The sequence below is a fragment of the Manis pentadactyla genome (genome assembly GCF_030020395.1).
Source record: "Manis pentadactyla isolate mManPen7 chromosome 15 unlocalized genomic scaffold, mManPen7.hap1 SUPER_15_unloc_1, whole genome shotgun sequence".
Lineage (NCBI taxonomy): Eukaryota > Metazoa > Chordata > Mammalia > Pholidota > Manidae > Manis > Manis pentadactyla.
This window is the reverse complement of record NW_026644588.1, coordinates 767,696-892,326: the sequence shown is the minus strand read 5'-3', so window position 1 is coordinate 892,326 and position 124,631 is coordinate 767,696. Positions and strand designations below refer to the sequence as shown.

General features: G+C 45.6%; 6 protein-coding genes and 1 long non-coding RNA gene across 21 annotated transcripts; all 7 read left to right on the top strand.

Annotated features, from left to right (window-relative positions):
* Positions 1-13,888: 13,888 nt before the first annotated feature.
* On the top strand, positions 13,889-20,923 carry ZNF134 (zinc finger protein 134). The gene is made up of 3 exons (XM_057496542.1): positions 13,889-14,122; positions 19,104-20,755; positions 20,789-20,923. Exon 2 carries the CDS (start codon positions 19,580-19,582, stop codon positions 20,342-20,344), a length of 765 nt encoding a protein of 254 aa, XP_057352525.1. The 5' UTR covers positions 13,889-14,122; positions 19,104-19,579; the 3' UTR covers positions 20,345-20,755; positions 20,789-20,923.
* Positions 20,924-35,569: 14,646 nt separating this feature from the next.
* On the top strand, positions 35,570-40,493 carry LOC118920186 (vomeronasal type-1 receptor 1). The gene is made up of 3 exons (XM_036900663.2): positions 35,570-35,784; positions 36,030-36,180; positions 39,338-40,493. Exons 2-3 carry the CDS (start codon positions 36,170-36,172, stop codon positions 40,287-40,289), a joined length of 963 nt encoding a protein of 320 aa, XP_036756558.2. The 5' UTR covers positions 35,570-35,784; positions 36,030-36,169; the 3' UTR covers positions 40,290-40,493.
* Positions 40,494-41,082: 589 nt separating this feature from the next.
* ZNF211 (zinc finger protein 211) lies at positions 41,083-58,577 on the top strand. Of its 2 annotated transcripts, XM_036900636.2 has the most exons (5): positions 41,083-41,612; positions 42,193-42,231; positions 42,847-42,973; positions 54,063-54,151; positions 54,827-55,073. In XM_036900636.2, exons 1-5 carry the CDS (start codon positions 41,580-41,582, stop codon positions 54,881-54,883), a joined length of 345 nt encoding a protein of 114 aa, XP_036756531.1. In that variant the 5' UTR covers positions 41,083-41,579; the 3' UTR covers positions 54,884-55,073. The 2 variants fall into 2 exon arrangements, with proteins under 2 accessions (XP_036756531.1, XP_036756530.1); XM_036900635.2 differs by lacking the exon at positions 54,063-54,151 and having other exon boundaries at positions 41,154-41,612; positions 54,827-58,577.
* Positions 58,578-59,075: 498 nt separating this feature from the next.
* LOC130682266 (uncharacterized) lies at positions 59,076-67,009 on the top strand. Its single transcript, XR_008995502.1, has 4 exons — positions 59,076-59,390; positions 59,821-60,005; positions 60,304-60,448; positions 63,718-67,009. It is a non-coding gene; the product is annotated as an uncharacterized LOC130682266 (long non-coding RNA).
* A 17,434-nt stretch (positions 67,010-84,443) lies between these two features.
* Positions 84,444-86,749, top strand: ZSCAN4 (zinc finger and SCAN domain containing 4). The gene is made up of 3 exons (XM_036900975.2): positions 84,444-84,904; positions 85,558-85,723; positions 85,815-86,749. Exons 1-3 carry the CDS (start codon positions 84,509-84,511, stop codon positions 86,570-86,572), a joined length of 1,320 nt encoding a protein of 439 aa, XP_036756870.2. The 5' UTR covers positions 84,444-84,508; the 3' UTR covers positions 86,573-86,749.
* Positions 86,750-96,029: 9,280 nt separating this feature from the next.
* LOC118920160 (zinc finger protein 551-like) lies at positions 96,030-103,858 on the top strand. Of its 14 annotated transcripts, XM_057496517.1 has the most exons (6): positions 96,039-96,310; positions 97,036-97,221; positions 99,734-99,800; positions 100,229-100,352; positions 100,823-100,912; positions 101,062-103,858. In XM_057496517.1, exons 5-6 carry the CDS (start codon positions 100,892-100,894, stop codon positions 102,082-102,084), a joined length of 1,044 nt encoding a protein of 347 aa, XP_057352500.1. In that variant the 5' UTR covers positions 96,039-96,310; positions 97,036-97,221; positions 99,734-99,800; positions 100,229-100,352; positions 100,823-100,891; the 3' UTR covers positions 102,085-103,858. The 14 variants fall into 14 exon arrangements, with proteins under 14 accessions (XP_057352504.1, XP_057352505.1, XP_057352492.1 ...); XM_057496521.1 differs by lacking the exon at positions 99,734-99,800 and having other exon boundaries at positions 96,030-96,310; positions 101,062-103,855; XM_057496512.1 differs by having other exon boundaries at positions 96,032-96,310; positions 99,730-99,800; positions 100,823-103,854.
* Positions 103,859-111,396: 7,538 nt separating this feature from the next.
* Positions 111,397-119,566, top strand: LOC118920176 (zinc finger protein 154-like). Its single transcript, XM_057496508.1, has 4 exons — positions 111,397-111,652; positions 111,959-112,141; positions 114,421-114,547; positions 115,815-119,566. Exons 1-4 carry the CDS (start codon positions 111,620-111,622, stop codon positions 117,185-117,187), a joined length of 1,716 nt encoding a protein of 571 aa, XP_057352491.1. The 5' UTR covers positions 111,397-111,619; the 3' UTR covers positions 117,188-119,566.
* The last annotated feature ends 5,065 nt before the right edge of the window (positions 119,567-124,631 follow it).

Sequence of the window (124,631 nt, the reverse complement as noted above, 5' to 3'; positions counted from 1 at the left end):
AGATTTGGAGCTCAGATAACTTTCAGACAAGGGGGGCCTCAGGTCACCGATGGCAAGGGCCACCCTATCCAGGTCCTGACCATAAAACTAGAAGATGAATATCACCTCCACCAGAGGGCGCTCCCGAGAAAGGATAACATGGACAGATGGCTTCAAAAATTACCCACAGATTGGGCAGAGATGGCAGGGATAGGACTAGCCACTCACAGGACCCCGGTCCTGGTAGAGCTCAAGCCAGGGGAAGGCCTGGTAAGGATCAGGCAGTACCCCCATGTCTTAGGAGGCCTGGAAGGAAATCCAGCCACACATCCGGAGATTACGAAGCCTAGGAGTACTAGTTCCTTGCCAGTCTGCCTGGAACACCCCCCTACTGCCAGTCAAAAAGCCTCACACGAATGACTACCGACAGGTACAGGACCTCCAGGAAGTAAACAAGAGAGTCATGAACATACACCCAACTGTTCCCAACCCATATACTCTCTTGAGCTCCTTGGCGCCCTCCAGAGTTTGGTCTACTGTACTAGATTTAAAAGACGCCTTCTTCAGTCTGCCACTGGCACCCTAAAGCCAACTCTAGTTCGCCTTTCAGTGGCATGATCCGGAGGAGGGCTATAGTGGGCAGCTCACTGGACACGGCTGCCTCAGGGGTACAAAAATTCACCCACCATCTTTGATGAAGGGATACATGAAGACCTAGGTGAGTACAAAAGGGAGCACCCTGGCCTCACCCTCCTACAGTAGGTAGATGACATCCTGATTGCTGCCAACACGGTTGAAGACTGTGAGAGGGGGAACTAGGACCTGCTGACAACCCTGGGGGCCTTAGGGTACTGGGCATCCATGAAGAAAGCTCAGATATGCAGGGAGAGGGTAAGTTACCTGGGATACATCCTGAAGGGCAGACAGCAGCAGTTACCAGATGCCAGAAAAAATACTGTCCTGAAAATCCCTACTCCCACCTCCTGAAGGGAAGTAAGAGAATTCCTAGGATCAGCCGGCTACTGCCGCCTCTGGGTTCCAGGGTTTGCTGAGATCGCCAGACCCCTATATGAGGCTACCAAAGAGGGGAAAGCATTTAAATGGACTAGAAAAGAAGAAACTGCCTTTAATCAGTTAAAAAAGACCCTCCTAGATGCACCAGCCCTGAGCCTGCCAGATATTATGAAGCCCTTCCACCTCTTTGTAGACGAACACAAGGAGATAGCAAAAGGGGTTCTAACTCAAACCCTAGGCCCCTGGAGCCTCCCAGTAGCTTATTTGTCCAAGAAGCTGGACCCAGTGGCTGCTAGCTGGCCTCCATGTCTAAGAATTATTGCAGCGACAGCACTCCTAGTCAAAGACGCAGAAAAACTGACCCTAGGACAGGAGATCTGAATGATGACCCCACATGCCATTGATGGTATCCTGAAACAGCTTCCTGATAGATGGATGAGCAACGCATGCATGACTCATTACCAGAGCCTCCTACTCAACCCTCCACAAGTTCAGTTCCACCCCAGTGCAGCCCTCAATCCTGCCACCCTACTGCCTAACTCCGACCTAGATGCTCCACTACATGACTCTGCAAGGATCCTGGAGCAAGTACACAGATTCCGGACGGACCTAACCGACTAACCCCTCTCTGATGCCGAGGCTACTTGGTTCACTGATAGCAGCAACTTTATGCGGGATGGACACAGGTATGCGGGTGCAGTGGTGGTCACCGAAGCGGACACTGTGTGGGTGGGGGCTCTACCCTCCAGAACGTCAGCCCAGCGAGCAGAGCTCGTAGCCCTCACCAAGGTGCTGACACTAGGAGCTGGAAAATGGCTCAACATCTACACAGATAGCCATTATGTGTTTGCCACGGCCCATGTTCATGGGGCAATTTACCAGGAGAGGGGAGTACTGACGGCAGAGGGACGGACTATAAAAAATAAGCAGGAGATACTTGACCTGCTCACGGCCTTATGGCTTCCTGCCAAGTTGGCCATTATCCACTGCCAAGGGCACCAGAAAGCTGATGACCTGGTAGCAAGAGGTAACTGAAAGGCTGACCAGGCAGCCAAAGCAGTGGCCCTTACTTCAGTCCCCACCATGGCCCTACAACTACCAGACCTGGGAGACCCAGTTTTACGAGACCAGCCCAAATACTCCCAGGAGGAGTTGCAGCAGATCAAGAGACTTCCCATGGCCCAGGAGCTAAAGGGATGGTGGTATACACCTGTCAAAGAGTTCGTGCTGCCAGACCGGCTCAGAGTCTCAGTCTTAGAACACATGCACCGGTCTACCCACCTGGGGGCCCGAAAATTAAAAGACTTAATCTGACATGCTGGAATTAGGATTCACCAACAGGACACCAAAATAGAACAGGTTGTATCTGCCTGCAATGTCAACTCACAAACGCAAGAGCCACATCGAATGAAAAAGGAACCAGGCTCAGGAGCACCAAACCGGGAGCCCAGTGGGAGGTCAACTTCACTGAAGTTAAACCAGGAAAGTATGGCTATAAATATCTTTTAGTATTTATAGACACCTTCTCTGGCTGGGTCAAGGCATACCCAACCAAGCATGAAATAGCTCAGACAGTGGCCAAGAAACTTCTAGAAGACATCCTACCCAGGTATGGTTTTCCTGCCATGATAGGATCAGACAATGGACCAGCTTTCATCTTGCAGGTAACGCAGGCAGTAGCCAAGACTATTGGGGCAGTTTGGAAATTACATTGTGCTTATAGGCCCCAGAGCTCAGGACAGGTAGAAAGGATGAATAGAACTCTAAAAGAGACCCATACCAAATTAACCATGGAGACTGGCGGGGACTGGGTAGCTCTCCTAGTGTACACCCTTTACCAGGTGAGGAACACTCCTTACATCCTGGGTTTTACTCCCTACAAGATCATGTTTGGCAGGCCACCCCCTATTATTCCCAACCTTAAAGTTGAACTTCTTGCTGAATTTGAAAACCAAGAACTGTTTTTTTCCTTGAGAGGGCTCCAGAAGTTTCACAAAGACATTTGGTCACGCCTCTGTGCCACCTACGAAGCTGGCATGACCCCGGCACCTCATCAGTACAGGCCAGAAGACTGGGTCTACATCAAAAGGCACTGCCGAGAGACCCTTGAGCTGCGCTGGAAGGGACCCTACATCGTGGTACTGACAACCCCACTGCTCTCAAAGTAGACGGCATTGCAACCTGGGTCTATCACATGCATGTTCGGCCAACAGACCCTTCCACAATCTGGAAAAACTTCGTCACCCAGTGGACCTCAAGGGTCTCTCAGCGGTGCCTTTTGACGTAGACCCAGTCAATTGAGACCAACTAAACCCCCTCAAGCTCAGGCTACGGCACACTCAACCCGCCACATGTTAGTAACTGTTAGTTCTACTTGTCACTGCTCATGCTGCCGAGAGTCCCCACACACCCCTGAACATTATGTGGCAAATTATGGACACCAGCTCAGGGACAATCCTTAGTCAGATTTCCCAGACCCACCCCAGAGACACCTGGTTTCCGGAACTCAGGTTTAACCTACTAAGCCTCTTCCATCTTGAATGCCCGGAACCCTGCCTCAGACTCAAGCCCTTTAACCTCAAAAAAACCCGGCCCCACTTTTACGTCTGCCCTGAACCCTCTCGGGCATCAGGGGACCCTTGAAGGTCAGCAGCAGACTATTTCTGCACCTCCTGGTCCTGTGTCTCAACTGGACACATCTGGTGGACACCCCCAAAATCTGGTGATCTAATCACCGTCAGGCGGCTGCCCACACCGCCTTGCAGCCCAGGTCCCTATTACCCCGTAAGTACCTCTTTCACGGACCAGGGGAAAAAGGCGACATCACAGAAAACTGGCAGGACCTGGGGAATTCATTTCTACAAAAAAGTTAGACTTGGAGCCCGAGACCCAGGTGGGCTTTTTACCGTCTGAATTCAAGCAGCCCCCTTATCCTACAGTCCTCCACAGGGGTAGGATCCAACCAGGTGCTAGCTCCCCGGCCTACCCCAGCCCGGGTGGTCCCACCCAGAAACACCCAAGCCATAGCCTCGTGACCCCCTGCATCCCCTGCCCCTACTGGAGCATCGCTCACATCTCCTGCCCCAGGCCGCGACTTACCAGCTGATACAGACCCCCTGTGGAGCATACTTATTGGAGCATACCATGTTCTGAACACCTCCACGCCTGACCTGACCAAGTCCTGTTGGCTCTGTCTAGATGTGCGGCCACCATATTATGAAGGTTTTGCCATCAAAGGCAATTATACAGCAGCCTCCAATCCCAGCTCCTGCAGGTGGCATCAGGCTACTGCAAGGCTAACCCTCCAGGCAGTAACTGGACAAGGCACTTGCATAGGCCACGTGCCCCCTGGGCAGTCACGTCTCTGTAATGAAACCCCAAGAGTCCCCAGAGAGACAGTGTATCTGCTTCCCCCCGAAAATACATGGTGGGTCTGTTCCAGCAGCCTCGCTCCCTGCATGCACTCCCAAGTCCTTAACTCCCTGAAAGAAGGCTTCTGCATATTCGTGCAGTTGATCCCCAAACTACCACACCATTTGGGAGAAGAAATATTTAACAGGTTAGGCTCTGCTAACCCCCGAGGTAAAAGAGAGCCTATTACAACCTTAACCCTAGCTGTGCTCTTAGGACTGGGGTTAGCGGGGGCAGGGACCGGAATATCCTCACTCGACATCCAGGACAAAAACTACGGAACCCTAAGGGCAGCCACTGACCTAGACATAGAAAAAATTGAAAATCACTTTCTCATTTACAGGAATCCCTTACTTCCTTGTCAGAAGTAGTGCTCCAAAACAGAAGGGGATTAGACTTATTATTCATGCAGCAAGGAGGACTATGTGCGGCCCTAGGGGAAGAATGTTGCTTCTATGTTGATCACTTGGGAGTCGTAAAAGAATCTATGACCCTCATAAGGGAAGGGCTGCAGAAACGAAAGTCAGAAAGAAAGCAATCTCTGTCCTGGTACGGGTCTCTCTTCAACTGGTTTCCCTGGTTAACTACCCTCATCTCGGCCTCAGCCGGCCCCCTTGCCATCCTACTCCTGTTACTAACCTTCGGGCCCTGTATCATCAACAGGCTGGTCCAGTTTGTCAGAGACTGCGTGGGGGCCATCCGACTAATGGTCCTCCGTGCTCAACACAAGACCCTAGTAACAGAAGAAAGCCAAATAGCAATGCAGCCGGTCCCATGAGTGGGCCTGTAAGCAACATGACAAGGAGGGATTGAAAGAGCAAACTGGGACCTCTCGCCCATTTTGTTCTGTGCCCTCCATCTTGAGAAACTATATCCCCGACCCGGCCCCATTCCCGCTCAAACCATGCCCAGCAACCTGCACGACGGGGCCCTGACTCTTCCCCAGCCAATCGGCTAAAGCCACGACCATCACCCCTCCAACTGCCCCTAGACCCCAATAAAACCTTTGTGCTTTTGAAACGCGCTCTCTCTCTGGCATCTCGCTGCTGCATTGGTGCAGGTAAGAGATTGAGCTCGAGCTAGCTCGAATAAAGGCTCTTCGCTTTTGCACCGGACTCGGCTCCCTGGCAGTCTTTGGGGATCATGAATTCTGGGCATAACAGAACAAGTTGTTTCTTTTTTTCATTAGCCTATTGCCCTCCAACTGAAAATCTGCAAATTTTCTTTGACCAGTTTGTGTTAATATTTTTCATGAGCTCAGAGTTTTTACATAAACACTCAGTAGTTTACTTTAAATAGGCTGCATTACCAAGGAATGTAGAATCATTTAAATGCTTCCTGAACAAAACTGTGGCTCTAAATCATGCCAGGGCCAGGTACCAGGGAACTACAGACCACTCCATAACCCAAAGCCCACTAGAATTGTTCAAACTAACCAATCCTAAATTGTCTACTCCAGCCTTCTTTGCCTTTCTTGCAGAAAACACAATAAAAGCTCTTGGCTCCTGCTACTGACTCAATCAAAACCAGGTGTTCCTTCTGTGGCCTCATGTTGTATGCCGTGCCTCCCTTTTCTAGGGGAATTTTCAGTATCATTAAACTTCTCTGTCAATGGCATTGACCTATCAGTGTCATCACTCACCTTTATAACTTAAGACCTGGGCACAAACCAGCCTCCCTTGGCTGTTGTGGGTAAAATTCCAATATTTCCAGAATCTCTTGCCTGGCCTTAGTGCATCTCCATATCAATAGGTGTTTCCAAGGGGTGGAGAGAAGTAGTCCATCTCCATAGCAATAGGTGATTACATAGGGGAGTGAGGGCTTATCTGGACTGGAGATGTTGGGTGGGGCCCCTTTTTGCAGCCAGCTTGTGAGACATGGGTGAGCAGAAGTGGACGACTGCCTGTAGGCAATAAACAGGTTCCTCCCACTTTATTTCTCCCTTTGACTGGTTTCAGTTTCAAAGGTAATTTGCCCCAGTCTGGGAAAATATTCCCCCCCTAGAGTTACAGTTGTATAGTATTACATCTCATTCCCCCACTTCTCAATACCTTTGCCTTCTCTCTTTTCCATTGCTACCACATTCTAACACTGTGTATAGTTCCAGGGCTCCCCCACCCCCACAATATTTCTTCCTCTGTCTTTCTTGAATACAGTGTAAGCTCCTTGGTAGCTAAAGTCTTTGTCTCTCATTTTCAAATTTGTTCCATGCTCTTAAGATAGTGCCTGAAAATCAGTAGATGTTCTTTGATTTTGGGATAGACTGAATAAGTATGATATTACAATATCCCTGCTCATCTTCACCATTCGGGCAACACTTTCTAAATTTTTTTTTCCCCTGGAAGCAGAGATTTAATGTTTTCAAGAATGAAAAGAAATTACATTTTGGAGACTAAACCCTGCTGTGGTCAGTGAAAGGATGGGAGCGACACACAGCAGCAATTCACCAGAGAATTCCGCTTTATTAGGGAAAGGTGCTGGGTTATATAGGAAGGAGCATGGGGTGATTGTGGTGTTACTTCTACGGGGCTGGTGGCTATTGGCTAGGTGCTGGGATTAGGGGGGCGAGGGGTGATTGGGCTTCAGGTGGTGCCGGCGGGAACCGAGGACCAGGAAGAGAAGCAGGAGGTTCGCCATCTTATGGGTGGGGGCCCTTCATTCCCCCCTTTCTCCTCTATGGGGTTGTGGACGTTGCTTTCTCTCTGACTGCTTCCTGCTGAACGGGGGCGGAGAAGGGAGTGAGGGCTTCAGAACTGGTCGGAAAAGGTTGATAGGACTCCCCACAGGAAGGACGAGTAGATGTGGGCTTCTTCAGGTTGGAAATCAATGAAGGTTCCCTGTAACCATAGGTCGAGGACTTGTTGATTCCAATCGTGCCAGGAGGCTACGGGTGCCAGAAGCCAGGCGTCTGCGGCCATTGTTTCCAGGAACAGTTTCCAGCGGAGAGAGGGGTCCATCTCAGCGTGTGGTGAGGAGGTTACGTGAGGGTGAGGGATCTTCTGTGGCTAAAAGCTGGTAGTTTCTGAGTAAAAGCTGGTTGAAAGTTTGATTAGAGAATTTACCGACTTGGGATTTGATAAACTTTACTATACAAGTAAGAAGAGACAGGCGAGGAGAATGATTATTATAGGGCCTGCAATGGGCCACAGCCAGGTGAGGAAGGGGTTTGTTAGTATTGAAGAGAATGGGTTGGAGGAGTAACACTGTGGGTACTGGGAGTTACCCATGTAGTGAATGGCGCAAGACCAGTAGGGACATCCCCGTAGGTGTCTGGCCATCGCCTGCAACAGGCTTGTCTTTGGTCATAGAGGAAGCAGAGGGAGGGAGAATAAAGGTAGCTGCTAGCGAACACTTCGGGGGAGGGAGGAAAGTGGAGGTATGAAGGCTCGGAGCAGCCTTTCAGAGGGCAGTCTGATGTGGCAATGAGGGCAGTAACTTTTGTTTGATGCTGTGTGTAAGTCTGTCTGACTTTGAATCGCCATACAAAGGAGGCTGGGGTGGCGGGGAAGACAATAGGAATGAGGAAAAAAAGCGAGAGAGAGCGAGGGAGCAGTAAAGGAGGAAAAAGTCATGATTCGGGTATGGATGGCAAAGGGGGTGAACGGGATTTTGGAGGAAAGAGGAGAGTAAGGTCAGGAGTCTGGAGGGAGGGAGAGTCTGTAAACTTTTGTAGGTTAAGAGATTCTTTAGGTGATGTGGGGACAGAATGGTAAGGGGCGCCCCGAATGTCAGTTTATGAGCTTCCTTCTGCAAGAGCTGTCCAGCGGCTAATGCCCATAGGCAGGGGGCTCATCCCCGAACTGTGGGGTCTAATTGCTTGGAAAGATAAGCTACTGGGGCAAAGGATGGGCCATAATGTTGGCCTAGGACTCCTAGAGCTTGACTGGACCTCTCATGAATGTATAATGAGAAGGGCTTCGACAAATCGGGAAGATGGAGAGCTGGGGCTTCCACAAGGGCTCGACGGAGCTTAATGAAGGAGTGTTGGGGTGAGGAGGATAATGGTTCTTCAGGGGGGCCCTTGCTGAGGTCATATAGGGGTCTTGCCAATAGGGAGAAGTTAGGGATCCACGCTCTCAAATACCCAGCCAGGCCTAGAAAGGAAAGGATTTCTGTCTTGGTTTTGGGAACGGGCAGGTCAGAGAGGAGCCATTTTCTGTAAAAAATCTTGGGAGGAGGGGTCCAGAGGGATAGAAAAAAATGCATCCTTGAGATCTAGGACTAAGAAGTGGGAGGTCGAGGCAGGGATCTGCGATAAAAGGGTGTATGGATTTGGGACTAAGGGATGGATAGGGACGATGGCCATGTTAGTGAGGCAAAGGTCTTGGACGAGGTGGAAAGATCCGTTGGTTTTTTTAACAGCTAATATGGGGGTATTAGACGGGGAGTGAGTGGGTCTGAGGTAATTTTTGTTTAAAAGATCTTGAATGATGGGTTGGAGGCCTATGAGGGCCAAAGTGGTTAGGGGGTATTGGGCCTGACAGATATACTGAGAGGGGTCACATAATTTGATAGAGGCAGGAGGACATAGAGCCACAGAGGGGCTTGTAATGTCCCAAACTCTGGGATTTACAGGGTGTATGAGGGCGGAACTGGAGCTTTCATTGGGTAGAGGGGGGTCGTCAGCTATGAGACCCATCAGAAAGGGAGTACTGGGGGCTGTGGGAGTGGATATAGTTATGGAAACATGGAGGAGAGAAATGATGTCTCGTCCTAGTAAAGGGATGGGACACTGGGGCATAACTAGGAAGGAGTGGGAGAAAGGCATGGGATTGTCTTGGATTGTGTATAAAAGGGGGGGGTTTAATGGGAAAATCTGTTTACCTCCTACCCCGACTATAGGAGTAATGGCAGGCGTGGTAGGGCCCCGGTATTCCCGCAAGACTGAGAAGGTGGCTCCTGTATCTAGGAGGAAGGAGAGGGGGCGACCGTCTACTATTAAAGTAACCCTGGGCTCCTGTTTGGTGATGGAAATGGTCGGGCGAGAAGCCCCCGGGCCCCGTCAATCTTCTTCTGCCAGCCCCACTACGGAGGGCTTAGGATGGGGGTTGTTCGTCCAGCCTCCCCTTCGGGTGGCTGGGAAATCAGACCCCCAGTGGCCCTTTTTGTGGCATCCGGGGCATGGGGTGGTAGGAGATCTGGGGGAGGGGCACGCCCTTGACCAATGTCCTTCTTGTCTGCACTTGAAACAAGCTCCTGGGGGCGAGGGCTTGTTTGTAGAAGAGCACCCTGGTTGTGGTTTTATCAGCTGGGCCAACGTTTGGAAATTGGCCTGATCAGCCTTTTGTTTATGGCATTCTTTCTCCTCCTCCCGGTTATGGAAGACTTTAAAGGCCACTGTTAGGATCTCAGTCTGTGGGGTAGCGGGGCCCTGTTCTAACTTCTTGAGTTTAGCTTTAATGTCGGGGTAGCTTTGAGCTAGGAAGTATGTCATAAGGACATGTCTCCTGTCAGGGGTTTCTGGGTCTAGGCTGGTAACTGTAATAGGGCTTGAGTGAGTCTCTCTAAGAACTCGGAGGGTGTCTCCTCCCTCCTTTGAATTATCTCTTGGAGCTTTTGAAAATTGACTACTTTACAAGCTGCTTTTTTCAGACCTGCTATTAAGCAGGAGGCAAAAATATCTCGAGAGCGGAGACCCATGGCAGTGTTATAATCCCATTGTGGGTCTTGTTCGGGGACAGCGGTGGGGCCAGGGGGATAGGTGGGGTCAGTCCTGTGGGTTTCGGTGGCGTGCGTTTGGGCGAAGTCCCAAACTTGTCTGCGCTCTCCAGGAAGGAGGGTATTGGCCAGGAGCATGAAAATGTCATGATGTGTGAGGCTGTATGACTGGAGGGTCCATTGAAACTCCCTCATATATGTCGTGGGATCAGTGGAAAAGGAACCTAGGCGTTTCTCAAGTTGGGCTAAATCTCCTAAGGAGAAAGGGACGTGAACGCGCACGATGCCTTCGGATCCTGCTACCTCCCGGAGGGGGGCGATAATTTTGGGAGGCCCTCAGGACCGAGTCTGAGGGGGACTGAAGGGTTCAGGCTCAGTCTGTGGGGGAGAAACAGGTGATGGGGGCAAAGACAGAGGAGGCTCCTGGAAATTAGTTAGAGGGGGGCTGAAAGGCTCAGGCTTGAACTGCAAGGGGGGTGAGGTGGGGGAAGAGATGGGGGTGGAGGAAGGGGGAGGGGCTGTTATAGGAGAGGAGGGGGAGGCGGCGGCTGTGGCAGAAAAGGGCGGAGGGGTTGTAGGAGGGGGAGGGGCTGAAGGGGGAAGCCTGTATGACAGAGGTTCATCAGCTGGGTCAAAGGTAATCGAGGAGGGACTGGGAGTGTGTGGAGGGGAGGGAGGCGGCCTGCAGGCTAGGAGAACTTGGGGCAGGGAACAGGTGGTGCAGAGGCTGGGATTTTGAGCTAGGAGGCGAAAAGCTTCAATATAGGGAATCTCCTTCCATTTTTTCAGGCGCTGGCAGAAGTTAAAGAGATCGCGAGTGATGTCAGGATCAAGAGCTCCCCCTGCGGGCCATTGGTTGTTATTGTCTAGGGGGCATGTCGGCCAATCTTGGGAGCAGTATTTACGGAGAAGTTTTGGTTTTATATCAGGTGTCAGGGAGAGGGTAGTTAGATGCTTGAGCAGGCATTCAAGAGGTGAACTTTCAGGGAGGGATGAGGAGGCTCCCATGGCTAAAGGACAGAGAAGGAGACAAACGGGAAGACGAACGGAGACCCTCGGACTGGGAGCAGAACGCAAGGAGATAAAGGGTGTCCCTGATGATCCTGGGTGGTCTGCGGAAACTCGTATACGGGTCGGTTTCTTAGGAAGTGTGGGTTGTCACCCAGACTTCTCTAAGAAGGCAGATGCCGGAGTCACGAGGAACCTAGTACTAGGAGTTTTCAGCAGAAGAAACGGAAGGGGGGGAAGGGAGCGTTCTCATCCGCAAAGGAGTCACCTCGTTTATGGCTGTTGGAGGAGTGGCCTGAGGGTCCGCTGCAGCCGTGAAGGCCGGAGGCGGGGAGAGTTCCCTCCTCGTCCCCGAGCATCAGGGCCTTGCCGGACAATCACAGTCAATGGCACTGCGATAGCTCGGGGAAGAGCGGCCCGCTCCGGGGGAAAACTTACCCAAAGGCCAAAGAGGAGTGGTGAGTGTGAGGAGCCAGCGCCGGAAAAAGAGGAGGAGGGCAAGCTGCTGCTGGTGTCGGGGGGAAGACGGGGCCCAGTTGGGGTGTCCCGTCTCCCGGGTTTTGGCACCAATGAAAGGAAAGGAGCGACACGAGCAGCAATTCACTGGAGAATTCCGCTTTATTAGGGAAAGGTGCTGGGTTATATAGGAAGGGGCATGGGGTGATTGTGGTGTCACTTCTACGGGGCTGGTGGCTATTGGCTAGGTGCTGGGATTAGGGGGGCGAGGGGTGATTGGGGTTCAGATGGTGCCGGCGGGAACCGAGGACCTGGAAGAGAAGCAGGAGGTTTGCCATCTTATGGGTGGGGGCCCTTCAGTCAGAGTCCAGTGTAGCTGTTTGCTCAGCTTTGTCCTCTCACTTCTCAAACTTCAGTGTCTCAAGTTCAAATTTCGCAGACATATCAACTATTTTCCCCTGTCACAGATATGTCCCCCAGAGCCATTTTTGCATATATCTGTGAATAACTACAGAATTAATATTAATAAATTTCAGTAATGTAAACAATTCACAAGTTTTTCTTCCTCTTTCCCTTCTGTTCCTTTCTTTCTCTCCTTTCCTCCCTCCTCTTTCTTTCTACTTCTTCTCTCCCTCCTCCTCCTTTTCTTTATCTTTTTTGTTTACCATAAATATATCAACTCCATTCAGATGCTGTCCCAGCAAATAAATGAGACTGTGAAAATTGATAAAGGGAAACCTCACTAACATGGTGTCATGAGGCCTGCAGCAGGAGTGCCCAAGGACCAGTTCTGGTTGATTGCAGACCCCATAGGAAGAGATAGACCCCTTACGACTCATACCTTGGCTACTTCACCACTGTAAGATAAATTCTAGCCGAAATAAGCAGGCGAAGAGAGGCAACAAAGGGCCAGGTAGTTTATTTGAACGCAATCCCCGGGCAAGATTTGCCAGTCTACAGAAATAGAGGCTGGGGAAGTCGCGCATAAGTAGACAGGCAGCGAGTTTTAAGAAGGTAGGGGGAGGCAGAGCTTAGATTTACAGCTGCGCGAGGATTGGCTAGCCTAAGGCACATTTTTCGGGTTGGGAGGGGGCAGCAGCCGGGGACTTTGGCACGTCATCAGTGTCCAATGTGCTCACTCCTCCTTCCGGTGCCTCCAGCCTTACAATCACCCAGGAGGAGGAGGGAAGAATTTCAACTCCCTCACCACAGCCAATGAGAGACTGTTACAGCTCAGCCAGTGAGCATCCGCCTCACAGGCACCTCTCAGTTTCCTCCAATTTTATTGCTTAGAACAGTCTCCCAACTCTCCCCCTTTCTCTATAAAAGAGCATCTTCTCCTTTGTTCTCCCATCTTGTCTGTGGTTTTGCCATAGGTTGCTTGTCCATAATTGCAATTCTTTGCTGTTCCCCAATAAACCTATTTAGCTGGTAAAATAACTGCTTGTTTATTTTTAAGGTTAGTAAGATCATGGTGTTCCAAATCTTTATTTCCATGCTCAGTTGTCATCTTTGCACATTTGCTGCTTCTGGACCTTGTCAGCCACTGACCTGCCACACGAAAGCATTTAGCGTTTATAATGGTTCTTTATAGAGAAGCGATGTAGAGAAGCGGTGCATTTCTTAAGAGGAAGTAAATATAGCTCAGCTTTTGGGATTTAAAAAAAAAAGCATTTGGGTTAAATGGTGCCGCACCCCGGATTGGACACCACTGCTATTACAGACAGGAAAGGTGTCTCCTTGGACCTCCCGTTTCAAAGTAGCCCAATAGCCCAAAACCGCTTCTGTTTTCCCCTCCATGGCCCTGTCAGGAGTCATTTCCACGGAAACCAGAGGGAAAACTCCAGTTGCTTGAGGGCACTCCTACGTCACTCCTTTCACTCCACAGCCCTGTCTAGGGACAATTCTCTCTTGCCCCGACCCAACTGAGGTTCAAAGAGCCGAAGTAAAGCTTCCGCCTACAGGTATGTAAAAAGTAAATATGAGTTGTCTACAAGTGCACTCTAAGTGACATTTGATACGATGTGTCTGTCCATTTGATTTTGTAGCTTTGGGGAATATCTGAAAGAACCTTTCTAAACATTTCCTGCACCCCTGCAGTGTTCACTGCTCTTTAAGAGGAGCGAAGGCCCGTCCAGCCCTCAGAGCCTCAAGGAACCACTGCCCAGCGCCCCCCGCGGTTCCATTTGGCCTTAGTCCCCGGGCAGAGGGCGCCCAATCGTCGTTAAGGCTGATTACTGGAAGGAACTACATTACCCAGAAACCTCTGCGTCCCACAGTGACGATGCGCTCTTGGAGACGTTTCCGTAGGTGCGGAAGGCGTCTGGGCGGGACTTCCGGTATCTTCCTCGCGGCAGACATTTTGTTGGCTGTTGCCGGAACCCTCCCAACACGGGCTCGCGAGCTCTGGTTCGCTTGAGAGGTGACCGAAGCGGGAAGGCGTGGGAGGAGACCCCGTCGCCGCTACAGAGAGGTTTCCGGGTGGCAGCGCCCACGAAGACGCCGCCGCCGCCACCGCCTAGGGACCCGGGGCTCGTGACGGCTCAGTGGGGTCCGGACTGTGATGGCGGCGGCTGCCGTGACCGACCCGGCGTCGGTGGGTACTGCGGTCCTTGCCCCCGACGCGCCCCAGTCCTCATCTCCGAATCACAGAGCCCCAGTAAGAGGTTTCTGTTGTGGCCATTGCAGCCCAGGTTCCAGTGTGCTGGGCAGTAGGGTGTTTGGTGCAGTGGGTGGAGCTCCTGTTCCTAACGGCCGGTGTGATGAGACGCAGGGGAGTGTTACTAGCGGAGTGACGAGCACGAGCAAAGTGGGAGGTGCGACTGGGTTGGGAGCATTCGGGAAGCTGAGCTCCTGTCTGCAGAGAGCACAAAGTGTGAGTTGTATTTGTGCCTGGAAAGGCGGGGTGAGATCAGTACCTTCGGTGCGAGGACTCTGGGAGCTGTTGGAGGACATGATTTGTTTAACACCGGAGAATATCCCGACCTTTACTCATGAGAAAGCAGACTAGGGTGGGATGATGGGGATGGAGGCAGCAGGATTCAGAAGTGTTGTGGCGGTGGCTGTAGGCCCAGGGGTTGGTGGGGGAGAAGTCCTTTAATTCTGGAGAGAGTTTAAAGGTAGAGCCAACAGGGTTCCCAGCTCTGTCAGGTATGGTTGGGAGTGAAGGGCTTTCCAATTTTTTCCCCCTATGAGCATCTGAAAGAGTGGGAATGGGTAAATTGAAGCAGGGAGCATTTTTCAGTGGGATCGGGGATTTGAAATAAGGACGTAGTAAATCTAAGGTGTCTCCAAGTGGAGGTGTCACATGGGCATCTGGACTGCAGGTCAGGAGCTCTGTGGAGGGAGGTGGGCTGGAGATCTCTGAGGGGTGAGACCTCAGTCAGGTCAAAGCCCGGCAATCAGATTTAGAAAGGGGAAAAGCATCAAGGTTGTTACTTTATATGGCCCCTGAGGTGAGAGATTGGGGAGGTTAGGGAAGGAGCGTGTGGATATGCTGAGATTCCCGCTAGAAAGGGGGAGTCTTGGCATTTGAAAGGGTCCTGGTTGGTCTTAGCAGGAGGAAGAGGGATGTAGGGCATAAGAAGTCAGGCAGGAGATGGAGAGCAAGATGTGAGAGGTGCCCTGTGGACTCAGCAAAGGCACTGGCTGGGGACCGGAAAAATCAGCCAGGGGAGTGGAGCAGCCCGAGCTCAACCCAGGGTGCTGGTGTCTATTTCTGTAACTCCTCAGGTCAGGAGAGGGGATGAGCGTCTCTCATGAAAAGCCACAAGCAGCCTTTCCTTCAGTGGAGTGTGTACCAGGTAGGCTGGTTTGCAGAAAAGACTAGTATGTACTTCACAGGCAGGTACTTAAAAATTAACAATATGTGGATTTGATGAGTTAAGTTAATATCATTGTTTATTGATTGATGTGCTTGCGTCTAAGTATTTGATTACAATTGGAAGTCTTAAATACCACATTTTCTTCAACGCTTAAGAACAAACTCTAAATTTAAAAAACCTAACACTTCATTTACACCAAAAATATTTACAAAAGTGTTAAGCTTCTGGACAGTAAAAACTAATTCAAAGGTACTTGACACATGCTAACACATCTGGTATAAACAGCAGTCCTAGTAGGTTTGCTATTACCCCCGCTTTACAGATGAGGACAGTGAGACACAGGTGTTTGTGCATGATCACATAGCTGGTAGGAGGCAGCGCTGAGGTCTCAGTATCTAAGGTTAAACAACCTGAAGTCATCCTCCAAATGTCATAGGTTAGGGGGACAGTTCAGCCTGAGACCCCACTGTGATGACCTGCCACTCCCAGCTCCCTCTTCGTCTTCCCTCCAGGTTTCTGTGGTGGCAGAAGTGCTTATGATCCATGCACAGACGAGTACAGCCTGCGCAGGTCCTTGTTCAGCCTCCCCCTTCTCCCCATGACCTTGGCAGCCCAGTAAGGCAAAGGGTGGTGTCCAAGCAGTCTTCACCTACCCTTCTCCCTGCTGGTAGAATTTGGGGATGCTGGTGTCACTGAAGGCCTTTTGCCTTGAATTCTATTCTGGAATCAAATGGATGGGTTTCCGTTTCTAGGAGGCAATAGGACTGTGTGGAACAAGTGTCCCAGGCAAGAAACCAACATGTGCAAGTACACCACCTGAGGCTGAACTGGAGTGTTCGGGGACCCTCAGGTTTCCATTATGTCTACTGTGTTCAGGGAGCAGGGGACAGAATCCAGTTCTGAAGGGGCAGCTTGTGGAACTAGGCTTCTCGAGTGGGGGGAGCCATGGAAGGTTTGGAGCAGAGGAAGGAATGATCTCACTCTGGTATTAACTGGCTTTCTCTGGCTGCACAGTGAAGAAAAGACTATAGAGTAAGGAAGGACTGATTGCCAGTTAGACCAGAGTGGGGCGGCTGTGGGGGTGAGGTGCGGGTGCTGGGATTCTGGACGTTTTTTTTTTTTTAAGTAGGACCAGACAAGTTTTCTGATGTGGTTGATGAGAGAAGGGGAGGAGTCAAGTATGACCATAAAGTTTTTGGCCCAAGAATGTGTAAGGATGGGAAAATCCTCAACTGAGATGGTGAAATTGCTGATGGGAGTAACTTTCAGAGGTCATGTCAGGAGTTACTAGGTTTTTGCCATGTTGAATCTACAATATTCCAAAGACGTCTGATTGGGGGTTATCAAGTGGGCAGCTGGACACACAAGTTTGGAGTTCAGAGGATAGATCCAATTTGGAGACATCCACAAGGTGGCGGCCAGTGTGTGGATTAGGATAGAGCTACATCGTTAGATTTAAAGATTCATTATGTCATAATCCAGCACCATTAGGGATCTAGAAAGGAGTTTGGCACAGCAGAGTATGCATAGGAGTCACCTAAGAGGTGAGAAAGAGATTAGTGTCCATGGTGGTGGGGCCTTCCAGGGAGAGTGGACATGAGACAGATGCTGGCATGCGGTAGTAATAGAGATAAACTGAAAGGCTAAAGCTGGTGCTTGTCCTCTCTCTGTGCTTCCCAGGCTCTTGGCAGTGACTTCTGGTATGAGCTGGGGAGTTTTTAGGCAAGCTGGTATATTAGCTCAGGGGCAAATAATATCAGTTGGCAGAATCACTATGCTTGAGGTAGAAGGCCAGTGGGTGTGGGCTTTGAATGAAAGTTTAGTGTTAATTCTGTGACTAATGAGGCTGTAACAGCCTCAGTGTGCAGCAGCAAATGGAAAAGGTTTGGATTTATCTGATAGCTCCATGTGGTTCTGGATTGCTGAAGTTTGAATCAAGCAATAGGGCCAGGAAGGGAGGATTTAATAGCTGGCTTCAGAGATACCCATGGCAGGGGGTCAGATGTGATCCTGGATGAATTAATCAAGCATTCTCTGGATGCTGTGTATAGATCTGCACGTGGGAGATACCTGTATTGTGGATGTCCATAGAGAGGTGTGATCCAAAGAGTGATAGTTCATGGAGACAAAATCTGAATCTGCCTTACTTAAATTTGTGTATAAGAGGTGAAATACTTGACTGCATACCAGGCCCAGACTATATAGTGTCTGTTTGTCCACCTGCCTCTTGTTCTAGGCTGGACAGAAGATTAATGGGAAATGGGGATGAAGCTGACAGCAATCATCAGGGCCTAGGACCTTGTCTGAGCTGGGGAGCCAGGGAGGAAAGTAAGTATGTGGTAGATAGACCATGAGTCCTGGAGAGAGCTGCTCCCCCTGTGCTCCACTGCCCAAGTCACACAGGGTCATGTGATTTTTGAGGATGTGTTTGTGTACTTCTGGGTTGAGTGGACGATGCATGACAGTGCTGAGCCTTGTATCGATGCAGTGCTCTCTGCTCTGCACTGAATATTGGATTCCTGCTTACAGCCCCACATGCCCGTTTTCTGGGCTGCTTTTTTACCTTCAGAGTTTGCTATTGGTGGACCATGGGTACTGCTATTTCCCCTCACTCCCTCCTGTGGGTTCTCTGAGTGCCAGGGCTCAGCTGTGTGTTCTCTCTCCTACACTCCCTGTGCTCCCCAGATCCTTCTACCCTGAAAGTTTGAGGGTCAGAAGGCTTCTGATCAACCCAGTAGTTGCTACCCTGCTTGGCCTCTCCTTGGCTGGATGGCTCTGTCCACATTCATGATACCTCTATTCTCTGGATTCTGGTCCCTTCCTTTAATTAACATTTCCTTGGTCCTACCTGGTTCATGAATTGCAGTCGTCATTGCTTGTGGGGCCCACTGGGTTGTTGGTACAAGTAATTTCTGATGTTCACTTGTAATATTCAGTTCTCTTAATCTCTCATGGGTGGACTGCTCTGGGACACTGATTTCCCACTCACTTGCCTTGTCTTTCCTCTGTGACTTATCTTCCAGATCCTCTGTGGTTGCTGAACTGTAGCTGGGGACAAAGGTCTGTGTGCATGACTGAAAGACCATGACTCTAGCCATGGCAGGACGGGCTTGGACAGGCCCTGGTGAGTGGGAGCTTTGGGAGGGTGTGGCTTCAGGGCTGGGTTCATATGGCACCAAAACCTGTCCTATGCCCACTTCTGTTTAGTGCCCAAGTTCTAGGCTGTATCTCATTTCTGTATTGTCCTCACCATTCTGGGTACTACATACTTGTCATTCCTAGTCTCATCTCTGACCCAGGACTGTCCATCCCAATTTACTAGTACTCTAAACTGTCCCCTCTGCAGTGCTATCCTATGTTGGACAATGATAATGTGTCATGAGACATACACATAGTTTTTGAATACCAGTTACTCATTTTAAATCATATTTCACTGATTCTGGACATACATTTCTGTATACTTCCTCCAAGAGCCATGGCTCTTCTAAATTTCACTTGCAGAGGAGGTCCTGCCTACCTCTTATCCCTGAGCTACATCCCATCCCTTGTCTTCATCCCTTGTGAGGCCTTCCCCATTCTGTGACCCTTAGAGCCCAGTACTGCACACCAGCTCTTTCTTTAACCTGATCCCAGATGATTCTTCATCCCAACAATCCCATGTACTTAATCCTGGGTATGGTAGACAAATTTGTGAGGGGATTGCCCCCTCCCATCAAACTGAACTTTCACATCGGCATTTTTTTCTTCCTTTAGATGGTTGGCATGGAGTGGAGGGTGAAGAAGCATCTTCAGAGCAAAGCATTACTGTAGGAGTGTCACACATTAGTACTTCTGAGCCAGGTTCGCCGACCCATACAGCTCACCCCTGTGACATAGGTGGCCCTAAGACCTTGAAAGATATTTTGCACCTAGATGAACACCAGGAAACACGCCATGGACTGAAACCTTACACATGTGGGATATGCAGTAGACAATTCTGGTTCAGTGCTAACTTTCACCAGCACCAGAGGCAGTGCAATGTTGAGAAATCCTTAAGAAACAAAGGCAAGACTTCATTTGTGAAGAATCTTAGAGTTTGTGAAGGACCTCACTTGTCAGAGAAGCCCTTTACATGTAAGGAGGATCAGAAGGATTTCCAGGCCAGTTTGGACAGTCACCAACAAAAGGCCACCCACAGGAAGAGGAAGACAAGGAGCACTGAGAGTGGGGAGGCCTTTCACATTGGACATATGCATTACAAGTGCAGTGAGTGTGGGAAAGCCTTCAACCGCAAAGACACACTTGTCCAGCACCAGAGAATCCACACTGGAGAAAGGCCTTATGAGTGCAGTGAATGTGGGAAATCCTTCAATCGCAAAGCCACACTAGTCCAGCACCAGAGAATCCATACCGGGGAGAGGCCATATGAATGCAGTGAATGTGGGAAAGCCTTTAGCCGCAAAGACAACCTTACTCAGCACAAAAGAATTCACACAGGAGAAATGCCTTATAAGTGTGGCGAATGTGGAAAATATTTTAGCCATCACTCCAACCTAATTGTACACCAGAGAGTTCACAATGGAGCAAGGCCCTATAAGTGCAGCAATTGTGGGAAAGTCTTCCGACACAAATCCACACTTGTTCAGCATGAGAGTATCCATACTGGAGAAAATCCTTATGTATGCAGTGATTGTGGGAAATCCTTTGGTCACAAATACACCCTCATTAAACACCAGAGAATTCACACTGAGGCAAGACCTTTTGAGTGCATTGAATGTGGAAAATTCTTTAGTCGAAGCTCTGATTTTATTGCACACCAGAGAGTTCACACAGGGGAAAGGCCTTTTGTGTGCAGCAAGTGTGGGAAAGATTTCATCAGAACCTCCCACCTTGTTCGGCACCAAAAAGTTCACACTGGAGAGAGGCCATATGAGTGCAATGAATGTGGGAAAGCTTATAGTTTAAGCTCCCATCTCATTCGACACCAAAAAGTTCACAATGCAGGGAGGCTTTAGGAGTGCTTTTAACCCACAGGACTCATGGAGAGTTATTCTGTGGTTACTCGTTGAGGAGGAGACATCCATCAGGTGTTGAACCTCGTATATCTGAACATAAACCCTAGAGAGAGATCTTAGGAATGCCAGTTACAAGGGAAGCTGTCAGGGGCTGTGTGGCCGCCTCAGGTTCCTTGCCAGATTTATCGCTGTCGATGCCTATGGCTGAAACTATCTCAACTCTACCAGCTTAGTTACCCTAATATCCTCAGAGAAGACAGCCTTGTACTGTTTCTCCAACTGAGGAGGGAATTAGAAGAAACCCGAGTTAAATGGCAGTCCTTACTCCCTCCCCACTGACTGGTACAGGTATGGACAGGAACCACTTTTAGCTACGAGGACCTGAGCTGTGTTTGGTAGCTTACAGAAAAGGTTTTATTCATGGATATTGTTGGTCTCCCAAAGGTTTTATTCATGGATATTGTTGGTCTCCCTTGATACATGTGACAGATTTTTCCAGCCTCCAAGTCACCCAGCCTGAAGAACTGCTTGCCTCACATTTCTCTGCTTTGTGTAATAATAAAGACATTATTTAAGCTACTTTTAATCTGGGAGGTTCTTTTTACTGTTTAGAGTGGTTTGAAAACAATTAGGTTCTGCCAAACTGAAGAGGTAAACAGTGTTTGGGGGGGCCTGCGACCTTGTGTGCCTCATGGAATAGGCTGGCAGGGAACAGTTTTCAGTTCAGTTTTGAGGTTAATTTCCATTGCTGACAAAAGCTGCTTAGGTGAGAATAAAGGGCTTTATGGGCCTGCTTTTGTCTGGATTTAAGAGTTGAGGGCTCAGGCATCACACTGAGGTGATGGTACTGTTATGACAACCTGCAGTATGATTTGGAGCAACGTGGATTGAGTGTCCTGTTTACAGTTTGCATCCCATATCCACCAGCACTGAGGGGAAGCTCTTCCTCAGGTCCTGCCAAGTGCCAGACACCTGAAGGCTGGGATCTTGTACACAAGTCACTGGCTCTAAGACCTACTGTGTCCAGGAAGGAAACAAAATTGGTACAGAAACTCTGGGTGTATTTGGGACTGGGGAGACTGCAGCCTACAAGAGTGGGTGTGCCTATTGTAAGCATGTCCACAAACATGCCAGTCACTGGCTGTACAGTATCCAGGCATATGGAAATCTCAGGACTTTCAGGACTGTGTCACTCTTAACGCCCAAGGTCAGAGGCAGAGCGAATAATGTAGTTTTCCTCAATTCCTATGCCTCCCTGGGCTCTTAACCTCAATGTCTTTGCTTCATGGGCAAGAACTCTGGGACTGAGAACAAAGAGATACTGTGATCCAAGGATGGAGATTTATGACCAGCCAGGGATCCTGGTGACTCACTTAAAACAGCATTCATTTTTTGCCGGTGTTTCTTGCTACTGAGGAAGAAGTTCTCTTCACAAGGTGCTTGGCCTGAAATGGTAGAGTCATGGGTTAATGCTCAATATTCAGGTTTTCCAGTAAAAATGGAAGGCCCAGATTTTTAAGTGGGACCACTTTATATAGATTGATTGAGGCATAGTTAACGTGCAATATACTGCACATACAGTGTGCACTTTGGTAAACCTAAACTTACATATACATGTAGGAAATAATCACCCATGTCATGATATCACATGACCCACAAAACTAATCTGCCCCTTCATAATCCCTCTCAATGCCTTTCCTAATACTTCCCCTCCCTTCCCTTGGCAACCATTGATTTATTTGCAATATAAACTTGTCTTTAAGGCTTTTAAGTGGAACCTTAAAAGTTAATTTGTGTCAGTTTTTTCATGCAGCATAATTAGTTTGAGAGTCACCCATGTGTGTATGAATAGGTCATTCTCTTTATTGCTAAGTAATATTCTGCATGACAATACCATGATTTATCCATTTATCTTAATTAGCATCTGGGTTTTCCCCAAATTCTAAATACTAGAAATAAAGCTGTTGCAGATATTCATGTGCAAGTCTTTGTATGGACATTTAGCTGAACATGTGTCCTATTTCTTCTTACTGATTGTAGTAAGAAGTGACCCAAGACTTGATGATTTGAGAAGTTAGCTCATCTTAGATGCTTATTGAGATTAAGAAATTCATGGTCAGGAAAGCCTGTTCTAAAGAAATAGGGGAGTGGCTACACAACCTTTTGTATAGTACCTCAGCAACACCAAAAGATCAGAGTATTCAGTCACAAAAATCTCTTTGAGGTTCCCTCAGCATAACCAAAGTTTCTAGGAAGCATAAAGTTGTCCCTCAACCATCTCAGCAAAAGCCAAAAATAGGAGATTATCTAGGAAAAAAATCTGTGGACTAATCTCATGGAGTGAATCTGGCATAGACAGGAAACACAGAGTTCTTGTAAATTTTATTGTAGAAAAAAGATCTTTGGTCTAAAGGGACAATGAGGGCAGGAAGGTAAATTGTGTAGGACGACCTCCAGTATTCTACACATAGGAAACTGGCTGAAGAAACAACTGCAAGCCCTTGTTACCTTTCAGGAAAAAGGAATGTGGACTCATAATAGAACCCAGAGTACAGAGCTGTGATGCCAGTGGCAGAGCTCTGAACCATAGATGATTTTCCCAGGCCTTAATTCCTAATGCAGTTTTTCAAGCTTGATATCAAAATTTCTAAGGACTGGTGGCTCTTTTTTTCTTCCATTTTCTCCCCATTTGAAACAATGAATGAATATAACTTATCCTAGGTCTGTTCCACCATTTTAGAAGAAGAAAGCTTGTTTTTTAGTTTCATAGATCTGTGGGTGCAGAGGATTTGTGCCTGGGTGGGTCATACCCCGAGACTCACCCATATCTGTTACTCTTGATCACTTAGAAAAGTATCTGGAACACAGTAGTTGCCTACTACGTGCGTGTTAAAGCAAAACACTGGATTCAGAAGAATTTTATTTTGAAATACACGTTACCTTCTATCTCACTTGCCCTCCTGTCTTAGGTAGTCACTGTCTTCCCTCCTGTGATAAAATACACTCACCAAAGTCCTCTGGCTGTAAACCATTCTTGCTCAGAGGATGTGTTATTTCATTCCCTCTGCTCCCATCCAGAGGGTCTTATGTTCATCAAAAATCAGTTGATTTCTTCCCCAAAGTCTTAATTCTAGTTTCTCTTCTTAATTTTAATTATGTCACTTGCTTAACACAATATATACCAGAGGAATATGATTGCAAATTAAAGTTGTTATTTAAAAGATTCTTCATTTCAAAGCTCTGTAAAACATTTTTAAAATTAGGTCCTTACAAGAAAATTCTGAGTTAAAAGTGGGTGTTAAAAAGATAAATGATAAGAAATAACACATATTTATAATATTCTGTACTCAGAGTATTTTGAAATGTTTAGACTTCTTAAATAGTAATTGTGTTACTGCTCTTTAGCAACACCAAGGATGATACAAAATATCAGGATCCATAATAAAAATTTGAATGTATAAGCAATTATGGAAGATTATGTACCTTAGTTGTGAAAAATCTATTCTCATTTAATGTTTAATTTTTATTTTCATTATCATAGATGAGCACTTAATATGTATGTTCTCCTAGAATACTTGTTTATAAAAATTTGTTCAATTCTTTGTCTTTTATCAAACTGATGAATACTGGTCCTGAAAATTGTCAGGACAGCTTCCTCTGTTAATAGAATTTATATATTAAATATTTTAGTTGTGTTGCATTAAAAAATCTCTTTTAGTATCTTTTTTTTTAAGATGAAAAATTTTTTTGCCTCTTTTCTTTTTGGTATCATTAAGCATGTGGTTACTAGATTCCCCCCATTAAGTCCCCAGCACATACCCCATTACAATCACTGTCCATCAGCATAGTAAGATGCTATAGAGTCAATACTTGTCTTCTCTGGGCTATACTGCCTTCCCCATGCCCCCCCAACATTATGTGTGCTAATCGTAATTCCCCTTATTCCCCTTCTCTCTCCCTTCGCACCCACCCTCCCCAGTCCCTTTCCCTTTGGTAACTGTTAGTCCATTCTTGGGTTCTGTGAGTCTGCTGCTGTTTTGTTCCTTCAATTTTTGCTGTGTTCTTATGCTCCACAGATGAGTGAAGTCATTCGGTACTTGTCTTTCTCCACCTGGCTTATTTCACTGAGCATAATACCCTCTAGCTCCATCCATGTTGTTGCAAATGGTAGGATTTGTTTTCTTCTTATGGCTGAATAATATTCCCTTGTGTATATATACCACATCTTTATCCATTCATCTACTGATGGACACTTAAGTTGCTTCCTTTTCTTGGCTATTGTGAATAGTGTTGCGATCAACATAGGGGTGCATATGTCTTTGGTATCCTTTCTTACAATATATTGTGAACCAAAATATGTCAAAATTGTTTTATGGTAGAACTGGGCTCAGGCAGCTATCAGGTAGAATTCTTCCATGAAGAAAGATACTCTTCCATCAGCTCATTAGTTACCCAGAAAGGGAGTAGACAGTCTGTGCAGAAAAGGAAAAATCAATGCTTGGTACCATCCCCTTTATTAATGAATCTTGAGATTTTTTTCTTGAAATGTTCTAAGCTTGTCAATGTTGGATTATTATTTTTATATCAGTAGGGACATATGACTTTATCTTGATGTGTTTCAGTTCATTCATAAGATACTTATCTTTCACAGTAAGAAACCTCTTCAAATCTATGCCAGGCTGCTTTAAATATGACCATGTGTTTTATTATTTTTGTTACCTTTGCTACTGTCTTGTTTGAAAAAGTTTCATCCTCATCTTGTAAATTTTCTGTCCCAGACTTGAGAGCAAGCTTCTTTTTCAAAAAGCTCTGGTTCCTTTTATGAGCAAATCATGTGTGGAGTTGACAGCCTGAGTATAAGAGTGCTCATTACAACTAAACCCTCTCTGTGGAAAGATTTGTAAAAAATGTATTTGTCAAATACACTATTATGACTACACACTGATTCTTCAAAACAAATTTAGCAATATAATGGTTTTACATGACTTCATGGGTTTTTTGTTGCTGTTGTTATCATTAATCTACAATTACATGATGAACATTATGTTTACTAGGCTCCCCCCTTCACCAAGTCCCCCCCCACCCCATTACAGTCACTGTCCATCAGCATAGTAAGATGCTATAGAATCACTGCTTGTCTTCTCTGTGTTGCACAGCCCTCCCCATGCCCCCCATGTACTATACATGCTAATCGTAATGCCCCCTTTCTTTTTCCCCGCCTTTGTCCTTCCCACCCATCCTCCCCAGTTCCTTTCCCTTTGGTAACTGTTAGTCCATTGACTTCATGGTTTTTACATTTATATTTTATTATTGCTGAAAACCTAATTTCCCAGTGATACTGTTATTATTTAATTGTATCTTTTAAAACAATTGCAATATTTTTTGTGATTAAAGACTACAGTTTAAGAATTTTATTTTGTCAGAGTGTTGTCTTTGATCTAGATCCCACTTGAGAGATTTGGTTAAAACTCGGGTGTTTTAAAGTAACTTAAAAACGACTTATCTCTGCATTACACCACCAACTCTACCAATCTACTTCATGTTGGATCCATTTCCTTTTCAGTCCTGTAGATACTTTAAATTATTTAATTCAGTGTTGTGGCTGTTCCTGAGTCAATACTAATGCAAGATTATTCAAGAGAATTCTGTTTTTCCCTCCACTCTGTTCACTTCTGTCCTCCACCTATAACCATTACATGGGTTTAGTTCTTCAACTGTTTTATTTTAAAATATATCCTTCCTCAGACAAGTAGTGATTTTACAGCATCTTACTACACTGTTGGACAGTGACTGTGAAGGGGTATGTGGGGGGGACTTGGTGAAGGGGGGAGCCTAGTAAACATAATGTTCTTCATGTAATTGTAGATTAATGATACCAAAATATATTTATATATATATCCTTCCTCTTTTTAAGAAAAGTGTAGTATGTTATATATACACTCTGTACCCTGATTTCTTTTTGCAGTTAAAATACATTCTGGTGATAACTCCATAGCAGTGTACAGAGAATTTCCACATTCAATTGTTACAGCTGTGGAGTTTGATAGTCTGAGTGTATGGCAGAGTGCATCATCTCTTGGTACCCTCTTAATGTTTACATTGTTTTCATAATAACTGTGCCTTTTTTTTTTAACAAAAGCATATGCTTTATAAAGCATAAAGTGCTTTAATAAAGAGCCTTTGTTTTCATAAAGACATTTTCAGGTTTTAAAAATCATGGTAAAATACACATAACAAAATATGATATTAACCATTTAAAAATGTATTGTTCAGTGGTGTTAAATACATTCATATTGCTGTGCACCACATAATCAGTACCATTCCCCCACAGAACTCTCGTCATCTTGCAGAACTGAAATTCTGTCCCCATAAAATGACAACTCCCATTTCCTCCACCCCCCAGCTCCTGGCACAAACCATTTTGCTTTCTGTCTGTCTGGTTTGACTACTCTAGATACATTACAGAGGTAGAATAATACTTTGTCTTCTTGTGATTGGTTGATTTTACTTAGTATGATATACTCAATGTTCATCCATCAGTAGCATGTGTCAGAATTTTCTTCCTTTTTAAACAATGATATTCCATTCTACTTGTATACCACATTTGGTTTATCCACTCACCTGCCAATAAACTCTTGGGTTGCTTCCATTTTTTGGCTATTGTGAATAATGCTGCTGTGAACGTGGATGTACAGTTCCCCCTTTGAGATCCTGCCCTCCTCTTTGGGGTATATGCTCAAACGTGGTTTGCTAGACCGTGTGGTGAGCCTGTGATCTGAGGAACCGCCCCTCTGCGTTCCACAGCAGCTGTGCTTTCACTTTCCCTCCGGCTGCAGAAGGCTACCAATTTCTCCAGTTTACCAACTCTTGTTTTTTGTTTTTAATATTATCTTAGACACCTTAGTGAGTATGAAGTGGTCTCCTGGTCTCAGTTTGTGGGAAAATATATCAGGTTAAGCATTACACTTTTCTGGGAATAAGATTTAATATATTTCCTTCTTTGCTAGACTCTTCTGACTCTGATTAAAAACTATCCCTTAGATTGGGTGACTATCTTCCTCTGATGAAAGTTGGAATCCTGGGAAACTCCTTACTTTCTTTTTCTATCTTCACTTTGGTCGCTGGAGAAAATCAGACCCACAAACCAAGTCATCAGTCACCTTGTCATAGCCAACTGCTTCATTTTCTCGAAATGGATTCTCTCAAGAAATGGCAGCTTTTGCACCAAAATACTTCCTGGATGGTGCTGGGTGTAAACTTGTTTTCTATTTCCATAGAGTGGCCAGATGGGTTTCCCTCAGCACTACCTGCCTCCCTGGTGGCTCCCAGCCTTCGAGTGTGGCCCCAGTAGCTTTAAGAGGGAGAAACTCAGGATTAGAATACTAAAGTACATTGACTTCTGCTGTTCCTTTTGTTGAATACTGAATCACCAAGTAAATATACATGTTGCTACAAAGGTGTGGCCCAAGCAACAGCAAAAATATGTTTGGAAGAAATATTTAAATACTGTTCTGGGCCCACTGCAAAGTTACACGCTCACTGCTTGCAGACATAGTATTTTTGATCAACTGTGTGTTTGGTTCCCATGACCAGTGGCTCCATCATCCTCATCCTGCACAGGCACAAGCAGGGCCCAAAATACTCTCAGAGCCACATCCTCTCCCTGAGACCTTCCCACAGAGCCAGAGCCACCCAAGCCGTCCCGATTTTCGTGAGCACTTTTATTTTATTCTCTCTCCTCCATGTTGACTTTCTGTGTAACCCTAAGTATGAATCCAGCCCAGTGGCTGGTCAGCACCTCTGTGGCTTTATGTTTCCAAACACTGAGCCCCTTTGTGTTCATCGCTCATGACACGTGAGCCTCTGTGCTATTCTTTGCCTGCTGGGAAAGATTACTTTTTTTCTTAATGTGGAGTAATAACACAGCTGTCCTCAACAGGGCACTAAGTTACCCATTTCTTCCTTTATTCATATGCAAGTGTCTACTACCAGAGTAACCAAATACAAAGGGTTAGTTTCTCCCTGAGTGGGTGTCTGCTCACAGGGGGTTTACCTCTTGGTGAGCCCCAGCTCTTGGGAGAATCAGCTCTGGGTGGGCTCCACTTGCAGGGATTGCCCACTCCCAGTTCAGCAACCAGTGCTCATCAGCTGTTTGAAGTGTTCACATGAGGATTAGCGATTTAGAAGACTCAGCTAAGCCGGATTGTAAGAAAGGAAAGTTTGTTACTTGCAGCAAGTAAGGAAAACACTGGGGTTACCCCCAAAGCACCGTCCCCCGGAACTCAGCACAAGGCTGCTCCTTCAAAGGCACAAATAACTCATTACAAGTCTGGCTGGTACATAAATTAAGCAAATGAGGTGAAAACCCAGTACACATCTGATTGGTGTTCAGAAGAGAGAAGGATCCTGACTGGCCCAAACTCAGCCCTTGGCAAAGGTTTGGTGGGGGGTGAAGGATGGGGGATGAGGAGGAGAGGTTGCTGGGGAGATGGGTACACATATCAGTAACTGGAAAGCAGTAGTAAAACCTCTTTGGGGAGTTGCAATACTTAACAGGTCTGCACCCCCAGGCCTTAGTCCCATTCCTAAAGAATCCTTAAAAGGGAGAACCCCCAACCTTTCGGGCGCTCCTCTCTCTGAGGTTGCCCACACTTTCTAAGTGTGTAGCCTTTTAATCTTAAACTTTCTCCAGTCTTTCAGGGACACCTCTCTCGCTGAGGTGGCCACACTTTTTCTCTCTTTAAGTAACTTTAAATAAAACTTTCACTCTGCTTCACTACTTGTGTCTCTGCCCTTCAATTCTTTGTTGCAGTGGGGACAAGGTCCGAGGAAAACACACACGCTCCCCCACCAGAATGATAGAATTACCATACATAACTTGAACAACATATGTATTAATTACTAGGGGACAAATTAATGTTTTTTTTAATACAAACAACACATTTATTTAGAAAAATAAACTGAAAATGCCGTTTGGTACATTTTCCCATGAAGCATAGATAAATGGCTATAAAAAACTATTATATGTCAAATACAAATTACAAATGATATTTTTAATTAAGAGAACAAGTGGATGTCTGACAAATGTTTGGGGTACAGTTCACTGTATTTGACTTCTTGGCTATTATGATATAAAATGATCTTCACTAAAAAAACCTCTAGATCTCTTTTTCATTCATTTGACCACACGGATGCTTTTTCATCATTATTCTGTACTTGTTTATTAATCTGAAACAAGTTCATTTTTTACTAGATAACTGATTTTTTATAGGAGAATGAGAAATTAATATTTGGAGATTTTTTAATGTTTCCTTTTTAGACTATTCAAAGAAACTGCTTGTTGTGGTCTCAAAACTCCTGGGACCATCTGTGCAAATAACAGCACACATCCTTACCCTGAATGGAAGTGGCAGTGCAAACATCGGAAGTGCACTGAGAAATAATCAGTGAGAACTGACCTCCCCCCTCTCCCAACCAATATGGGGTGAAGGACTGAGTGCAGAAACTTTTCAAGCAATTGACAACAATGGTGTCGTTCCATTATGGCTTTGAGGGTCTACACGAGCCTGCAAACATCCTCTGCAAACAGCAACATTGTGTCCTAGCGCTGCACATCGCTGCAATGCTCCTCTGTTGTTTTCTTCTTGTCTACATATTTTGAGATGCTGAGTAATTCTGGCTAGAGATACCTCTCTCTATACTTTCACCTTCCTAAAAGATAAATCAATTTATAATTTAGTAGCTTAATAGCTGAATATATATTTTCTTGGATTCACACTGTGGGAGTATTTATTCCCATGGTTGAAATAAGATGGGTTTGGTTTGGTTTTGGTTTTGGTTTTTGTTATTATGGGCTTGTTTGTTTAGTCCTACTTGTCATCTATTTCTTTTTTTTAAATCTTGGTAATTTCTGAGTGAAGAGATTTAAGGCTGTGGCTTTTTTTCCCCCAGGGCTCTGCCCATGGCTGTCAGACTAGAGGCAGATGATTTTATGCAGACCATATCAGTGATTATTTGTGCTCCAAAGTTGAGGGATTTGCTGCTCTGTGATGGACGGGTTCCTTGTTACTTCCAAATTAGATCTGGCCTCAAGAAGTCATAATGATGAATCTGAAGTGAGAGAAATGAGCTGACATACCTCCAAATAAAGATGTTCTATCCAACCAGAAGGGGCTTGAAGGTGATCAAGATAGCCTTAATGATGTTCCCTTCAGCTTGATGAGACTTGATACAGGTTTCTTCTCGACTGTAGACTCTAACCTCCTGTTTTTATTTTTTCAGTTACGTTAGAAAACTCTTTCTCTGCCCTCTGAGATGTAAACCTTTTCTCAGCTTCTTGCCAGTTTTCCAGCCCAGGAATATCTTTTTTTTTTTTTTTTTTGAGAGGGCATCTCTCATATTTATTGATCAAATGGTTGTTAACAACAATAAAATTCTGTATCGGGGACTCAATGCACAATCATTGATCAACCCCAAGCCTAATTCTCAACAGTCTCCAATCTTCTGAAACATAACGAACAAGTTCTTACATGGTGAACAAATTCTTACATAGTGAATAAGTTTTTACATGGTGAACAGTGCAAGGGCAGTCATCACAGAAACTTTCAGTTTTGATCACGCATTATGAACTATAAACAATCAGGTCAAATATGAATATTCATTTGATTTTTATACTTGATTTATATGTGAATCCCACATTTCTCCCTTATTATTATTATTATTATTTTTTTAATAAAATGCTGAAGTGTTAGGTAGATGCAAGATAAAGGTAGAAAACATAGTTTAGTGCTGTAAGAGGGCCAATGTAGATGATCAGGTGTGTGCCTGTAGACTATGTGTTAATCCAAGCTAGACAAGGGCAACAAAACATCCACGGATGCAGAAGATTTCTCTCAAAACAGGGGGGGTGAGGTTCTAAGCCTCACCTCTGTTGATCCCCAATTTCTCACCTGATGACCCCCCTGTGACTGTGCCTGTCTTAGGTTGTTCCTCCCTTGAGGAATCTTACCCGTCTCTGGCTAACCAGTCATCTTCCGGCAGCCCAGGAATATCTTGACAAATTAATGTTTTAAGTCCCTTGTAATATCCAGGAGGAAGAAAAAAAGCCATCTGTAACTTTGTGCTCTAACATGTTAAGTAAGTGTTAAAAAAGTGATTTTTTAGCTTTAACAATACAAAAATAAAATAAGGGTATATATTTGCAAAACTGAAAGGAAAAATTGAATTAGAAATAACTAACCAATAGAATGTTTTTTAAAAGTCTTTTTAAAGAATGAGATAAAGAGCAAGGGTTCGGAAAGAAATCCAAAAACTAAAAGGATATATTTAAACCCAAATATATCAACGATTACATTAAATGGTATGGAATAAATATTCAAAGTAGCTATCAATACTTTTTGATGGCCCTAAACTCCCTTGGCAAGCGCTTTAATTTTCATCAATAAATTTTGAGGACAAGTTTTTCATTTCTATTCAAGGAACAATTAACATTATGTGGCATTCCCCACCACCCCCACCTCCAGCAGTGGGACAGGAAACAGGAGAACACGTTCTGGGTTTGACTGGCAGGAAAGCCAGGATCTTAGGCCAAAGGGGAGCAGGGCCCACAGCCCACATGCCGGAGGCCTGTTAAGGGTCGGGACGTCATTGTGATCTGCAGCATATTTTTACCCGGTAATCTCCATGTCAGCAGCATACCCTCAGGAGGAAGGAAGGAGGGTAAAGACGGTACAAAGGGGCAGGTAACACAGGCAGGGTGGTAATAATGATCACGATAGCTGACAATGTACCAAACACGGCCACAGGCACTTTACGACTCTTGAATCTGTACAACCCAGTGAGGTGGTTCTGTCCACACTCTTGTTCCATAGATGAGTCTCCGAGGCTTCCCTGGTTAGCAGATCCCCCAGTGAGTGCGCAGGGGAGGAAACCTGGAGGTCCTGGAGTTGCCCTGGGTCCTTCCTGGTAAGAGGTGCAGCTGCAGATGTTGCAGATTCACACGTCTAACCGCTGCTCCACAAGGCTTCCAGTCCTCCGCCCGTATTCCTGGCAGGCCCAAGGGAAAGAGGGCCTTAGAAATGTAACTACCCAAGTGACCGTATCATGGGGTCAATAAGCAGGTCTGCCTGTTCTATGTTCCAGGAATTGAAGCCTTTGGCTTCACTTACTCAACATCTGTTTGCTGGGTGCTGATGGGGAAATCTATCAGGTAATAGGCCGAGCCCCACAGGCCCAGTGCCGGGGTTCTTGTTCAAGGGGTCGAAGAATGAACTTCGCCCACACTCAAAGGAGAGCGAGTGGGGAGGCTTTTATGAGAGCTCCTGGCTCGCGCCGGGAGGGGACGGTGGCGCGCTGTCTAGGGGGGTTGTAGGCTGTCGAGAGACAGAGGACTAGGGATGCAGACTGGCCAGATGGTCCCAGAATGTTTATTTTTGAAGAGATGCCAAGTTTTTTATCAGTGGGTTATTTTGCACAACAAGAAATTCACTGCTCTGATTCTCAGGATAGCCGCCTTCTGATCAGGGAGCATATCCGTTCCCACTGCCTGCCGTAGTGGGCCTGGGAGAGTCCTGGCTTGTCACTACTGTGCCTGCGTCATATAATGCTGTCCCTTCCCGCTGCTGAAGGTACCCTGGACTTGAGACAGTAAATTACACGGTCATCCTAAGGTTAAGAAGAGTGTTTGGGGATCAGATTATAAATGTGGACTTGGCGAGGTTCTTCTCTGCTGCGCCTTTGCACCTTCATCTGTAAATGGAGAACGCTGCCCGGAGGGTGGTGGTGAGGGTTAAATCAGGGTCTGCGCCGGGCCCCGTGTCCGGCTCCGGAGGCTCGGCAGCCGTGGTTAGTTCCAGGATTGCGATCACGGCTCGGGACAGCCCTCCTGGACTTAAATCACAACTCCTTCACTTTGGGCAGAGTGACCTGAAACAATTTTCTTGTCCTTAGTTCCTGGGCATTACAATCCGCACACATAATGCAGGGGGGGCGCGGGGAAGGCAGCACAGCACGGAGAAGACAAGGAGGGGCTCTACAGCATCTCGCTGCGCTGATGGACAGAGACTGTAATGGGGTATCTCGGGGGGACTTGATAACAGGGAGAAATCTAGTAACCATAATGTCACTTATGTAATTGTATATTAATGATACCAAAATTTTTTTAAAGATATAGAAATACGAAAAATAACAAAGAAAGACTGCCTGCCTCACTTCCAAGAAGGGCTGAGTTATTGTTTCTTTGATTAAAAATGCAATCTTAGCTTTAAGACAGAATTTTTCCTAAATAAGCTGGGCCTTTGAGCAGGTGCTAAAGTCAGCCTTACCAAGGCACTGATCTGACTGACACCGTGAAGACACAGGCTATGCTGAGGTACTTTTCTTTACCTGGGGAGTATTCACACTTCCAGGCCAAGTTGCTCCTGGCTTTTTAGTTTTAACTGATCTCACTGAAGAATGCTTATGTTCCTAGTTTGATATTTTTACTTTAGAGAATTAATGTGACTCTGGCTTGGCTTAACTGTTTAACATGGAGCTTTGGTGTAGGGGTCTTTTTCCGGAGGCCCTCGCCCTGCTCTGACTACACCCACAGTCCCTGTCTCAGGCCCACGGACACAACGGCTCCCTCCTGAGGACTGAGGGGGGAGCGGTCATCTCTGGGATTCACCCCGTTATCCCATTATGCAGCTGTCCTGCCAGCTCTGCCCCCTGACATGTCCCAGGCCACCCTTCCTGCACCACCTCCAGCACCACCGCCCCAGGCCAGCCCGTGGCGTTCACACTCCTGGAGCACAGTGGCCCCCGCCCCCTCCTGTAACTCTTCCCCCGGCGATCCACTCTCCTCACAGAAGCCAGAGAGAGATTGGGAGACAAAGTAGATCATGCCCTGCCTGGCCACACCACTCCCTCAGCCTCCCAGAAACAGAGGAATAAAATTTAAAGGGTGTCGCCATAAGGACGTGGTCAGAGGGAAACATCGTGTGATTCCCGATATGACCCACTGAGGACAAGCGGCACTTCAGCTTTCTCTCGGCCAAAACCGAGACCAACAGCAAAAACCGAAAGGAAAAACCACATAAACCCCATCTAATTATAAGCCTATTTCACTGTACACCAACTGGGATATTTTACAAAACAGTGACACATATTCGTAAAGAAATAGCAAGCAAAAATGACTGAAAGGAAACCAGATTGTTTCAGGTCAATGGACACTAAACAGGGATGAGAAATAAAGGCAATTTGTGATATTGAAGTTCTGGACTGGGAACCTAGATGTAAGGAACATTAGTAGGTCTCTGACAACATTTGAATACAGGCTAGACTTATTCAGCACTCGGGTGCCAATATAAAATGTACTTACTTAGGTCACTGTACTGATGTTATAAAAGATAATCATTTGTTGATTTCCCTCATTTGTGGAGTATAACAATGAAGCAAAACTGAAGGAACAAAATGGCAGCAGACTCAGAGACTCCAAGAAGGAACTAGCGGTTACCAAAGGGGAGGGGTGTGGGAGGGCGGGTGGGGAGGGAGGGAGACGGGGATTGAGGGGTATTATGTTTAGTGCACATGGTGTGGGGGATCACGGTGAGAACAGCGTATCACAGAGAAGGCACATAGTGGATCTGTGGCATCTTGCTGCCCTGATGGACAGTGACTGCATTGGGGTAGGGGGGGGACTCGATAATATGGGTGAATGTAGTAACCACATTGTTTTTTCATGTGAAACCTTCATAAGAGTGCATATCAATCATACCTTAATAAAAAATCTTTTTTAAAAAAAGATAATCATTTGTTCATGAAATGCACATTTTTTGCAGATATCATGGATCATGGCCCATTGGTAAAGGATTTTCCTAAGAGTAGGAACAGAGCACTATGGCTGTCCTGCGCACTAATGTTCCCTAATATACTGCAGGTCCTCTTTGGCACAACCAAGCAAGAAAATGAATATATAACAATTGGAGAAGAGAAAATAAAGCTGCTCTTCCTCACCACAGTTCAGTATACTCACAGCTGTCCATCTTTACTCTAAATCCTACTCTGGACACCCTATCCATGCTTTCAAGTGCCTGGACTCCCCCTCATGTTCCCTGATCCCTTTTTCCCTGTGTCACAGGCCCACCTCTTTCTCACACACTACACAGTCAGATTGCTTAGGTGGGGTCTCATCAACTACAGGGTTAGTGCTATAAAGGCTAATTAATTTTTATGTTTTGTGCATAGACATCCCATGGACTTTGAATGTCCCTTAGCCACAAGATTCATGCTTTAAATGTGTGTTGAAGCCCTGAACAAAAGTGACAGCTGAGATTGGCTATTCATCTGCATCACTCCGGATGTTCTCTCTCACTTTACTCATTCACTGTTTCTTCTTTCCCTTTCAGGACCCAATTGCTGTCCTGCATGGAGACGAATCATATTTTGGAGACAAAACCTTAAAGGTGGCTAAGAGGCCAGCAGTCATTAGCTCAGATTCATCCTCTCATTTAATAGATATCAATGCCCTTTGCTCACCTGCTGAGTTCCTTTTTATTTTTTTCCCCTTTTTCTCAGGCATTTTTTTCTCAGCTTTTTTTTTTTTTTGGTCCCATCTGTTGGCAGTGTTTATTATTAAAATTTAATAGTGTTCAGTAATATACACAATTCACAGATGTTTTTCCACAGATCATCTCCACTCCCCTTGCAGATGCTGTCACTGCAATTACAGGTGACATGATGATCACCAGTCAGCAGGGAGGTGAGATCATGGCACCCCACACCTTTATCTCTGGGTTCAGCCGCTGACAGGCCTCGGATGCTGTCCCTGCCCCGCTGTCTGGATGACAAATGCCCACTGGGTAAGTAGCGATTCTTTTCAGATAAGCAACGGTTTTAGAAGCATTTTATCAGGAAATCCAGAAGTACCTCTTCTCTGTGAACTATGTCTGTTTTCTTGGGTTGGAGCATGCAGCAATTTCATGGGTTTATTTAGGAAAGATGTCTGCTCAGAAAACCATGCACATCCACCTGCCTTGGTGCTGCTCAGTATCTCCCCCTTGCTCCTGGTTACACCCTCTTTGTAGTTTTCTTCCCCTTTACCCTGAACCAGAGAGCCTTCCCTGACAGCATTGCCATACCAGCCTATGAGGGGCAGTTACTTGATGCAAGTGAGCTGTTGGCCACAGAGCTGGGCCCTCACATCTGAGTGGCAGGTGCTGAGTGTGTGCCCCTCTTGGGGGGGTGAGGCTGTTTGGCTGCAGGAAATCTGTAATCATACGTCTCCACCTTTCTCAATGAGCAGGGGCTGTTTGCACGATACTATCAGTTAGAAAACTCAATCTCATATCCCCTCCAATTACTGGCATTCAATTCATTTGTAAAAATGAATATTGCTAAATATTATGCAAAGGAATAATCACGGACTTAAAACATTATAATATAAATTTGGCCTGTCATGTTTTTTTTATTTTTTAATGCCTTGCTGTTGTTCAACACTCCAAATTGGTCATCTCTGCCTTTCTCTCTCCCTTCCTCCCTGTCTCCTTATCTCTCTCCCTCACCTTCTCCCTCTCACTCACCACCCCCACACTTAGCTAATACAGGAAGGTTCTTTTTCAGTTTTTGACCAGAGACCCTGATTGATGGGCAAGCTCCTCTACCCACCCTTGAGAGCAGAAGCCACTTAAATGAATCCTCCTTGGGTCTCCAGAGAATCCCTGTGATCTGGGAACATTATGGGCCATCACCGGCCGTGAGTCTTGGCAATTCCTCAAGGGCTGCAGAACTCAGTAACCACCACAGCGCTGTCTCCATGCTTAAGGAAACTCTAATTCCCACACCATACCTATTGGCCTGGATTTTGTTATTTAAATTCATCTATGGTTTCTTCAGAATAACCCCCAGACTTTGCCCTTCCTCTTGCTCTTATTTCCCTACATGGTTCTAGTTCTAGGGTATATTTTTGTTATACCTGTGATTTCATGTCCAGGGACCCCACAGGACTGCTGGGAGAGGGGTCATCACCCCCCTGCCCGGCACTGATAGCACCACTGGTTGATGTGCACGTTTATGAAGTGTCGGTTTCTTCCCCCAGAGCTTACTGCCCAAGGCCCTGTTTACTGCAATTATACAATTGAGAACGTAATGAAAATTACTGAACTATTATTACAAAAAGGAAATTCTCATTTCTTTAAATGCTAAATTAAATGCACTTAAAAATTGGAGGCTCTTAAGAAAAAGCATTGAGGGAACAGTGGGTGAGAAACCTATACAAGTGTAAAGATATAAATCTATGAGTATTCTGTACTCAGATTTCCAAAATTTTTCAATGATCAGGATATTTTAAAGAACTATCAATTGTTTGTTTTTTAATGGTTTGGTTAATGATGTCTTCTGGTAGAAAAGGAAAAAAATGTGAAACTCCTGCTAAAGGAATTTGACCCACAATAAAATTTAGGCAAATTAATATATATGATTTATAGTTAAAAATAACTGAATATCATTTCAATTTCATTGCATTTGTAATCATTTGTGAGACAAACATACTTATAAATTTTGTACTTTTTCTCAGTATTGACTCTTTATACATATGACCAGCATTCTTTTCATCATTTATCTGATTATTATCAATACACAGTTATCAATAGTTTTCTCTTTTACATTCTACATATTAGCATATTTTATTCTGGTTTAATTTTAATTTTAGTCTCATTTTTATTTTATTTTTATGAAATCGAATGGCCTCTGGTCTGTGCCATATGTGTCATCTTCATCCCAATGTGACCCCAGTCCTCTGACAGTTTTCTTGCATCCTCACTTAAATAGATATTCCATCTTGAAAATATCTTTCTCTAGATCTAGAATTGGCAATATTTTTAAAGATTCTATTTTATTTTAATGAGAATATGCATTTGGAGAACACAGTCTGACTAATTACTCAGGAAAGGGCCATCATCTGTAGATTTGTCTAATGGAAAGAGGTAGTATACACATATATGGTTTAAATCAGATACAGATCAAGTTAATGTTTATTCTTCTAAACAAGTTTAATATAATTTTTACTTAAATTATTTTCCTTTCCATTTCTTTTTTCCCTTTTGATCAAAGGGCCAGTTCTCTCTTTTGTAACATACTTATTAATTTAAATGTTATAATGTACTTATTAATTTAATTTATAATGTACAATGTTTTATTTGAGTGTAACATTTTAAGATCTTTGTAGGTATTTTGATTTGGTATATTTCAGTAGAAATCTACAGTCAAAGCTAATTTTTAAAAAGGTACTTGAAGCATAACTATTTTGTATGGTAGACTATAAATTTATTACAGTGAGCTTTGAATATTTTCTTTTACTTTTGTCATTGGATTTGGTTGTTTTAATTTTATTCTGATATAATATTGTTTGATCATTATGTAAAATATTTGTCCAAAAGTCAAAACTATTACTCAGGTCAACCCACCTATTTCTACTTGTCCCTGTCCCTCCGGACTGTTCCATCTCTGCCTCTCTGTAGCAGCATCATTGTAAGTTTCCACTTCATTCTTTCCTGATTCTTAGTGCAGTTGTTTAGATAGATAATGCGTGTGTATTTACTCACATTTATTTATATTGTTATTCCTTCACAATCATATAATTGTAGAATATTAAACACTCTCTAGCCCACCTGCCTTTTTTCACCTAGGAATATATCCTGAAAGTAACTTCATACATGGGTGGAAATGATCTTCCTCCAGTTTGTGACCATAGGAAATACATTGTGTAAATGGTGCACCATTACTCAAAAAACTTCCTTTATATGGACATTTAGTGTGATTCCACATAAGACCCTCATAACCACTGCACCTATAAGAACATACTCTGGAAGTCCCTATAGAGTGAGAAAATGTGTTCCTAAAAGAGGGGTAATGTGTGTTCCATTGAGCAGTATAAATAGCAGAGCAGAAGAAGGTAACACATTTTGTTTGTTTATCTTTCTATCATTTCTTTATACTCAAAATAAAATCAATATCTTCTAGGTATGAAAGACATGGATATGCCACCTTGGAAATGGGGATTATCTTCTTCGCTCAGACTGGAGTGGGGATCCTGGGAAACTCCTCCCTCCTTTTTCTCTATAACTTCTCTTTGCTCACTGGATACAAGTTGAGACCCACAGATCAGATTGTCAGCCAACTGGTCTTAGCCAATAACTTGGTCCTTTTCTCCAGAGGGATCCCGCAGACCATGGCAGCTTTTGGATGGAAATCTCTCCTAGATGATGCTGGATGTAAACTTGTCTTCTATTTACACAGAGTAGCCAGAGGAGTCTCTCTTGGCACCACCTGCCTTCTAAGTGGCTTCCAGGCCTTCAAGTTTTTCCCCAGAACCTCTTGGTGGTTGGACTTCAGAAACAGATCCCCCAAATACATTGGCTTCTGTAGTTTCCTTTTATGGATCCTACAACTCTTGGTAAATATCCACCTTCTTAGGAAAGTTACTGGACCAAGGAGCAGCAAAAATGCAAGTATAAAAACGAACTATGTATACTGTTCCTCACACAATCCAGATATATTCATCACCTTTTTCCATGCAGTCCTGTTGCCTTCCATTGATCTTCTGTGTTTAGCCTTCATGCTGTGGACCAGCGGGTCCATGGTGCTTCTCCTGCACAGGCACAAGCGGCGCGTACAATACCTTCACAGCCACAGCCTTTCCCCAAGACCTTCCCACGAGGCCAGAGCCACTCTCACCATTCTGATCCTGGTGACCTCCTTTGTCTTATTTTATTGTCTCTCTTCCATTTTGACTCTGTGTGTTACTGTGACCGTGAACCCGAGGCAGTGGCTCACGGACACCGCTGTGCTAATAGCTTCATGTTTCCCAGCCTTCAGCCCCTTTGTGCTCATCAGCAGTGATGCCCGTATCTCTCTGCTCTTTAATTTCTGCACCAGAAAAAATTATTTTCCTAATCTTATTCAACAGCTATAAGCCTTCTCATTTCTGCAGTTGAACCAATTTTTAATTTATATTAAAAAAAATTTTTTATTAGGTGATTATCAGGTACCGTGTCCTGTAGAAGCTATAATTCTTAATGGTAAATAAGAAATCTTTTTAAGAGAGCAAAATAAACTACAGGTCTGTATGAAAAGAATGAATTCCTTTTTAATAAACAAAAAACTTGTATATGAGCTCCCAGGCACACACAGAGGGGTGCATTCATGTGTAGACATCATCCTAACAAGATAATATGACGCAACCACTGCTTTTCTCTGAGACGTAGACCAACCAGACTTTTTACTTTTATAAATGTACATAGAGTAGTACTCCCTAATAAACAATAATTAACTTAGTATTTTATACATTAAAAACTTTAAATGTACATTAGGGAAGAGAAATGTGCAAGTATAAAAGTTTTATATTTTGTAGCTAAAACGATTTTGTTTTATGGATAAGACAGTGTTTCTTACTGAGTGGGGCACAGTCACGGACTAACAGGAAGGAGAGACGTTTTTCGGTGGGGACCAGAGGCCCGGAAGATCTGTGTCCGTCTGCTCCAGAGCTGCCCAGTACGCTCCCTGTTTGCTCCAGGATGGCCCTACGGTCTCTTTTTCAGTCCCGCACCAAACCTATTGATACACAAAAACATCCAGGCTGCATGCATTTAAAGTGCAATAAGATAATGTTTATTCGCGTCCAGCTACGGGTGGAAGTCCAGTAGAGTTGATTTCATGGATTCTGAACTAATGCTTAAATAACGATCGCTGTTTAAGTGCGCTGAAGACTCCACCAGAAATTGGCCTGCCGCCCTTCTAATCAGCAGCTAAGCCCCTGCCCCACCCTACAAGCATAGTGAGGTCATTTCCCAGCGGCCTAGAGGTGGCGAAGACAGTTTCTCGGGGAGATTACAGCTTCCGGCGCCCTCTTTTGAAGCCTCAGCGACCGGTGGACTACATTTCCCAGAAATCCCCGCTTTGAGTGGCAGCGGCAACTCTAATGAAAATCCAGACGGGGTTATTTCCGTGAGAGCGAAGCTTATGGAGGCCGGACTTCCGGCGTTTTCGATGCGGTTATTTTAGCGGTTCCCTGGTCAGTTCGCTGGGTGTGCAGCTCCGGAGCGATGGGCGACTGACAGAAGGCGCTAGAGGAGGCCTGGACGCCCCCATACACGGGGTGACTCTACGGCCGGGGACACCGCCCCCCGCGAGCCCAGGAGACGTAGGTGCCCACGCCCGCCCCGGTCGCCCCGCTGTCATCTCTCCACGCCGCCCAGAGACTCCGATGGCGGCGGCCACGCTGAGCGGCCCTGCCCAGGTACCTGACCGTCCCCGGGCCTCCCGCCCACCCTCGGGCCCCGAGTGCGGGCCCTGCTCACGGCCCGCCGGGTCCGGGACGGAGAGGCGCTCGTGGGCGGGGCCCGTGTCCTGAGCGCCGGCGTGACGGCGCGTGGGGCCGGTTACGGGCGGGGGGTCTCGCGCGTGCGGAGGCCGGAGGTGCGGCCGAGCCGGGGGGACTCGGGCATCCGGGGAATCTGGGGCGGCCTTCCGCCTGCAGGGAGCAGAGTTTGTGTCGAGTCGCACCTGTGATGCCAGGCTGTGGAGTCGTCCCTTCTTGCTTCAGAGCCCTGGGAGCCCTGGGGAACTTTGAGGAAAAGAGAGACGATCCAAGCTGGTGTTTGAAAAATTCCCCCGAGTCTGTTGAATAGAAGAACAGACTGTAGGGGGTGGATGAGGACATCGAGGCAAGGGGAGATTGAGTCCTTTACTAAGGACATGCAGCCGGTGACGGAGCCACAGGGGACCTGGCTCTGGTGCCCCGCGGGGGTCCGGGGAACGCCTGGGTCCCCGGAAAACCGCCGCAGGCATGTCCCTCTAAGACCGGTCTCTTCCCACAGGTTTCCATGGCTGCAGAAGTGTTTTTGCAACCCACACAGGTAAGGGGAGGTTGCCGAGTCCCTTGGTGGTCCCAACCCACATTTTCTCCAGAGTTGTGGTGTAATGAGACTCTTCGCCTGCCATTCTCACTGCCCTTAGGGTTGGGGACCCTGGAGAATCTTAACACAGGGTCCTGAGTCTACACTAGGGGTTATATAGAGGGGTTCCCACATCAGGCCGTCAGTGGAGAGAGATGTGAAAGCTTATCACAAAACAGGTACTAGTATGTGAAACTGCTTGGAGGTGAGACTAAGCTGGTTCAGTAATTGCAGGTCTCCTTTATTTCTGGTGAGAACAAACGGGTTGAGGGGTGGTGGTGGTACATAAGTTAGGTTTGGAATGACTGCCTGTGAAATTAGGCATCTGTTGTGGAGGCAAGGAGAGGTCTGGGTCAGAGGAGGAGGTCTTAGGATCTTGTACAGGTCTTAACAGGCGCCATCTGGTTGCAGAGTAGAAAACAGTGAACCCAGTGATTAATAGGGATATGAGGAGCGCGGACAGCAATGACAGCAGCGTCTGGTGTCTACTCCGATTCGGGAATCTTGGGAGGAGGGTAGACTGTAGGTCTTTGGGCTTGAAGCCATTCCTGGTTTCAACTGGCTCTATCCCGACAGGGCAGGGTGACCTTTGAGGACGTGGCCCTATACTTCTCCTGGGAGGAGTGGGATCTCCTTGATGAGGCTCAGAGATGCCTGTACCAGGATGTGATGCTGGAGAACTTTGCACTTACATCCTCACTGGGTAAGGCCCTCAAACCCCTCCGTGTGCCTCGGTGAGGTCTGCCTTTCTCTTCCCTAGGGGCAGCTGTGTTTCACCTCTGAACCATGCGTACTGCTTCCCTCCCCAGTTCCTTGTATAGGTACCGTGGTTACTAGGACTGGCCTGAGTGCATGCACGCTTGTCTTCCTTCGTTACCCCAACACCTGCTGCCCCAAAGCCTCACAGGGAAGGATTTGGGACCAGTAGTCTTCAGATCAGCCTAAATGGAACCCCTGTCTTACCCTCTCCCTCCCCGGTGACCACCTTGATGCGGGGCATGCTACTGTGGCCCCCTTCCTTACCTGAATTTGGTTTGTGCCTGACTGTGCCAGAACTGTAGTCACTTGTATAGCCATACTACTACGAACTGTTCTTGTAAGGTCCTCCTCCAAGATTCTTTTTACTTTTATTTTGTATTGTGGTAAAATATACACAACAAAAGTTTTACCATTTCCAGGAGGCATTTAGTACATTATTTTTATTTTATTTTATTTTATTTTGTTATCATTAATCTACAATTACATGAAGAACATTATGTTTACTAGGCTCTCCTCTACCCCAAGTCCCCCCCCACAAACCCCATTACAGTCACTGTCCATCTGCGTAGTAAGATGTTGTAGAATCACTACTTGTCTTCTCTGTGTTGCACAGCCCTCCCCTTTCCCCCACCCCCCACACTATACATGCTAATCATAATACCCCCTTTCTTCTTCCCCGCCCTTATTCCTCCCTACCCTCCCATTCTCCACAGTCTCTTTCCCTTTGGTAACTGTTAGTCCATTCTTGGGTTCTGTGATTCTGTTGCTGTTTTGTTCCTTCAGTTTTTCTTTTGTTCTTATACTCCACAGATGAGTGAAATCATTTGGTATTTGTCTTTCTCCGCTTGGCTTATTTCACTGAGCATAATACCCTCTAGCTCCATCCATGTTGCTGCAAATGGTTGGATTTGTTTTCTTCTTATGGCTGAATAATATTCCATTGTGTATATGTACCACATCTTCTTTATCCATTCATCTACTGATGGACACTTAGGTTGCTTCCATTTCTCGGCTATTGTAAATAGTACTGCTATAAACATAGGGGTGCATCTGTCTTTTCCAAACTGGAGTGCTGCATCCTTAGGGTAAATTCCTAGAAGTGGAATTCCTGGGTCAAATGTAAGTCTATTTTGAGCATTTTGAGGAACCTCCATATTGCTTTCCACAATGGTTGAACTAATTTACATTCCCACCAGCAGTGTAGGAGGGTTCCCCTTTCTCCACAACCTCGCCAACATTTGTTGTTGTTTGTCTTTTGGATGGTAGCCATCCATACTGGTGTGAGGTGATATCTCAGTGTGGTTTTAATTTGCATTTCTCTGATGACAAGCGATGTGGAGCATCTTTTCATGTGTCTGTTGGCCATCTGAATTTCTTCTTTGGAGAACTGTCTGTTCAGCTCCTCTCCCCATTTTTTAATTGGATTACTTGCTTTTTGTTTATTGAGGTGCGTGAGCTCTTTATATATTTTGGATGTCAAGCCTTTATCGGATCTGTCATTTACGAATATATTCTCCCATACTGTAGGGTACCTTTTTGTTCTATTGATGGTGTCCTTTGCTGTACAGAAGCTTTTCAGCTTGATATAATCCCACTTGTTCATTTTTGCTTTTGTTTCCCTTGCCTGGGGAGATACATTAATGAAGAAGTCACTCATGTTTATGTCCAAGAGATTTTTGCCTATGTTTTTTTCTAAGAGTTTTATGGTTTCATGACTTACATTCAGGTCTTTGATCCATTTCGAATTTACTTTTGTGTATGGGGTTAGACAGTGATCCAGTTTCATTCTGTTACATGTAGCTGTCCAGTTTTGCCAGCACCATCTGTTGAAGAGACTGTCATTTCCCCATTGTATGTCCATGGCTCCTTTATCGAATATTAATTGACCATATATGTTTGGGTTAATGTCCGGAGTCTCTAATCTGTTCCACTGGTCTGTGGCTCTGTTCTTGTGCCAATACCAAATTGTCTTGATTACTATCGCTTTGTAGTAGAGCTTGAAGTTGGGGAGTGAGATCCCCGTCACTTTATTCTTCCTTCTCAGTATTGCTTTGGCTATTCGGGGTCTTTGGCATTTCCATATGAATTTTTGGACTATTTATTCCAGTTCGTTGAAGAATGTTGTTGGTAATTTGATAGGGATTGCATCAAATCTGTATATTGCTTTGGGCAGGATGGCCATTTTGACAATATTAATTCTTCCTAGCCAAGAGCATGGGATGAGTTTCCATTTGTTAGTGTCCTCTTTAATTTCTCTTAAGAGTGTCTTATAGTTTTCAGGGTATATGTCTTTCACTTCTTTGGTTAGGTTTATTCCTAGGTATTTTATTCTTTTTGATGCATTTGTGAATGGAATTGTTTTCCTGATTTCTCTTTCTATTGGCTCATTGTTAGTGTATAGGAAAGCCACAGATTTCTGTGTGTTAATTTTGTATCCTGCAACTTTGCTGTATTCCGATATCAGTTCTAGTAGTTTTGGGGTGGAGTCTTCAGGGTTTTTTATGTACAGTATCATGTCATCTGCAAATAGTGACAGTTTAACTTCTTTACCAATCTGGATTCCTTGTATTTCTTTGTTTTGTCTGATTGCCATGGCTAGGACCTCCAGTACTATGTTAAATAGCAGTGGGGAGAGTGGGCATCCCTGTCTAGTTCCCGATCTCAGAGAAAAAACTTTCAGCTTCTCGCTGTTCAGTATGATGTTGGCTGTGGGTTTATCATATATGGCCTTTATTATGTTGAGGTACTTGCCCTCTATACCCATTTTACTGAGAGTTTTTATCATGAATGGATGTTGAATTTTGTCAAATGCTTTTTCAGCATCTATGGAGATGATCATGTGGTTTTTGTCTTTCTTTTTGTTGATGTGGTGGATGATGTTGATGGATTTTCGAATGTTGTACCATCCTTGCATCCCTGGGATGAATCCTACTTGATCGTGGTATATGATCCTTTTGATATATTTTTTAATTCGGTTTGCTAATATTTTATTGAGTATTTTTGCATCTATGTTCATAAGGGATATTGGTCTGTAATTTTCTTTTTTGGTGGGGTCTTTGCCTGGTTTTTGGTATTAGGGTGATGTTGACTTCATAGAATGAGTTTGGGAGTATTCCCTCCTCTTCTATTTTTTGGAAAACTTTAAGGAGAATGGGTATTATATCTTCTCTGTATGTCTGATAAAATTCCAAGGTAAATCCATCTGACCCTGGTGTTTTTTTCTTAGGTAGTTTTTTTATTACCGCTTCAATTTCTTTGCTGGTAATTGGTTTGTTTAGATTTTGTGTTTCTTCCTTGGTCAGTTTTGGAAGATTTTATTTTTCTAGGAAGTTGTCCATTTCTTCTAGGTTTTCCAGCTTCTTAGCATATAGGTTTTCATAGTAGTCTCTAATAATTCTTTGTATTTCTGTTGGGTCCATCGTGATGTTTCCTTTCTCATTTCTGATTCTGTTGCTGTGTGTTGATTCTCTTTTTCTCTTAATAAGTCTGGCTAGAGGCTTATCTATTTTGTTTATTTTCTCAAAGAACCAGCTCTTGGTTTCATTGATTTTTTTCTATTGTTTTATTCTTCTCAATTTTATTTATTTCTTCTTTGATCTTTATCATGTCCCTCAATCTGCTGACCTTAAGTCTCATTTGTTCTTCTTTTTCCAATTTTGATAATTGTGACATTAGACTATTCATTTGGGTTTGTTCTTCCTTCTTTAAATATGCCTGGATTGCTATATACTTTCCTCTTAAGACTGCTTTCGCTGCGTCCCACAGAAGTTGTTGCTTTGTGGTGTTGTTGTCATTTATTTCCATATATTGCTGGATCTCCATTTTAATTTGGTCATTGATCCATTGACTATTTAGAAGCGTGTTGTTAAGCCTCTGTGTGTTTGTGAGTGTTTTTGCTTTCTTGGTACAGTTTATTTCTAGTTTTATACCTTTGTGGCCTGAAAAGTTGGTTGGTAGGATTTCAGTCTTTTTGAATTTACTGAGGTTCTTTTTGTGGCCTAGTATGCAGTCTATTCTGGAGAATGTTCCATGTGCACTTGAGAAGAATGTGTATCCTGTTGCTTTTGGGTGTAGAGTTCTGTAGATGTCTATTAGGTCCATCTGTTCTAGTGTGTTGTTCAGTGCCTCTGTGTCCTTACTTATTTGCCGTCTGGTGGATCTGTCCTTTGGAGTGAATGGTGTGTTGAAGTCTCCTAAAATGAATACGTTGCCGTCTATTTCCTCCTTTAGTTCTATTAGTATTTGTTTCACATATGCTGGTGCTCCTGTGTTGGGTGCATATATATTTAGAATGGTTATATCCTCTTGTTGGACTGAGCCCTTTATCATTATGTAATGTCCTTCTTTATCTCTTGTTACTTTCTTTGTTTTGAAGTCTATTTTGTCTGATACTAGTACTGCAACACCTGCTTTTTTCTCCCTATTTTTTGCATGAAATATCTTTTTCCATCCCTTGACTTTTAGTCTGTGCATGTCTTTGGGTTTGAGGTGAGTCTCTTGTAAGCAGCATATAGATGGGTCTTGTTTTTTTATCCATTCAGTGACTCTATGTCTTTTGATTGGTGCATTCAGTCCATTTACATTTAGGGTGATTATCGATAGGTATGTACTTATTGCTATTTCAGGCTTTAGATTCGTGGTTACCAAAGGTTCCAGGTTACTTTCCTTACTATCTAAGAGTCTAACTTAACTCACTTAGTATGCTGTTACAAACACAATCTAAAGATTCTTTTCTATTTCTCCTCCTTTTTCTTCCTCCTTCATTCTTTATATATTAGGTATCAAATTCTGTACTTTTTGTCTATCCCTTGATTGACTTTGGGGATAGTCAATTTAATTTTGCATTTGCCTCACAATCAGCTGCTCCACCCTCCCTACCGTGATTTTACTACCTCTGGTGGCAGCTATCCAACCCCAGGAACACTTCCATCTATAGCAGTCCCTCCAAAACAGACTGCAGAGATGGTTTGTGGGAAGTAAACTCTCTCAGCGTTTGCTTATCTGGAAATTGTTTAATCCCCACTTCAAATTTAAATGATAATCTTGCTGGATAAAGTAATCTTGGTTCCAGGCCCTTCTGCTTCATGGCATTAAATACATCATTCCACTCCCTTCTGGCCTTTAGGGTTTCTGCTGAAAAGTCTGTTGTTAGTCTGATGGGCTTTCCTTTGTATGTGATCTTATTTCTGCCTCTGGCTGCTTTTAACGGTCTGTCCCTATCCTTGATCTTTCCCATTTTAATTACTATGTGTCTTGCTGTTGTCTTCCTTGGGTCCCTTGTGTAGGGGGATCTGTGGAACTCCATGGCCTGAGAGACTATCTCCTTCCCCAGATTGGGGAAGTTTTCGGCAACTACCTCCTCAAAGACACTTTCTATCCCTTTCTCTCTCTCTTCCTCTTCTGGTATCCCTATAATGCGAATATTGTTCCACTTGGATTGGTCACACAGTTCTCTCAATATTCTTTCGTTTTTAGAGATCCTTTTTTCTCTCTGTGCCTCAGCTTCTTTGTATTCCTCTTCTCTAGTTTCTAGTTCATTTATTGTCTCCTCCGCCGTATCCAACCTGCTTTTAATACCGTCCATCGTGTTCTTTAACGATTGGATCTCTGACCTGAATTCATTCCTGAGTTCTTGGATGTCTTTCCGTACCTCCATTGGGATGTTGATGGTTTTTATTTTGAACTCCCTTTCAGGAAGAGTCACGAGGTCCATATCATTTAAATCTTCCTCTGGAGTTGTATTAACAATTTTACTCTGGACCAGGTTCCTTTGGCGTTCCATGTTTGTATATGGCGCCCTCTAGTGTCCAGAAGCTCTATTCTGGAGCTGCTGAGCCCCTGAAGCAATGTCGGGGGTCTCGGGAGTGGTACTGGGGGTAGGAAAGAGCTGTTCCCCGCCTCCCGGCTCCTGTGCTTGTCTCCACTGCCTGAGCCAGTGGGCCGGGCACACAGGTATAAGTTTTTGTCCCAGAGCAGCCTGATATGGATCCCTGCTTTCCACAAGCAGCTGGAATCCCAGTCTCCCCAGGAACTCAGCCTGTATTAACTTTCCAACCCAGTAGTCATGGGAGTCTCATGAAAGCACCATGAAGTGTAGGTTTGTGCTCCCAGCGCAGATCTCCGGAGCTAGGTATTCAGCAGTCCCAGGCCTTCCACTCCCTCCCTGCTCCGTTTGTCTTCCTCCCGCCGGTGAGCTGGGGTGGGGTCGGGGCTCGGGTCCCCTGGAGCCACAGCTGGTACGTTACCCCGTTCAGTGAGGTCTGCTCTGTTCTCCAGGTGTGTGCAGTCTGACTCCTTCCTCTTTCCTGTTGCTCTCTCAGGATTAGTTACGCCAATTAAATTTTCTTATTGTATCCAGTTTTAGGAGGAAGCCTCTGTCTCTCCTTTCACGCCGCCATCTTTAATCCCATTTAGTACATTCTTATTGTGCAACCATCAATCATATATCCACAGAATTTTTTCATCTTGCAAACTGAAACTCTGTACCTGTTAAATCACAACTCCTCCGTCCACTGGTGAGGACTGTTCTGCTTTCTGTATCTGTGAATTTGATTACTCTAAGCATATCCTATGAGTAGAATCATACGGCAGTTGTCTTTTTGTGTCTGCCTTATTTCATAATCTCTTAGCATAGTATCTTAATAACTTAGTATAATATATTAAAGTTTCATCTATGTTTTAGCATATATCAGAACTTCCTTCCTTTTTAAGACTGAATAATATTCTTTTGTATGTATGGATCACATTCTGTTTATCCATTTCTCCATTAGGACACTTGGCTTGGCTCTTGTGAGTAATGCTCTTAAACATGGTGTGCAAATATCTTTTAGTGTTCCTGGTTCAGTTCTTCTGAGTGTATATCCAGAACTGGAATTACTAAATAATATGATAATTCTATTTCTGATTTTTTGAGGAACCACCATACTGTCTTCCATAGCAGCTTCACCATTTTTTATATCCCTACAAGCAGTACATGAAGTTCCAGGTTCTCCTATCCTGGACAACACTTGTTTCTTCTTTTTTGATAATAGCCATCCTAGTGGGAGTAAGTCGTATCTCTTTGTGGTTCTGATTTTCATTTCTGTCAAAATTAGTGATATTGAACATTTTTTCTTATGCTTATTGATCATTTGTACATCTTTTTTGAAAAATGTGTATTCAAGCCTTTTGCCAATTTTGAACCAAATTTTTTTGTTGAGTTTATGTAGACATCCCAGCAATTAACTTTGCTGTAGTTTAGTTTCTGCTTAAAGCTTGATTTATAACCAAAACTAATGTAAGAGAAAAGTACAATATGTTTATTGCCTAAGTTTCATTAATAGCCGAAACCAACCCAATAGAAAGAACAAAGTGTTAATTCCTGGAATCTGGTGTGACTTATGAGCAGTGTGCAGCAGGAGCTGCAAACGGTTCCTGTAATCCTCTGCGGCAAACCCAGACGAGGAACACGCTGTGAAACTCACTAACCGGATGACTTGACTTGACACAATAGGAATATGAAAAACATACCTAGTTCGCAGTTGGTTGATTCATTAAGAAAGTACATTCAATAATTAATAACCAATGATTGTTTCACTGCTTTCTGTAACCTAATAAAGATGCAGGGGCACACTGACTCGTTGCTTATTCTCCAAGGAAGTCTAGGCCCTCTGCATTCAACCTCATTCTGACTTGGTCTCTCATTTTCATGGTCCCCGACTGCAGCAAGTTTAGAGTTCTGTGTGTATTCTGGATATTAATCCCTAATCAGATAAGGTAATTTGCAAATATTTCTTCCTTTCTATGGGTTGCCTTTTCACTGTATTCATAGTGTCCTTTGATATATGAAAGGTGTTCATTTTGATGAAGTCCAGTTCTTCTTTTGCTGCTTGTACCTTTGATGTAATTTCCAAGGACTCTTTGCCAAATACAGTGTCATGAGGCTTTCCCTCTATGTTTTCTTCTAAGAATGTTACAGTTGTAGCTATTAAGTTTAGGTCTTTGATCCATTTTTAGTTAATTTTTATATATAGTGTCAGGTTAGAGTCCAACTTCACTTTTTTGTATGTGGACGTCCAGTTTTCCCAGCTTGATGTGTTTAAAAATCTGTCCTTTCCCCATTGATGATCTTGGTCTTCTTGTGGAAAATCATTTGACCATATATGCAAGAGTTTATTTCTGAGCTCTTTATTCTATTTATTTGGTCTATTTGTGTCTTTATGCCAGTATCACACAGTTTTGATTACTGTAGCTTTGCAGTAAAATTTGAAATTAAGGAGTGTGACTCTTCTTTTGTCTTTTCAAGTGTTGGCCATTTGGTGTTCTTTGAGATTCCATATGAATTTTATGATGACTTTTTCTATTACTGCAAAAAACAGGATTTTGATAGGGACTGGGTTGAATCTGTAGATGGCTTTGGGTAGTATTGACATCTTAATAATATTAAGTCTTTTGATCCATGAACAATAGATGTCTTTCCATTTCTTGTCTTCTTTAATTCCTTTCAGCAGTGTATAGTAGTTTTTAGTGTAACAGTGTTTTACTTCCTTGGTTAATTTCTAAATATTTTATTCTTTGTAACTATTTAAGTGGAACTGTTTTCTTAGTTACCTTTTTAGATTGTTCATTATTGGTATATAGAAATACAACTGAATTTTTTTGTGCTCTTTTTGTATCCTGTTACTTTGCTGAATTCATTTATTCTAAGCATCTCACATGAGATGTTTTTTGGGGGAATCTTTGGGATTTTTCTATGTATAATGTTTTGCTGATGAGGAGGGACTTAGGTAATTTTGCTATTTGTTTTCTATCTGCTTTACAGCTTTTTAGTCCCTCGTTTCCTACATTGTTGTCTTCTGTGTTCAGTTGAATAATTTTTTTTTGTAGTGGAATATTATAATTCCTTTCTTGTTTCCTTTGTGTACTTTTTGGAGCTCCTTTTTTTTTGTAGTTACCAGAAGGTTACATTTAACACGGTAAAATTATATCATGCAATTTGAATTTATGTTGGCTTAGATTTAGTAATACATATTTTTTTAAAACTCCTATACAGCTGTGTACCCTCCACCCCTTTCAGCTATTGGTGTCACACAGGTGCATCTTTATATGTTGTGTGTCCAAAAAGACCAATAATTATTAATTATACATTAATATGTTAATGTAGAAAACAAAAAGTAGAGTTATAAACTCAAGTTACAATAGAACTAGCTTTTTAGTTATCTTCATATTTAACTTTATCAGAGATCTTTCATCATATGTTACACAGTTACTTCAAGTAACTGTCTAGTGTCCTTTCACTTCAAGCTGAAGGACCCCCATTACCATTTCTTGCAGGTAGTACTAGATGTACTATTCACACATCTAGTAGTAAAAAACTCCCTCAGCTCTTACTTATCTGCAATGTCATAATTTTTCCCTCATTTTTGAAGGATAGTTTTGTTTGTTATAGGATTCTTAGTTTACAGGGCTTTTTTCCTTCAAGAATTTGAATGTAGCAACTGGCTGCCTTCTGGCCTCTTTGGATTCTGGTGAGAAATCTGCTGATAATCTTATTGGAGATCACTTGTATGTCATGAGTTGCTTCTGTCTTGCTGCTTTCAAGATTCTCTCTTTGCCTTAGCTTTTAACACTTTGATTATAATGTGCCACAGTGTGGGTCTCTGAGTTTATCCAGCTTGGAGTTTGTTGAGCTTCTTAGATGTTAATTTTCATATCATTAATCAAATTTTGGGGAGTTCTAGGGCATTTTTTTCTTCAAATAAGCTCTCTACCCTTTTGTTCTCTCTTCTGGACTAATACATAACAAACATTGGCCTCTGTGGTGTCCCAAAGATTCTCATGTTCTGCTCACTTTTCAATGTTTTCCTTTTCTGTTCCTTACACTTGGTATCTTCAAGTTCACTGATTGTTTCTTCTGCCTGCTCAAATCTGTTTCGGAATCTCTCTACTGGTTCTTTCGTTTAATTATACTTCTCAGCTCCAGTTTTCTTTTTGATTCTCCATTTCTTATCTTTTTATTATTTCTGTTCTGCTCATGCAGTGTTTTCTTGACTTTGTCCACATTTTCTTTGAACTCTTTTGAACATCATTTAGACATGTGTTTTAAAGTCTTTGTCTAAAAAGTAAACTGTTCTTTCTCAAGGACAGTTTCTCTTGATTTGTTTTTTTTCCTTAGAATGGGCCATAGTTTCCAGTTGCTTTGTATTTCCTGTCATTTTTATTGGTGGAAAACTAGATAATGTGTCTTACAATGCAGAACTCAAGAAAGCCACTTCCACCTCACCAGGGTTTGCTGGTGGGTTTTGTTTGTTATTTGTTATATAATCGATGGTTGTAGGGTGTCTCTGTACCAGATATTAGTCTGAGGTGTAAACATAAGGTCTTCTCAGGCTTTTCCTGAGCCTGCACCTTTCCCTAGGCGTGCATAAACTTTCCAAATTACCCCAAATATGTGATTGATTATTAGTGTGCTGGTCCATGGATTTCTGTCTCCCAAAAGGGAAATAAGAGAAATATGAAGAGAAGAGGTGGAAGGAATAGAACCTGCCCTTTAAATCCTCTCTGAAATCACTTTAGTCACTGGGGTAGAGCTTTGCAACAATGACTACCCATCTCTGTGTCATACCTCCACCACTGGAAAGAGCAATCAGAGCGCAGATCCATGATATGTGGAAGGCAGGGTCCTTATTGTCCACCCTGGCTTCAGCAAGCTGCTCCAGGAACTATGCATGGCTGCCTGGTCTGGGATTCAATTGGAGTTGGGAGACAGACAATCCATACCATGCTAAGAGCTGAAATTGGTCAAAATTAAATAGTTTAGCAGGTTGCAAGCCTTCAGTAGATAGTAGACTTGTAAAATAGCTACATTGATTTTGCCAGTCTAGTTTTTGTCTAGGTTGGGAGACAGATTCTTGGTGCTTACTATGCTGTCTGCCCTCTAGCTGTGCCTGGAGGTACTTTTTGTATAATTTAAATATTTTCCCTATGAGCTATTGTGTGCTGAGTTGTTCTGGTATTTGCCCACTGACCTGCCCTGTCTTTCCCTTAAAATCTAGATCATCCAGGTCCTGTGCAGTTGTTCAGTGGGGCTCGAGCAAGAGTCCTTTGTGCTTCACAGGCTGGACCTGATTCCAGTCCAAACAAGGTGGGCTCAGAGTGTTCCCGGGTGAACGGCAGCTGGGGAGGGCATGATGTCAGGGCTTTACTCAAGTCATACTGGGAACCTATCCTATTTGACTTTTTGTTTAAGTATTTTGGTGCCATTGCCAGTGGCCACACTTCACTTCTACCTTCCCCTTTCAATCCTTGACACTTTGCTGACTTGTCATTTTTTTTTCCTAACTCTAGCCCAGGGCTAGTCTCCACCTCCCTGAACTGCTTCTCTCGGTCCTCACACTGTCCTCTATACAATGATTTCCAGCATTGTTGTATCCTAAAGTGTGTGCATATCTTTTAATAACCTTTGAAAACCAGTCACTTTGTTCCAGTCAGATTTTCCTGGTCCTGGACAGAGACTTCTGCACAGCTTCACATGTCACCAACAGATATAATTGTGCTAAAAGCCATTGACAGAAGAATGAGTTGTAGAACATGCTTTCCTCCCTGGGCCACATCCTTGTATACTGTGCCTGGTGAGACCTTCCCGATTCTGTAACCTTTTGGACTCAGGAGTACACAGCAGCTGTTTCCTCAGTCTGACCCCAACTTCTTTTTCCTCAAAACAGCCTCATAGGCTGGTACTTTCCAGTGTCAGATGCACATTTGGTATGGTTTTACCCTCTTCCAGTAAATTCAACATGTACTTCACTGTTGCTTTCAGGTTGTCAGCATGGAGTGGAAGATGGGGATGCACCTTCTGAGGACAGCATTTCTGTAGAAGGAGGGTCACAGATCAGGATTCTTACGACAGGTTCATCTCCCCAGAGAACCCAGCCCTCTGAGACATGTGGCCCAGTCTTGAGAAACATTTTGCACAGGGCTGAACACTGTGGAACCCACCTTAGGCAGAAACCATATACATGTGGGAAACAATTCTATTTCACTGCCAGTCTTCAACAGTACCAGGGGCAGCACATTGGAGAGAGACCCTTCCAAAGTTATGTGAACAGAGCCTCATTTATAAAGAGCTGCACAGTCCACGTGTCAGGGAAGCCCTTTACCTGTGAGGAGATAAGGAAGGACTTCTTATCCAGTGTGGGATTTCTCCATCAACATGTCACTCACATCAGGGAGAAGCCAAACAATGGTAATGAGTATGAAGCTCTCTTTCACAGTGGAAAAGGTCATCACAACTGGAGAGAATGCAAGACAGCCTTCAGCTGCACAGACACATTTGTTCAGGACCAGAGAGTCCTTCCTAGAGAAGGACTTTATGAGTGTGGCAAATGTGGAAAAGCCTGCACACGAAGATGTAACCTCATTCAGCACCAGAAAGTCCACACTGGAGAAAGACCTTACAAATGCAGTGAATGTGGAAAATTCTTTACCTATTACTCCAGTTTCATTATACATCGGAGAGTTCACACCGGAGAAAGGCCATATGAGTGCACTGAATGTGGGAAATCCTTTAGCCAAAGCTATAGCCTCAATAGCCACAGGAAAGTTCACACTGGAGAAAAGCCTTATGAGTGCAGAGAATGTGGAAAATCTTTTAGCCAAAGGTCCAACCTCATTCAACATCAGAGAGTTCACACTGGAGAAAGGCCTTATGAGTGCAGTGAATGTGGGAAATCCTTTAGCCAAAACTTTAGCCTCATTTATCACCGGCGAGTTCACACTGGAGAAAGGCCTCATCAGTGCAGTGAATGTGGAAAATCCTTTAGCCGGAGCTCCAGCCTCATTCACCACAAGAGACTTCACACTGGAGAAAGGCCTTATGAGTGCAGTAAGTGTGGAAAATCCTTTAAGCAAAGCTCCAGCTTCAGCTCACATCGGAAAGTCCACACGGGAGAAAGGCCTTATGAGTGTGGGGAATGTGGAAAATCCTTTAGCCATAGTTCCAACCTCAAGAACCACTGGAGAGTTCACACTGGAGAAAGGCCTATTGAGTGCAGTGAATGTGGAAAGTCCTTTAGCTGCAAATCTAACCTCGTTAAACACCTGAGAGTTCATACTGGAGAAAGACCTTATGAGTGTGGGGAATGTGGAAAATCCTTTAGCCAAAGCTCCAGCCTCATTCAGCACCGGAGAGTTCACACTGGAAAAAGGCCTCATGAGTGTAGTGAATGTGGGAAATCTCTTAGCTGCAAATCTGACCTTATTCTACACCAGAGATTTCATACTAGTGAAAGGCCTTAGATGTACGGGGATATGTGATTTTCTTAAATAATGACACTGAAGGATAGAATTTGTGAGGGAGCCATCTACCTGAATGTGAGCCCATACATCTGAAAATCCACAGTGGGGAGATTCCCCTTAAGTTCCAGGTATGTGGGAATCATTAAGGAGCTGTGTTATACTTTCTAACCTTCCCAGGGTCCTTGCCAGATTTAAATCGCCGCCAGTTTCTCTGGCTGAGTTTACTGCATCTCTGCTACACAGTGTACATCAGCTACCGTCCCAACATGCTCAGGGATACTGACCTCTTTCCCCTCCCCATTTGCTGGAGGTAATCTTGACTGGTCTTAGCCCTTATAAGGTCCTCATTCCCTTCTCTATAAGTTAGGGTATGGACCTGACCCAGTGGACCCAGTCTGAGTTCTGGGGATTTGCCAAGAACTGCATTCACAAAGGTATGTTCATTTCATGTGACGCTTACCTTGAATTTTCCCAGCCTCCAGATCAACCTAAGAACTTCCTGCCACATATTGCTTTGGATTTTGCAGTAATAAAGGCATTATTGTCTAAGTCACCTTTGATCTTCAGGTTCTCTTCACTAGGTGAGGTGATTTGAAAACAGCTGGGGTCTCTTGTCAGGCATTAAGGAGTGAGCAGCTTTCATGGGGGTCCCTATGCTCTGTGTGCCTCAGAGACAACAGTATGATGGAATAATGTAACTCTCTTTCCTGTTTTGGCCTAGTTTACATTGTTGCCCAAGGTCTCCTAGGAAAGAGTACAGGGTCTTGCCATAATTTGTGGACTGGGTGCCAGGACTTTTTGGTGGACTCAGCACCCTGGGGAGTAAGGAATCTGTGGCAACCTCCAGTGCTTTTAGGAACAACATGAATATTTTTCTTGTTTACAGTGGGTATCATATAATGTTCAGCCGTGTTGAAGGGAAATCTCTACTCCAGGTCTGGCAAAGGGGTCATATGCACTGATAGCCAGAATTCATTAGACTGGTGTCACTGTAAAAAGGGCCCTGGCAGAACCAAAATGGGTACAGCACCACTGGAATGGGGGAGACTGCAGCAAAGTAGCTGGAATGTTTCTCTTCTACAATTACATTAACAAATGCTCCACAGTGACTGATTTGTCAGTGTACACATATTCTCAGTAACTCCAGGCAGGTGTATCTTTTGTAACTGAGGTCATTGTCAAATAAAATAAGCTTCCCATAACCTTTCTGGTATGTCACCTAAAGACTTTCTGCACAGAAAGCAAGCATAGAAAGTAGATCCCTTAGTCCAGCATTGTGGCCCTGTGACCCAACCCCAGTCCTGTGACTCAGGTGGAACAGACACCATTGCTGTCAACATCTGCTGCCACTTAGGAAAGGCTGCTTGCTCCAGGGTTATGGGGAAAGAGAGTCAATGTAAGGTCGCCAAACCTGATTTTCTGAAGAGAGTGGGAAATCTAGATTTTTTTCTTTTTTTTAACTATTCTGTAAAACTTTATTCAGGTATAGTTGATAATGACCTGTTTGAAACATACAATTTGTTTTGACATACATATAAACCCACAAAACCTCATAATAATCGTGATAATGAACATGTCCAGCACCCCTAATTTGCCTCATGTCATTTAATAATGCCTTTCCCCTCTCCAGCAACCATTCCTTTACCTTCATGTATGTAATAGTTTGTATTTTCTAGAATTTTGTATGACTTTATTCATGAAATGTTTTTTTCTGGTTTCATTCATAGTTCATAATAACAGATTCTCCAATGATGATTATATACATAACATTCTTTTTATTGATGAATAGTGTCTTTTATGAATGTACCATTTGTTTATACATTCATCTGTTATGTCCATTTGTATAACTTCCAGTTTCAGCTATTGCAAATAAAGCTACTGCAACATTTGTGTATAATCTTTATATGTTGTATGTATATTTCACTTGTGTTAGTAACTCAAAGTATAATGCTTGAGTCATATGATAGGTAAATGTTTGACTTATTAAGAAACTGCCAAACTGTGATCTCAAATAGTTTGCGTTTGCATACCCACCAGGAGTGTGTGAGTTCCAGTTCTGCATTCTTGCTGATAGTTGGCATGGTCAGTCTTTTGAATTTGCCCTTTTAATAAGCAGTAATTTTAGTTGCCTTTCCATTAAGGATTCAGATGCTGAATTTTTTTCATGTGTTTGCCATCTGTATATCTTCTTGGTAAAATGTCTGTTAATATCTTTTGCCTATTTGTGGCTATTTCCCTTTCATTAACAAATAAAAAGCTAATTTTTTTCCTCAGGTTTTTTTGTGCTGTGTACAATGTAATGACCACATATACCATACACTTTTAAGATTGCTCTGCATTATTCACATATTCTCCATTGTTCTTCAGTCTAGTCTTTCAGTAATATAATTAAGTCCTAGTTTGTAGTGTGTTAGAAAAAGCATAAAACCTAATGTGATTTATTCCCACCAGAAGGTTCAAACATTTTAAAGGTAAGGTATTAACAAAGGGCCACATGGTGGAAAATATGCCAGGAAGCTGCTCTGGCTGAGAATTGGGGTGGGAGCCTGGTAAGGAGCTGGCTATACCTGTTTTAAGTTTTTTAAACGTACCAATGAAATTAAGACAAATGCAAGAGAAGGCCCAATGTGGATATCATTGGTTTAGGTGACGTCCGGGAAAGAATGTCAACCCTGCGGGACTCAGCCAATGTGGACCCAGGGGAGGGACTCACGTTCCTGGGAATAAATTACTTGGCGCCAGCAGCCTCAGGTGTGCCTGCCCACCAGACACCCAACTGTGCAAGACCGTCGTTAAAGCCTCGCTCCGCTGTCCTCTTTGTCTCCGTGTCCACTTACTGGGTTCAGACCAGTGAGTTTCTCACATTTTGGGGGCTCGTCTAGGATCCTCTTGCCTGTGCAAGTTGGGGGCCCAAGCGGAGTGGGAAGACGCGTCCCCCAGCTTTGGGCGGCCCATCTGCCGGGGCATCTCACCTTCGCCCGGAAGCCAAGGGGAGACCCGAGACTGTTGTGTGGAGACAGCGTGACCGAAGCAGGGGAGAAAACGCAGGCACCGCGGCAACCAGGCGACCTCGTGCCTGAGCCAAGGTAGGAAAATTGGGCCGTTAGTCCTGCCTCGGTGGTCGGGCGCCTCGCGGACGTCGGGTGTGTGCGGCTGAGACGCGTCCTAGATGCGAAGCAAGTGTGGAGTCCTGACCCGCGGTTCCGTTCTCCCGCGGGGGCAACGGCCGGAGGGGATCCCGGGGTGTGTGCAAGGAGCCTCCGTCACGGGGGACTGGGTACACAGGGGACTCGGACGCAGGGACCTCCTGAGGTGGGAAATACAGGTTCTAGGCCCAGGGAAGCAGGGAAAGGGAACCGGCTGAGCTCCCCTGGAATCCCCCCAGAGAGCCTGCTGGGGTGACGGTTAAGTACTGGGGGGACGCCTCCGGTACCAGGTCGAGGACAAACAGAAGATAATCAAATTTTGCTGTTTTGTCTGGATTAAAGTTGGATCAGATGAAAACTGGCTTTGCAGGGCTCCAGTGCTTTGCGAGCGACGAAGCCTCCCGCTCCCCGGAGGGCGGACACTGCGCCCTCTGCCGGTCACCCAGGGCGCTTCCCTCTTTCCCCTCAACGCCAGAGACGGGAAAGCCGAGGAGGAGGCGCAGGAGACCCCCCAGGACAAGTCGGGGTGTTGGGGAGCGTTGTGTGCTTTCCTCGGTACGTGTCCACCGCAGCGGAGAGTTGAGGGGCGGGGACACGGTGGTGGGGCGGGGTGAGCTTTGTTTGGAGTCACTCCGGGAGAGAGTGCGGGCCGCCTCGGCAGGGAGGGGGAGAGAGAGAGTCTAAGTTAAAAGGTTGCGCACTTTGAGGGTGCCGGCGGCCTCGGAGAGAGGAGCGCCCCAGGGGATGGGGGTCCCCTTTTCAAGGATTCTTTAAGAGTGTGGCCGGGACCTGGAGGTGTAGACTTGTCTGGTGGTCTCAAGTATCTTTGATGAGACATTATATTTCTTACCAGTCCTCTAGGTAATTCTGCAAAATCAGCTTAACACCAGAAATCTACGGCTTTAGTCCCCTCCCGGGATGGCAGCTTCCTGGTTTGGGAGCTTATCAGGACTGTCTGCCCTCCTCCAAGAAGGGCGGAGTGGTCTGTTTGCTAATGAGTAAGTTGAGGGTCTTGCTTCTTGACCTCCTGGGTATTAACATGCAATCTTTGGGATGGAACCCTTCCTGCCTTTTGCTATGTCGTTTACGGCTGCGCCTGCATGCTGAATTGATCGCCTGGGCTGCAGACTACTTGATTGGGGTCGGAGGGAAAAAAAACAGCATATAGGTAAAGTTAAAAAAAATAATAATAATAATAAGCTGGGCCTGTATGATGATAAAGACATGGGCTATGCTCAGGGACCCTCTCCTTTATCTGGGGAATATTCAAACATTCCAGGCCAAGTTGCTACTGTCTGTTTGAGCTTTAATTAATTAACTCTGGTTCTTTTTAGTGGACTTTCCTGGCCTGTTTCTCTTTCCACCCCGCTCCTATCTATTTAACATTGGGACCCGCTTTCTTGTCTCCCTCCCCCTCATAATCCTCAGGCTGGGACTCCAGGGGCGCAAAGCCTTCAAAGGAAGATCAAGTAAGAGACTCAGGTTCACCTGAGAGCCAGGATCCCTCAGGCCCTACCAGGCCTCCTACTACCCCTTATTCTGACCTTAGAAAGGAATTAGAACAATGTGAGAAGGACTTAAGAGAGTTCTCCCCTTCCTTCGGGGGAGTCCACCAGGAATCCCAAGATGTTTCCAGTGAGAGAGGTCCTGCTAGGACAAGGGGAAATTGGATGTGTGCATGCTCCCCTCGTGGGTACTGAGGTGAGAAATTTTAAGAAGGAAATGAAACCATTGCTAGAAGATCCCCTTGGCCTAGTGGACCAACTAGATCAATTCCTAGGACCTAATATATATACTTAGGTTGAACTGATGTCCATCATGAATATCCTATTCCCTGGTGGTGAGAGGGGGTGATCAGGGGAGCTGCTGTGGCCATTTGGGAACAGAGACACCCACCGGGCCGGGGTGTCCAGTCAGCGGAACAAAAGTTCCCAAATGTAGATCCTGGGTGGGATAATAATGATCCAGGGGATAGAACCAAAATGCAGACTCTTCGAGGACTAATTATAAACATATATAGGGAATCGGCCCCAAAATCTCAAAATGTTTCTAAGGTGTTTGAAGTCCAACAGGAGAAGGAAGAGGCCCCAACTGCATTTTCACAGAGACTCAGGGACCAGATGAGGAAGTATTCAGGACTTGGGCCAGAAGATCAGGTAGGACAAGGTCTTTTGAAAGTCAATTTTGTAACCAAAAGTTGGCCAGATATTGCTAAGAAATTCCAGAATTTAGATGGATGGAATGAGAAACCTATGGAGGAATTACTGAGAGAAGCTCATAAAGTTTGTAAAAAGAGAGGAAGAGAGGCTAGAAGCTTGTATTTCAAATTGTTAGAGGGAGAGCCAGACCCTCTCCAATGGACCCCAGGGGAACTGCAAATTCTAGAGGAGTTGAAAGCAGTCCTTAGTCACCGCCGCAGTCCTGGCACTCCCGTCTTTAGAGAAGTCATTTCACTACTTTGTTCTATTGAACAAGGTTCCCGCTAGGGGTCCTGAGCCAAGCCTGGGGTGGAGAGAAACAACCGGTGGACTTTATATCTGAACTGTTGGACCCTGTCTCTCGGGGATGGACTGAGGGCATCCAGGCCGTCGCAGCCGCGCCCTTACTGGTGGAAGAGAGCAGGAAATTAACTTCTGGAGGAACCCTCTGGTCAGTACTCCTCACCAGGTTCCAGCCATACTTAATCAGCAGGCTGGGCACAGGCTAACAGATTCCCAAATTTTTAAATATGAAGCAATTTTACTTGAAAAAGATGACATGATCTTAACCACAGACGCCTGGCTCAGTCTGGCCAGCTTCCCATGTGAAGGGGAGGCTGAAGGCCCATCAGAATTGAGCCACAGTTGCACAGGCCTCATAGAGGACCCGACTAGAGTCAGGCCTGATTTAAGGGAAGCACCTCTAGGTGGGGGTATGAAACTGTTTACAGAAGAGTCCTTCTGGATGATAGAGGGCAAACGACCTAACGGCGATGCCACCATTGATGGAGACCAGTTATCCATCTGTGAAAAGGGGAGATTACCCAATAACTGGTCACCCCAAACCTGTGGGTTGTTTGCCCTTAATCAGGCCTTAAAACTACTTTCAGATAAGGAGGGCACCATTTACACAGGCTCCAAATATGCCTTCAGAGCAGTCGTCCCTTTAGAAAAACTTGGACAGAAAGAGGTCTGACGAACGGTAAGGAAAGTAATTAATTCACAAGGAATCAATCAAGGAGGTTCTGGAAAATCTACTTCCAGCTGAAATATCTATAATGCATGTGAATGGTCACCAGAAATTCTTATGAAGCAACAGGTAATAGAATTGCTGATGCAGCCACTAAAGAGACTGCATCTGAAGGTGAAATTAGATTTTTAAATCTCACTCCTAATATTCCTAAAATTTCCTTTATCCCAAAGTTTTCTAAAAAAAAAAAAAATGAAATTAAGAAGCAACAGAAGGGGGGGGCATGTTGAGATGAGAAAGGGTGGTGGACTTTACCAGATGGGAGAGAAATGATCAGCAGACCTATTATGAGAGCACTGTGAATACCGTACACAGAGAGAGCCACTGGGGTCCCCGGGCGCTGTGTGACGTTTTGATAAAGGTTATGGGTGTGCAAGTATTTACACCATTGCTAAACAGGTTTGTAGGAGTTGCAGAACGTGCCAAAGAATTAAGAAGTATATGAAAAAGCCAGACCTGGAGGGAGGCTCCCAGGAAGAAGAGCATTCCACAATATACAAGTTGACTTTACTGAGATGCCAAACATGGGAAGGCTTAAATATTTAGTAGTGATTGTTGACCCTCTCACTGGACGGGTGGAGGCCCACCCACTAACTGCAACGGCAGGATCAGTAGTAAAGGTACTTTTAGAGCGAGTAATTCCTAGGTTTGGGTTAATAGAAAATGTTGATTCAGACAACGGGAGTCATTTTACTTCAAAAGAACTACAGGGAATAATGATGGCACTCCAGGTACAGTGGGATTTCCATACTCCTTGGTACCCACCATCCTCTGGAAAGGTAGAAAGAATGAATCAGACTCTTAAGAAGCATTGAACCAAATTAATACTAGAAACCAAGTTGCCTTGGACTAAATGTCTCCCTGTAGCACTCCTAAGGATCAGAACTGCTCCCCGAAAGGATGTGGGACTTTGTCCTTCTGAATTATTAGGTGGGCTGCCATGTCTGGGAAGGGCAACGGACTTGCCCACCAGGGAAACAAACTATCGGTTTCTAAGGAAATATGTGCTGGCCATGTCTCCTACCTTGTCTTCTCTCAGGCTGAAAGGACTCCTCACCCAGACTTCCCCGCCTGAGCCCTTCACTCACTGCTTCCAGCCTGGGGACCTGGTGTTAGTAAAGTCCTGGAAAGGAGACCGACTCCAGCTCAGCTGGGAAGGCCCCTGCCAAGTGCCTCCTGACCACAGAGACGCAGTGAGGACGGCCGAAAAGGGCTGGACTCATTACATCAGAGTAAAGAAACTGAGGGGGTCTGGGGACAAAACAGAATTGGCAGGTGTCCCAGGTGGTGACCAACTCTTAAGGCTGAAACTAAAAAGAACCTGAAGTGTTAACTGTTATCCTTCTAACTATATTTCACAGACAAGTCTCAGGGAACCCTAGAATGGAAAGGAACTCTGGGTTATCCTGTCAGGCCCCCAAACCATCAGGTTTGGTGGGTGTCAGGTTCTCTCTGTGGTGACTTAAGTGACCAAGCACAGCTTCCCAGAGGTAGTAAGTGTCTATGTCCTGAATGGATGCATATTAATGGAATAAAAAAGGGAAATGGGCCCCCATGTGCAGGGTGGAGTGGTGTCTGGTGGACTACCCAGTTTCAAGGACGGACGGCCCCTCGTGCAGCAGGAAAAACCTTTAAAAGGAAAGCTCCCCTAAGCTCCCCTTGGCTAAAGGAATTTCTCCTGATAATTGCCAGGACAGACAGTGTAATCCCCTCTTGTTAACTATACATAATCCTCAAGACTCAAGGGGAAGGTTTCACAACTCCTATGGGGAACTTACTGACTTGTTCCCACGTCCTAAATGTCTCTAAAGAGGGCAACTTCTCGAAATCACAGCCCCCCGCCGAGCAGGTGTTCGGAGGTGCTGTGGAAAGGGGAACCTGCGCTACTCGTTGCCATCGAACTGGACTGAGACTTGGGCTTTAGTCCAATTGGCCATTCCATTTACCCTGGCATTTCTCTCCACACCCAATGAAAAGGAAATTTTTAATGGAAATTGGAGGTCATTACAAGGATCCTTTGATTTGAATGTATACATTGACTCAATAGAAGTCCCCAGGGGAGTCCCTGATGAATTTAAAGCTAGAAACCAAATAGCTGTGGGTTTTAAATCAGCACTATTTTGGTGGTCCACCATCAACATAAATGTAAATTGGGTCAGTTGTATTTACTATTATCAACAAAGGTTTATTATTAACTATGCCAGGCATGCTCTTCAAGGAGTAGCTAGCCAATTAGACACTACCAGCAGGATGGGAAAATAGGATAGCATTAGATGTGCTCTTAGCAGGAAAAAAAGGAGGAATCTGTGTTATGTTGAGAGGAAAATGTTGTACTTTTATCCCAAATAATACTGCCCCTGATGGTACTGTTACTAAAGCCCTACAGGGACTCACCACTTTAGCTAATAAATTAGCTGAAAACTCTGGCATCAGTGACCCTTTTACAAACTGGTTGGAAGGATGGTTTGGAAAATGGAAAGACATGGCTGCCACTGTCTCAACATCCCTTGTTATAGTTGCAGGAGTTGTAACTGCTGTAGATGCTGGATATTCTCTTGTGTGAGAGGCCTGACCCCGAGGCTTATAGACGCAGCCATAAACAAATACCTATGACATGCACCCAAAATAATCTGTTACTAGAAGGTAAATCTGACTATGAAGAAGAGAGTAAAAATCTATTAGAGAAATTTGAAAAAGTACCAAGCATGAGTTGAAATACATTACTGGGAATAAAATCAGAGATTCTTAAATAAGAAGAGGGGGAACTGTTAGAAAAAGCATAAAACCTAAATGGGATTTATCCCACCAGGTTTAAACATTTTAACAGTAAGGTATTAACGGCCACATGGTGGAAAATACGCCAGGAAGCTGCTCATGCTGAGAGTGGGGGTGGGGAGGGAATTGGTAAGGACCTGGCTGTACCTCTTTGAGTTTTTTAAACCTACCAATGAAATTAAGACAAATGCAAGAGAAGGCCCAATGTGGATATAATTGGCTTAGGCGACGTCCGGGAAAGAATGTGGACCCTGCAGGACTCAGCCAATGAGGAGCCGGGGGAGGGACTCACATGCCTGGGAATAAATTACTTGGCACCACTGGCCTCAGGTGTGCCTGCCCACCAGACACCCGACCTTGCAAGACTGTCACTGAAGCCTTGCTCCGCTGTCCTCTTTGTCTCCATGTCCAGTTACTGGGTTTGGACCAGTGTTCTCACAAGTGTTTTCCAGTTTCCTTCATGTAAATACTCCTCCCGTGGTCAATTTCACTGTCAATATGATGTCACTGAACATAGGGTTGGGAAGAGTTGCCAGAGACAAACCATTCCATTTCACAACACTGGTTCGGTAGCTGCAAATAACCTTCAGATCACAGATGATAATAAAACATGGTAAAATGACTAGGAAGTGAGAAGTTTTGAATATCTCTTTAATGGAGTTATAATTAACAAAAAACTTATCATACTTAAGATTTGAAACATGCCTAACACCCCTGAACCGAAAGTTTCGTTGAAAACATAAAAGATTATAATATCGCAATAATTTAACCACTTCAGTTGCTCAAAAAACAAAAAGGCAAGATATTTGAAATACAGGCAATTTAAAAAAGTCAGCTTTGATGATGTTTTTGTCACAAATGATAACGAATGCAAATTAACAGTTGAGATCAGAAAGAATGTAAATAACAGTAGTTTGCCAACATCTTGTTTTGGAGTCAAACATTTTTTATTATGAACTCTCTGGAAGTTTTTATCTTTGTTCTTGACAGAAAAAATGTAAGCCAACATAATTATCCATTTCAGGATCTCTAAAGTGACTGAGGAATTTCAATAAACTTGACAACATTCAGAGGGAACATATTTAAATAGTGTTATGTTCTAGACATAAAGTTTTCCAGTGCATACAAGTGAGGGTTCATTGAAATCTGCCGCATTTCAGTTGCGCATATTTGGTATGTCTGTAATAACAAAAAGTACAATCAGCACTAATGTTTTGGAGAAGAAAATAGCTGCCTGTTGTCTCCCTGCCCAGATCTAGGGCTGCATCTCAAAAAGCACGTCTCACCCTGATTGTTTATAGTTCATAATGCGTAATCAAAACCAAAAGTTTCTGTGATGACTGCCCTTGCACTGTCCACCATGTAAGAACTTATTCACTATGTAAGAATTTGTTCACCATGTAAGAACTTTTTTGTTATGCTTCAGAAGATTGGAGACTGTTGAGAATTAGGCTTGGGGTTGATTAATGATTGTGCATTGAGTCCCTTATACAGAATTTTATTGTTGTTAACAACCATTTGATCAATAAATATGAGAGATGCCCTCTCAAAAAAAAAAAAGCACGTCTCACTAGCTGCAGTCACACACTGTCTGCAGGCATCTGGCAGGGGCTAAAAGCATCTGTGTAAATTTGGTCTCGTGTATTTAAATTAAAATTTCCAAAGACATTCAAACATGAAATAAAAGAGATTAGGCAAAAGTCCAAATATGCAAAATAGCAATTTAACCAGAAAATAGAACACACAAGGGCCAGAAGTTCTTCTGAAGATACATCAACATACATTTAACCTACAAAGCAGGTAGGCTCATTGCCTTGAAGTGAGAAGTAACCTATTTTATTTACATCTGAAATACCACAGTAGACATTTAACAGTCCTAGGAGGACTGGCTTCTCATGAGGATCACAGCTACTTTGGTTCCGTGGAGGATCCTATATTTCATGTAATTGAAAGATGAAGGCCATTCACTCCTCCCTGGCAAGTGCTTTGCTGTCGTTTGTGTTCTGTTCAATGCAGGTCTCAATAGTCTTTGAATCGCATTCACCCTCAAAGGTGAATTTAATAGTTATTCATCTTCAAAGGAACGATACACTGTGGGCAAAATTGTAACATTTCCATAATATCTCACCTGGCTTTAGTACATCTGCATATCAATAGGCATTCAGAGGTGGAGAGATGTATGGTTTTCCTATATTTGCATATCCTCAGGGGTGGAGAGAAGTCATCACCATATCAGTGGGTAATTACCTGGGCAACCTGAGGGTTTATCTGAACCAGAGAGGTTAAGGGGCGGTCCTTGCTTGCCTGCTTCTGCTGGAGCAGGAGAGAGGCCCCGGCCTGCAGTTTGTAAGCAATAGACGGGTTTTAAATTTTATTTCTCCCTTTGACTGATTTCTATTTTAGAGGTATTTTTCCCCAGGAATTCCTTTCCCCGGACTTACAACACCTTTACTCATTTGCCCATGGGGACCTTATAAAAGTTCAGCCATCATATACAACCTCTGCTGGCAAGACCTTATTTGCATCCAGCTGTTTCCAAGTGCCCAAGCACAGTACTGCATTGATGACGTCCTCCTGCAAAGGGATTCACTAGACACAGGACAAGCAAACGCTGATCATTGCACTGACAGCAGACGGACTGTTGCCCACATAAGGTCTGGCGTGACGCCGCCTCGGTGAGAATCTTAGGCTCATCCAGTGTGCCTCAGGGCCGCTCTATTCTTGATGTAGTTGAAAGGCAATTTCTAATTTTAGTTTAATTCAGTCTCAAGCAGGCCAAACCTTTCTGGCTTGGAGAGGCAATATACTCACCACAAACACAGAGGCATATTGATGCCCTCACCCACACACTGGCCCACTTAGGGCCCTTCACAACAAAAGGTCTTAGGTTCAGTTAGGTTCAGTTTGGGTGGCTGTACAACAGGAACTTGGTGTCCCCTGTGTGGAAGTCCAGGGCCCACCTCCTATGCTTCTTAGAATCTCTGGACCACCCATAGTGGCAGTAAGTTGCCCACCAGATTCTGGTGCAAAAAGCTGCCTGTTTTGACTCCAAACAATATATCCTTAGAGCAACAACTGCGGCTGCATACTGAGCCCTCTTGGAAGTGGAGGCTCTCCCAGGACCTGAATTAGTGACAACCCACACCCAGTTACCTCTTATTTCCTGGGTCAGGACAGCAATACCCCACAAGCTCAGCACAACCATCAGGGCCCAGGATGGAGCCAGCCTGGACCTTCGGTATGTCCACCTGCAGAAAGAGGTGGCCTCCCCTATCCTCAGCCTTTTGCCAAATGCCACAGTGCTGAAGGGGGGCATTCCTCTCCTGGACCCTGGACCACCTTGGAATGCCTTTGTGATCAACTAAGTGTGCAGCAAAGGGAGATCACATACTTTACTGATAATAGTGCCACCGTCCATGTGATGGAGTTCCCAGAGGGCACCTGCTTTCCTTGCTCGAAACCACGCATCCATGACAAGGCACCTAAGGGCCAGCACAACTAGCCTAACCCCAGGCAGCCATCTTAGCACCGGAAGATGCCCTCGTCAGCAAACAGCCCCAGGTGCGCTTCACAGACCCCCCGTGCCACGGCCAATTCTAGTTTTCTGGTGCTGTCAGTGGCAATAATTTCTCATTCAACACTGCTTCCTTTGGGGTGAAGTACTCTACTCCGAAGATAATAATTAAGGTCACCTATGTCTTCGCCTACACCAAAGTTCAGACTGTCAAGACCAACTTAGTTCCCAAGCCAATAGATTAGAACAAGTTTCAAAATCTCGTGGGAACTTCAGCAGACAGCCGTCCAGGTCCCCTTCCTCTACCTCCAGACCAACGGACCATGGAACATGAGTCATCAAGGAACCTCTGCCCCTGAAGCTTGGACTGAACACAAGGCTTCTTCACTCCTCTGCCTTAACGGTGACAAGTCAATGTACTCTGTGGGGACACCTGACATTGGCAGTATGACACTGACATTTGATAGATGTTTCATCTCCCCTGTCAGTCCCAGACTGCTGGTCTTATTAGAATGCCACGATGGCTTCCTTAGACCAACCTTATGTCAAGTACAAATATAACAAATGATCTTACACATGGGTCCCCCTCCTACCACTAGACTTCATTATACCAAATTTCCAGCCCTTTGGGGCCCCTACGCTGTGTCTAAATGCATTGAAAATGATTTCTTCTCTTTGTCCTCTGCCGTGACACTTCACATATCAGAGCGTCTGAAGACCGCACTGATGAGGCATTCTCTCATCTCTCTTGTCTGACGTTGTCCACATCCTGTGGAGGTGGAAGCCAGGTACAGGCTGGGGCTATTGTGAGCGACGATCCTCTCACTAGCAGATGCCCCTCTGGCTATCTGCCAGAGGTATCTGGCACCCTAATAAATGTTGACTTGCCTAGCTTAAGCCACAAGCTTTGCTAAATATTCCTGGCTATAAAGAATACTTAATTTGTGTGGGAGGGCGGTTGGGGAGGGAGGGAGAAGGGGACTGAGGGGTATTATGTTTAGTGCACATGGTGTGGGGGATCACAGGGAGAACAGTGTAGCACACAGAAGGCACACAGTGAATCTATTGCTGCACTAATGGACAGTGACTGCATTGGGGTGTGGGTGGGGACTTGATAACATGGGTAAATGTAGTAACCACATTGTTTTTTCATGTGAAACCTTCATAAGAGTGTATATCAATCGTACCTTAATAAAAAATTTTACAAAAATAAAGAAAGAAAGAATACTTAATTTCTAATGCCCATAGTAATCTCACTCAGGAAGTAGAGATCATGATCCCAGATACACTCCCACAACAGTGTGAATAGCAGGGAGGCCAAGAAAATAAAACTGGACTCATCTTCTAGGATCTTGTACTAAGGAATGCAGCCTCCCAGTAACCACAGAGACCTGAAATGTGAGCATCATGTGACCAGTGTGCGGTGACCAGCCAAGTCCAGGTGGTCCGTGAGTCCTCAGTGCCTCAGGTCGTAACACTCACACAGAACAAATGCTGATGCTTGGTCTTCTGGCTTTTCATAGCCTGGCTATAAGGATAGTTAACAGCCTGGTTCTGGGACACCAAAGGCCCTGGACAGACCCCACCTGGCAATGAAACGGCCACCTAGCTATATTTTGGCCCACTGGCACCCCCACTTAAATGGCTTCTTAAACATCACTTTCATAGCCAACCGCTAGTTGGCACCATAATTTGTTCCCATCTCACAGGCAAAATTCTACACAGTTGGATATGCCCCAAGGCTCACTTACAACTTCCTGGCCACGTTGCAGCCTCGTAGGGGGATCATGAATGAACCTTGGCCACAGCACTGCACACACCCTGTGGATCTATTAAGCTGGCCCTGTTTCCAAATCTAAGCCTTAATTGTTCTCCTGGCCTGCACTGTAAATTACCAGCTCCAGCTATTCAGGATGTTCACTATAAGGTCCTGACCAAAATGTTTATTGGTAACATATAAATTCTTTGTTGCTCATGCCAAATGGTAAGACCAAGATTTTAGCCCCGAAAGACTATTAGTTTATTTCCCTAATACCTCTCACTTCTTCAGATACACATTCCTCCACCTGAGCCTTCTCCTCTTAATTTGACTTGTACTGTCTGCGTTTGGGAGCTAGATAAAACCTTTTGACTTCCTGCCAAAAAAAGCTCTACATTTTGGTTTTGGTGGTGTTTACATGAATCTGCACATATGATAAAAATGCAAAGAACTACACACACACACATACATGTAAAATAGTGGGTCTGAAAAAGGTTTGGGAATTGAACTAATGTCAAATTCCTGGTTTTGATATTAAGGTTATGTAAGATGTCGCCATAGGGGAAACTCAGTGAGTAGTACCCTGTACCATATTTGCAATTCCCTGTGACTCTATATTTATTTAAAAATAAGACATTAAAATGAAGAGATCATGTGTCTGTCTTGCTCAATCCTTCCCATAACTTCCCAAAGCAATTAGAATGAAATCCGAAATTCTCATAGCCTACAAACCACATGCACCAGCCCCTTCCCCACCATGCCTCCAACCACATTCCCCCTCCAGCCCTACCGGCCTTCACTGGATTCCACCAAAAATCCAAGCTCTCATGAGCCTTGAGGTCTTAGGTCCTGTTTTTCTCTTTGCCAAGAATTTTTCCTCATCTTTCCCCCTAGATGGGGTCTTTGGTGGACTGCATAACAGCACATCTTATTTACTCCCTGCCCCAGAGTCCAAGCACACAGCTGACAGCCCTCGGTGTCCCCCTTGAGGAGGAAAGAGGGGAAGGGGCCAAGAGACCCATTTCTAAGCCTCATCTTCTGTTTCATTATGAAGACTTGAGGTTATGTTCACTTCAAAAGAGAACAATAAAATATATAAAGAAATACAGAAGACCTATAAGAAACATTTTCTTAAAAACAGAACAAATTTGGACCTTAAACATCTGATTTCAAAGCTGTATTATAAAGCTATAGTGATGAGAGGGTGTGGCCCAGGCAGAAGGACAGCGCAGCACTGGAAGACAGCCCAGAAATAGACCCACATGGGTATCGATTTATTTTCAACAAAGTATTCTGAAAAATATATCCTCATGCATAAAAATATAAAACAATTTCAACCCTTCCCTCAAAACATTCACAAATTAACACAGAGGATCATAGACCTTAATAGAAGAGATACAAATACATATCATGTCAAAGATAACAGAGAAAGAATGATCTTCATCCTTGCTTTAGGCCAAGATTTCTTACATAGGAAAAAAACCCCAAAAACCATAGAAGATATATACTATAAACTAGACTCTAATAAAACTAAAATTTCTTGCAGTTCAACAGATACTGTTAAGAAAATGAAAACACTAGCAACAGTATATCAAAAAATATTTGCAAAACCTATACCTGATAAATGGCAAGTAACCAGAAGATGTAATAAGGTAAACAAAACTATTTAAAACTAGGCAAAATATTTGAACAAATATTTCACTAAAGATGATATATGAATGATAAGCAAGCACATGAAAATAAATTCCTTAATTAAGGAAGTACAAATGAAAACCGCAATGAGATACCACTGCACACTCATTTCACTAGGAAACATTAGAAGACTGACTACTTAGCTTCTGAAGATATGAAAAAAAACTGGATGAGATATTTAAAAATTGTATGAGGACACATTGCTGGCGGGAAGTCAAAACAGCAAAAATAAATTTAGAAAACACTGGCAGCTAATAAAGTTAATCATCCACTGATCACTTGACACAATTTCATTCTTAAGATTGAGAAATAGAAACCTGTGTCCACGGAAACACCTGTATTTGTTCATTCCCAGAATCTTTACGCTTTAAAGCCAAAAACTAGTTAATTAAAACAAACATCTGCCCATAGATGAACAGGTAAGATAAATTATTAAAAATAAATTACATTTAAAAATGGAATACTCTTACAGTATTATGGGATATGGCAGTCAAGTTGGTCAGCACCAGCATCTGTCCAGCTGTGAAGTATATTACAATTCATTTAAAATCTGTTCTATCCCAACTATGGGCCAAGGTGCTGTTTGTGAAGGATGTGCTGTAATTTGATTTATGTACACTAGAGCACACAGTAGAAAAAGCTTAGCTTCAATAGTAATATGACACATGCATATAGTGAGATGTCTTTATTGTGTGCTTTGCATATTTTGTAAATATGCACATCACTATTTTTCTTTTTTGTTTAAGCAGTGTTTTGCTTGGAAGAGTGAGATGCTTGCTGCTTAATCAAAGGATTAAAGAGTTAAAGATGGAAAAAAATGAATAGTCTTCATAGATATAAAGGAATGAACTGCGAATACAAGGAAAACCCCTATCAATCTCAAAAGCATCATAGTAAGTACGATGTGTGTTTCATCTAGATAAAAAGCAGCCTTAGAGAGACCAGCAGCCCTCCTGCTGAGCCTGGCCGCTAACCTCTAACAAGAAAAGTACATAAAGCCTGAGGTCTGGCCCTGGGTGCCCAGTTCTGATGGGCCAGCTGGAGGGGAAGGAATCAGAGGTCCTTACCTCTCCTCTGAGCTGTACCAAATAGCTAAAGGCTGAGGGCCACTGGACGATGAGAGTGAGCTTTTGAATTCACACCGGGGCCTCCTTCCCCAAAGGGTCACCCCCTTCCACTTGTCCTGTACCAAACCCTGCCCGCCCTTGCTTCCAAGGAGCTGCACCATGTCCTGCTCAGGACTCCGCCTCGTGGCATGTCCGGCCCCTTTGCCGCTCCCACCAGGCCGGATACAATCTCCAGTCACCTCCTCTTGACACCCCAGCAGTCACCTGCGCCTCTTTGGTGTCCCCTGACTCACCCATGTGTGTCCTCCTGATCATCCCTGACCTCCCTCCGCCACCTCCTCCCACGTGCTTCGAGTCCAGCCACTGAGGGCCTCATGTCCCTGCCCACTGAACCCCCCACCGTGTATCTCCTGCTGGGTCATCACAGACTTTTCCCCCGTTTGGGAGCTGCTTGTATCCAGATCTTGGTATCTCTACTTCCATTTTCTTTATGTATTCCACGACTATTACTTAATCCTTACATTCTTTGCCTTTCAAATGTCACATCCAATCCGACCAGCCGCCTCACTTATATTTTTTTATTTTGTTATCATTAATCTACAATTACATGAAAACATTATGTTTACTAGGCTCTCCCCTACCCCAAGTCCCCCCTACAAACCCCATTACAGTCACTGTCCATCAGCGTAGTAAGATGCTATAGAATCACTACTTGTCTTCTCTGTGTTGTACAGCCCTCCCCGTGCCCCCCACACACTATACATGCTAATCATAATGCCCCCTTTTCCCCTTTATCCCTCCCTTCCCACCCGTCCTCCCCAGTCCCTTTCCCTTTGGTAACTGTTAGTCCATTCTTGGGTTCTGTGCTTCTGCTGCTGTTTTGTTCCTTCAGTTTTCCTTTGTTCTTATACTCCACAGATGAGTGAAATCATTTGGTACTTGTCTTTCTCTGCCTGGCTTATTTCACTAAGCATAATACCCTCTAGCTCCATCCATGTTGTTGCAAATGGTAGGATTTGTTTTCTTCTTATGGCTGAATAATATTCCATTGTGTATATGTACCACCTCTTCTTTATCCATTCATCTACTGATGGACACTTAGGTTGCTTCCATATCTTGGCTATTGTAAATAGTGCTGCGATAAACATAGAGGTGCATCTGTCTTTTTCAAACTGGGCTGCTGCATTCTTCAGTTAAATTCCTAGAAGTGGAATTCCTGGGTCAAATGGTAAGTCTATTTGGAGCATTTTGAGAAACCTCCATACTGCTTTCCACAATGGGTGAACTAATTTACATTCCCACCAGCAGTGTAGGAGGGCTCCCCTTTCTCCACAACCTCGCCAACATTGCCTCACTTATTTTTATATCTCTCCATCCTGTTTATTCTTATAGATATGTAAGTATAGTTAACATACAATAAATATTATATTGGGTTTGAGTATACAACATAGTGGTTCAATTCCTATTTATTCTGTTCAGTCAAAAAGTTTTCCATGGGCAATATTTTCCCAATATTTTTTAGTATATCTTGATCCTATAGCCTTCTCCTTCCTGTCTACTTATTTTATCTGCTTATTTTAATGTCTTTGTGCTTTACCTCCTCCATCACTTTATCCAGATGGTATATGTTATTTACTATAATTTTTGTGAAGTTGCCATACTTCTTCCGTAACTAATTTCTTGTCCTGAGTGAGTTGCTCTGTCTCACGTGCATATGAAGGAAAGGCCACGTTCAGGCTGTGTGCAGGGCAGATGCAATGAGCATGAAAAGAGGGAGGAGACAGGGAAGGGCGCCCAGCCCCTGCCACAGCTGGGCCACCACTCAGCAGTCTGCATCTTCGCTTGGCCAGGTTCACCTCCCGAGCTGTCGTCCAAAAGTGTGCAGAACGCGAGGGCACGTGGTGGCCGCCCGCTGACTGCTCCTCAGACCGTCTGGCTCCGGTATCATTACCTAGCACCTCGGACTGCAAACAACACGGGAATGAAGTGGCTGCCCGGAGGCCCCGCAGGTGCTGATGAAAGCGCTTCTCTCTAACTCCCCCGCACCCCAGCTTTGGGCTCATCCGGACAAGTCTGAGATAGCCTCGACTTCCCCTTGTGTTCTTGGAACAGGACCCCAAAGCATGGGGTTGCTGTCATCTGCGTTTCCTTCTAACCTCTAATTCTCTATCGCGATTTTGGGGTGTCATCAGCAGCCTTTGCAAGATCACCGCCTCTGCCGGGCCCCGAAGCTGTCTGGAGGTTTCTACTCCATAAACCCTCCTCTGACTCCTCTGATCCTGCCCTGCATGCGGCTGCCACAACAGCTGTCGCCACGATGGCCTTTCACCCCTGGAGCATCCATTTCAAGTGGACACAGAGCCGATGCGGGCTGTGTCAGCCCGCTGCGGGGCGCCCGGCGGGGGCTGCCTGCGGCGGGTGCGGCGCGGGCCCCGGGGCGGGGCTCTGGCTGCAGACGAGCCCGCCGGCCGCAGACCCGCAGCGGGCGCTGCCCCCTCCCCTCCCCCGGCCACACGTGCTCGCTCCCGCCGGCGCGCGGGGAAAATGGTAACATTTCCAGAACACCTCGCCTGGCGTTGGTGCGTTTGCCCCATTCCGCGGGGGTGGAGAGAAGCTATCTCCGTGTCGGTGGGTAATTACCTGGGCAACGAGGGCGCATGTGAACCCGAGGGTTGGGGCGGGGGCCGGGTTCTCTCCTGCTGGAGCCGGAGGACGGGCCGGACCGCAGTTCGTAAGCAATAACCGGGGTTTACACTTCGGTTTTTAGAGGTGCTCTGCCCCGGGATTTCTTCTCCCCGGACTTGTGCCCGGACCGGTCTGCGCGGCCCCGCCGGCTGTCGGCTGCGCGGGGCGCCCCTCAGGGACCCCGGGCCGGCCCGACGCAGCCGGAGCCTCGTGCCCGCCGCGCTTGCGAGCCCCACGTCCGTGGACCGGGGAGGGCCCGCCGCGGGGCACCGGCTCGCTCGCGTAGAGCTGGGCGGGAACTCGGGGCCCGACGCCGGTGCGCGTGTCCCGCGGGTGCGGATGTCGCCCCGTCTCGCTGCGGGAACTCGGTCGCCCGCTGTGGCCCCCGGGGTGTCCCGTGACAGGCGCGGCGGGCGGGGCTGGGACGCAAAGCCCCTCCGGGATTCCCTCGGCAGGCGGGTTTCATCCGATCACGCCCGTAAATGCGTCACCGACCCCTGACCCTATAAACGGGCGGGACCCTGGGCAGGCGCCGCGGAGGAGCCCGGAGCAGCGGCGAGCCGCCCAGCCGCCCAGCCCTCGGCCCAGGGTCACCCAGTTTGAAGTTCAGTCTTCCTGACGAGGTGAGTTTCCAGCACGGAAGGAATATTTCCAGTTTTCTGCGTGTGGGTGTGCATGCATAGGTACGTGGGCCCAGGGACAGCGAGGACATTCCCATGTACAGATGAGGATCTCTCAGGCGTGGGGGTGGTCTATCAACCGCTCTAACTTTAAAACCCGGCCTGATTCAAGGATACTTCTCCTGGGAAAGTCTTCTTGTATGGCTCTGTTGTCTTGTTGATCTTATTTTTCAAGTAATTGATCTTCGTTACATCTTAGGCAAGCGTTGGCTCATGGCATATGGGGATGAAAGGGCAGGAGCTGCAGTCTAAAGGGTGGGCGTCCACTCAGCAGGCTACTATTGAACGCTCACCGTGTGCCAGCAAACACTCCGCATAGTAACCCCTTTAGCTCTGGTGGAAACGCTGGGGGCTGGGTGTCTAATTAGAGAGCAGAGGCCCCTGGGACTCAGACATGTGCCTGAGATCACGCATCTTGTAAATGTCAGACTCCAGATTAAGAACCCCAGGAGTCTGGGGAGGGACGGTTGTTTTGTTTTGTTGGTTTTTTATTGAGATATAATTGACATAAAACTTCGTATTAGTTTCAGGTATACGACATAACTAGTCTATATTGTATATATTCCAAAATCGTCAACACAATAAGTCTAGTTAACATCTGTCACCACATAGTTACCCTTTTTTTTTTTCTTGTGATAAGAACTTTAATACAGTATTCTGGTTTTGAGTTCCAAGGTCTTAGCCATAATAATGCTCCGTACTGTATCTGTGGGAGTGCGCACATGTGTGTGCAGGTGTGACCACGTGGTCTGTGCCTGGGTTAGCCCAGAAAGAGAACTTGCGGGGACACCCAGAAGGCATGGGATCTGCAGAAAAAAAGGGAAAAAATTGGAAGCAGTGTACCTGGATATAGAGAACCAACCGCAAGCCCAAGATAGGGCCGGGGGCTGAGAGCAGGCCCAGGCAAGGCCTTGCGCGACCAGGAAGGGATTTGGGGTTTTTCCTGAGGGCAAGAGGGGGCTGTGCAGAGAGTCAAATGGAATGAGCGAAGAAGATCAGCATTTCATCAAGGTTGACTGGAAGCTTTGTGATAAATGGATTAGGGAAAGGCAAAAATGCTTCAATTTTTTTCCCATAAGATTCTCCAGAATCATGTTTTCCTCATTAACTGATGAGATCAGGGTGGCTACTCTCATCAGCCAGCCAGGTGAGCTTGACACAAAGCATTATATGACATCAACTAATAGAAACTGACTAGGTCTTTGTGTGCTCAGTCAATCCTCCCGACCCCCTGCCAAACTCACACTTTCTTGTTTTGTGGCATGAAACTTGCCTTTTTAAAAAAATACAAACCTTTGAAGTATTAAGTATATATATAAAATGGGAGGACACAAAAATAGAGCAATGATATAAAAAAATGGCTTAAGTATTTTATCCATTCAGCATCCCAAATGGTGTGCCTTATGGTTGCTCAGGTAATGTGATTTGCAGTCAGAAATCCATATTAAACAATGCAGACTTCAGTTCACCTCTGCTGGACCCTATTCTCAAGTGGAAAAGCACAGGAATTAGAAACAAATCAACATAAAATTGTAACTTTGATAAAAGCAGTGAAGCAAGAACAAATGTTTTTCACAAGGAAGGATAATCATTGATAAGAAAAAAACTGTAAAGGTGAAAGGAAAGGGAAGATTTCCTACGGAATGTATCCCAGGACTGACATAGTGGGTGTAGGTGGGGGTGGCTGGCAGGTGTCTGTGTCTGATGTAGCAGCTTCTAACACAGGATGACGTCGTTTGGGTGGATTCCAGCCTGTCTTCTTCATTTCATTCACCTTATCCTCAACTTTGTGTAAAAGTTTGGTTTCTTATATAATAACTGACAGCAATATGTATAATATATTACTTTCATTCAATTGTATCATGTCCAATTACACATTAAGAATTCACTTAATATTTAAAATGGAATATTTTTATTGAATTGTAAAGCACATACAGAAGCAAAAAAATGAAAGTTTAAAGGCTAGTGGATTTATTTGAGGGACATTCCTGTGTTAACTACCTCCAAAATCAAAAGGTAGAATATTGCCAGTTAAAAAGGGAAGTACAAAAAAACAGAAAAACCTGAAAGTACAGCCTCCCAGAAACTCTATTTAGTCCCAGGAAAACTGGAAAAGGGTCCTTTAATGGAGCCCTCCATACATGTATCTATCCCAGTATCTACTACTGTTTCCAAAAGTAACCACCATCCTAGGTAATATTTATAATATTTCTATTCTTGTAAAATAAAATAAATTGGCATAAATAAAGTATATTTTTTGGTTTTTCGATTATTTTATTCAACATTATGATTTGTGGTTAATCTGTGTTGCCTGAAGCAGTTCATTCATTTTCATTGCCCTCAAATATGCCTCTATATATAATAAATTCACTGTAATCTGGACATTCAATGCTGGACATTTTAATTATTAAGAGCTTGGGAATGTTGTAAATCATCATGATACAAACACTTTTGTATATGTCTTTGATACACATGAATACATTTTTCTGTTGAGTATATATCAGTGGACAAAACTGATGAATCACAGGAAAGACATTAATACAGATTTACTAGGTACCAGTCAACCGTTCAACTTCCAGGTGCTCTGATCCATGCCCACAGTCAGCCTTTTTGATTGTAGTCATTACAGCAGGTTTTTTGTACTATGTTATTATAGTTTTATTTTGCATTTCTGGGATGATTGATGAGACTGAACCTCCATCCATTTGTTTATTAAGATTGCTTTTAACAAGTACTTCTGACCATTTTCCTATTAACCAGTCATCTGTTTAGTTGATATGAAGGAGTTCTTTTTAGACTCATTCTATGTCTTGCATACTTACTTAAAATATCTTTTCGTATATTTGCTTCATCTTTCTAATGAATGAATGATTTTTTTTGATGAGTAGTAGTTCTCATTTTAATGTAGTCCAGTATATCAATCTTTTCCTTTTGCTGAGTTCTGTGTTGTGTTAAAGTTATGTTCTCCTACTACATTAAAATTTTTTCCTACTGTAGGTTCATAAACATTCTCCCACATGGTCTTCTAAATACCTTATTTTTTTTTTTTTGGTATCCACTGGCCACATGTGGCTATTTACATTTTTTTCATATCTTTTTCTTTATTAAGGTATCATTGATATACAATCTTATAGAGATTTCACATGAGCAGCACTGAGATTACAACATTCACCCATATTATCAAGTCACCCCTCAACATCCCATTGCAGTCACTGTCCATCAGCTCAGTAAGATGTTAGAGTCACCAATCGTCTTCTCTGGGCTATAGTGCCTTCCCCATGCCTCCCCTTCATTATGTGTGCTAATCATAATGCCCCTCAATCTCCTTCTCCCTCCGTCCCCACCCACCCTCCCCACACCCTTTTCCTGTGGTAACCCCTAGTCCCTTGGAGTCTGCGAGTCTGTTGTTTAGTTCCTTCAGTTTTGTTTTATTGTTATTCTTCACAAATGAATGAAATCATTTGGTTCTTGTCTTTCTCCATCTCGCTTATTTCACTGAGCATAATTCCCTCTAGCTCCATCCACGTTGTTGCAAATGGTAGGATTTGTTTTCTTCTAATGGCTGAATAATATTCCATTTTGTATATGTACCACCTCTTCTTTATCCATTCATCTACTGATGGACACTTAGGTTGCTTCCATATCTTGGCTATTTTAAATGGTGCTGCAGAAAACACTGAGGTGCATATATCTTTCTGAGTCTGGGATCTTGTTTTCTTTGGGTAAATTCCTAGGAGTGGAATTCCCGAGTCAAATGGTATTTCAATTTTGAGTTTTTTGAGGAATTTTCATATTGCTTTCCACAATGATTGAACTAATTTACATTCCCACCCGCAGTGTAGGAGGGTTCCCCTTTCTCCACATCCTCGCCAACATTTGTTGTTCCTTGTCTTTTGTGTGTTGGTCATCCTAACTGGTGTGAGGTGATATCTCATTGTGGCTTTAATTTGCATTTCTCTGATAATTAGTGATGTGGACCATCTTTTCATGTGCCTGTTGGCCATCTGAATTTCTTCTTTGGAGAAGTGTCTGTTCATATCCTCTGCCCATTTGTTAATCGGGTTATTTGCTTCTTGGGTGTTGAGGCGTGTGAGCTCTTTTTATATTTTGGATGTTAACCCCTTGTCAGATATGTCATTTACAAATATATTCTCCCATACTGTAGGATGCCTTTTTGTTCTGCTGATGGTGTCCTTTGCTGTACAGAAGCTTTTTAGTTTGATTAGTCCCATGTGTTCATTTTTGCCTTTGTTTCCCTTGCCCAAGGAGATGTGTTCAGGAAAAAGTTGCTTATGTTTATATTCAAGAGATTTTTGCCTACATTTTCTTGTAAGAGTTTTATGGTTTCATGACTTACATTCAGGTCTTTGATCCATTTCAAGTTTACTTTTGTGTATGGGGTTAGACAATAATCCAGTTTCCTTCTCTTACATGTAGCTGTCCAGTTTTGCCAACAGCACCTGTTGAAGAGGCTGTCATTTCCCCATTGTATGTCCATGGCTCCTTTATCGTATATTAATTGACGACATATGCTTGGGTTTATATGTGGGCTCTCTAGTCTGTTCCATTGGTCTGTGGGTCTGTTCTTGTGTCAGTACCAAATTCTCTTGATTACTGTGACTTTGTAGTAGAGCTTGAAATTGGGGAGCATAATCTCCCCAGTTTTATTCCTCCTTCTCAGGATTGCTTTGGCTATTCAGGGTTTTTTGTGGTTCCATATGAATTTTAGAACTATTTGCTCTAGTTCATTGAAGAAGGCTGTTGGTATTTTGATAGGGATTGCATCAAATCTGTATATTGTTTTGGGCAGGATGGCCATTTTGACAATATTAATTCTTCCTAGCCAAGAGCATGGGATGAATTTCCATTTATTAGTGTCCTCTTTAATTTCTCTTAAGAGTGTCTTGTAGTTTTCAGGGTATAGGTCTTTCACTTCCTTGGTTAGGTTTATTCCTAGGTGTTTTATTATTTTTGATGCAATTGTGAATGGAATTGTTTTCTTGGCTTTCTGCTAGATCATCGTTAGTGTATAGGAATGCAACAGATTTCTGTGTATTAAGTTTGCATCCTGCAACTTTGCTGGATTCAGATATTAGATCTAGTAGTTTTGGAGTGGATTATTTAGGGTTTTTTATGTATAATACCATGTCATCTGCAAACAGGGACAGTTTGACTTCTTCCTTGCCAATATGGATGACTTTTATTTCTTTGTCTTGTCTGATTGCCATGGCTAGGACCTCCAGTACTATGTTGAATAAAAGTGGGGAGAGTGGGCATCCCTGTCTTATTCCCAATCTTAGAGGAAAAGCTTTCAGCTTCTCACTGTTAAATATGATGTTGGCTGTGGGTTTGTCATATATGACCTTTATTATTTTGCGGTACTTGCCCTCTATACCTATTTTGTTGAGAGTTTTTATCATGAATGGATGTTTAATTTTGTCGAATTTTTTTTCAGCATCTATGGAGATGATCATGTGGTTTTTGTCCTTTTTGTTGATGTGGTATATGATGTTGATGGATTTTCAAATATTGTACCATCCTTGCATCCCTGGAATAAATATTGCTTGTTCATGATGGATTATAATTGTATGTATTTTCTATTTGCCTTGCTAATATTTTGTTGAATATTTTTGAATCTATGTTTATCAGGGATATTGGTCTGTAATTTTCTTTTTTTGTGGTGTCTTTGCCTTTTGGTATTAGAGTTATGCTGGCTTCATAGAATGAGTTTGGGAGTATTCCCTCTTCAACTTTTTGGAAACCTTTAAGGAGAATGGGTATCAGGTCTTCTCTAAATGTTTGATAAAATTCAGGTCCTAGTATTCTCTAATAATCAGGCACCTTATTTTTTTATTTCACTCACACATGCACTTTCTGGATTTTCAGTTGGATAACACTGAAATTATAAAGCAACTGTGGAGAATTGACATTTTCCATAATAACAAGTCTTCCAATCTGTGAATATAGCTATCCTTTGCATATATAATACTTACTAATATTGTGTGTTTTTGTTGGTGCAGCCACTATAGAAAACAGTATGGAGGTTCCTTAAAATATTAAAAATAGAACTACCACGTGACCCAGTAATTCACTTCTGGCTATTTACGTGAAGAAAACAAAACCACTAATTCAAAAGGATATGTGTTCCCTTATGTTTATCATATCGTAGCCAAGATATGGAAGCAATCCAAGTGACTGTTGATAGATGAATGGATAAAGAAGATGTGGTACATATACACAAGGGAATATTGCTCAGCCATAAAAAAAATGAGATCTTGCTGTTTGAAACAATATAGGTGGACCTAGAGGGAATTATGCTCAGTGAAGTAAGTCAGATAGAGAAAGACAAATACCATATGGTTTCACTTATATGTATAATCTAAAAAAATAAAACAAATGGACTCATAAATACAGAGAAAAAGCTAGTGCTTGCCATAGGGGAGGTAAAGGGGTTACTGGTGAAACAGGTGCAGGGGATAGAGGCACAAACTTCCAGTTATAAGATAAATAAGTCACTGGGATGACAAGTAAAGTGTAGGGAATGCAGTCGGTAGTATTGTGACATCTTTGTATGGTGATAAATGGTAACCACACTTGCCACCGTGAGCATTGTGTAACATACGTAATTTTTAGTCACTATGTTGTACACCTGAAGCCAATATAATACTGTATATCAACTATACATCAAAATAAATTGTATATTTGCGTAGAGGGCTTGCACAGTTTCATTGGATTTTTTCTTAGATATTTGATGTTTAATGATACTGTAAGTGGTAAAGTTTTTCAATTTTAATTTTCAGCTGCTTGTATTATTATACAATCCAACTGACTTTAGTAAATTGGCCTTCTATCAGTAATCTTGTGAAAATTCATCTAGTCTGATATTTGAAGAACATTTGAGATGTTCCTCAAATATTAGGACATGTATAAATAATGATATTTGATATATTCCTTGACTTTTTTGCTGGTTCCCGAGCAGTCCAATATTGCATGGAGTTGACAGTGGGCATCCATCTGTCAACTTTGAGGGGGTAACTTTTAAGGATAATTTTTGTTGTGTTTTTATACTTGATGACATCAAGGACATTCTCTTTATTCCTAGTTACTAAATGTCTTTTTCAGTACTGAGCACTGACTTTTGTTAAAATTTTTTCATGTATTTACAGAGATGATTATATTGTGTTTTTCTGTAGTGTATTGATGTGGTAAGTTACACTGATTTTTTTTCATTTTAGCCCACCTTTTCATTTACAAATTAACCCCACTTATTGCAATATGTTATATGTGACAGGATTTGATTTGCAAATATTTTTCTTCCAATTTTTACATCTATGTTTGTGAGACATATTAATCTGTAGTGCTTTTCTTTAATGTACTGTTCTTGTAAGATTTTATCAAGGATTTGCTGAACTCATCAACTAAAAGGTGAGTGTTCCAACTTTTTTTAATGCCCTGAGAGTTTGTGTAAGATTAGAATTGTTTCTTTCTTAAATGTCTTTTTGTTTTTAATTATGCCAGTGCTGTAATTAGTTATCTGTATCTTCTGTTTCTAGCTTGCAGTTGTTAAGCATCTACCAGTTGTTGAAACAGATCCTCAGAGAAACAAGTCATCAGAGACTGAATCCCTGAAGTTGAATCTCTGAGAATTCTTATTAAGAATGGCTTTAGATCTTAGAATTTCATTTCAAGGTGAACCATCCAGGAATGATTCTCAGTCAGAAAACCCAGAGCTTAAACCCAGCCAAGGACCTGACATCCTGGAAGTAGAGGGGATCTCTGACTTCCCAAGCCCTCAGCTCGGTTTATTGCAAAACAGCAGTAACTCATGTGCAAGGCAGGAGCTGCAAAGACTCTATAAGTTGTTTCATGCATGGCTACAGCCAGAGAAACACAGCAAGGATCAAATTATTTCTTGTTTGGCCTTGGAACAGTTTATGATCAATGGCCATTGCAGCAACAGGTCCATGTTGAAAGAGAAATGGAATTCAAGTGGCAGAAATTTGGAGAAATTCATGGAAGATTTGACCGATGATGGTATGAAGCCGCTTGGCTTAGTGAGTAGAGGGTTCTGACCTTTTGGGTGAGGGGCCGAGGGGTATAAGGAATGAGTACAGCCTGTTGGGAGTTGCCCAGAAGTAGAGAAAGAAGAGTTATTGTGGAAGGAGTCATTACTTCTCATCAAGGAGAATCTTAGCCATTCTAACTAAGTAAGAATGAAAGCACAAGATTTTTTGTTGTTGTTGTTGTTATCATTAATCTACAATTACATGAAGAACATTATGTTTACTAGGCTCCCCCCTTCACCAAGTCCCACACACACCCGAAAGCACAAGTTTTGTAGGTATTATTCAGCCGGGCACATAGAAGCCATCACATTCATTGATCTTAGCCAGTGAGATGGTAGAGGGCCCACTAAGAAATTGACAGAAAGCTCAAGAATGAGCAGAAATGCCTTAACACAAGCTGTTTCTTCCTTCAAAAGGCCTTAGTTAGTATTTGGGTTTTTTTTTTAATTAGCAAAGACATGTCAGGAAGAAAATACCATGAATTTAAGGCCAGCAGAGAGAAGGGCAGTAGAGGACCTGGGGGGTGTGGGAGCGGGCAGGGCAGGGGCCTGGGGGGAGCCTGACGGGGGCAGGTTTTCCACAAAGGCTTCTATCACTCATCAGACCCATATATTGACAGTGACTGAGCTTCTTTTTTACAGGTGCACGTCCACATGCAGGGACAGGAAGCCCTCTTTTCTGAGAATATGCCCTTAAGAGAAGTCATTGTTCATTTCATGAAACAGTTGTCCACAGGAACCCCAAGAGGAGATGACATGGGGACACCCTCCTGGCCTCCCCAGGAGGCTCCCCTGGAAACAGGACCAGGTGGGTCAGGGGAGCACAGGTGCCTGAGGGATGTTCTGTGTGGACCCCTTTTGGGGTACAACTTCATTGAGTCACTTCTTCATTTCTACAGGAGATGAAGATAAGGAAAATGGTGGCAACATTTCTTTGAAAATTTGTCAAGTAAATGGCAGTATTGCGAGTCAGGGCAACGAAACGCCTTCCCTACTCATGATCCAGGGAGAGCACGGTCCTAGGCCTGAAGAGCAGGCTGTTTCTTTGAAGAATCCACTGAGCTCTACACAGGCGGGTCCAGGCACCTCCAGGGCCCAGGAATGGTCCCTGATAGGGCCTTCTTCTCAAGATGTCCTGATGGAGGCAGGACCAGCCTTTCTTCCCAGGCCAGACCAGGCCTCCCCTGAGCCTGTTCCTAACAATCAGGGCATCAAGGGAAACTCCACACGTGGGGGACACCAAGAAAAATTCCACGGGGCCCCCAAATCATACAGATGTGAAGAGTGTCCCAGGATGTTTAGGTATTTATCTCAGCTAAAAGCCCACCAGAGAAGACACAGTAATGAGAGGACATCTACTTGTGCCAAGTGTGGCAAAGGCTTCTTCCAGACGTCAGACCTACGCCAGCATCAGAGGATTCATGCCGGAGAGAAGCCTTTCGTGTGCAGCACATGTGAAAGGTCCTTCAACCACAAAACCAACCTCCAGGCTCACGAGAGAATCCACACGGGAGAGAAGCCCTACACGTGTCCCCTTTGCCGGAAAAGCTACCGCCAGTCATCCACCTACCACCGCCACCTGCGGGCTCACCAGAAAACCGCCTTCAGAGGTGTTTCTTCCACACCAGAAGCTTCCTCGGCTACAGGCCCCGTGTGATGTTTATAAGTGTGTATGCGAGTGTGTGTGTTTTCACACCACTCTATTTAGAACATACTTTATAATTTCCTGATTATATTTTCTATTTGTCACTCCCGCTAAAATGTAAGTTTAAGGAGAGCAGGGAATTTGTCAGTTTCATTCCCTGAAGTATCTCAAGTGCCTAGAATAGTGGCTGACAAATTTCAAATGACCAATAAAAATATGTTGAACGAATGAATGTGTAGTGTTGGTGTTTATTCCCTGAAGCCTGGGAACATGCCCCCCATGAGAAGACTGCGTTTCAACCCCAGGACCCAAACACCAGCTCACAGAGGTCTGGTGAGGCTTTCCCCACCAGCTCCCCGCACTCCCCCATCCTCTGTCCACATACTTTAGTGCCACCACAGGCACCTAAAAATGTGGGGTGATTGTGACATTTCCCTGCTTTTCTTACTGCCTCCATTGAAGAGGCACCTGTCAGGCCGTGAACGATGCTCCCCACCGGAGAAGCCCATTTACCCATCATCTTTCTGGGCCATCTCTAGGTGTTTTGCTACTATAAACATTCTTACACAGCCTTCTTGGTGCAGGGAAAAGCTTTTTTTTGGAAAGAGCTCCGTGAGGCAGGTTGTGAACCTGCTGTCCAACTCAACTGAGATGGAGGTTCTGGTCTTAGTCCCCAACTAGCCCGTTTGGGGAGTTTCTGCTCATGTGGAGAGGAGAGGGCCCCCATGCAGGGTAGAACCAAAGGCACTGGGTTTGTATTTGCAGGTGACGTCTATTCCACGTGGAGTTGGCTCACCACTAACAGTAGTGGACACAATCTTCTTTTTAAGATATTCACTTCTATTTTTAAAATGAGTCCATTAAAATATTTAATGGTGATTATGCACAGGAGAATCAATCATGAGATGGAACATATTCATCACCATTAAGTACATTCCTTCATGTCCTTTTGTACCTACTATCCCAAGAAGATACTGTTCTTGATTTTACAATTATACTTCTGCATTGTTTGCACTAGAACTTCATGTAAATGGATTATACAGTTGTTAAACAACAAGAATTCAACTGAATCATTTAAAAGATCAAATTGATTTACTCAGTGGTCATGAATGGAGCGGTATCCCATCTAGCAAACAGAAAGGAGACCCATGGAGCTGCAGAAAAGGAAAGGTTTTTAAAGGCAGAGAGGGAGGAGGGGGAAGGGAATTATTAGCAAACAGTGCATTGCTTTAGCCAAGGTTGCCTCCTAAGGAGGATGAAACTGGCCTGTATGTCAATTTCCTAGTACTGACCCGGAAATCCCATGTTGATGGGTTAAAGGTTACATTCCTGGGAGAAAGGGGATGTTGAAACTCTAGTCAGGTTAGTCTTTAGTCTTGGTTTGCTTATGTGGGGTCTTAACATAAGTGATGCCATTTGGGACCTCGGGTCTTCTTTTAACACACTTTTTTTTTAATATTAGGATTTGTTTTATTTTATTTTATTTTATTTTATTTTTGAGAGGGCATCTCTCATATTTATTGATCAAATCGTTGTTAACAACAATAAAATTCTGTATAGGGGACTCAATGCACAGTCATTAATCAACCCCAAGCCTAATTCTCAACAGTCTCCAATCTTCTGAAGCATAACAAACAAGTTCTTACATGGTGAACAAGGTCTTACATAGTGAATAAGTTCTTACATGGTGAACAGTGCAAGGGCAGTCAAATCACAGAAACTTTCAGTCTTGATCACGCATCATGAACTATAAACAATCAAGTCAGATATGATCATTCATTTGATTTTTATACTTGATTTATATGTGAATCCCACATTTCTCCCTTATTATTATTATTTTTTTTAATAAAATGCTTAAGTGGTAGGTAGATGCAAGATAAAGGTAGAAAACATAATTTAGTGCTGTAAGAGGGCAAATGTAGATGATCAGGTCTGTGCCTATAGATTAAGTATTAATCCTTAACACACTTTTTAGTTGTTTTTGATGGTGGCTTTCCCTCATTCTTATTTCTTTGTGGCTCACCCATGTTGAGGCATCTATCAGTCATTCGCCTTTTGTGTTGCTGAGTCATATGCCAGCACACATGCCCACAATACGGGGCTGTTTTACATAGAATCCCAGACATGAGTTAACTATTAGAATGCATTTGCAAAATGTAAGCACTTCGTAACTTCAGTAACTTTAAGCATTTAAAGCAAAATTTAAGCATTTAAAATATCAAATATGTTGTCAGTGTTTACTTTTCTTGTCTCAAACATGTGTTTTTTCTTTAGGGCAGCTCCATTGCAATCAGGATCCAGCATGTACCCCTGTACGGGTTGTGGTGGGTATGTCTCGTGTGTTACTCTTTAACCACTTTCTTTTTTATTCTTATAACTTATTTATTTGAGGTTGCATGTATGACAAGTGTTTGCTACTGACACCCCTCCACACACCCTGGGGCCCCTCCACAGACACCCTAAAGACACTGGGTGACAGATGTGGGATGCTGACCCTCTACAAGACAGCCTGGAAACACAAATCCCAACACAGATCCCAACAGAAAAGACGTGACAAACCTGAAACACGTAGGGCACACATGCAAGAGACCTATGGGTGGGTGGGTGGGGGTGCTGGCCCACTCCAGCTGTGGAAATACAAGGGGCAAACACACCACAGAGACCCCTGAGGCAGGCATGTCATAGGGACAGCCCCCGAAGACACAGACTGCAGTCTGCATGGACCCAGTGTGCTGGGGGCAGAGGGATCGGTCTGGCCAGGAGCAAACAGCTCACGTCCCCTCCTGCAGGTTCCCTGGTGCACTTGGTGGGCGTCAGGACAGGGGGTCGCATGCACACCGTGGCACAACCTGGACACCAACACGGATGTGGAGATTCACAGGTGGTGGGAGGAAGACAACCGAAGCCTAGAAGTCTACACATAGATGCTGCCTGCAAAGCACGAAGCTCAGGAGCCTCAGCGAGACGGGGGCAGGAGGCTGGGAGGTCCACCGGCCATCCAGGAGAGCTGGGACCTCAGCGAGTCTGCAGAGCTGCTGTCCTGGCCGGTGAGCGGCCACCGCCTGGGCGACTTGCAGTGTAAGGACGACGGCGGGGCTGTGAGGGTGGGCACTCTCCCGCTGGGGCCTGGTGGCAGGGATGTCAGGCCCTCCGTGGCCGCTCTGACCCCCCGGGTCTCACGACGTCCGCAACAGTCGCAGTGGTAACTGGGCGGCAGCCAGGAGGGGACCAAGCGCAGTGTAGACCAGACGGTTCCGGCCCAGACGCTGGGCGACTGTGCGCCCGGGTGGAGGAGCCCGGCCGGCTCAGTGGCGCCCCCTCCGAGGGGACGCGGAGGTGACGGTTCTGCGCACGGGGCCCGGGGCTCCGCAGGCCGGCCTCCCCCGGGAGCGCAGCCGCATCAGCGCCCGCGAACGGTCAAGCCCCGCGCTCCGCGCGGAGGAAGGGGCGCGTGTCGTCTGCAAAGGGCCCTGGGGGCCGGAGGCACGGGGAAGGGCTGTCCCGGCGGAGGCCACCTAGGCGGGTCCTCCTGCGGAGGATGCACCGGCAGGGAGTGAAGGGGGCGCCTAAGATAAGGGGCCCCAGGCAAACGACACCCTCTCTCTGGGCGGTGGCCTCGTGTGCGGACGGGGAGGATGGCGGGAGGGGCCCCCAGGGGTGGGGAGCGCGCGCCCAGGCGGGTGCTCCGGGAGCCGCGTCGCTGGTCTCCTTGCAAGAATTCAAGGACGGACCCCAAAGGCTGTTGAGCATTAAGAGTTCATTTAGAGAAGAAAAGTTCAGGGAAAGACAAGAGAACACAGCGGAGAAGGGCAGGGACAGACCCCAGGGGGCCTTTCCTACGAGAAGCAAGACGGCAAGTCACCCGTGGGGTCCGGCTTCCTCCTGGAGCTGAGCTCTCTGCACCCCACGCGTTGGGGCGGTCGCACTGCCAGGCGGTCTCGGGAGCCGGGGAGCGGGGGAGGCGGGGTCTTTGCTCTGCTAGTGGGGGAGGGGTGTGACTTGCTAGTGAGCCTGTGATGTATTTGGAGGGGAAGTCAGTCGGCATCGCCTCCTCGGTGCTGGGAGAGGCCGGTCTGGGCCGGTCCATTGTCCAAACCCTAATTCCCTCCCACCCTCCACGAACAGCTCACACGGAAGGTGTGGGATGTAAGGAAGCCCCTAGCCCAGTGTGAGCGTCAGCAAAGTCCCCCCGCCTCCTCCCTGCTCCTGCCGGGCTCTCCACCTACTCTGGCAGCTGCTCCCCACCCCTGCACCCGGGGTAGCCCCATGGACTGCCCGGGCCCTCCGCTCAGGCCTCCACTGCAGAGCGCATGCCGCCCGGCCCCTGCCAGACTTCCCGGTTTGGGGGCCGCCTACCCCCGTCCAGGTTACCCTCCTCACTGGGCCTGGGGACCAGGGGTCTCTGCCTGCAGTGGCCCTTGGAGCAGCCAGCCCTCGTTTTCCCGGCCCCTGTCTGGCCCTGGATGCATGGGAGAGAAGTGGGCTTCTCTAAACCCAAGCAACCCACGCACCCCGCCTGGGTCCCTGCACCCAGTCCTGGGGAGAGGCGGATGCGGGGTGCTGAGGTTCAAGCAAGTCCCCTCACTGCGGTTGACCTCCATTGCCTCTGAAGGGTCTGAGATAGAAATGTTAACGACTCCTCACCTCTTGTGGGTGGGGTAACACTCACACACAGATGGCCAAAAGGCTCTCTCTGTTCCAGTCTAATGTGGTTTTCCAACACCACCAATCACTGGGTCTTTCTGCTGACATGCAACAAACGCTGGTGTAGTCATTGTGCCAAGTGTGGGATAAACACTCTTCAGTAGCCCAAAAGACCCCAAAACTCCTGTAATCCTGCCACAGTGGTAGGGATGGGGAAAGCCTGGACCTTGTCTATAAGTGCTTCAGGAACAACTTTAGTTTTACCCAACCAGACAACCCCCAAGAATTTCACAGACAAACCGGGTCCCTGAACCTTGGTGCTGTTCAAAGCCCATCCTTTTTCCTGTAGATGTTGCAACAGTCTAGGAACTGCCCCTTCTAAATCCAAAAGGGAACCAGATGTGAGCATAATGTCATGTCATCAGTGTAGTGATACAACTGCACTGTTTGTGGTTTCCTCCGTGTGGCCAAGTTCTGGGCTATTAGTCCATGACAGATGATGGGATTGTGGAGGTATCCCTGTGGAAGGACAGTGACTGTCCCACATGAAGGCAAACTGTTCCTGCCAGGTGGTCTCAGGAGCCGGGGATCAGGGGAGGCGGGGTCTTTGCTCTGCTAGTGGGGGAGGGGTGTGACTTTCCTGTGCTATGTAGAGAAGAAAGCATTAGCAAAGTCCACTGGCTGATGGTGTCCAGAATGTCTGCTGTAGAGGGGACAGCAGCATGCAAAGGGGGTGTGACTTCATTCAATTCCCTGTAGTCCACTGTCATACGCCAGGAGCCGTCTGGCTTTCTCACTTGCCACACTGGGGAACTAAAAGGACTATGAGTGGGCTTTATGATGCCCATCCTCTCCAACTCCTGTAGAGGTTCTCCAATTTCCTTGTGCCCCCCAGGCAATGTATACTGCTTAATATTTGTCACCCACCGAGGTACAGGCAGAGCTACAGGTGGTTGCTTAGCATGTCCCTTTACCACACGTACCCTCAGTCTGAACTCACCTGCAGTGGTCTGTAACCACAGGCCCTGCAGGATATCCAAAATATATTCAGGGATGGGAGAAATGCACACGGTATACTCCCTTGGGGGCAAATGCCCCATCCCCAATGGGATTTGGGCTTTCTTCAGTCTAACTGCCTTTTCCCCATAGCCACCTATCACAGCAGGGGGACCGGGAAACCGCTCAGGGTTGCCATGAATCAGGGAACACTCAGCTCCTGTGCTCACCAGCGCCAGGACACGTTGTACATTCATGGGGGACCAATGAATTGCCAATCCTACATGTGGCCTCTGGTCCCCACCATGTCCCCCAAGGTGGAGACTTTGACACCCCCGCAGTCAAACCGCGATGCGCAATCATCCTCCTGTGGGCGTGAGGGCTCAGGTGAATCCTGAGTAAATTCTCCCAGGAAGTTTTGCAGGGACACAGGCCGGGCATGAGGCCTTGACTCTGGTTTCTGTGTCCAGGACCTCAGCGGCTGGAACTGCTGCTCTGGCTTTAATTGGTGCCACAGTTCTAACAATATTCCGTTGGGCTGCCCATCGAGTTTTTCTTTCACTACCCTGGCCTTTATCAAATCAACCACATGTGGGTCCTCGAGACCTTCACGGGGCCTCTTGCACCTCTCCTCTCACTCGTGGCCTGTACTTCCCTTGGTGCCCTTATTGTTTCAACCTCCCCCAGATCTGCTCTAGTACGAGTAGCCTCCCTTATGGGGTGCCCTAGGTGGGGGGCAAGAGTATTCACTAGGGACTCAGAGAGGTGGGAGCTGTGTGCAGCACCAGGTTTCTCGTCCCTACAGTGAACACCCCATCAGGGCCCTGGGGGTCCATATCATAGATGATGTTTTTCTTACCCAATTCCCGCAGTACCTGTTGGAGCTCTGCATACGTTTTCCAACTACTGGGAAAATACAGTAAGTCACCCTGATTGGGCCAAAGTACCCTGATGGCAGCTGTCAGCCATTGCAGGAGTGTCTGATTCCCTGAGGTGTGACAGGCATTTGGCAACCGCTGCCGGAGGGAAGGGTGGGGCGTCAGGGAAGCCATTCTACTCACCTCAATACCCGATACGGCAATGATTTCCACTCCCATATCCCAGAGACATAAGAGCCATGTAGGCAGAGATTCCGATGGCCTCTGCCTATACCGGACGCTCATGTCCACCAGCTCATCCTGGGCATAGGGGGGAGCATGGAGTGCTCCCCAACCTGGGGAGGGTCTGCTCCTTCCCCTGAGGAGCCTGCGGTTGTTTCATTTTTATTTTCTTAATTACAGCTGGGCGGGCCTTTAAAACAGGAGAGGCTGGTACCTCCGGCGGTGGCCTGGGTAGCAGATCCGCCAGCGGCCCCGCCGCCTCCTCTTCTCCGTCGGGCTCCTCCCCCGTCTCTGGGGCTGAAGGCACCGCTCTTCCTCCCCCTCCCCCACGGCCTCCCCCAACGCGGCTTCTCCTGCCCCCCCCCTCCTCGCTGCCGCTGAGGAGTCTTCCAAGAGCGTGACCTTTCTTTTTAATAATCTACTCTCTTCTTTAATGGCATCCCGTAGGTTATCTCCCAGCTCCTCCAAGCGCTGCTGAAAAGTGTGTCTCTCTCCCGCCTAAGTCCCTCTCTGTCCTCGCTAACCCTCTCGATAATCCTTTCTCCTCGATAACATTTTCCACTTTCTCGATGAAAAGAGACCCTAAAATGCCAGTGGCTACACAGGAGGCCTCCACGAAGGGCTGATTCTGCAGCTTCCAGTGTTTCCACCCTTCCCCAATTCTGGGGAAGCCCCCCCGCCCCAGGAGGTGCTTAACCCTAAACCAATTTCCCACTAGGGGTTCCCAAATTGGAAACCCCACAGATGGGGGGACAATAACAGGTGAAGCTGCACCCTCTGCTGCTGCATCCGCTGGGGCCTCCCCACCATCCACAGAGGGGTTGCTGGGCAACTCCCCACCGTCTCTAGGGGCAGCCGTCCCAAAGGTTGCACCCATTTAGACAGGTTTCAGGTTCAAAGGTCCTGCAGACTACCACCAGACATAACTCTGGGGAGAGGAAATCCCGGGGCAAAATAACTAGCCGAAACCAAAATCAGTCGAAGGGAGAAATAAAGTTTAAAACCTGCTTATTGCTTACAGACTGCCGTCCGGGGGCCATCTCTTTCCTGCTCTGGCAGAAGCAAGCAAGACCTCCCCCCAACTTCTCAGGTTCGGATAAGCCCTTGGTCACCCAGGTAATTACCCATTGACATGGAGATGAAATACTGCGCTCCACCCCTTAAGATCATATGAAGATGCACTAGAGCCAGGTGAGAAATTCTGGAATATTACAATTTTACCCACAGATGTTATTTTTAGACAATGATGCTGTTGGAGGAACCTCCGAGGAGGTCTCAGTTAAGCAGAGGAAGTTGCCTTTACCAGGATGACATTAACCAGGCCACAAACAGGTGAAAGAAATTGCAAGCAGTTTATTGGAAGTGAAAGTACACACTTTGAGAGGAGAATGCCTGGCATGCACCAGTGGTGACCAACCTAATGCAGTCTGGGCCTGGCAGTTTTGTGGGCAATGCTAAGAGGGGATGGGATATTCGTATTATTTCGGGGAAAATGTGGGGCTTTCTTAAAATCTGGGTGCCACCCTCTTTGCCTCCTTAGTCTGTCTCAAGAACTGTCATGGTGGTGCTGAGGAGAGTGATTTTTTTTTTTTTTGGTATACAGATGAGCGTATAATGAGCCATTATACAAAATGTGAGTCATTTTGTCCTCCAACTTGGATAAAGCTGATTCGAACAGGTTAGGAAGTGCGTCCTGTTGATGGGTTCAGTTTGGCCAGTACTGTTCCATTCTCAGTGAGTCCATTAAAGTATTCAGTGATGATGATGTGCAGTTGTCCCTTTGGATGTAAATGTCCAGGAGACCCTGTGTTTCTCTCATGGTAGCCCTAAGTACTGTTAGGACTTGAGTATTTTACTGCTTCGTTGTCCACATGGCTCCCTGCACTTTATTCCGACTTGCTCCAGGACCTGCCCTCTGAGAGGCTTTCCTGGGTTGCCCTGTCCAAAGTTGCCCCAGATTGTCTAGTTCTGTTTTTGTTTTTGTTTTCCGGATCCTCATTTGCCATTCTCTTAATTTATTTAGCTCCTTGGTGGAAAACTGACTCCGTCGGGGGAAAATGAGGCCTCTACACCACCCCAAAACTATGCCTCTTTGACACACAATTATTTTGAACTAAAAGTAATTAAGAAGCAGCAAGAAAAGCACTCCGCTTTCCCCCTACTTGCCTAAAAGCACGAGTGAAATTTACAGACGACCAAAGTTAATGACCAGAGACAAGTCTAGATCCCCCACCGCCGCCCCCCTTATCAGCCTGGGGACATCTGCAGAGGGATTTACATAACAAACTCTACTGACTTGCCTTTATCTAACATTAATGTACCCCACGTTTGTCTTCCCACAATATGTACCCCTGGAGACTCACCATACTTTTGACTTCTTACTTCTCTAAAAAATGTATTGTTCCTTCTTGAAGATGCTATATAAACTTGATCTAAGCCACCTTTTTGAGTTACTAAACCTGAGTCTTACTCATCTATATATGTAATATATCTTATTTACATTTATATATGTGATATAAACTTTTGTTTTTCTCTTCTTAATGTTTTTTGTTACAAGAGCCTGAGCCATCAACATAAGGAAAAAAAATATCTTTCCCTAATCTCTAAATACTTAAGTGATGAGTGGCAGACAAAACTCCTGTGCAGGCTGCATGCAGCGGGCTTAACAAGAAAGAACCACTCCCCCGACACCATCCGTCCCGCGCGAGCTAGACGCCTAGGGCCACCGCCCTCCCAGGTGCTCGGGGGAATTTTCTCCCCAGGCCGGCCGAGGAGCGCCCTTCGCCTGGGCCGCGTGGAGTGGCGGAAACTACGTTACCCAGAACACACGGCCGCAGCGGAGCCGCTCTGAGGAAGCCCACGCCAGTGCGTGTCCCAGAGCGCTGGGTTCGGGTTGCAGTGCCCGCGCCTGGGCCGGGATCGGGGCCGCGCCACTCGGGTCGCCTCCTCTCCCGCCGCGCTCCGACCAAAAAGTACGATGGCGGCGGCCGCGCCGAGAGGCCCGGCTCAGGTACAAAATTGATTAATGCTCGTTGATTACATGCATTTGAACGGCAAGCTAATAGCCCATTTGGGTCTGTAGTCTTTGGGAATAACAACTGAAAGGGTATCTAGCCGCGACCCTCCTTACCCAGAACAACTCAGGAGACAGAGAGGGAGGGAGGGAGGGAGGGAGGGAGAGCAGCAGCAGCGTGGTGCAGAGTTGTGCCTTTTATTGTGGCGGATCCGCTAGGCCTGTTGCCTTGGGGGAGGGTCAGAATGTTTAGAAATAAGGTGGGGCAAGCCCAGAGAAGTCCGGGCATAATTCTCACCGGCTTATGTGCTTGGGACCATGGGGTAAATGGAGGATAAATTACTATATTCTTACAACAATATTTTTAGCATTCTGAGCTTCACGGAGTATGAAATCATGTCTCCAAGCGAGGGCTCAGTTGTGGACAACACTCCTCAGAAGCTTGAGAACCACCCTTTTAAGAAGGGCTAAGCGCCTTACTTCTCCGTTTAGACCGAAGTCCACATTTCCAGCGCCCCTCGCAGTGCCCCCAATCCTTTCTCAGGGCAGTTAAGTACTAGAACGCGTCCTCGGCAGCTGTGGAAACTACGTTACCCAGAGGGCAATGCGCCTGAAGGGTGTGGTGTAAGCCAATGAAATCTCAGGACGAACATTCTGGTGCGCGCGCATCGGGGCGGGACTTCCGGCGCCCTCCCAGTGGCGGTCACTTTGGCTTCTTCCAGGACACTTCCGCGGGTCTGAGGTTCCAGGACGCCGGGTTGCAACCGACAAGGCGGAAAAGACGTTGTCGTTGCTGCGCTGAGGCGGTTCCTGGGCTTGGCGGCCGTGCGTTGCGGAGTGACCTGCACGGGCCGCTTTGGGGACTCCCGTGCCACACAGATTCCGCTGTTCTCGGGGGCCCGGCTCAGGTACCTGCCCGTCCCCGGGCCTCCCGCCCTCGCCCACCCACCCCCGAGCCCCGAGTGCGGGCCCTGCTCACGTCCCGCCGCCCAGGCCCCGGGTCCGGGACGGAGAGGCGCTCTTGGGCGGGGCCCCTGTTCTGAGCGCCGGTGTGACGGCGCCCGGGGAGGTTAACAATCAGGGGGACCCGCACGTGCGGAGGCCGGAGGTGCGGCAAAGCGGGGAGCACTGGGCAAACCTGGGTCGGCCTTCTGCCTGCAGGGTGAGGCGGAGACACCCCAGGACTGGCGGGCAGGGGGGTTGTACCTCCATTCTGAGGACCCTTGGAGCCGCGGAAGGTTACGAACACAGCAGGGACATTGCGTGAAATAGGGTTCTGAAAGTGTTCCAAAAGCTGCTCAGAGGACAGGCTGGCAGAGAGATGACAGAAGTCAGGCATAGGAGGATTGCGCCCTGTAAAAGATGACACAGCTGGGAGAGAGCTCTGAGGACTGAGGCCCAGAGGCAGAGCAGTCATCTCTCCTGAGCAGGGCAGGGCAGGGCAGGGAGGGGTACTTAGCGCCTGAACGCAGGAATCCTGGCCGGGATTGCCAGTTTCTCGGACGACCTCCCTCTTTCTACAGAATCCTAACCGCAGAGTCGCCGAGGGATACTCATATCTGGAGCTTATTTCAGGGCCTCACCTGTCCTCTTCCAGCCCTTGAGCCTGGGAACACCAAGCCCATTGATCTAAGTCCAGTTATATGGAATCTTGGGTCCTTTTTGGGGGGGCATCCAGTGGAACGAGATGTGGCCGGTTGTCCCGGGCCTGGGTACCTGAATGTGCAGAGGTTTGGAGGGGAGGCCGAACTGGCTGAGGAACCTGCTGTTATCCATTATTTCTTATGAGAACCGGGAGCAGGGAGGCAGGAGGCAGGTCTGGAACCACTTTGTGAGAAGGTGGGTGTCTTCTGTGGAGCTGATGGGAACAGTGGAAGGTCTGGAGCGGTGAAGGCAGGTGATCTGAGGCAGGTCCCCGCGGGCTCCCGCGGCTGCAACGTGGAGATAGGGAGGAGGCTCCTGCCACGGTCCCGGTGAGTGTGATGGTAGCTGGGCCAGGGTCATGGCCTTGGCAGTGGAGGAAGTGGTTGGATTCTGGGTCAGTGTTGTAGGTCTGGCTGCCTGGATTTTCTAATTTTGAGGTTAAGAAAGGTTGGAGTCAGGAATGATTCGAAGGTTTGGTTTTAGCAGCTGGAAGGATGGAAGCACCATCAGCTGAGTTATTTTCATTGCGGGTTTCAGATGTTTTATTTGTGGCCTGTTAAGGGTCTGTGATGTTCATAGAACTGTTTGTGGGGTTCTGGAGCTCTGAGGAAGAGCTCTGAGTGGAGATTTCTCCAAAGGGCAGTGGAGAGTGGGCCAGGGAGTTGTAAAGCCCCTTATGCAGGGAATCCTGGTCAGGGTGATAATGGCAGTAGCCCAGAGGAAAGCGGGTGTGTGCTCAAGGACTGGGTTTTCCGCTTGGGTCCTTGGTTGTGGGAGGTGGGGGAGGTCATACCACGGGTTAGGGAGGGAGAAGTAGTCACGGGGTGGGTAGGAAGGGAGCAAATGGCCCAGCAGGCAGTCAAGGCCTCTGCAGGATGAATGGACACAAGATGGGTGCAGAGGCACAGAAGTGATTCAGAGCGGAGGATCCTCGGACTGGTCCTGGGGCTGATTCACTGCCTTACAGAGGACTTTGTTGTGACCCTTGGTAGGCCTTGGGGTCCAGGCAGGCAGGCTGATGGATTAGCTCAGGTGTACAGTCATCTGGGGGCGTCACTGGGCATGGAGTCAGGGGCCGTTGGCGCTGGGCCTGGAGTGAGGGCTAGGTGGAGAGGGGACAGTTGTGACCGGTAAGGGGACAGCCAGTGCAACACAAGTGGAAGATGGCCATGGCTATCTGAAATCTGCGGGAGTCTTGGTAGGTGAGGTTGAGGCAAGGAGCAGTCAGGGAAGGAGGCCTTCACAGCAGGACCAAGGCCACCTCTGCCAGGGGGACCGTCAGAGTGTGGGCTAGGACGTGGTCCTTTTGACTCTGCCAGGAATTCTCTGGACCACATGTGCTATGTAACAAGTAGAGGGGCCAGGGAGGTGACTGGCGCGAGGCCGGAGTGGGCAGCGGCGGTGGGGGTGCCGCTGAGTGAGAGCTGGTGCGGCAGAAGAGCTGCAAGCTGCACATGCAGGGGCAGCATGAACTCGTGGCCACAGGGCCCCAGAGGCATCAACGCAGGTGAGCTCATGTTTGGGAGCTGCCTGAAAAGAGGGGGTGATGTCGCCCTTCACTCCCGTCATGGAGCTTTGATGCCTCTGTCTGCCCGACTGCCTGCGGTTGCCAGGTGCTCGCAGGATGTGATCAGACAGCAGGCAGCAGTGTCCCCTGGACTTGGGCATCTTCACTGATGTGGGGAAGGGAGGTTTGCTAGCGGGAAGTGGACGGGGGAGGTGGTGAGCTTACAGCCTTGGGAAGCTGATCGTTAACAAAACTCTCCATCAAGGCAGGCCTCGACGGCTTTGAAGTTGTGCCTGTGGAAGGCAGTGTGACTTGGAGGATGATTCACACAAAGAGGTAGTGTGAACTAACGGCCCCAGGGCCCTGGGATTGGGGTCTCAGAGTGAAGGGTGATGCCATGTTTTCTGTGACTTGGAGGGGTGATCTGGGAAACCTCAGGCAACACATCACTGTCAGGTCACTCACGCTCACCCTGTGGCCAAACTTCTCTCCCTAAAATGAGACACCCACCACACTGACAGGAGGCAGGTGGCCTAATGCTGCCAGGCCCAGAACTCAGATGTCATCTCTGCCCATCCTCCTGTTGCTGCTGTGGGAGCACAGAGTTTCAGTGGGAATGTAAGGTTGAGATTGGTGCCCAGGCTTGGCCTTTCCTCTGAGGTGAGGAGTAGAGTGTTCAGAGGATGCATGAAGTTTGGGGGTGTAATGAACTTGGAATCCTTGGAGAGACACTGATCATGGAATGAACTGTCCCATTATGGCAGGAAATGACCTTTGAAGACGTGACCATTGGCTTCTCCCGGGAGGAGTGGGGGCTCCTTGATGAGGCCCAGGGGCTCCTGTACTACAAGGTGATGCTGGAGAACTTGGCACTCGAAGCATCCCTAGGTGAGACATTCGTTTCCCTCTTACCGCCCTTAGGTGGTGTCCTACCTTTTCCGTTTTATCCCAGAGTTACCTGTGTTTTTCCCATAGCTAGTGGCTCCCACTTTCTTGTCACATGTGGTGTGGGTGCCAGTGCTGAGCTATATGTAGTGCCCCAAGCAGGGGCTCCCCGAACAGCCTTAACACCTGTCATCTTAAAAAGCTCAGGGAAGAGCCTAGGAGTCAGGCGTCTTGGATTCAGCTAAGTGGGCCACACCTTCCCTGCCCTCTCCTGCACAGGGAGACTGTCCTGCTGAGGCCTCCCCTGATCTGTGATCTTCAGAGGCCCAGTACTGCCGTACAGCCCCTTCAGGTCCCTTATTCTCAGACCAGTTCCATGGATCCAGCTGCTCGTGTCTGACATGCCTTTGTAGTGGGGCTCCCCTGTCCCACCAGTGTGCACATGCATTTCCTCAGCATTTCTCTGCTTTCAGGTCATTGGCATGGATCAGAAGCTGAGGAGGCCCCTTCTGAGCAGAGCTTATCTATAGAAGGAGAGTCACATGTCAGGGCTTCTAAGGCAGGTCTGTCCACCCAGAAGATGAGCCTCTGTGAGATGTGTATCCTAGTCTTGAAAGATATCTTGCCCCAAGCTGAGCATCAAACAATATACCCTTTGCAGAAACCAGCCTTGGATGGCACACATGTGAGATGCTTCTGTTTCATTGCACAGCAACAGAGCCGTGGCAGTGGAGAGAGTCCCTGGAAAAGAGATGTGAACAGCGCCTCTTTTGTGATGAGCTGCAGCTTCTATGTGTCAGGGGAGCCTTTCACCTGTAGGGAGCTTGGGGAAAATTTCTTGGCCCGCTTGGACCTTCTCCGGTACCAGGCCACTCCCAGAAGTGAGGAGCCACACAGTGACAATGAGAGTGGGCAGGCCTTTCACAGGGGAAAAAGTCATTGCAAACGGGGTGAATATGAAACACCTTCCAGCCACAACCACACACTTGTCCGACATCAGAGCATCTGTTACGGAGGAGGGTTTTATGAGTGTAGAAAATGTGGGAAAGTATTTAGCTGCAACTGCAGCTTCGTTCAGCATCAGCAAATTCCCACGGGACAAAGGCCATATGAGTGTGGTGAATGTGGGAAATCATGGAGCCAAATCTCTGGCCTTATTAAAGACTGTAGAATTCACAGTGGTACAAAGCCTTATGGATGCAGAGAATGTGGAAAATTATTTGCCCACAACTTCAGTCTCATAAAACACCAGAGAATTCACACGGGAGAAAGGACTGATGAATGCAGTGACTGTGGAAAAGTCTTTATCCACAAAGCCAGACTCTTTCCCCACCGGACACAGCACATGGGTGGATGCATTGTGAGTGTGGTGAACGTGGGAAGTCCTTCAGCTGCAAATCCAGCTTCATCGAAGATCAGAGAGTTCACACTAGAGAGAGGCCTTACCAGTGCTATGAATGTGGAATGTCCTTTAGACAAAGTTCTTGCCTTTTCCAACACCGGAGAGTTCACACTCGGGAAAGGTCTTATGAATGCAATGTATGTGGAAAATCCTTTAGACAAATCTTTAACCTCATTTGACATGAGAGAGTCCACATTGGAGAAATGCCTTATGAGTGCAGTGAATGTGGGAAATCTTTTAGCAGCAAATCTAATCTCTTTAGACACCAGAGGGTTCACGCTGGAGAAAAGCCTTAAATGTGCTGGGAATGTTTTATTTCTTCACTCAGTGTAACTTCACTGGAGGAGACTGTGTGAGAGTCATTTATCTCAGCTTACAACTCTTACCTGAACATGCACTGTGCAGGATTCCTCATAGTTCCAGTGCACTGAGCGGTTTCAGAGGAGGCTGGGTGCACACCCTGGCACAAACTGGGGACTCAGATATGCGAGCAGTGGTGTGGGCCGGAAGGCAAGATGTTTATGGGTTTTACCAGAGGAGCTCAGCCCACTTTCAGGCATCTTCATCTGATCAATCAGTCGTGATTTCCCAGGAGGACAAGGGGATGTTGGGAGATTATAATAGAACACTGATTTTTTTATAGCAAAATTTGACCTTAAACTGTTACTAATTTTTTGCCAGTAGTCACCACATTCTCCTTGAGCCCATTGTCAGGAAATGTGCTGGACACGAGTCACCTAAGTTATGTCTCAGGCAGTGCCCTGCCACACAGGAGCTTACAGTTTTCAGTGGGGTACATATAAAGAAAAACAAACTGCACAATGGTCTGAAAAGGAGACCTGGGCTGCATAGAGTCCCTGGGGACGCTTTGCACGATATAGGGTGAGTGAAGCTTCCGGAAGAAGGGGGTGAAAGGGATGTGTAATGTAGTTGATTCAAATGAGTTAAAATAAATAAAAGGGGGCAGATGTGGCATTAGTGGCAGAAAGATCATCTGCAAATCCGTAGAGGACACACCCTGGAGCTCACTCTTCAGTCTTAAGGGCTTTTCCAATTAAATGATACACTCAGTGATTCCATTCTCTGACCTCAGCCTCTGATGTGCCAGCTTTCCTCACGCACTTACGATGTGACTTCTTAGATGCCATCTGACAAATTAATGAGCCGCCCCTGCCCCAGTCTGGCCATGTGACAAGGCCCTCCTGTTAGGTGCCCTCCTCTCTGCATGGCACTCGGTCAGTTAGGTCTGGGAAACTCTTGTCTCTTGCCCTATTTTAGTTTCATTTTCCTCACCAGGAGAAAGTCTAATTCTCCAGTTCCTCCCACACCTGCCCTCAGGCAGTTTTATGTGGCTATAAGACATCACTCACCCGCACAGACTAGAGTGACATTCCCTGGTCGTCAACCCCAGTTTTCTAACTGCTGACTCAGTTTAAATTGTACCAAACTACATTTTCCTAGACAGCAGCAAATCCCTCTCTCACTGCTTCCCAGGAAAGCCTCCAGGAGAGAGGAGTTCATTCTAACAGTTGCAGAGAAATGCCATGTCCCTACTCGTCTTTCCTGAAATGCCCTTTCAATTTCTCCCTGTCTTACCTCTGCCTACATTTTCTTCCCTCATCTACAGTTATATGTCATACGTTTTATTAATATGATTTCTATGGCAAACTTACCAGTATAATTTAAATAAATAAACAGGACTATGTATATGCTTTGCCCATAGAACTTAATAAATCAATGCTGCTTTCTCCTCAGAGAGCTCTGCCTAAGAGAAACAGAACTTGGTCAGTGTGTCTCTGACAGGCTCCCTTCTGTGGATGCTGGGTCCTGAGAAGGCAGCGCCACCCCCGCCTCTTGGTCACTGCTGCTTGTGTCTTGGGGACAATCCTGTGTCTTTCCTCCTCTCTTCTTTCTTGCTCTCACTCTTTTTTCCTTTGAGAAAATTTTTGAATACGAAGCTCATCCTGGGTCCCAGCGATGCCTCTACACCGAGACCAGATCTCTGCAATTTGGTCTTGGTTACCGTCATTGCCAAGTTTGCCGTCTCTTGTACTCCCAGTACACTCTGCGCTCTCCCATGTGACACGGGGCCCTTGGAGAAGTCCCCAGGCAGAGCCGTCTTAGTCCAGCATCTGGTACTGAGCGAGGACTGAAGGAAATGGTGACATTTGAGCGTGTATTTCCTCAGGTGTCCTCCAGCCCCGGCGACCCTCCCCACCCCACCTCAGGGGCAGACCAGGCACCGGCCTTCCAACAGAAGACGTGTTTAGGTCTGTCCACCCCTCTGTCCCCCAGCTTCTCCATCTGTTGCTGCTCCATTCACACTGCTGTGAGGAGCTGCACCTTCACCAGGCAGGTGATACATGTACCAGTGAGACCGTGTGCTGAGCCCTGGGCCATCAAGTAACATCTCCTAATGCCCCCCAATGGGCATGCAGTGCCTTGCCTGAAAACACGCTTCCCTCCTGTGAATACCATCCTCAGGGACAGCAGTGCCACACCCCGGTACCCCCAGGGTCATCACTGCCACCCCAGAAACATCACTGGCCCTCCCTGCCCCAGTGATCGTCCCCAAATCCTGTGGGTCCCCTAATCTTGCTTCAGGGTGCCCCCTCCAGTCAGGGTCCCAGCCCTCGGCTGGCACCCAGTAATCCCAGCCACTCTTGTGGACACCGAGAGACCTGCTGAGGGACTTGAAGCAGCCGAAGGCTCTTCCTCTCGCCTCAGCAGGTGACGGAGCCCTGAGTGCCCCTCCCAGCCCTCCAGGTAAAATGCAACCCCATGACCGTGACTGCTAAGCCCTGAGAACGTGCCCTCTCCTGAGGAACAGACCAGCCGTTCCCCGAATGGGCTGGATGAGGTCTGGCCCCTCCTGTAAATCACATCCATCGCATGGGCCACGACAGCACCTCACACCTGGCACACTGTCACCAGTGTGTGTATGAAGCGTCCCAGGCTGTGCTGAAGAGTGTCAGTATCACAGTTTTCACACAGGCCCCAGGGTATGTATGTGTGTGCAAGTCACAGTAGATACCTGAGATGTTCGTTTCAAGGCTGTGCTGCTGCGTGCTGGCAAAACACAGTGTTTATTTCCAGGCATGTCAAAAATTCCTTGTATTTAGGAAGGATCTTGAACTTGACTAATACAAAATCAGAATGATTCTCCCTGTTGAAAATGGCAAAAGAGATTTCCTTTCCTTCCTGTGGGGAAAATGGAACTTTCTGACTAGGATTTCCACCTGGCCTTAATAGCACCCATTGTGTATATAATAATAGGTTTGCACTTTTATGGGATGTTTACTGGCGACAGAGCTGCTGGTCCATCACGGGAGTACCTGCCCGGGGGAGGGGTAGAGAAGAAACACCCATTCTCCCCTCCGCTTGTGTTCCTGGTATGTTATTGTGCGGGCATCCCCCAGTCGCAGTGCACCAGCCCGCAGAGCTGCTCCTGGCGCACAGGAGCAGGGAGCTGAGCTGCCGGAAGAGCCGTGGGAGGGCTGCGGAGCCCAGGTGCTCCCGGAGAGCTAGGCTCGAGCCGAGAGCAGGCAGTCGGTGCACCGCGGGGGGGAGCAGGGAATGCGGAGAAACAGGCCTGCTTCCTGCAGAATTAAGCTTGTGCTAGGGAACAGAACCTGTAGCCGACCCGGGGAGCACTTCTGAGCCAGCCACGTGTACCCAGCTGCCTGTGACCACACAATGAACGTGGTAACCCAGTTCACCTCCAAATTTTTGCCCTTGGCTTTATTTGTTCAGTCTGACCAAATTCACAGAAAAGGTGTTCTGGGCAGGAAAGCCCTTCCTCCCGGAGCTACATTTCCCTTTTCTTAGAACATGTACCTCAGAAAACATCTAAGTACTTTCTCATCTTTTTAAAATATATGCCTTTGAAGACTAAATAGGCATTTTTGTCAGCTGGCCTTTTTTTCTTCTTCAGCTTTAAGACCCAGGAAGGTCTCAGGAACCTGAGAGCCATCTTTTAAGTTGCAAACATCTGGAAAGTCATCTTTTTTTGAAGTGTAAATCTCAGCAAGAAAGCAGTATGTTTCAGGTTGTGTCTGCGTGGGCTGTGTAGGGGAGTGAGAGGTTTCTCTGTCTTTGCAGATGACCTGTCATGCACACCCCACTCTGACTTGATGCTTATTCAGTGGTAGAGTGTTTTCTTTCTCCACTACCTCTGTGGAGACAGTTTCTGGGTTGGGAGAGACTGTTTCCCCAGAAGTCGCCATCACATGCCTGTCTGCAGGGACCAAACCTCCTCACACTCTCGTCACCCGCTGGGGTGCTGGGCTAAGGGAAGGGTGACCAGTCAAGCCGTATCAGAGACTCAGTCAGTCACATGTAAAATGTAGCAACTTCTAGTGAACAAATGCCTCAGCAACAAATAATAAAAAAAGATAAATGGAACCCATAGGTGAAGGGATTTTTGAGACACAGATAGTGAAAACTGTCAGAACACATTTTCGATCCTGATTGCAATAGACATGTCCTAAGAAACACATCTTTTGAGACAACTGAGTCTCAGTATATTTAAAAATATATTTATTTTGTGTGAGAGTTGTAAGGCAGTATGAAGGAGCCCTCACGTTTTAAAAAATGCATTTTGAGAAGATTATGCATTCTATGGTACGATGCTGATGCTGGTGTTGGGGAGCATGGTGTGTTTTCCTCGGACCTTGTCCCCGCTGCAACGAAGAATTGAAGGGCAGAGACACCGTAGTGAAGCAGAGTAAAAATTTTATTTAAAATCACTTAAAGAGAGAAAAAGTGCTGGTGACCTCAGGGAAGAGAGGAACCCTGAAAAGTTTGTTTTATTTAAAAAAAAACAAGTGCACACTTGGAGAGAGGGGGGTGTGAGCTGCCTCATGGAAGAGGTGCTGAAAGGGTGAGATAAAGTCTTAAGGCTATGCGCTTAGAAAGTGCTGGCGACCTCGGAGACAGGAGCGCGCCTAAGGGTTTAGGGCCTGGGGCTTTTTATAGGTGGTTGAAGATTTTCAGGAATGTGACAAAAGGCAGGTATGGACTAAATTGTCCCAGAATGTTCATCTTTGTTAAGACATGAAGTTTCTTCTTTCAACTTAACACAAGAAATGTTGTGCTTTGATTCCTTTCCAGGATGCCAGTTTCTGTCCAGAAGCGTATCAACCAAGACTGTCTGCCCTGCCTCTAAGGTGGGCTGAGTTATTGTTTGTTTGACTAAAATACTGTTTTAGCTTTAAGATAGAATTCTTCCTGAATAAGCTGGGCCTTTGAGCAGGTGCTAAAGTAAATCTTACAATGGTATGTGCTAATGAACACAGTGAGAACATAGGCTAGGCTGAGATAGGTTTCTTTATCTGGGGAGTATTCAAACTTCTAGGCCAAGTTGCTCCTGGCCTTCTGAGCTTTCTATTTTTAACTGGTTAACTAGAAGGGATTTTACTGGCCATATTCTCTTTCCACCCGACTCATATCTGTTTTCCTGCCTAAAATTCCCCCCTCAAGCAGCTGGGACCCAAATCACTGAGGTGAGGGCGACGACAGCTCTGGCTGCTTCCTGCTAGTGAGGGACGGTGTGGTTATCTGGGTCCCCCTGCTTGCTGGCTGTCAGAATGGTGATTAGGACAGGAAGGGTGCCCACCTAGGACACTCAGGAAGTTGACTGACTCACCAGTTGGTAAAGAGCTTGAATCTTCATGACAACAGGACTTATTTCTTTCAGACTACAGTCCCTTGAGATTAAAGTTTAGTTAAGAGATTTAGTTACACAGTTGGGCTAGTAAAACATTAGTAGGAGTCCAGCAAAGGGTAATAGCCAGGATGCCCAGTTCTAAAACTGGGACTGAATTCCTTATGATTCTGAGAGCCTCTGATGAATCTGAGAGACTTGATTAGCTAGTTTCTTCACTGCTTGTCAGAGACAGAGGTTGAAATCCTTGTCTGAGCAACTAGGAATAGTAAAACTCTTAACTGAGATGGGAGAAAATTGGAAACATTTGGAGAGTCATAGACAGATATTAGAGGAATTTAGGATCTAGTCCATGTCCCAATGACTAGTATTAGAATTTAGTACAGATAAGACTGCATTATTGAAACAGTACTTTCTAAAGTCACCCTTGTTTTTAGTAGAGGTAACTCAATTAAGAAAATGTTTAGCTTTAGAACACTTGGCTTGATTATTTACATAGTGCAGGAAGAAGATCAGTTGATCACATAGCCTTTTTAAAATGTGCTTTGCTGGAACTTTTCATAAGGAATTTCAGATTGAGTTTTTAAAGGCCTGTTGAGGCCAGGAAAGCCAAGCCAGACTTGCCATCAGGTTGTGCCTGCAGTACCTGTAGATTTGGGTGAATTCCTCTTTCTTGAGGTTCCCAAGACATTCTGAGGTTCCTGCACCTGCCAGGAGGTGACCTTCCTTACTCACCTGGTACAGCTGCTGGAAACCCTGTAAAGCAAGTGTAAGTCCAGGGAAAGGAAATCCTGGGGCAAAATACCTCTAAAAACCGAAATCAGTCAAAGGGAGAAATAAAGTTTAAAATCTGTTTATTGCTTACAAACTGCAGTCCGGGGCTGGTTCTCTCTTTCCTGCTCCAGCAGAAGCAAAACTGGCCCTCCCCTCATCTCTCAGGTACAGATAAGCCCTCCTTGCCCAGGTAATCACCCACTGATACAGAGATGAGCTTCTCTCCACCCCTAAGGATATGCAAATGTACTAAAGCCAGGCGAGATATTCTGGAAATATACAATTTTACCCACAGCAAGGTATTAGGCCAGTTCTTCCAAGGGACTTTCTTGGCTCCATAAAGTCGATCTTAGTTCCTTAAAGCTGTCTGGTCATATTGAGTCTATGCACACATCTCAAATATGACATTCCAGTCAATGCCTTGGTGATATAACCAGCATTTTCAATTGGTCCTGTCCCAAGGAGAGCAGATTCTTATTGAACTTATGCAAATAAGAATATTGCCATAAAATATGAAAACAGTCATTGAGAGTTTCTAAATTTTGAAAGGATCAGGTAGAGAAAGATAAATGTTTCAATTCTGCTTTAAAGGTATAATTTACTAAACTGCTGTAAACTAGCTTAAGAGAAAAAGGTTAAAACAGACACTTCTTCTCTTTAAGAGATCAGCAACGTTTGAAACAAAATGTCATAAAAATTAAAATTATCCTCTTTAGTTTACCTAATTCTAGGTAATTAATTCTAGCTTTGCTTGAATCTAGGTTTTTTACTAGTTCTGGAATAAAATAGCAATTTTAGGCAGCATATAGATGGGTCTTGTTTTTTTATCCATTCTGTAACTCTATGTCTTCATTGCTTCATTCAGTCCATTTACATTTAGGGTGATTATCGTTAGATATGTACTTACTGCCATTGCAGGTTTGTAACTCTGGGGGGTAAATCCCAGGGCAAAATACCTCTAAAACTGAAATCAGTCAAAGGGAGAAATAAAGTTAAGAAACACTTTTATTTCTAATCTTGCTGGGTAGATAATCTTGCCAAATATTTTTGGTTGTAAGCCCTTCTGTTTCATTGCATTAAATATATCACACCACTCCTTCTGGCCTGTAAGGTTTCTGCTGAGAAATATGATGATAGCCTGATGGGTTTTCCTTTGTAGGTGATCTTTTTTCTCTCTCTGGATTCTTTTAATACTCTGTCCTTGTCCTTGATCTTTGCCATTTTAATTATTATATGTTTTGGTGCTGTCTTCCTAAGGTCAGGAGATCTCTGCACTTCCATGGCCTGAGAGACTGTTTTCTTCCTTTCAGAAGAAAAGATTGGTGAAGTTTTCAGCAATTATTTCCTCAGAGTCTCTATCCCTTTTTCTCTTCTTCTCATACCCCTATAATACAAATATTGTTCCATTTGGATTGGTCACAGAGTTCTGTTATTATTCTTTCTTTTATTCTCTCTGTGCCTCAGCTTCTTTGTATTCCTGTTCTCTAATTTCTATTTCATTTATTGTCCCCTTTACCTCATCTAATCTGCTTTCAAATCCCTCCATTGTATGTTTCATCTCATATACTTTATTTTTCAAAGCTTCTCTTTCTTGAAGTCCTCCTTGAGTTCTTGAATATTTTTCCATAGCCCCATGAGCATGTTGATTTTTATTTTGAAATCCTTATCAAGAAGATTGTTGATTTCAGTTTCACTTAGCCCTCTTTCTGATGTTTGAGGGATTGTGATTTGAACAAGATTCTTTTGCTGTTTTGTATTTCTGATTACTATGGAATAATAACTTTGTGTATGTGGCGCCCTCTAGTGCCCAGAAGCTCTACTCTCTGGAGCTGCCCAGCACCTGGAGAGAAGGGGGTTGTAGGGCATAGCGATGGTGCCTGCAGGGAAGAAAGAGCTCTTTCCTGCTTCCCAGCTGCAGTGCCTGCCTCCACTGCCAGGGCCAGTGAGCCAAGTGTGCAGGGAGGAGCCACTGCTTTATGTCCCTGTAGCTGCCATAGGCAGGGCCGCCCTCTGGCTGGCCTGGTGCAAAGGCAGGGGCAGGAGGTTTGCGAACCAGTGCTGGCCGGAAGGAGCAGCAGGCTGTGTATCACAGTGGGGGGTGGGGGGGCTCAGCCCTGCGTTGCCAGCCTGGGGGATGGAGCACTTGAAGCTCCTGGAAGTTCCTCATGCACTGGGCTGAGTGTGCTGGGATGGTTTTGTCCACCTGTCCTTTCTCCTGAGCAGCAAGCTCTGTGTAATCCTTGCCCCTTCAGCACCCCTGTTGCTGCTAGGAAGTCTCTCAAAGTGCCTCTTCTTCCCTTGCTGCGGAGCAGCCTGCCGTGGGCACCTGTCTCCGCAAGCGGCTGGAATCTCAATCCCTCCCAGTATTCCATCTGACGGCTTTATTTTTAAAGTTAACATGCACAGACACACTGAACTGGCATGAATGCATTTGAATTGAAATAAGGTAAGTGTAACTCTGAGAAGAAGAAATCCTGGGGCAAAATACCTCTAAAACCGAAATCAAAGGGAGAAATAAAGTTTAAAACCCGTTCATTGCTGACAAACTGCAGTCCAGGGCCATCTCTTTCCTGCTCTGCAGAAGCAAGCAAGACCTCCCCGCAACCGCTCAGGTTCAGATAAGCCCTCGATCGCCCAGGTAATTACCCACTGATAGGGAGATGAACTACTTCGCTCCACCCCTGAGGAACACCTGTTGATACGCAGATGAACTAAAGCCAGGTGGGATATTCTGGAAATAGTACAATTTTACCCACAATAAGTTTATCAGTTTCCGCTAACAGTGATAAACTTATTGTGGGTAAAATTTGTATCTGAATGACTTTGTGGAATGATGTATTTAGTTGGATTCATAACCTTTGTAAGCATCTGAACTAATATTTTTAGCTTCTGGGATAGTATGATCTTCAGCGAGTCTGAAATAGTATGTCTTCAAACACTTGGGCGATGAGGTGCAGGCAGCACAGCTCAGAAATATGATCATATCCCTTTAAAGATGGGGGGATGGGAGGGAGAGCGCACCTGGATATACTATTTCCAACGCCCCTTCCTGCCCAGACTGCCTGGCCTTTTCAAGCCGGAAATGCCTGGCTACCGGTCTGTGGCTGTTTGGCGACGACATTACCCGGAACAGTAGGAGTCGAGCGACAGCGTCGCTAGCCAATGAGCGCTTAGAAAAGAGGAAGGTGTCCGTGAGACACAGCGGGGCGGGACTTCCGGCTTCCTCCGCCGTTGTTCCGGTTGTTGAGCCTCTGGTAAGAGGTCCGGTAATTTTGCGTGGAAACAAAGGTACCGGAGCGGGCGCGAGAGGAGACGCTGTCTTCACGGGAAAGAGGCGGGGCTGAGGCCGAGCGACGCCGCCTGGGGGCCCCGGGATCGGTACCGCCGCCTCTCCCGCCGCGCCCGGCGCCGCGGTTCCCACAGAGTCCGATGGCGGCGGCCGCGCTCAGCAGCCCGGCCCAGGTATCTGCCCGTCCCCGGGCCTCCCGCCCTCACCCACCCACCCGCGGGCCCCGGCCCGGGACGGAGAGGCGCTCGTGGGCGGGGCCCGTGTCCTGAGCGCCGGGTGGCGGCGCAGGGGGCCGGTTACGGGCGGGAGGCGACCTGGGGAAAGGCTGAGCCCCCAGGCACAGGGATTAGGCCGCCAGCCCGAGGCCCCGTCGTAAGCGCCAGGCGGGTGTGTAGGGAGGCCCGAGCCCACCCGGCCTGCTAGACTGACCTTTCTCCTCGTGTCCCGTGGCTCCACAAACGCCCGCGGAACCAACACAGCCAAGTGGAAGGCGTTCCAGCCCCTCCCCGGCCCAGATCCCCGCTCGTATGGTCTCGGGATTGTGCCCTGCAACTCGGAAGTTCCGTCCCCCCAGTTTTGGTTCTGGAGACCCCGCAGGAACCCCAAGTCCGTGCGTGGAGTCACATGCAGGTGATTCCGCTTCTGCCAAGGAAAATAAACAGGTAAGGAAGCTGATCCCAGGGACCGGTGGCACGGTGCGCACGCGCGTCGAGGGTGCCGGAGCTCAGCGGTCTCCTTTCAAGTGGGAACGAAGAGCAGGAAGACGGGAATTATGACCGGGTGGCTGCTGAGAAGTTCGGTTTCTGTTTTGGTAATGAGAGGTTTGGGTCGGAGGAGGGAGGTGGTACTCCCGAAGTGCGGTTAGGCACCGTCTGACTGTAGCAGGAAGCACACCTGGGTGGGGCTGGGGGCCGATGAAGGGCGTGACGGTGGGGTGGGGGCCGCTGCCGGAGTTCAGGTGGGAGTTGATGGATCGGAGTTGTGGTGCAGTAGCTGTGGTTGGAGTCTGCATGTGTGTGTTTAAAAGCGACTCTATTTCTAGTATGGACAGTGAGGGGGGGGTGAAACAGAGGATTCAGGGATATTCTTAAGGCTTTTCTTCGTAGCAGCTGTGGGAAGCTCCCTTAACTAAGATCAGGAAGTTGGTAGTCGGAGTAATATTCACAGAAATATCAAGAGCTTCTGAGATGTTTCAGAGCGCACAAGTGGAGGCGGTCAGTGAGCAGGGGACGCACCCGTGTAGAACTCTGGGAACGGTTTCAGGATGGAGGCATCTAAAATCTCGTGGCTGCTGTGTGGGCCCAGGGGAATGAGTCGTGGGTTGCACTTAGGAGGGAGTCTTCTGGTCATGGCGGTAACGCCATTAGGGAGCCAGGAAGAGGAGGAGGTTAGGGTACCTTGACTGGATCTTCTCCTTGGATGTCTGGGTGATGGTGCTGAGCTACACAAACAGGTGAGGGACGTACGTGGCTGTGAAGAGAGCGTGTCAGGGACCGGATAGGCGGGCAGGAGGCCAGGGTTTCCCGTGGAAGAGTAGGCATGGGGTGGGGATGGGAGAAGCCAAGGAGTAACTGAGGCTTGAAGGCACTCAGGCTTGACCTGGAGCTTATTTATTCTGTGAATGCCACCAGGACTTTGTGAGGACTTTGTTGGGGCCTGGCTTGTTTCACTCAGCCTGGAGAACAAAGTCATCTCTGGCCTGCAGTCACCTGTGAGTCACTAGGCCTGGGGTGGGCCCTGAATGAGTGTCAGGCGGTCAGAGGAAGTTGGCAGTTGTTGAGGGGACATCAAGTACAGCACAGTTGGAAGAGGACCGTGGGTGTCTGAGATCCACATGTGGTACTATGTGGCTGTCTGAGGCAAGGAATGGAGCCCTGCAGGGAGGCTTTCTTAGGGGATTTGGGGTTGCCACTGCTCGTAGGAACCACAGTAGGTGTAGGGTAGCATTGGATCCTATCTGTGTATGCCAAGCACACCCTGGCTGCTGTCACCCATTTGTGGTGTAAAGCCTGATTGTTAAGGCCCAGTATTATTTACTGCCGTTATGCCTAGTGAAAGCTGGAGGGACTCAGGTGGCCAGAGTGCAAGGTCTCCACCCAATTCTGCTGCTGCTGAGGTCTCCTGCTCACAGCCATTTCGTCAAAGGGACCAGGTGCAGGTCCTGCTCATCCGTTTGTGTGGGTTTCAGTTCCCTGCCTGCCCAAGGAGTTATTCACATGGGCCAATCACATCCTCTCTGAGGAACCGATAAGTACCCTCTACCCTCTTGATCCTATAAAGCTTGCATCCAGCAGCTCCTGGTGGTTCACTCTTTTTCAGGGTGCAATCCCCATTTGACCCTGTATGGGCTGTGGCATTCTCCTCTCCTAGGCTAGGAATATGTGTGATTAATGAACTGCTGTCTGTCTCCTCTGCACAGACCAGGTGTCATGTGTTTGCCCATCCCTATAACCCTAAGATGGGAATCCCATCCTCACTAGTGGGGTGAACAGGAGGTGATTAAAATGAAGTGACATGTGAGAAGTCAGGTAGAGTCCTGTGGTGTGGGATGGTGAGATGGTGGTGATCATAGAAAGTGGCTGTGGAATCTAGTCTCAAGAATTCTGCATACGCCTCATGTCCCCAGGGCCCTGGCATTGAGATTTACATGACCTTGGCCACACCAGTGGAATAGCCTGGCATGAGTGGGTGGATCCATACTGGTCCACAGCTTAGATACCTACTTGTTGGTCTGCCTCTTGCTGACAGCTGGGCCCTGTGGTCAGTGGGCCCATAAGAAGACAGTGGCACCAGTGAGAGACACAGGCACTAGGGCCTGGTTTCTCCTTTGAGTTGGGGAGATTGGGAGGAGGGTAGGCATTGGGTAGGTGTGTTGGGGAAGGGATTGTGGGTTCTCAGGAGAGGGGCTTTTTTGTGGTTTCATTTGTCTCCATCATGCTAGGGCAGGGTGACCTTTGAAGATGTGGCTGTGTACTTCTCCTGGGAGGAGTGGGATCTCCTTGATGAGCTTCAGAGATGCCTGTACCAGGATGTGATGCTTGAAAACTTGGCACTTACAACCTCCTTGGGTAAGACCCTCACACCCACCCCATGCCTATAGCTAGTCTCTGCCCTTCCCTTTTCCCAGGAGCAGTCCTCACATCAGGACCCTGGACTGCACTTCCTTTCCCAGTTCCCTGTTAGGTGCTGTGGTTGGTTGGGCTGAGATATGTGCCCCGCCCTCTACTCCCTTGACCAGCCCCATCACCAGCTCCCTTGCTGACTTGCAGGGAGGTAGGTAGGGTCAGGAGTCTTGCAGTGAGCCTAACGATAACCTCTTTCCTTGCCTTCTTCCTGACTGCATAATTTTGTCCAGCTACAGGTTCAACTTCCACGAGCTAGCGTTTCCTCACACCTGCCCATGCCAGGATTACTGACATGGTTACTACATACCTGGAGCGTGGGTTACCCTTGCCAGACCCTCTTCTGGGGTTTGTGTAATAGTTAGCTAGCTTTGTCATGAGCTATTCTGCTGACTTGTTCTGGGCTAGTGTTGGCCACTTGTCCATCCTGTCTTCCCCTTAGTAGTTGTATCGTCAGGGTGCCATTTATTTGCTCATAGAAGTGTGGGGTTGTGTTGAGAGCTGATGGTGGTCACATGATGTGCACAGCAAGATGGCTCAGAGGGAGCCTGGCCCTTCACAGTGGTGCCTGGGAGTCAACATGATGTCAGTGCTGTGTTCAAGTTATACCACAACCCGTTCTGTTTGACTAGTGTGTTGGTGCAGTGGCCACACCTCTTTTCTTTCATTTCCCCTTCCTGAAACTTTGCCTGTTTGTCAACTTTTAGTTGTCACTTTAATTCCCACCTCATATCTTTTGACTGTGTCCCACCCGTTTTTCTCACCGCTCCGTCTGCAGTGCTTTCTGCATTGGCTCCTATGTATGGTGTCATGAAGTGTGCGTATATTCTTAAATAGCTCCTGAAAAACTACCTGCCTTGTTATAGTCGTATTTTCTTGAGTCTTGACACCCCTTTCTGCTTAGCATTCATGTGTTATCAGCAGACAAGTTCTTTTCAAAAGTAGTTTGGAAAGGAATGAATCATAGACTCTGGAATCACAGGCTTCTCTCTGCATCACACTCTGTTGTATCCTTCATCTTACAGGCATTTCACGTTCTGTGCTGTCTATAGCCTAGTACTGCTGAGCAGCCCCACCTCATCCTGAGTTGACTCCCGGGCCCTGCAGACAGTCCCATGGACTGGTTCCTGGGTTTGTTAGACACACAATTGTGTAGTAGCTGCCCCCTCCCACCAAAGTCAGCATGCATCTCACTAGCATTTCTTGCTTTCAGGTTGCTGGCATAGAGTAGAAGATGAAGAGGCCCCTTCTGGGCCGTGTGTATCTGTACAAGGAGTGTCACAGGTCAGGATTCCCAAGGCAGGTGTGTATCCCAAGAAGACCTGTCCCTGTGAGATGTGTGGCCCAGACTTGAGAGACATTTTGCCCTTGACTGAACACCAGGTGACACATTGTGGGCAGAATCTGTACAAGATGGGGGCATGTGAGAGACAGTTGCATTTAAGGGCAAAACTTCAGCATCAGGAGCAGCACATTGAAGAGACATGCTTCAGAAGCCACATGAGCAGAGCCTGCAAGTTCCATATGTTAGGGAGGCCCTTTTCCTGTGGGGAGGTGAGGGACTTCCAAGACAGCTCGGAATTCCTCCAGCATCAGGCCACACACAGCAGGGAGAAGTCAACCAGGAGAACTGAGCGTGGGGTAGGTGTTTATGGAGAAGAGAGTCACTGCAACTCAGTAGAATTCATGAAAGACCTGAGTTGCAAACGCACACTGGTTCAGCGCCAGAGAGTCCTCACCAGAGAAAGATGCTACATGTGCAGAGAATGTGGGAAATCTTTCAGCAAAAGCTACAGCCTCAATGACCATTGGAGAGTTCACACTGGGGAGAAACCTTATGAATGTGGGGAATGTGGGAAATCCTTTAGGCAAAGCTCTAGCCTCATTCAACACCGGAGAGTTCACACTGGAGCAAGGCCTCACGAGTGTGAAGAGTGTGGAAAATTATTTAGTAACAAGTCCAATCTCATTAAACATCGGAGAATTCACACTGGAGAAAGGCCATATGAGTGCAGTGAATGTGGGAAATCTTTTAGTGAAAGCTCTGCGCTCCTCCAGCACCGGAGTGTTCACACTGGAGAAAGGCCTTATGAGTGCAGTGAATGTGGGAAATTCTTTACCTACCACTCCAGTCTCATAAAACACCAGAGAGTTCACTCTGGATCAAGGCCCTACAAATGCAGTGAATGTGGAAAATCCTTTACTCAAAACTCCAGCCTCATTGAACACCGTCGAGTTCACAGTGGAGAAAGGCCCTACAAGTGCAGTGAATGTGGGAAGTCTTTTAGCCAAAGCTCTGCACTTCTTCAACATCGGCGAGTTCACACTGGAGAAAGGCCCTATGAGTGTAGTGTATGTGGTAAATTCTTTACTTACAGCTCCAGTCTCTTAAAACACCAGAGAGTACATACTGGATCTAGGCCTTATGAGTGCAGTGAATGTGGGAAATCCTTTACTCAAAACTCCAGCCTCATTAAACACAGGAGAATTCACACAGGAGAAAGGCCCTATGAGTGCAGTGAATGTGGGAAATCTTTTAGCCACAGCTCTAGCCTCATAAAACACCGAAGAGTTCACACTGGATAAAGGCTTTATGCTTGCAATGAATTCAGGAAATTGTTTAGCCATAGTTCCAACTTCAGTGACTAGTACTGTTCACACTTTATGAGTGAAATTATGAAGTCTTTATGACTATGAAATTAAACTCCAGAATTCACAGTGGAGAAACGCCTTACAGGTGCAGTGAATGGGAGAAAGCCTTCAGCCAAAGGACTTACCACATTGGATACCGTGCTCTCAAATGGGAGATCTATTAAATGTGCAGGTATATGCTATTTCTGTATGCAAAAACACCGAAGATCCCTTGGGAAGGTGCCGTTTGCCTATATTGAACTTCATACATCCAAATACCAGGTATGTGGGAATTGCATCATACTTTTTAACCAGTCCAGGTGCCAGATCGATGTCACCAGCAATTGAGTGGCAGAAGTCACGTCATGTATACACCTGGCAGGTGCCCACAGTGTGCATTTCAGCTATCCCAGTGCTTTTGGGGAGGGAAACGCCAGTGTTCTCCCATTTACAGGACGATTCATGGGCAGCCAGGGCACTTTTCCTGTTTGTTGCTCTCTGATGGGTTGGGTCGTGCACCTTTCCCTGTTTTGGCTTAGAAGATTCTGTTGGTGATTGGAGAAGATGGACTCCATTCTTCAGGGATATTGTTAGTCTCGTGATACTCTAGTGATGGAATTTTCCAGCCTCAAAATCACCAACCTGGGAACAGTATGCCTCCCATGCTTGTGTGTGTACAGTAATAAAGGTCTTAGTGTTTAAGACATCCTTTTAATCTTGGCAGTTCTATTCATTCCATGGGTGGCTTGAAGTGAACTGGGTTTTCTAGCATGAAGGTGTGAGCAGCTGTGGCTGGGATCCCAGATTTTATGTCTCAGAGGAGACAGTGGGGTGGCAGAATAAACCTCTCCATTTTTGGCCTCGTTTACAATGCTGCTTAAAGCTTTCAAGGAAAGGCTGCAGGGCTCTGTGGTCCTAATTCGTAGTTGGATGCCGTGATGTGCTGTCAGCTAGAAGTTAACCCAGGCCGGGGCAGTTGGTTATTCTGACGGCCTTCAGTGCTTCTGAGAGCAACACGAACTTGTTCTCGTTCACGGGGGATCTGGCATCGTGTGCAGAACTGGTGAGAGAAATGTGTTCCCCGGTCCAGCAGCAGAGCCATGGGCCCTGATGGCCTGAATTCTGTAGGGTAACATGATTAGAATGTGTGTCTCTTAAAGGGGCATCCACATGGCTGTTAAGGATGAGCGGGTGCAGAAATTCTCAGGACCTCTGGCACTGTGTATCTTCTTAGCTGAGGGCCTTGTTAGAAAAAAGCCTCAAAGGTTTTTGGATTCCTGTGGCATCTCTTACCTAAGGCCATTGCTGGGCAGGCAGGAAAACAAGGATTGAGAGAAGGGAGCTCTCAGCTCAGCAGCGAGGCCTTTGTGACCCCACCGGTCTTTCTGTTGAAAGAAGTGGAAACAGCCTTTATTGCTCATCTGTTTTTGCTGCCACTGAGGAAGGTGCCCATCATGAGGAAAGAGATGGTAGAGCTGGTATGGTTGCCAAACCTGGTTTTCTATAAAATAGGAAATTGAACCATATTTTTAGTTTTAATAAGATATAGGTGACGTACAATAAACTCCATATTTAACCTGTCCAATTGGATAAGTCTTGCCATTCATATAAAACCATACAACTGTTAACAATCATAATGAGCCTTTCTATCACCCCCATGTTTACCTTGTATACTTAAATAATTTGGGTTCTCCAGGCAGCCATTTTTTACTTTTTATTATAATAAGTTAATGTGCATTTTCTAGAATTTTTCATGATTGAAATCACAGTGTTCAGTCTTTCTTTTTCTTGGGTCCCCTCATTTGACATTTCTTTTGAGATTCATTTACGGTGCTTATGTGAATAGTACATTCTTTTTATATTGTTGAGAAGAATATTCTGTTGATATACCACTATTTATTTATTCATGTTTATGGGTGTTTTTATTGTTTCCAGTTTGGACTGTTATAAATAAAACTGCAAAAATTGGATTTCTTAATGTTTATATGTTTTCTTTCTCATATGTTAATACCTTGAAGTGCAATACTACCTAGGTTAGACCATAGGCAAATGTTTAACTTTTTAAGAAACAACCAATTGTCATCTAAAATGATTGTCTCTTTTGTATTCCTACCAGCAGTATATGAGAATACCATTTCTCCCATAGCCTGGCTAACAGTGGATATTGTTAGTCTTTTTAAATTTTGATCATTATAGTAAATGGATAGCCGTATCTCACTGTGGTTTTAATTACATTTCCCTTATGTTACATGATATTGAGCATAACTGTTGTAAAAGAAATATGGGGGAAGGGAGAGCATGTTACAAACAGTATAAAATAATTGAAAAGTCAAATCTAAATTGTGCACATTTTAATGGACAAATGGCTTAGCGACTTCATTAAGTGAACAAGAATTTAAAGTTTAAAAGACTAGTAGGACTTACATAATAATTGCCTGAGGATTACAATCATCTGCATTAAAAATGAAAACAACTGACAAAATTCATCACTTATAACAACTTACCATAATTTTAGATACTTTGATTTTATGTGACAACCTTTATACTTTCTGAAGAGGTTAAGTGAAATGACATGATGTCTGGGATTATAAGTTAACTAAACCACTAAGTGTGCAGGGGTAGCCTAAACAAGAACCACCATAAAATTACAAATAATAACAGAATAATAATTTTCTAATAGTCTTTTCCATTTTCTGATACATTTGAAAATAGCCATTACAAAGGGCAGAGTATGTCATGTTATGAGGAATTTCATCTGGTGAGAGGGATAAATTAAAAAGGGTAGGAGGGAACTTTTAGTTTTAATTCTCTTAAGCATCTAAAAGGTCAAAATGTGTATTTTAGATATCATGAGCAGTTTAAGTCAATTATGCCTGAATTAAATTGATTTAAACAATCCAAAACTTATTACTTCCTAATCCTTATTTATTTATTTTTAAGACATTATTAAATGTGTGTGTGTCTGTGGCCATATTTCATATACTTGATCTGATATCCAAATACTACAAAGTTTTTGAGGGTGCTTTGTAGCTTTAAAATAGAATTGGCATTAACTGTAGAAAGTTGGAACTGGAAAAAGCTTTAGATACAAAATATCTTCTTTTGCAGATAAATTAGGGCCCAGGAAAAGGAAATGACTTGCACAGCTAATTAAGAGCAGGATTAGAAGTGAAACCCAGGCTTACTAACTCTTGGTCCAGCGTTCTGTCTTGTATATTTTTTATTCAAAGACCTTTTAGAGCTTTGAGCTTCATAGCAAAGTCAGAGGAAGGTAGAGATTTCCCCCACTCTTCCTGCCCCTATACTGCACTGCATCTGTCACCCACACTCCCCACAGAGGGGTACATTTGTCATAATCGATGAAGCTGTATTGACACATCACTATCACCCAGAGTCCATTGCTTATATTAGGGTTTACTCTTGGTGTTGCACATTCTGAGTTTGAATACATTTATAATGCTATGAAGCCACCATTTTAGTACCACATAGAGTAGTTTCACTGCCCTAAAATTTCTGTATTCAGTCTGCTCATCTCTTCCTTCCTCCCACTTTATCTGACTACCACTGATCTTTTTTCTATCTCCATGGTTTTACCTTTTGAGGAATGCCGTATAGTTGGAATCATACAGTATAGACTTTTCAAATTGTCTATTTTCACTTAGTAATATTCCGTTAAGTTTCCTCCATGTATTTTCATGGCTTGGTAGTGCATATCCTTTTAGAAATGTGTAATCCATTGTGTGGATATGTGACCATTTATCCATTCACCTACCAAAGGACATCTTGTTTGCTTCCAAGTTTTGGCAATTACAAAGGTGCTATAAGCAATCGTGCAGAGTTTTGTGTGGGCATGTTTTCATCTCCTTTGGGTAAATACCAAGGAAAACAATTACTGGATTTGTATGGTAAGGGTATGTTTAGTTTTGTAAGAAACTGCCAGTACTATTCTCACTAGCAACAAAAGAGAATTCCTATTGCTTCTCATTCTCACCAGCATTTGGTGGTGTCACTATTCAAGATTTTTCCCTTTTCTCATAGGTGTATAGTGGTATCTCATTGGTGAGTTTTACATCTGTGTTCTGAAGTTTTCTTGTAATGTCTTGGGTTTGGGTATTCAGGTAGTTCTAGTCTCGTAGAACAAGTCAGGAATTGTTCCCTCTCCTGTCTTCTGAAAGAGATTATAGAGAATTGACGTAATTTATTCTTCCTAAGATGTTTCATAGAATATACCAGGAACCCATTTAAGTATGATTCATTCTGTTTGGGAAGGTTATTACTGATTCAGTTTCTTCTGTTCCTTTATCTCTTTCTTCTTTGATTATTCCTATTTACAACTTTTATAGTTGTACCACAGTTTTTGGGTATTATTTTGTTTTGTTTTTCAGTTTTGTATGTACTAGAGATATCCTCAAGTCAGATTATTTTCTTAGCTAATAAGCCCTCAAAAGCAGTCTTCATTTCTGTTACAGAGGTTTTGATCTCTAGCATTTCTTTCTTATTCCGTTTTAGAATTTCTAAAGTATATTGACCGTCTGTTCTTGATTGGTAGGCATGATCTCAGTTAAAGGCTGTAAACAGGGCTTTTGTGATGTGGTATTAAGGTGGAGGGGGCGGGGGAGTGTTATATATTATAAAGCCCGTGACTAGGTCTCTGTTTGTCATGTGTCATGATTTCTTCTTTAACCTATGACTTCTTTAAGAGCATATTTTTAAAATTTCCAAGCTTAGGAAGTTTTGTTTTGTTTGTAAGATTAAAGCTTTTTCTCTTCTTTAGAATTTTTAAAATCAACATATGATTGCCATATAACATAGGTCTCAGTCTTTTAGTGAGTTTGTACTTCTGTTCTGTGAGCTTCACACATGCCTTTTCAGTCCTCGCTCGGCAGTGTGTCAGGACGGCTGGAGTGGGCTGTTTCCTTCCCCGCGGGTCACGTAGGCAGTGTGAAACAGGTTAGGTTCTGCTTAAATAGTGTGTATGTTGGTTTGATAGGATTTCAAATCCACTAGATTATGACAAAATGAAGTTGTTTTGATATAGGAATGAGGTAAGTTGTATCAGGATGTCATCTCATCTGTTCTCACCAGTAAAGACTAGTAGCTCAGCTGCTGAGGGCACCACTGAGGCTTATCAATAAACCCATATAAAGGAACAACTGTAGCAAGGAGTATTTTGGACTGTAAATACCAAAAGATTGTGAGGCCTGTCCAGGAGTGTTTGCTTTGGGCAGGGCCAACCTTTGCTGACCTAAGGTGGTTTTTTTACCAACAGTGATGACAACTGCAGTGGCCTGTAAGAGACCCTCTTTTCCATAACCACCAGTACTGTTGTTTCCTAGCAACAGGGCACTTTTATGCTTGTGATGGCTGCTGGACATTATCTCTTGGTTGGCTGAGCTGTCTCTCCTTAGTACCAACTTGTATAAAGGTACATCGCAACTGAATTTGGATTCTATTCCTTTCATCTCCCCTTGCCTCCAACAATAGTGTGCTAGACCTCTCATTGGCTTGGAGTATATTGTTTCTTCACTGGCTTATTAAGAGGTCATCTTGGATGCTATTGGCTTGTGAAATTCCCAGAGTGAACCTATATTAAGTGAATTGCTGGCACAGATAAACTCAGTCTCTGAGCATGAATTTGCCCTGAAACAAAACAGTTTCTCCTGTACGTAGACTTTGTAAAGAAGAGAATGTTTTGGTGTATTTGAAAACGGTTCCTTTTCCTTTATCTCTGCTGGTAGCCCAACAGGATTTTTCTCTAATATTCAGTGAGAATCTGGAGATTAGATAAAACTTAGCAGAACTGTGGGGGCGCTCCCCAGGATTGAGTTCTGCTGGAGGTTTTACTCTCAGGCTCATCCTCACTGAGCCTCCACCAATTCGTCAGTTACAGCTCAGGGTCCCCCGCCTGGCACTGGTGTCCCAGGTCGTTTTGGCTTGTGGGTTCCGCTTCAGTAAATTGAGATTATCTGTATTTGCCTGTCAGTGTCTCCACTTTGGGGGCAGCAGTTTTCCTGTGACTGTACTTCTTTTAGGAATCTAAGAATGTTCATTTTTTCAGCTTGTTTAGCTTTTCACGTGTTAGGGTAGAGTGGTGACTTCCAGTTTATTTACAATGGACTGGGAGCCAGAAGTACCTCTTTGCCCTTTTTATTTCATCCTTCTCAACAAATAAAATTACTGAAAAAATGAGAATCCTATGGTCCGGATGTTTGTGTTACCCCCGAAATTCATAACATCGAAATCCTAACCCACAAAGGTGATGGTTTTAGGAGATGGGGCCTTTTGGTGATGCTTATTAAGTCATCAGCATGGAGCCCTTGTGAATGGGATTAGTGCTCTAATAAAAGAGAACGTGGAGCCCAGAGAGCTCCCCACCCCCTTCCAGCACGCTGAGGACACAAGAAGTCAGAGACCCTGAAGGGGGCCCTTACCTGGCCGTGCCAGCACCCTGATCTCTGTCTTCTCTAGTCCTGTGAAAAATGAATTTCTGTTGTTTACAAGCCAGTCTTGGTATTTCATTGTAGTAGCCTAGACAGACTAAGACAGACTATTTTTTATTATTGTTGTTGTTATGGCTAGTTTAATTTAAAATGAAAATTTTAATATGAAATCTCATATAAAATAGAAATGCTGCATTAGGAAGTCAGGTGAACCCTTCCCAATCTTCCACGATTATTATTTCATGGCTGCTCTTGTGAAAAAAGACTGTGTTTTTGTCTGTTTGGGCAGCCAGTAGGGAAACAGTATGGAGGGTCCTGAAAAATTAAGCAGAAACACCATATGATCCAGTAATTCTAATTCTGGAAATTTACCCAAAGAAAACAAAATCATGAATTTGAAAAGATAATGTGCACACCATATTAATCACAGCTTATTTACAATAGCCAAGGTATGTAAACAACCTAAGTGGCCACTAATAGATGAATGGATAAAAGGTGTGGTAGATACTTGCAGTGGAATATTACTCAGCCATAAACATGAAAGCTTGCCATTTGTGACAACATGGATGCACATAGAGGGTATTAACACTAAATGGAAGAAGTCAGAGAAAAAAACACCATATGATTTCACTTAAATGTAGAATCTGTAAAAATAACAAAACAGAAATAGACTCATAAATATAAACTGGCAGTTGCCAGGGGGTGTGGGGGGAGCTGGTGAATAGCTGAAAGGGCAGAAGAGGACAAACTTCCAATTATAAAATCACTCATGGAGATGAAAAATACAGGATAGGGGATATAGTCAATAGTATTGTAATATCTTTGTATGATGACTGATGATAACTACACTTCTGGAGAGCATTTAGTAATGTATATAATTGTTGAATCACTGTGTTGAACACCAAATAATGCTATATGGCAACTAAATAAAAAAGATAAACTGCATTTGGAAGCGTTCT

What these genes read in the sequence shown, in the direction of transcription:
- ZNF134 (XM_057496542.1), top strand. Translation starts at nt 19,580, where the DNA reads ATGCATTACAAGTGCAGTGAGTGTGGGAAAGCCTTCAACCGCAAAGAC.
- ZNF211 (XM_036900635.2), top strand. Translation starts at nt 41,580, where the DNA reads ATGGCGGCGGCCACGCTGAGCGGCCCTGCCCAG. An exon ending in TGTTTTTGCAACCCACACAG is followed by an intron (nt 42,232 to 42,846) that starts GTAAGGGGAGGT and finishes CTATCCCGACAG; the next exon opens with GGCAGGGTGACCTTTGAGGA. An exon ending in TGCACTTACATCCTCACTGG is followed by an intron (nt 42,974 to 54,826) that starts GTAAGGCCCTCA and finishes TGTTGCTTTCAG; the next exon opens with GTTGTCAGCATGGAGTGGAA.
- ZSCAN4 (XM_036900975.2), top strand. Translation starts at nt 84,509, where the DNA reads ATGGCTTTAGATCTTAGAATTTCATTTCAAGGTGAACCATCCAGGAAT. An exon ending in GTATGAAGCCGCTTGGCTTA is followed by an intron (nt 84,905 to 85,557) that starts GTGAGTAGAGGG and finishes TCTTTTTTACAG; the next exon opens with GTGCACGTCCACATGCAGGG. An exon ending in TCCCCTGGAAACAGGACCAG is followed by an intron (nt 85,724 to 85,814) that starts GTGGGTCAGGGG and finishes TCATTTCTACAG; the next exon opens with GAGATGAAGATAAGGAAAAT.
- LOC118920160 (XM_057496509.1), top strand. Translation starts at nt 96,278, where the DNA reads ATGGCGGCGGCCGCGCCGAGAGGCCCGGCTCAG. An exon ending in CGCCGAGAGGCCCGGCTCAG is followed by an intron (nt 96,311 to 97,035) that starts GTACAAAATTGA and finishes GGCTTCTTCCAG; the next exon opens with GACACTTCCGCGGGTCTGAG. An exon ending in TTCTCGGGGGCCCGGCTCAG is followed by an intron (nt 97,222 to 100,228) that starts GTACCTGCCCGT and finishes CCATTATGGCAG; the next exon opens with GAAATGACCTTTGAAGACGT.
- LOC118920176 (XM_057496508.1), top strand. Translation starts at nt 111,620, where the DNA reads ATGGCGGCGGCCGCGCTCAGCAGCCCGGCCCAG. An exon ending in CTGCCAAGGAAAATAAACAG is followed by an intron (nt 112,142 to 114,420) that starts GTAAGGAAGCTG and finishes CCATCATGCTAG; the next exon opens with GGCAGGGTGACCTTTGAAGA. An exon ending in GGCACTTACAACCTCCTTGG is followed by an intron (nt 114,548 to 115,814) that starts GTAAGACCCTCA and finishes TCTTGCTTTCAG; the next exon opens with GTTGCTGGCATAGAGTAGAA.